Here is a 141,852-nt window from a genome sequence, read left to right as displayed (position 1 = left end):
TAATTACTTTAAAAAAACACATCAATATTCTAAGTATATATTCATCGGTTGTATCCATTATCTCACAAGGCATTACATCTAATAAGGTAAATAAAATCTGCACCCATAGAAAACATTTTATTCACCAACCCAAAATGATTTTAAAGGCAGAATAAGTAGGATTTGCCAGTTGCTGCTTGTAAACACACAATTCAAAGTTGGCCCCTCCTCCCCAGCCCAACGGCAAGAGCGAGAGAGCGAGCTAGAGAGTGAACAGAGTGAGAACAAAGTAGTGAATCAGAGAAATAAAACATTATTTTATGATTGCTTCATGGCGGTTACGATCTAAAGCACAAATAAAATTGCATACACCTCCGCACAAGCTGCGGAAAGGAGCCACATTGCCGGATTTTGTGTGAATGCTGTCCCCGGCTTCTCTGCTCTCTGCTCTGCGTGTGTGTCAGCCCCGCCCTCGATCAAAAAGACAGACCTCCAGCTCTTCCATCAGTCTTGCATAGCCAGATCTCCACACTTCATTTTAGTACTGTGCCAATGCTGGAAATACATCCATGACCAACAGAGAGCAGAGGAGAGAGACAGAGACAGCAATGTAAGTCGCTACGTTTAGAGTCCCGACCTCACAGCCTGAGCGCTGTTATTGGCTCGGGGCTACACACCACTGACCAATGGTTGATGCCCAGAAACATCCAGAACACAGCAAAATAATAAGAAACTAAGAAAATACAGGCAGAGGGCAGCGTCTCTGCAGATACAGTCACCGCCACACACTTCTAGTGGGTCATAAGTGATGATTGAGAGGGATTATTTTTGAGGGATTATATATGAGTCTATACATAGAAAATCCTACTTATTCTGCCTTTAACATTTTACATGATCAAAATATATGGATGAAATTTGCATAGGTTTTTTTCACATTCCTTGGAACACTTAAATGATGAAACACTATTTAGTGTATTTATACTGCAGCCGTATCATCTAAGCATATTCTCTCCTTAAGTGTTAAGGAGTTGTACAAATGACCTCCCACTGATCTGTATTAATCACAATATCCAGTTCTTTCTCCTAAAAATGGTGTATCCTGTTACCTGTGAGATAGTAGTATAGTCTGACAATGGAGCGCAGGCCTGAGTAGATCTCACACTGGTAGGTGCCCTGATGCTGCAAGCTGGTTGAAGGGATAGAATAGAGCCTGTCCACCCCCGCAGTCACTTCTTTAAACTGATCCACCTGCTGCGTTTTCACCTGTCCAGAAATAAATTCTTACAAATACTGTAGGCAGGAATCATTTATGCTAATCTGCACAGATGCAAAAACAGAGTTAATATGACTTGAAAGTGGTGTTAAAAGAACAATTCAACATTTTGGGGAATATGCTTATTAACTTTCTTGCAGAAAGTTAGATGAGAAAATTGATACTACTACAATGTCTGTATGTTAAATATGAAGCTACAGTCAGCAGCCAGTTAGCTTAGCTTAGCAGAAAGACTTCTGGGAGAAACAGGGAGAAACAGCTTGCCTGGCTTTAACCAAAGGTAACAAACAGGACCTCTAAAGCTTACTAATTAACATGTTATTTCCCGTTTGTTTAAACCGCTCAAAACCCAAGTGTAAAAATGACAATTTGTAGTTTTACAGGAAGTTATGTGCTGGAATATTTCTAGGCAGGGTGCAGAGAGTTCCTGGAGTCTGATGGTTGCCTGGCAACCTCACAGTGACAACAAGATTGCAGGAAGTCACTGCATACGGCCAATAAATAGTCCATGTATTATTAGAACTGGATACCGGACCCAAAGATGGCGCCTATTTACTTCAATGAAAATTGCTTGCCTGGAGCACACGACAAAAAAGTTTCTAGCTTTCGGGTTTATTTCCGGGGTATGCAGCTAACTGACTATGTACGTTTGGCCCATGGACTTTACATTGTGATGACGCCATAGATTTTTAAATTGCTTTTCTCAGCTCGAGGAAAGCTTTACAAATGTAAAACCTCCATGGATCAAAAATTCATAATGGAAATATTCATAATTGACCTTGTTTGCAGTTTGAGGTGTCCTGTCAACAGTTTTACAGATGTCTCTTTTATAATTGTGGCCTACGGGTAAAATGCTTTTTGGGCCACAGGAGAATTTTTTGTTGCAATACCGCCAGTGGACATTGGAAAAAATTGGACGCAAGGCTGAGGGGCGGCGCCGTATCCAGGTCTTATACATCAATGAAATAACACATACATAAACCTCCCAAAAAACCACAACATGTCATTTTTATACTAAAATTTTCATACGAATTAAACAAATTAGATATAATGTGTTAATATAGTGAGCTTTAAAGGTGCTGGTGTGACTTGTTCACTAAGCAACCACTGTGTTGTGTTTGATGTTGGTAGAATGATGGAAGGGAGGCCTGCCCTGCGTTTATTTCTGTGCTATTGTCTGGGTAGGAACAGAATTTATGTACTGGTCAGTCACAGTGTTGGCACTCACATAAAAGATCAATAAGCTATTTTAGCACAATGGCTAGCTAGCTTGTTTACCGAGTGTGCCATTTTACGATAGCCTATATGACCAATTTAGCACTGTAAAATGCTTTGCATCCACTCATCAGGCTTTGTAGTTGCATCTCAATAAGTCGGTGTAGTCCCTCATTCGTCCAGGAGTGTTCTATCGTAGAAAAGGTTTCAGTCGTAGTCATCTGGACACTGTTTTCAGAATCAAGACGTTTCGGCTCCCATCCAATTTTTCACAGTTGAGAATGACTTCCGGATGGGAGCCAAAACGTCTTGATTCTGAAAACAGTGTCCAGATGACTACGACTGAAACCTTTTCTACGATCTCAATAAGTCACAACACCAGCATGTTCATACAGAGGACATTTTGATATAAATTGCTAAATTTGTGAGGTGTGCTGAACTCAACAACCTTGGGTGTATCTCATAAACTGGCAGGTTAAACCACGGCACCAACTGATGAATAACAAGCCTACATTAATAAATATGGCAAGTGGAATCGCATACTGTACAAACCCTGTTAATGGTAGGCAGATTTTTTTTGTTTTACCTTAGAATACAGCCAGGCTAGCTGTTTCCTAAGCTAAGATAACTGTGTCCTGGCTCCAGCTTCATATTTAACAGACAAACATGAGAGTGGTATCAAGCTTCTCATCAACTCTTGGCTAGAAAGCCACTATATATATTTCTCAAAATGTTGAACTATTCCTTTAAATGTATTGCAGTGACCCTAAATGGTTCACCATATGCCAAGCATACCTCTTCCGCAAACCTCCAGATCACCTCAATATTGTTTGGTAAGTGAAATGGCACGTCGCACCACATTCGGCTCCTGCTGTTTTCCATTACTTGAATTTCTTTAACTGAAACAAACATATAGCCACCCACATGCATGCACAAGCAGACACACACGCACGCACACACACACACACATTACATAACATTCACAGGGGGCAGCTCTTGCAGTCTGAGCCCTCCTTAATGATAATACTTAAGCCCATTCTCTGAGGAGTGGAGTAAAAGTGATGATATGCTAAACAGTGGCTGTGCTGTACAGGGTTGATACGAATACCATCGTGTGTGGGAGTCAACTGTCACCTTGCATAAAGAAGCCAAGTACTTAAAGAGTACCTTGGGGGCTCTGTGCAAAAGATATAATGTGTGGAAATAAAACCTTGCCTTGGTCTCTTTTTCAAATCCCGACTTTCTGCTAAGAGCATTTCAAGGATCAAAAGCAGAGCATTTCAAGGATGAAGAGCGGATGCATATGAAGGTGAAAATATAGTTATGTAAGGAAGTGTCATGTCTGGATTAGGACAGTCGTCGTCCCCCCCCATTTGAAAATGGTGATGTAACAGTATCAGTAATCCATTATGTTGGACATATTATTAATACTCACCTGGACAATCGAGAGGGAATTCACAGGAGTCATACTGGCAGGTAATACAGTTGTATACTGCACCTGCACTCTGAAAACCTGATGGGTGCATTCAATTAATACTGACACATGATTAAGATTTTTAGTTTCTAATAACAGAAATGATGATAATGATGATGAAAAATACAGACACTAACCACATGGAGGGAAACATCCAGAAACTGTGAAAACAAAGTAAGATCGTTAACTTAGATTACCAAATCAAAATTTTATTGACAACATCCAGAAGTATGAGTCAGTTCAACCTGACTGCTTCCTTTATTCTCCGCAGTATTTGAAAGGCTGAAATAATGTAACTACCTTATAACAGAGAGAGTACAGAGATCAGAGGGAGCTGTAATGACCTAATGTGGGCCTTACTATAGATGAAAAGATGAAGGGAAAGGGGAAAGGACCATGTCTCACCTCTAGGCAGTTTGGAGGCAGCTGCGATGAAATTGTCTGCTGCTTTCTGCAACCTTTCCTCATACACTGTGTCTGATGGATAGAAAGGAGGAAGAGGAGGAGGAGGAGGAGGAGGAGGAGGAGGAGGGGAAAGACCGAAATATTTGGCTCAACACGTCCTGGTGAATTGTGTGCTTTAGGGCATCATTTTGAAATTTCTCATTTCTAACTCCCCTCCTTTTCTGACCTTACTTAACAATTCTGATGCTCTAAAGACTCATTTACTTGTGCAGTTATGTGTCTAAGAGAGCAGGTGTTTAGCTACCTTTATTCAGTTTTTTGTTGAACTCTTCCACCATGGGCAGAATCTCTTTATCCAGAATTTCTTTCAGCTGTTTCTCATAGCCTTCACCTGGAAGAAAGACACATATCACACAAGTATAAACCAACTTCCTCGCTGTACACACCTACACGTTATCACTAATTATTTACTATTACTATAATTGTTACTATTTAAATGCATTTTATTGCATTTGCCTTGAAGAAAAAATTATAAAACATGACACAAAAAATTGTAAAAAGATCATTTTCCGCACCCACTCTGCCAGCCTCAATCACTCCCTCATGGTTGTTGAATATGCGGTCCAGCTTCCTGAAGCAGGCATCAACATTTCTAACATTGTGCTTAGTCAAAATGTGACCCCAACACAGGCGAAGACTGTCTTGCACATCAACAAAGCACTGATAGCAGCTTAGAGAGGTGCTGAACAGCAAGCTAACACACACGAGCCACAAAGCAGATGTGCACATTTTTCAGCACAGGCATCAAACTCAAAACAATGGTTGCTGTATGAACTGTTTTTATTCAAATCCTGGTCTCACAGTGACCACAAATGTGGAAAGTCCAAGGTTTGATATTCCAGAAGAAGCTTGAAAAATCAAAGCCTTGAATAAGGATTTTATGTGCATATCCCACATGAAATTAAAAGTAAGATTTTGAAAGTATCCTGCTCATGTTTTCTCAACATGCTTGGGTTTGAGAGGAGAGCGCCACAGACTCCCGTCTATACTTCCCTCCATTCTATTGTCTCTAGTCCCCATTTCCTGCTGCCTCAATGCACCAGTTTTACTGCAGAGCACAGAGATGAAGCGAGCCAAGGAGGGAGGCGGCGGCGGTGGCGGTGGGTGGGAGAGGGGCAGATGAAGAGGGAGTTAAATGCTTATGTACGTACAGGGGTAACTGGTGATGTGGCGAGATGGAGAACAAAAGCCAAAAAAAAAAAAGGAACAAAAGGGTCAACAAAATCAATAGAATAGTGAGCAACAAGAAAGAGGAAGTGTATATTCTTGCTGGTGGAGTTTAGAAAATTCAAAAAGTAGTGGTGAAACAATGTTAGAGAAAAAACATGAAGTAAGGAGAAACAGAGAAGAAAGGTAGGTACAAAAGGAAAGAGAGGACACATTAGTGACAGAGGCAGAGAAAGAGGAAGAGGGAGCAGGACTACAAATCAAGTCGACTGCCTCATCACATCCTGTATCCCCCAGTCGTCTACCACCCTCCTCATCTCCCCCCTGGTCCCTCACTTCCAGTGCATCTCCATGGCAACCAGACAGGGCGCCTAATACATGAACTTAATATATTTTCAGTGGCAGGGTGAGCTGGGTACTAATGCATTCATCTGTCTCCACACAGACAAGCCAATCAATATTAGGCAAGAGTCTGCTCCAGGACTGCCAAAGTCAGATAGCTAGTCACGCGGTTGGACATGGAAAATCCCAAATATGTATGTATGTGTGTGTGTCTGAGTGCATTTAATTGTCTGCTTGTATAGAGCATGTGTTGCGACATGGCACTTTGGTAAAATCTTCTCATGCACGTCCAGAGCATTATAAGAGCATAAAATTTTTATAAGATTTCTAGTTGTAAAAAATAAAGACACTTTTTATTTATGTGGAAGATGAGACACTCTTATTCACTTGGGAAAGGAAAAGGGAATAATCTTCAAAAGATGTTGTCAGTTACACTTTATATTCAAGAACTGGTGCTTCATGTAAAAATCGGGCCATTTTGCTTCGTCTAGCAAAGATATTTAGCGCATAAACGGACAAAGGAAAACTACGAGATTGCAAATATAACACCTGTGGAGTTATTTTGGGGGGGTGGGGGTATCAGACAGAAAGACATATTTTTCATAAATTCACACATTACAACTACTTTTTTTTACAATATTTTATTAACATACAGAAGTAAAAAAACAGAGCAACTTTTCCAATACAAAGTATGGAAACATGCACATGATGTACCAATAATTCCACAGATTTTTGAAGGTGACCTTAATGACGGGGTCACAACCCTCGGCTGTCTTCCTATTGGCCCCCATTGCGGGCTATAACACAAAGCTAGCCAATAGGGTTGGCCCCCTGAGAGTGTGCTGCAGGAGGAGGGGTCTTCTTCTTGTCCAACCTGACAAGTCTTGATCAGTTTGAACAGGCAAGATACTGAAGAAACCTAGAGCTGGAGACTAACATACATGAGAGACAGAAGAAAAAAATAGTTTTCTTGTGTATTGGGACAAAAATGTTCATGTAATAATTTTTTCACAAAATGCTCCTTTTTTCTCTAGGACGTTGAAACTGAATGCAGCCCTGTTCCCGAGGACCTCACCTGTGACCTGCTTTGACCTCACAGGTTAAGGGTCTCAGGGACAGAGGGGCATACTGTAAAATTAACATACACTGGAAGGGTTTCAATACAGAACAATTTAATGTACAAAAAACTCAACACTGAGATGAAACGTATTAAAAGAAAGAACCGCATAGTCGCTGCACCGAGACAAAGACATGACCTCATCTGACATTTGGATTCTGCAGCACCGACCGATCTCCTGGTTTGCTGCAGAACAGAAGCAAAACTGATCAGTTAAATTAAAACAAAATCATCACATAATCATGACTTATTTGTTTACATTTCATCCACACTAATCTTTTGCCTTGCAGTGCAGCAACAAGAAGCCAAGTAACATATTTCACAGCAAGGTTCAAATAATTTCAGCAATGCAGCAGTTGGAGGAGATGCAACTAATTTAGGAGAAACAATTAATTTCAAACTGTTGTTAAATGTCATGGCCATTTTGAACATGATTTATTGAGCTAGCACTGACAGATGACAGAGTCTAATTTTCTTTTCGGAGCACAGTGAGCTGAAAGGGCTTTAAAAATCAACTTCATATGTATGTATGAAACACTGGCAGAATTATAGTCTAGAACATAACTTACTTGTCAAAAAAAGGGACATTTATCTTAACTTCTTAATAATTGCCCAACCCTAACCCTTTACTCTATGTAAGACACATTAATAGCAGAATCTTTGTGTCTAAAACATAACTTATATGTCATAGAAAGGGGTATTCAGCTTTAGTTCTTGGTAATTGCTGAGGTGTGACCATTTAGTCCTACACAACTCCCCATAAGAAAATGTAAATGGAGTTACAGTCTAGTCTACAGTCAAAATTTCTGTTTTATCAGTATCTCAACTAAGAGCAAGACAGGATCTGTCTTCTGATTTACCAATTACGATTAAACTAATTTTTGATGATTATGAAGAGGGGGAAGAAGAAGTGCAGGACAAGGCGACATAAATCCACCTGTAAATGAAGTAAAATAATGACACTTTAGACTCAGTCAAACTGTAACAATATAAATATCAATTGTATTTTTTTTATAAATCCAAACATATCTATGTAAAACGTTCTGTATATTTCGGTGATTAAAGAAAGAAAAGTAATTGCATAGAAATATCAGAAGCCAATGCCACCCACTGGTAGACAGACAGAATGACATACTGACTGGGCAAGACTGTATATGTCCATATATTGTAGAAAAGGGAAACTTGTACATTTTATCTGTCTCATCTGTCAGGGAAGCATGTTTTCATCACGTAAAACACATAATTGTGAACGGGAATAAAGGTGCAAGGCGCTGCGTCACGTCCTGCATCAAACTGAACTGCATTCATGCACATTATGTTTTACCTACAGGTTGACTTCATGAGCTACAGGCCTCAAGATTTTAGAATACAACAGTGTGATTTTGAGATTGTCTCAGTTAATGTTGCATGTAACAGACATGGCACCTGGATTAGACCAGCGTAAAATAGCAGACATTTGTCATAACTTCACCTAGAAATGAATTATGGATTTGTCTGCAGTACAGGTTGCTTTCCCCCCATTCATGTCAGTACAAATAAAACAAAACTGTAAATTAATTAAATATTAAATATATTAAATCACATAGCACAACAGAAATGGAAATTTCTGTGTTGAACATATTCATGACAATTGCAGCAGGTGTAAATACATGTTGTACAAACCTGCCAGTCATAACATTTAAATCCCTCGACAGCCACTAAATTTACTAATTTACCTGCCTAATGTAAAAAAAGATGATTATAATCAGGTAAATTTCAGACATGCTTACAAGTAAGGTGTTGAAGGAAAGTTAGAATTAAAACAAGGTGCAAATCAAGCATGAAACATAGACATGATCTGTCGACAACATGCAGCTTAGACACAAATTGAAAGTCTTTTCAGCGTGTGCAAACACAGACAGAATGTCACATTAATACTACAAATATATATAGCTACAAGAGTGCACACATGCACATGCAGCAAAACACGACTGGATTTGTTACTGTCAAAGTAAAGGATGTGAAGAATTAGTGGTGAAAAAGTTTCAGATAAAAATACATGTCAGCACTGCATAAAAAATAAACAGACATTCCTTAATCTACATTCACCTTGTAAGTGAAAATGAACAAAAAAAGACAATCACCTTACAGCCAGCCTCTTCTTTTCTTTTCTTTCCCAGTCAGAGTGAGTCTGTCTCCTTTCAGCTCTCTCTCTCTGATGGTCTATGCCGGGGCCAGACAGAGAGCCCAGCGGCAGGTAGGTTACAGACAATAGTATTGATTCCATTATTCTGCTCTCTACCAACCTACCTACCTGACGAAGATCCATACAGCTCCTCACCTTTTGTCTCCGCAGGGCTGCCGTCACAAACACACAGAGCTGCAAACAAGGGAAAAATAAAGAAGAGAGAAAAAGCTTGCTTACTTGTGCTTTCACATGCCCGCTTACACACCAAACCTCCCGGTGCACATGCTATCCAACACTTACAGACGACACACACACATACTCATTTACAATCCGTGCTGCATTCATGGTCTCGAGTCGTCTCCCTTTGCTTTCATGTACCTCAAAGTCTCTTCTCTTCTTTCTCTCTCCCTCTTTTACACTCTGTGGTCGTCATCCTTCCATCTCCCTCTTTTTCCTTTCACGTTTTTCGAGCCTCACGTCTCTACTAGCTTAGTAACCCCCTCCATACACACACACACACACACACACACACACACACACACACACACACACACACACACACACACACACACACACACTCCAGTCTGTGAGCTACGTGTATGTGTGTGAAGGTGTGAGAGATGGAAAGAGAGAGTGAATAAGAGTGCAGTGAGTGGGTGCCTGTGTGTGTTTGTATGTGTGTGTGTCTACTAAAGAGAGGAATACTGTGTGTGAGAGAGGGAGACGGTGGGGGGAGGGAGGTAGGGTGGCAGAGAGGCTAGCAGAAAGTGGGGATGGAGGGGGAGGGTCAGAATCTCTAATAGGATGAGAATGGAGAGAAAATATGAAGCCCAGGAGTCTCATGAACCTGAGAGCCTGACATTACTGCCTCCTCCTATGTGTACAGCAATCATACCATCATCAAATTGATTACAGGATTTATGGCGTTGCTCCAACACAAGTGTAAATTGCAGCTGGAGTGACATCAAACACACTAAATAAACCCATCGTGGAAAGCTTCGCCAATTACAGGAATGTGTTGATTATACAGCTTAACATCAGAGGTGGACAATATGGAGTTTGCTGTTCGGTACAACCAAACAGATCCAAACAGTGCTGAAATGGAGGCTGTTTGAACACAATGAAATACTGAGAAAAAAAGATGAAACCTGCATGCACTCCCACCCTTTGTGTTGCATGCATAAACAAAGAAATTGCAACAGTTTTGCATATTTAATGTTGTGTAACATTATTCAATTCTCTGATATTTTTACACATTAAATATTTCTGTTGGGTTGCTCAGTCCGTTCACACGTCTAAAGGCAGTTCGATTCTAATATTTGTGCTACTCTCCGAGAGGACAGAGAGTTGCAGTTGTGTTTGTTGGATAACAGAATCATACGGCCCTGAGGGAGATTCAGAAATGAAAGTAAACCTAATTTACAGCCACTGATTGGCTGTCTGTTCAGCGAGATGGAGCATAAACACTACACTTGATGTGTAAGCATCATTAATGGCCCCAAAGTGTTCTGACCATGTTGTACAACAGAGAATATCACCAATGTGTCACACATTTAGTGCAAATGAGGGTAAACTGACAAAGAAAATACATTGGTTTCAGCCTAAAGGAGCGAGCAGTGACTGAGTCCTGTGATAACACCTTTCTGATGGATAGCTAGTTAACACCCTAGCTAACAAAATGAAGGCATGAAACTGAGAAAGATACAAGGACAAGTAAACATATCAATCTCTTGTAGCATTTAGTGAGAATTTTAAAAGCCCTCTTCCTGAAAAGCAAGAACTACATATGATGGGAATCGATTGAGACAAACTCATCTTCACCTTCTTCCAAAAGGCTTTCAGATGAGGCTTCTATTTCATAAATATGCAAGACGAGGAACCAACCTTTCAGAAATGTAGGTTAGAATAAAAACACTACACTATACATTCATAATACCTCATGAATATTCATTATGTACCCACACTGCCTATAGACGAGTCTCTGTCACTTTAGCAGCAGGTATTCTAGACATGTACTCTGTGCAGCTGAATGTATTTCCTGCTTTGATCCTATTCTGTATAACTGTCTTAATCACAGCTCTGTTGCACTACAGGACTCTTCACATCCTCCTCCGTATCCGCAATCATACTGTAATGCAATGCCACCTAAATTTGCATAGAAACAACATGGTGAATGTGTTTACACTATCTGCTGTGATATGTGTACTGCATGTTCTGCACCGTCCCTTTGCACCGAATGTGAGTTCCTGTGCAATATGTGCTTGTGCAGCACATATATCCTATCTGATCCTGCATTAATGTCACCAAGACAAATTTCTGTACACATATATTCTGATTGTGAATAGATTATAGGGTGAAGGAGTCCCTGCCTGCTCTCTTATGTCTGTCCTCTTGCCAGAAGACTAAAATAAAGCACGGCTTTCCAAGACAGCAGCTATCTGGATGCCAATGTGACTTAAAAATCAAGAAAAACCAGCTCTCTCTGGCATCAGCGATGTCCGAACCTGAGTGACAAATGCAGAATGTCACAGACAGGTGTGCGTGTATGTGTGTGTGCCTGCGGCTGCACTCTGCAGTGCCACTGAGAGACAAAGCACTGGGAGTGCTTCACAGGGATGACATCATCAGTCTGGGATGGTGTCTGCCTTGTCTGTCTCAGGATCAGGATGCTCTAGTTCTCCGTTAGATCCCGAGAGATTGGAGGCAGCACACTCCTCCTCATCACACCTGTATTTATACAGTGTATGTGTGCAAAGGCAAAAAATGGTAAACCGTGCTTTACAGAGAGTGATGCAGGAAATTTTAGGGTGTTTCAAGGAACCCATGATGCTTCATATTGGGAGAGGTTGTGGTGTTTTACTCATGGTTCCAACCTTTAAAGACATTGTTAGAGCAGCATATGTGCATGTGGATGTATGAGAATATGTTCGTATAACAAATCTGCTCACACATATGCACAGTGTGTAGCATCTGCCATGCTGAAAAATGAGCCAAATATAATCGGCCACTGGTATAAACAATCTTTTACTATATTGGTGTATGATAGTGAGATGGAGAGAGAGAGAGAGAATAAAGCAGGGCAGCTAGCTCATTGTACATTATCCTTACCCCACACACCTTGCAACTGTCAGACGTTCAGCTGTATCTTCTGGCAGGAGAGCAGCCGTGGATGATAAAGAACGCTACGACTGACAGTGCCGAATCAGCACAATTCTGATATATGCCCCCTTGCCCCCCCCAGGAGGGGAGGAGACCTGGGCTATAATGCACTGCAGATGGCTGCTGTCTCAACCACCAGTCTGACATACTGAGGGGAAGGGAGGAGGAGGGGAGGAGGTTGTGGGGTAATGAAACTCGAAAAATGATTGTAATGGTTTGTGTTGCCGTGGATGCAGAGGACTGCACAAAGTGGTAACATGGAAGTAGTAGTGGAATGCGTGTAAAAGTATAATATCCTCTACCTGTTGTAGCATATAGTCATACATGGAGCTCACAAATTACTGCCAAATACAGGCAGGGAGTCCCTGATTTCCATAGTGAGGCTGTGTATAATGTATGTGACTTGTGTATTTTATATGTATGATATGTTATATGTTGCGTTGCGTTTCATCAGGGACTGTATGAAAATTATTGGGGGGGATGTGGAGGGGCAGAAAAGGGTGAGAGTTATCAAATTTTTCTTTCTGTTAAATCTTTGGGAGAGCAGGGGATGGTCTTTCAACCTTTTCTCATCCCAGATTTATTTATTATTTCATTCTTCCCTTGTGAGATTTACTGTAAAAGAAAAGTCATAAAGTTGCCTGTTTGGCCATATGGTGGGAAACAACTATGTCTCAGTATCAGGGCATTGTTTTCAGTAATTCAGTGATTATCAGTTTATTTAGCAGCCCTTATCTCAAAAATAGGGAGTGGCAGGATTTTTTTAATACTATTTTCTTATGTTTACCATAAATTGTCCTAAGATATTAGGGGGAGGTTATTTCAGTTTTTCCCAGTCAAAGGGATGGTCCAAAGAAAATATTAATAAAATAAGATATAATAATAATGATGATGATAATAATAATAATAATAATAATAATAATAATAATAATAATAATAATAATAATAATAATAATAATAATAAATTCACCCCTCCCCACACTAATAACTTTTGTACAGTCCCTTATCTGACCTTGAAGTAGGATCTTGGATAAAAATGGAGGTTCAGCGTCCTCTCTTAAAAGGTATTTCTGCTGCAGTAGAAACTACTGATTGCCAGTGTACAACCAACAACCTGTCAAGCAGCAGGTGGTCTCCCTGACAAACATGTCCAGTTGCTACAAATATTGCACACGAAATGACACACAAGCTCATGGGGAAGTTAGGACTTTACCCAAGGGCAGAGTATCTAAAAGGTGTCGCAGTTGAAAAGGACAAGTCATGTCATTAACCACTAGGAGATCCTTTGGCAGAGTAACAACATACTTACCTCTCTGCTGGTGGTACATTAGCCGTGGCAAGAAGTGACTCCGCAGGGAAAGCTAGAAGGTTGTACAGTTATCTCCGTGCTGTTTATTATGCGAAACCATACAACCAACTACCTCACACTGCAGAGCACAGACTGTAGAGCTGCTCTCCACACAAGATCTTCACCAGCAGGACGGACAGCACAGGTGTCTGTGCACATACCCTATACACACCTGTCTGACTCCTGTCTACCAGTCAGCCAGTTACCTCATGCCTCACTTCATTTTTTGGTGAGCGATATACTCAAATAGTTAATGTCCTCTTCACTAAATCATTTAGCTGGTTTTGAGATTAAGACATACAGACAGGGATACGAAGGGATTTACTTCTTTGATTTTCTTTTGTGCATGTTTTGTTCTGTTGTGCTAAAGAATGACTTCATGCTGTTTTTTTCCTTTGGTCTTGGATCTGGGCAAAGGAAATTTTATTTCTCTGACATAACTAATCACCTATCACTATGTCACCTTTTTCCATTGAGCTCAGTTGGTGGTGTGTGTCTATTTGTGTATGTGGTTACAGTAGATAAATTGGCTTTTTCATTTAGTTTAAATTATTAATTTTAACTATAGGTTTTGCCTGAAGAGATGCATGTTACTGTTCTACAACATGAAATGGGCAGCAAATCTGCACTCATGACTGGGCTGGGAGGACTGCTCTACAATTTGGGGTCCCGGAGACGCACCTATATGGAGTGCTGCAATGGCCACAGGAATGGCTGCAGTGGAGGAGCTCAGGTTTAAGGCTGCACAAAGGCCTGGAGGTAAGTTATGTAGAGCAGGCATATATATATGCAAGAGTCTCAATGGTATATATGCAGGGAGATGCCAGTGGAGGACAAAGATGAGTGTGCTGACATAATCAAATGTGCAAGAAAAGTGCAAGACTGGATGGAACAAAATATGAGACAAAAGTCATGTCTTTGACAAAATCGTTGAAATTTGACAACATTGGAACAGAACTATGGAAATCCATTTCCACACATCTAATCCTATCATGCAGGTGTGAGTACTACAAAAGGTTTCATTTCCTATGTTCATTCATAGTATTTCCATCCATTTCTTAGGAGTTATTGCCCTCTACTGGTGACTGTGCAAACTCCCTCTCACTTCTCTATTCTACTTTCTCATCGTGCCTTGTTCGTTCATGCCACGAGACTCTGCAATAGAGCGACAATGAAAACTTCAAAATGCCGTCTATGAACAATCAGGGCTTGGCTGTCCTAGCATTGTTATATACAGGATGTTACAAGTACACAATCTCTTATCCCATCATGTCCTGGAAAGCATTGACTAAAATTCATGTCTTCTTCCCTCATAAACATTTAAAAAATCTCCAGCTATTTTTGTGTCCAACTCATTATTAAACCACATTGTTTGGGTTTGCATTTTCATTAGCACACTGCAGCATTTCATCCAAATCAGCTGTCTGATTCTCCTTAATAGCTGACAGGTTTTCATGGGAGTTTAATGCCATCTGCCATAACACTGTCATCACCATTAAGTCTGCTGTCAGCTGTGATATCTAAATCTGGGTGACTTCTGGCTCCACAGTCAAAATGGAATTTCCTTCACGTCACAACGAGTGAAAAAAAAACGACTTAAACTTTTACTTTTGATCTGTGGATCCTCTCTGTAGGAGTCGTAAATGTTGCGTGCTACAGTACCATGTTTGCTGGCACAATGTTACATTCCAACAGCTACAAGCCAGGAGTGTTACGTTACTGGGAGCACAGATTCAGATGTAACTGGGGCAAGATGATATGCTATGCAAATGCCATTTAAAGAGTTTCATCAGGGCCCTAACAAAACAGAAATATAATAACAAATGCTATCAACGTAAAGATGATTTCAGAATTGCAAATATTTTAAAAATGTGAAGTTAAAACATCTTCTGAGTCTGCAATGCTAACAAAAGAGAGCAGTAATGTGGGAGCTCTGCATTCTCTGCATGAAAATGCTGCTTGGCATGTGGGATTTAAGGAATCCATCTTCCAACAAAGAAGTATTGCAATACAGAAAAATAATTAAGATCACAGCCCACACCTATCTTTCGGCTTTCTTTCAAACTGTGCAACTATGGATTAACAATGTCTGTGAGAATACACAGACATAGAGAAGAAGAAACTACATAACTGATTTTAGCCAATCGGGCAACATGCTGGTGTAACTGTAAAAATGTTGCCAGGTGAATTTGTTTCCTATTTTTTCCTCCTTTCTTTTTTGGTATGTGTTTAGAGTTCTAATCCTCTGTCTGCCGCTCCCAGTCCCTTTCACTCCCCTGTCCCAAAGTGCACCCCCTCCTCCTCCCCTCCTCTCCTCCCTCTCTTCACTCACTCAACCTTTTCTCTGCTTGAGTCCTCATGGGTCCCCATTTCCCACCTCTTACCCTTTTAACCACCCTCTGTCTTCATACCCCCTCCTGCCTTCTCTATCCACACATGCTGGCCAGGCCTTTTTTCATACCCACAACCTCCTCTACTTTATACCCTGCGTCTGCCATATTTTCACAGTCAAATCACGCAGAAATGCAGTGTAATTGTGCCAATGTCAGCAATCCTTCTCTCTCTCGCTTGCTCACTCCACCCTTAAGCAGGCCTGTCTGAGTGTCTAAGTGGTGAAAGACTACTCCACTATTAAAAATGTCTGGGGTGATTCATAAATGGGGCTTCTCACTTCAAGTTCAAAATTCCTCTCATACTTGATCATCATCCACATACAGTGACACACTTTGGGATATCACTTAATGGTTACAGTTCTTGAAGGCATGTAAAAAATTCACAGATTCACAGGTGATGCATATGATGCAACTCGGGGGAAACGGAAAGATGGAAAATACTTCTACTGCATTCAAGTACCAGCTGATTTTCAACATGTGCCAAAGCTGCCCAGTTTCTATATCAAATATGTGTGCATCACCTCTGCCACTGCCTTTGGTTGGAGTAATACAATCACCTATGCATACATCTCTGAATGAGAGTAATGTTTGTCATTTTCGAGAGTAACGCTCTGATCTGCTGAAATATGCATGTGTTTTTTCCCCAGGTGAGAGCAATGCTCTTTCCTACACTAATCTGCTTTGGTTGACGCCAGCCTCATATACCAAGATGGCAAAATGAATGTTGCCATGGGAACCTTTTGCCTGGCAACCCCAACAGCCTGGCAACTAGCCAAACTGTTGCTATGGCACAGCTGTCAATCTACGTATGCTGGGATTGGTGTGTATCTGGCCTTTCGTAGCTCCTCCCTTTCAAAGTTTCCAATCAAATGAATGATGGAAGAATTTATTTTAGGTTTTAAAGGTGTGTGTGTGTGTGTGTGTGTGTGTGTTTGTGATGGGGAAGTCTAGTAACAAAAACCAGGTTGGTTTGTTATTGCCAAATAAAGCAGCACAGAAGCACTGGCATCCTAATCTGAAATGTGGTTGTATCTTCAAAAATACCATTATTCTAATTTGTATTTTAGTATTAAATTTCACTTTAGACAAGTCATAAATTAATTTGGAATCTTAGCTTTTCTACAGCATCTGGTCAGCTGGAGTATCACAGTGGCTTGATAATTATTTTATATTTAAACGCACTACAAGGAGTTTTTAACTGATTATGAAACAGTTTCACTTTAATACTGATGCATCTATATGACCTACATAAGCAAACGAGACTATCAGCGAGAAGATTGGCTATTTCTGAATAATTATTCTAAATATTTTAAATGCTTATCACAGAGTCTGATTCCCTGCAAAATCAGACAAAATGATTTACGGCACGCAGACCGGAAGAGCCTATGTTTACATTTTCCCAGGCAAGGTTTCGCAGTGAGTAGTATGTTAGCCAGTTAAAAGGAAGCAGGAGGAGAATTTTCTCTAGAGAATTTTATTTTTGCCGTTATATTTTGTGTTTATGGCTGATACTGGGGCAGGATCAGCATAGAGAAAAAGGGACAGTGTTAGAGCATGGGCGAAAACACAAATTAACCTTGGTCGGTCAATCAACATATGGAGAGAACTGCGGGATTTGAAAGGATTCTAAACCAATCCTGAATTGGCCCTCTTCCTCCTAGACAGGTATGTAATATTTATTTATGAAATACATTGCTTTTGTCCACAGGGGCCGCCAGAATCAACATAAAATGAAAGTTCCCTGTAGTTGCTTTAACTGACTGGGTGCAAGCATTATTGGATTTAATAATCCACTTTAGATAAAAGCCCTAAAGCTCCTTATAGTTATCCAAATCTATTACACTTGAGGGATAAATTAGTCAACAAATGTGCGTATGTGTGTATTTGAATTTTTGCAGAGCACCCTGATTGCTATAGCATTCATGTTTTGAGATTCTGTCAAAAGGTTTTGGCTTTAGTTTGGTTTTAACCTGATAATAAGTGGATTAAATCAGTGGATTTTTCCCTCATGACATTCTGACACTTCTATTATTAGTTGAATTTTAAATATTAATCTGCCAATATTTAATTTGTACATGTATTTAACAGGGACAATACAGATAAACATTATTGCATAGGAAGAAGAAATGCTACAAATGTATGGTTGAATGATGATGGTTAAAACAAGTAAACAAATAGATACTGTACAATAGAACATATAAAATGGACTCTGTGCATGTGTTTATGCATGTGTGTGTGTTGTACATGACTGTGAATGCATTGACATATAGGCGTGAGAGTGTGTGTGTGTGTGAGAGAGAGCATAGGTTTACATGCTTACATGATGGATGTATAAGTGAAATGTGTAATATAGAAATATTGTTACCTTGAGATCACTCCCTCACTCTGGCGAAGGCCACCCGAAATACACACACACACACACACACACACACACACACACACACACACACACACACACACACACACACAGAGGTTAGAGGGAGACAAGCAGGCCTCGTGAATAGAAAGACTGTTTAACCAAGAGGTCACAGGTTCAATCTCTGAAACAGCTGAAGTGTCACTGGACAAGACCATGAAAAGCTACCGACTTACTCATGAAGCTGATCTGGAGAACAGCATCAGCTCCAAAATGTAACATGTGACTTTCAAAGTATTAAATACATAAACTGAAAGAATCAAACAGCTGCCATCCAAATTACACAATTAGACAATTAATTATCATTACATAAAATAATATGAGAGATGAATCAATGTTTAACTTTTGTAATAATTCTGACATACAGAAGAGAGGGAGTAAGCAAAAATCTGTGAACACTGCAGAGTAAATTACATTAAAATTAGCCTAATTTAAAAAGCTGCACTCAAAGCTCAAGCTCGCTTCTTGAGCGCTGCCATTAATAAATGTTTGGATATTTACTAAATTATCCCAACATGATCAGCATTGAGCTTACTGTGAACACTTACTGTTTGCTGCAAGAATTATAACTCTATTAGACGCTATAATTTCACTTGAAGGTATCAGGGAAGGACATTACTGGTGGCACAATGTAACATAACATTCTGTTTCATGCTTATTTTTTCTGTCTGAGACTGTTTAGATCAACATTTGAGGGTGTTTAAATCTTGATATCTGAAAGCCATCTCAGTGCACACATGCGTTCTGCAGTGTGGACAAAGCGATGCACCAGCTTGGAGTGCTAAGCCTCCTGCTCCGGTTTGATAAATATAACTTCAAAAGAAGCAGCCAAACAGCTTTAGCTGGCCGACTGCACAATGAGCATAATAACTCCCCACCCCCTGGGAGCTCCAGCCTAGTTCATTTACCCTTGCAAAGCGCTGCCATGTCTGTATGTGCACATGTGTCTTTGTTTCACTGCGAGCCTCTTGGAGGCTCCCCACCTTCTGCTCTGTACAAAGCAGATGTATAGAGGAACCTTTTGGACCTCATTTTTACAGAGGAAATGCATCCCCCTCCCTCTCCTCCCTTCTATTTGCCCCTCACATGTAATGCCTGATTCACCACAGCACCCCTTAAAGAGGTCAAAGGGCAGACAAAACAGTCTGGTGTCATGGCAACCTGTGTGCCACCAACCAGAATGGTAAGGGGGAAAGCAGGGGGGTCCAATGAGCTGTCAGTTAAACCTTTAAGAATGCTGCTTTGTGTTTAGGCTACTGTGTGAACAACATGCAAACACAAATACACACACATAATGCACCTGCACTATGAAAAGGACCCTCCTAATTTGCACCGCAGAATAATCAAGCCAAATCCCTCCATGCAATGCAGTTAAGTGTAGTACCTATCAGAGTATCACATGGCACGCACGCTGATGTGTGTGTGCCATTGCTGCATGCGAACGCGCTTGTGAGTGTGCATGGGAGACAATCCTGTGTAAAAGGTTCTTTGTGACCGCTCGATGCAGTGGCAGTGTTTACGTGATGGGGGAGGGGGGCTAACGGATAAATGGGAAGCAAATGCATTCAGATCAATACTAAGCTGAGAGAGGGTGAGTGGGGTTGAGAAGAGAGAGTGGAAGGTGGTGAGTAGAGAGGGAGGGGCAACAAAGGGTCTGATTAATCATTCCTGTATTGTTATTGACTTTCTGTTAAAGAGGGTGAGTCAGACACTGAATTATGTGTTTGTGCGTAAATGTGTATGTGTTGTGCAGTGCTCATTCAGAACACAAAGTCATCAGTTTCAGCCCCAGACTTCCCAAAGGTTTGGCACTGTAGCTGGTTTAGTCATGCTCTGACTACCTTTTTCATTCCTAGCGTGCAGTTACAACTTTTAGGCAGTTAGTTTGCATATTCAGCACAATAACCGTGAAGGATTTAATTATTCATGTTTTGTAAAAAAAAAAAAAAAAAGGGCTAATATGCTGTTCCATTTTGAACAGGAACAGCGAAGGAGGCGAACAGGAAATCCCCTGTGAGGAGTTAATGAGGAGCTGACGACTGAACAGACACAATAGAGAGGGAGGCTGCTAGAGGTGGAAGGGGGGAAACGCTGCCCTGAAATCTGACCCCCTGGCTGTGAGCTTGTCCATTGTCTGATAGGGCAGAGAGTGGACACACCTGAGCACTGGCCACGTGTGAGCACACACACACACACTCACACACACACACACACACACACACACAATTTTAATACATCCCAGCTATTTCTTTTAAACCAAACAGCAAGCAATGCTCACCTCCTATCCACACCAAAACCCCTAATTAAATAAATAAAATTGACATAATTAGTTAACAATTATAACAGCATGACACCAATGTCAGACGTTGCCAAAGGCTGTGTTTTCCTCTAATTACGACCTTTTTTAACAGCAGAGGACGGAGGGCTGAGCAAACTGAATGAAAACCCCATTCAGTGTTACCTTGAACTTGAACAATGAGTCTGGTGTTTGTGCTGGGGCCACTTCCTGACCTTTCTATCCCTCTGTGGAAGCAACCAACCGCAGCCTCTCCTTTCATCTTACAGATGTGATCCTGACGACCCACGCTGACCAAAGAACAGCCGACAACAGCAGGTTTTACTTCCACTAATGACTTCTGAATCTTTGATTTAGTTTGTTTGCTATTGTATTTTATACCACATTTTATACACTTCAACCAGTTGATCGATCAGATGCGATCAGACTGACTAATTTTTATTGCTTAGGAGCTCTTGAGGTGACTGTTGGTGCCTTGAACCATGAGGCTCATTTTCTAATGATTCACTGAGCAGACAGACAATAAACACAAATGATTCCTGCCCCTCCCCTTCCCCTTCCGTTTTCTTCCTTCCTCCCTCAGACGCTTTCTCTTGTGTTTCTTCACCCACTTGTCTCTACCTCATTGACGGCCTGTTTTTTTGCGCCTTCATCTTTCTTTTCCCCTCTGTTCTCACACCGTACCCACCTCTCCTCCTCGTAGTCGTACTCTCTCCTCCTCTCTGTCTGGCACCAGAGAGCTGGCACAGTCGAGGGTGCCGTTGTGTGATGCGGGCAGCTGACACCTCTGACGCCACTGCAGAGCACATGTATCACTGCAAAGCATAATGAAGAGCCTTGTCAATGCCATCCGTATGTTGTCAGGGGAGACGTAGTGACACTTCAAGCCACTAGATCTACAAACTATACTTTTTAGGGCTACAACTAATGATTATTATTATTTTTTTATTCATTTAATCCATTATTTGTTCAAATGACTTCGAGTCTTCTAGATTGTTGTCAAATTACTTGTTTTGTATGACAAACAGTACAAAAGTGAAAGATATTCAATTTACAATAATACAAAAGAGAAAAACTCTGAAATTTGTGAAGCTGACAAGAGCAAATGTTTGGCAATTTGCTATATAAGTGATTTAAACATTTATTTGAATATAAAAACTGTTGTTGACTTAATCCGTTAAAGAAAATACACAATGACTCATGTATTTGCTTCCTGCTGAGACTTAGATGAGAAGATTATTACCACTCTCTGTCGCAAAAAATGAAGCTATATCTAGCAGTTAACTTAGCACAAAGGCTGTGTGTAACTGTGAAAACAGTTCAACGGTAACAAAATGTACCTACCAGCATATCTAAAGCTCACTAATTAATACGTATTTGTTTAATCCATAAAAAAAGGGTTTTGTTACCTTCGGACAGAGTCTAGCTGTTTCCCCCTGTTTCCAGACTTTGTGCTAAGCTAAGTTAACCGGCTACTGGCTGTAGCGTTATGTTTAACAAACAGATATGAAAGTGGTATCGATCTTCTCATCTAACTCTCAGAAAGAAAGTGAATTAGTGTATTTCACAAAATGTTGAACTATTGCTTTAAGACTAGCTGTTTCAGCTTAAAATCAGATGTTCATTTTTCTTAGACTTCACGTTGAGAAAAATTTAAATACAAATCTTGACGATGACGAATCAAGAGGATGGGTTTTCCAACTCTTGTCCTGATTTTAACCTCGCAAGACAGATAAGTGACAATCCTAATATCTGATATGATGTTGAAGACAGTGATTGTGTGGGCAGGTGATGACTATTTCCTGGTCCACAGTTGAACTAACTCATGAGACGATATGAATGCCTAATGACATCAACAAAGCCCATTCCTCAGGAACATGCTACATAAATCATACATGACTGACGTACTGAGGAGAACACGAGGCCCGGCAGTAGAGAGCACTGTGCTAGAATTATCACACTCACACACAGTTTCACTATCTCTCACTTTTACCCAACCCCCAACTCCTGAGGCTCTTAAGATGTCTGTGATCCATCTAAAGACCGTGAGAGGAGAGAGGAGATGGTGAGGATCAAAACTCGAGACAGAACATAGAAGAAAAAGACGAGACAGATGTAGGAACATGGTGACAAAGACGGAGATCAAATGTGAGATGGAGCGGCAGAGGGAGACAGAAGAGACAGACATGGAGGAAGAGGGGAAAAAGGGAGATCGAGATAGTTTGGCAAGGTAAGAGGCAAGGCTGAGACCTACTAATGTAGAACTGAGGAATTCTCACTGCTGACTCCAAACACATTCCTACAGCCTGCAAATATTAACCCCCACCTCACCACCTCTGCCTACATCTGAATGCACAAGGCAGCCACCTGGCCCCTCAATGAGGAACTATTCATTGATATCAACTCAGTTACTGGAAGAGAGTCTAACACTGCAGTGGAAAAACAGGAAACCACATTTTTATATACAACGTGGTTCAGCTAGTGGTAATTTGTACTCTTAACAGCCAGAAATCATGTAACATGATCTAGGCAAACTTCACTCAGCACACTCACATTTCACAATCAAGCAGTCCAACCATTTCTTTATGCTGAAGGATACCAGAGGATAAAGAATAGCAAAATATCCAAGCAAACGTAAATGCAGCCTTTTCTGAACAAAATGCTGTTTTGCTGCCGTTTAGAAAAAAGTTTGAGATTTGTTCATCAGTTGACTGTGGAGAGAGGCTCATACCCACATGGATCCAAATTTTATTAAAGCAAATCTTATAGTTCAAGTTAGAGGCCAACTGAGATTGGATTTTTAAAAATTAATGCATTGCAAGTAATTTTTTTAGATTATTTCTGGAGTATTTTTTGCCTTTAATTAATAGTATTTGGTCACAAGGTAGACAAAATGTAGGGAGAGAGAGAGGCAACAAAGGTTCCTGACCAGATCTGAACTGGGGACAGTTTATGTGGTATGCATCTTAGCCCCAAGGCCACCATGATGCCCTGATACTGGATTTTTGAGGCAGATGCTGAAAGTTGAGTTTAAAAACGTTTATATTTTTGCTCAGTCATTTTTTTTACATAAATACGTAATATAAACAAATATTTCGATGAGTATCACGCAAACATATTTTTTTTAAAGAATTGTGACCAAGATATGTGCTGAGTGGCACATTTTACAGCTGAAAAATAAACTTGTCAGTAATTTCTGGTGGACAAACTATGTGACACTGTTTCTAAACTACCTTAAACATATCTTTGTTATTTCTGTATTGCTACTATACTTACTGGCTGACATATACGCTGATACCAATACATCTGTGATGCACTAATATTGGCCAATATGTCGGCCAGGTCGATTTATCGGTGTAGCTCTACTTCAAATAATCTCTTCTTTAATCTGTTGTCCAAGTACTGTGTGTAATATATACTGAGTATAATATCAAGCTCAGAAGTGTAAAAAACAGCAAAAAGATACTATTTATCAGTGGTGGAAGATGTATTTAGATTTTCTACTTAAGTAAAAGTTGCAGTACCCTGCTTTAAAAATACTCATGTTACAATTACAAGTCCTGCATTCAAAATGTTACTAGTATAAGTATCAGTAACAAAATATCCTATTATTAAAAGTAAAAATACTTGTTATGCAGAATGGCCCTTTTCTGAGTGTTATATTATTATACACTTCATGATATTGGATTATCATATGTATTAATATGTAAGGAGCATGTCAACGTAGTGGTGTCGAGGTGGAGCTAATTTTAAGTATTTTTTATACCATTGGGTAGTTTAATCTATAACAATGCATCATATTTTACAAGATAATCATATGCTTAGTAAGTAATTAGTAACTATAGCTGTCAGATAAATACAGTAGATTAAAAAGTACAACATTTCAAAATGTATAAAATTCTATACATCAACAGAGATAAAAGCACCTGCAGTAATCAACTATCTCACACTATATTAACACCATCGCCCAGCAACTGACAATAATATCAAGACATGCACCTCCTGCAAGTAGAACAAGAACTTCAGTCAGTCTGAAATTTGGAAACTGGTAAAACTTTGTGCTGTTTGTGACAGAGAGAAACATTATCAGCACTGTGCTTATAAAGTAGGAAAGCCCTATGGGTATCCAGATGGAGCTCTCTCATCTCCAGCCCCATTTCAGCCCCATGTCCTAGAGAAGGCAGAGAAACACTGATGCAACTGGAACACTGAGTCCAGAGGGGAATAGCTCTCACTCAGACCATGAGAGAGCGTTAGTACATCCACAGTGGTCACATGGCGCAGCGCTTTCTCTCCACACTGGGCCCCGCTGCCTGTTGTGTGTGGCCCCTTTCCCATCTCTTTCACACCAGAGCTACATTATTGATAGCGAAGGCCGAGTTATGTTTTATAAAGTGAAACACATTAATGGCTTCCTCTGCAATCTAAAGTTTAGATGTGCTGGGATCATTAAGTGGCAGCCTCAAGTTGAAGAGGTTTTAAATAACTGACACATTCATTGTCAGTACAATGAGCAAGGGTAATTCATTATTTCTGCCAAAGTATTCAGTTTTGTAACAGAGAAGCGGTGAGATGTACTGAATGCCTCAACTGCTCAAATGCTTTAAGTGTTATGATATGATAGACTGTCTTAATGCCACAACAGCAATCAATGGGCTTCATTTGTTAAAGATTTCTTTGACTCGGTTTTCAATTTGTTTGTGAAAATTGAGCAAAAAACCCTGATTTGATACATAAAATGTGCACAAACCACATATTTAAATTGTTGCCGAATTACATTTGATCTTATATTTTAAGTGGAATTTGTCAATAGCATAAGAAAATATCCAAATAATCAGTGGTCAGAGCTATGTGCAAACTTACAAAAATTTAACTATGGATTTAATGCTTTTAACATTAACATGTGTAGATGTTTAAAACAAAAGTGGTTTGATACCAAAAGAAAGTCTGTCAGCTGTCAGGTGTATTTGGGCCACAAGAGACAGACAGCTTCTAAACTGTTGAATTGAATGAGCATGGTGGATACATTAACTGTAGTGACTACACTTTTAGTTGTGCTGGCTAAAGTGCCACATCGAGCTCCCACTGCAGGATAATATCATACCACTCAGGCATCAAGGTCAGTATGCTGTATAGTTATGTAGTAATCATTTCTTTAGAGCCAACAATTCACTGGTCCTGACTTCTCAAATGTGGTTTACTTAGTTTTCTGTGACAGCAAATTGAATATCTTTGGGTTTAGGACTGTTAGTTAACTGATAAATAAGCAATTTGAGGATGTCAGCTTGGGCTTTGGAAACTTGTGACTGGCATTTTCCACTATGTTCTGACATTTTAAATTAATTTATCAAAAAAAAAAAACATGGCAGAATTAATTGATAATGAAAATAGTCCATGCACCATCTGCATGTTATCTGTTGCTGAGATGTCAGCTGTTCTTTTTGTTTCTTTTGGCCAAAACTGTCTTGAAAATATGGTATAAATAATGGTATATTTTGCATTTTAATTACTTTACTTGAACTTTATTTGCTATTTCATATATTTCTCCCTATTGTGACTGAGGAGGAGTAACTCTGCCTGAGTAACTGAAATGAATAAGGAGTTAATGGTGTTTACTTGAATTCAAATGGTCAAGGTGACTTCATTACCCAAGTTCATCTTTTAGCTTCAAGACTCCATGCCCTCCATGCACAAGTCAAGATGAAATTTGTGCACATGAATAAAGCCCAATGAGAAACTAAGCATTAATTGCTCAGTTCGCTCATCTCAACTAGTTTCACAGAAAAGCAAAAATATGTGTTTAACATTAACCTTCTCTGCAAGCCGGCCTTTGCTAAACCCTGTCTATGGGTGCAACCAACCAATCATCAAGGTCGGATGTCTGGGACTTGGTTCCATTAAGCTTCGAGTTAAACTTGCATTCAGAGACAACTATCAAGACTACCATCTTCCCCGAGTCACCCTCTGATCCACCGATCAGGGAAAACCTATTTCTGCCCTCTGCCAAATGGCGCACCCTGACAGAGAGACAACTGGGGTATCTTTGTGAGTTTGTAAGCATGCAGTCAGGGGTACAGAGACTGAGAGCTCATATCAGGTCTCCATGGAGATGGACAGGCTTGTTAAGAGAATGGACAGACAGAGGATATATCGCAAGTCATCGAGCACACATGCTGGGGGACCAATAGTAACTTGTCGATATTAAACAATGGTGGCAAGGTTGAGAGCAAACAGGACAGGGAGGATGAGGTGAGAGCTGCATGGGCACAAAGCATAAAAGGTTTTCAGAGCAGTAAGTTAGGTGTTAGAGGATGCTGACAGACATACAGACATGAGGACTGGTCATGTGCAGCGTAACAGGGACACATACTGTGACTACAAACAAACAGTAAGGGAAAGTAGAGGGTGGGACGTATCAATTCCAGAGTAGGGAAGATGATGGCCAAATTCTTCAAATACTTTGTCACCTTTTTAACAGTTTCATGTCAGCTGAAACTAAAAAACTTGGTCGAAAACATTCCCTCTCTAGCAGAATACTTCATACGCTTAGATTTACAAAGACAGTGATCGACACACAATAATGGCACAAAAGTGAGTGCCCCGACCCCGTTCTTCCTTCCCCTTCGTCCTCACAACTGGGCCCCAAAACCAGCCTTTAACTAACTCTGAACTTGATTTCAGGCAAGACCTCTTTCAGCAAACATACATATACTGTCAAGCACATAGAGGAGATAAAAAGCATGGCCGGATTATGGGAGAAGTATGGAGACAAAAATGTTCCAGCAGGAGTGGGAGGAAAGAAAATGACTTTAGGTACACAAACCAACAGAAACCATAGCAGAGCTGAACACATAAATAGAGAAGAGATAGATTGCAAAAACAATAAAAGACATGATTACATGTGTACATGATGACTTTACCTTCCAAATAACATAAGAGAATTAAAGCTTATGTTGCATAGGTCTTTTTTTTTTACCTTTTACCACGTTTCTTTCCTGATTCCAACTTGATTCCTGCTCTCTGTACCCTCTTCCTCACTCTCGAGTAAGTGCCTTCTCTCTTGACTTGCAGCCTTGCATCTCTATTTCACTCCCAGTCTCGTCACATTTTATCCGCTGTTGCCTCATCTCCTCTTCCTCAGACACCATTTCTCTTTTCTTTCACCCCTCCATGCTCAGGACTTTGAAGGGAAACATGCTTTATGGACAAAGGATATCAACGGCGTGAGGAGAAGTACAGGATTAGTACTTTTTTCTGACGCCGTTGTGCTGGAGCTGTGCAGAACCGGTTTCACCGTACGCTGTACAGAGAGGACAAACACACAAAAGTCTCGGTGGAGCAGAGGGAGCTGAGAAAACGGAGAATGCAAGAGAAGGAGGGAGAAGGCATCAGTCATCGTGTGTGTATCTGTGTGTGTGTGTGTTGTGTGTGCATGCATGTAGGGTAGGAATGAAGGAGAGGAGACAGGGAGGGACACAGATTGAAAGAAAGGAAGGTGGGAGGGAATAGGAGGAGTATACGTGGAGAGAGGAAAAGGGGAGGAGACATTTTTTCTCCGTTTTCCTGTTCACATTTTTTTTAGTTCCCCCCTTTTTTGTGTAATGATCCCTATACTTTCTCCGTGAACACAACTGCTTTGTCAATAGGTCATTATTCTGCCTTTCCACCACTGTTTTCCCCTTCTCATATTCCTCTTTGTTGAAGCCAGCTGTATCTTTAAGCCCGTGCACTTGAACTCAGAGAGTGTTTTTCCTTCTCTGTGTACTTCCCCTCTGCTGGCCCCCCAGCACACAGGAAGGAGGCACAGCCTGCAGGAGAGAGAGAGCGAGAGAGAGAGCAGGACAGAGGGGCAAAAAGGGGCAGCGAGAGAAATGCAAATGGGGGAGGGGAAAGGTTTGTAAATGGTGGTTCAAGGCTGTGGAAGACTTGGAAATCAGTTCAAGAAATACATAAGATGTACAAAAAATATTTTAATCAGAGCACAAGTGTTCTTATTATTGTCAAGGGCTAAATCCATATTAAAGGAATGTTTAATGTGTTTGTAGGAAAGGTAAGAGAATGGACTGCTGTTGAAATATTGATTTGTGGTATAAATTTCGCCCATGTGTTTGTAACATCATGAAAGCATACAGTTGAGAAAGTGCAAGCTTAAGGTCAGACCATTAAGCAGAGCCTCACATATGTGCACAAAATCTCCATGGCAACTACTGACATACAGGTAAAATGTTTCATAATAAGACAACTCTTTGTGTTGTGGGTCATTGAGTGGACTATTACACGAGTTTATGCTTTTATCTATTTGTCCATTTTTTATAAAAAAGAAAGAGAGTAGGCAGTCCACTCACCCTGACTGATATAATTGTTGAAACAGCAGAGGGGGAGACAGAGGGAAGTCAGGAGCTCTGGCAGGATTCGATCGTAGGCCAGCGGGGGCACGTGGTAAAGTGAACCACCCGACACCTCTCACAGCACATACTTGCAAATGTTAAATTGTTCTACATTATACAAGTAGTCCCTGAGCATTTATGTATGCAGTGGCAGAGCTTGCACAATGGACTTTAGGTTCATGAACACGTCTACACATCAAAATATAATGTAACTAGAGGGCATTTTATAACAAAATCAAAAGATTAAATTGTGCAATGTGTAAGAATTGAGACTACTCTCCACTTGTCAAATTCAGACTCCAAAAAAATAGGGGGCAGCATATAACATATCAGGACAAAACAAAACTGCTGCTGACTGCCTTTAGCTAGTTAGCTCAGTTAGCTGTGCAACTAACTTAGCGGCGCTGGAAAAGGAGCTTTGGACTGCGGGGGGGAATGCTGGCGGGTGCCAGAATGGGCACCAGAACCGGAGCGGGCAACGGTACCAGGCTCAGCAGCCTCCCAGTTTGACGACAGGGAATACAGTATTCAGGTGATTTACAGTCGCTCCGACCAGGACTGACTCCGGGGGCCGACGAAGACACGGTGGCTTCAGGCGGGCCAGGAGAGGCTTCAAGGGGGAGAGGAGCGAGAGGGAGGTCAGGCATCAGAGGCACAGACAGCGTGTAGAGCCAGAATATTTTTCACATGTAACTCTGTGAATGGGGGGGGGGGAGCTAGCTGTTAAGCATGCTAATTTCAGTAGACATCTCTTCAGTAGATATTTCTGCAACACAGTACATAGGTCAAAACTGTTTTTCTTCACATTCTGTTGATAATTTTTGTTAATTTTTTTATGTTTTAAACTCTTAAATCTCTTAAATTCTTACACATTGCACCTTTAAACAAAATCGAAAAATAAAGGAGCAGAGGGTTTTTGAAAGCACCCTAAAAGACAAAGAGAAGGAAAAGAATAAACTCAACAGTTCTTCAAGCATTCATAGCTGTGCCTTCATTAAGTTATAGGCAACACTTTAATGGGAAACATAATGGTCCATTATTATTAATTTCCAATAAATTTCCTGGAACAAACTATCAATTAATTTATTCCAATTAGTTACTACTGTAACCTGGACAGTCTTTAAATGTGAAATTTGTCTATGGGCAAGCATATAATTCAACATACACGGTTTTAAATAATAAACAAATAATGGATGAGTATTTAATTGGGTTTAGGAAATTGCTATTTTCCCTAAATATAATACCAAATCACATTGTTCTTTCCAGGTAACTTCTTAGGAAATTCTTAGTAAATTACAGACCTGGAAAAAGAATGTGTTATGAAGTTAAACAAAGAGATAATATACACAAGATAGTGCTGGTAAATCCCATTTTCCTAGCTCACTCCTCATATTTGGAAACTCAACAGCTGGCTGGGAGTTTCACATTCACATTTGAGTTTCAAAACATCAGCAGTGAGTTGGGAGGAAATTTGGGGGATTGAAGGGAGGATATATTTGAAAGTATTTTTAAAAAAACAGGAAATGCAATTTGCTTTTTGAATAGAAGACAGTAGAAGTTTGGTCCAAGCATAAAGTAACTTATTTGAAGTTTGTTGAATTAATGTTTATTCATCAATTATTGATTTATTCATTACTTAGACTATTCTTTATCCTTTTATGCATAGCATTGTTTATTCTTAATGCACTTAAAAGAGAGTTAGAGTTGTAATGTATGCTGTGTTTACACTGCAACCATGTGAACCAAGCAGAGGCACTGAAATATGGGCAATTAAAAAGTCACCAGCCAAATCTAATCTAATTAGAAATTACTTTCTTGCTGACTTAATCCTGTCTAAGGCTTAGATCAACAAGATTATAAGGGTGGATGTAAGGCTGTCTTATCTACAGAGAAAACATGAGAGGAGGAAAAAAGTCAACATGACATGCACATACAGCACTTGAACCCTAACAGAGAAGGGCCATCTGCAAAACTGAAATAAAGCTCAGAGACTGTTTTCTCCTAGATACTGGAACTATCAAATTTGTGAATTAATGCAATATTTGTGTAAGGTTTGTCCATCACACGATAGCTCACTGGTTCCTGACCTTTTTGTCTTGTGACCCTTTGCCTAACAATGTATTCTCAGGATACCACAAGTTTCATATGTCTGTGTATGAACTGTAAGGAGTTCAACTGAGGATTGATGTTCCCTTTTCTGATTGTTTAATTTGTTAGTTATAGTTTAGAGTCCTGAAAAGGTTTCACAAGACAAAAACAGAACAATTTCACCACAAGGAGCTTGCCCAGTCAACATGGAATTGTAGTATTTTAATACTACAATACTACTTATATTATTAATGGATCAAATGACTACTTGTATGTGTAAGGTGTTGTTCGTAGACACCAAAGATCATCTGAGTCTGCAGTTCCCCTCAGCTATAGAGAGCTTTATAGCATCTTTCTGCTTTCTGTTTTGATTTTACTGTTTTACTCTTACATCAGTGTGTTCAGCTGCAGCAGGAAGCTGTTTTCAGAGATAAAGCTCTAAAAACCCACTGTACAGTACCTGCTCAGCACCAAACGGCAGACAGATACAGTTAACAACTCGCTGGTGAACATACTGAAGCATTTAGCATCAAAAGAGCCAGATGTTTCCCTCAAGAGTTGAGACCAAAACAGAGCTAAAAGAGAATGAATACTGGACTTACATTCATCAGGTGGCCAGAAACACAACTCCAAATGAATGATAATGTTACTCTGTAACTGCTCGGTGTAAATATCGATATAAATTCTGCTGCCCCCATGTGGCCAAAAATATTGTTAAAGCAGGTTGAAGGACTTCTTGTCCGTGTTGGCCTAAAAGCTGAGATTGGTTTGTCAACCACTTTTTTAAGGTCAAGAGTGAACATAATTTTGTGGAGTAGAAATGTTTTTTCTCTTTATTTCTCGTTTTATTAACCATCTCATGGCCCCTCGGATTTTTCTTGTGACCCCTTGGAGGGTTCAGACCCCCAGGTTGGAAACCACTGCTCATGCAGCAGGTGAAGGGCTGTATCTATGGTTCTATAATAAACATGTAGACCATTTATAGTGACTGAGGGTCTCTCAAAATTCCTCAGCATCTTTAACTGAGCATTAGAATAAGTCTTAATATATGCCTTTTTAAGAGCTAATCAGATAGATGAATATGATTACACTGATATTAAAATGCCATAAAAAGTTAAGAAAAAGGTAAAAAATGTTCAGGAAAAGCTTCTCTCTACTTGGTTTAATTTGCCTGCAAGGCGCCAAACTGAGAAAAGATAACTTTTTCAATCTAAAAAGAGGGCACTGGTCTAATGCATTGCAAATACAAATAGGTATCGACCCACAGAGTGGTGGAGAGGAGGAGGAGGAGGGAGGGGGATGGGCAGATGATAAAGGTCAAAGGAAATGTGTGCTGCATTCTCTCATACCTTTTGTCAAAGAGGCAAATATACGTTCCATACTTAACCACATTACTGGGGACCAGAGAGGACGGTGAGGGACTGGATGCCACGGGAAACACTTCTCTCTCTTAATGCAGACAAACCATTCCCCCAGCCCAAGGACAGTCATTACCTGAGGGGAAAGAGGCAGAATGTGTGTTAGGGGAAGAGATGCTTATACTGGCGCTGATCTTGAAAGGGCCTGGCCAATCAATCGCATTAAGCTCCCTGCGAAAGAGAAAAATCGATATGTTTTTAAAGGCGAAGCAGGCTGCATGTGGTGTATGCGTGTGGGCTTCATTGATACCGCCAGACGTGCTCAGAGAGAAGCTGTTCCTGAAAAAGAACGATCACATGTCGAGGTCAAGTGGCTTCATTTCCAACACTTATCTACAAAATCACGACACTTGTGAGAAATATGTACATTGTATGTGTGTGCGTGTATTTGATGTGTCCCAGTTTGGGTTCCCATTATCACTGCAGAATACTGGCCAGTGTTTGAGGAGCAACAAATGACACACTGACAGGGAAAATCAATAGTTTTCAGATGGAGAAAGTTGGGCAGAAGCTGTGAGGTCTCAAGAGCTGTATCAGGATTAGAAAGAAAGAAAGAAAGAAAGAAAGAAAGAAAGAAAGAAAGAAAGAAAGAAAGAAAGAAAGAAAGAAAGAAAGAAGCAGAACAACCTGTGACTCTTTGAGAAAATTAATTGCTTGTTTAAAGACACTGTAATGCAATCAGTCTTATAGTTAACAGCAGTACAGAACCTATAGTGGTTCACCACAAGGAGATGGAGTGGGAAGGAGGTCAACAACAGGAAACGGGTGAGAAAGAGAGACAGAGGGGAAACAAAGACAGAGAAGGCAATTTAATTTCCATCAGTCATCAAAACAATGCTAATCAATACCAAAGACAACCACTCCCCACCTCTCTCATCCCACTCATGTCTCTCTTTCTCCCTATCCATCTATTTCTATCTCTCTCATACACACTCAGCAATAATTTACTCTTGAGTTGGCATCTGGGGCAGGGAGTGTGACCCAGTGGAGGCAGGAGTGAAGAAAAATCCACACAGATCTGACACACTGTCCTTGACATACCTGTACTAACACTAACACACACCACTGTAACTGTTGAGAGAAAGATTGAAAGAAACCAAGTGAGTAAATGAGTATAAGAAAGAAAGGAAAAGGGGAACACAGGTGTGTGCGTGTAACAAACTGAAAGAGGAATAGGAGAAATGAAAGAGGCGCCAAAAATATAATAATCTAATGACTTGTCTAATAGGCATTAACACAGGAATTTAGGGAGAAAAGTTAATATCTGACTGTGTATAGAGTAGCAATGAAGTTACTGCTTTGTTTAGGTGCACATGCTTTAAGAAACATGCAACCAACATTTTTAACTGGAAGAAATTTGAGAAACGAAACCAACCTGCCCTCTAGTGGCCACAAAGAGAAACAACCTTGTCTGGTCTGAAGTGAAATGCAAATACACCGATCAATATAATCTAAAAAGCAATGGTGGAAAGTAACTAAGTATATTTACTCAAAGATTGTACTTAAGTACAGTTTTGAGGTTCTTATATTTTACTTCAATATTTCCAGTTTTATGACCCATTATACTTATCTCTCAACATTTAAGAGGGAAATATAGTAATTTTTTACTACAAATTCAGATTTTACATACAAAACATATGATTGACTTATAAAATATGATGCATTGTTATACTGTTGTTATACTGATCAAACTACTCAGCAATTAATTATTAAATATAAAATTATAAACCCCTATCAGCTGCAACATTTAAATGCTGCTTACACATGAGCACATTCGTAATTATGATATATATATATTTAATATATATATGTATATGATGATATAAGACTCTGAAAGGGGTCATTCTGAATGCTTTTACTTATAGCTTTTATTACTTTTACTTAAGGAAAATTTTAAATTGCAGCATTTCTATAGATCGATTAACTCTTGTTAACACACACACACACACACACACACACACACACACACACACACACACACACACACACACACACAAATGCTACCAAAAGAAAGGTTTATGGAAAGATAATATGAAGAGACAAAGCACTCCTGTACAGTACTATCTTGTTAATATGATATGAGCCTGTACTGTGTGATTTACAGCTGCAGTCTTTCTTTATTGATCTGAAACATATAGACTTGCAGCTTGTTATGGCCATAGCTCTGTGGTCAAAAGAGCACTGGGTGTCTAAGACAGAACTACTGTACACAGGGGAGGCACAATTAGAGTGGATGGCATGGAGGTCCTTCCCCTGAAAAAAAGAAGGGGGGGGGTGTTTCATCATCCGAATCAAGGGTCTAAGGACAGAGGGTGTCTTATGCTGTACAGATTGTAAAGCCCCTTAAGGCAAATTTGTGATATTGGGCTTTATATATAAAATGTACTTGACTATATGGACCTTTCTTTGAAAATAATCACAAATAAATCTAAACAGGCTAAAGGGTGTCAATTCCTTGTGAAACAAAAGAACTGCATTGAAAACACATTTAAGACACTTGGAGAACTTTTGAACCAGTAATCATTTACAGTGTTACATTCAGTTACTGTGTTCACTTACTCACTTTTTTTAACTGCAAGGAATGAGATGTAACTAAGTACATTTACTCAACTACTGTACTTATGCAATTTTGAGGTACTTGTACTTTACTTTTGACTTTATATCTCTACTCCACTATGCTTATGGAGGGAAATATTTTTATATAAATGTTTACTCCACTACATTTATGTGACAGCTATAGTTACTGATTACTTGGCAGATAAAGAGGTTTTATAAACAAAACATATGATCATCTTACAAAATATGATACATGGTTACAAAATTAACAACTTAACAGTATACAAAGTAGATTAAAATTGCTCTAAACTGCCTACATTAAAATGCATCAATAATAATAATTTAACAATATGTATAATGAATGTAACACTGCATAATGAGTACTTTTAAGACTTTTACTTAAGTAGAATTTTGAAGTCAGGACTTTTACTTATAAAGGAATACTTTTACATTGTGGTATTGACACTTTTACTTATGGTGGGCTATGCGATTCTAATCCAATACACGTCTTTTTGTCAAATTCAGTAAATATCTCCTCACAGTCTGCTAGCTGTCCGTTCAGTGTGTGCGCTGAAAAGAAAACCGGATGTTTGTACACAGCCCTGGCTCTGTAAAAGGGAAATAAACAAAGTGGCTCGGACCGAGCCACACAGCACTATTCCAGCCATGATTTGTGTGTCAAGAAACGTTAAATGACTTGCCCACAGACATTCAGCTTACTTTCTAGTTTGCCAAGATCTGCTGTTGTTGTGATGTTAGCTATAGTAGCAGGAGAGTTGTGAGTATCGCTGTCTGTAGCTGGTTTGCTGCTCTGGGAAACATCTCGTCCTCTCTGGCTGTTAGCTTCGCAGCAGCAACTGTAGGGACACTTTGCCCGGGGGTCAGGTTATTCTCATATCTGATTGTCTTGGTGTGATGTGGACCAAAACCTAATTCTTTGGGGAGCTCATATTGTTTTGGTAAGGTTACCACATGTTTGAAATATTCTACAGTTTCAAGACATTTTTTATTATTTATTGTATTTTAATAGTTGTAATCCTTTTACACAGGCTACAAGTGACATTAATCTTAAAAGGGCAGCAGTCCTCAAGGCACTTTGCATCTACCTTGGTGAGGATGATGGACATCTCATTCGGGAGTATAAGGCAAGTCATTGTAATTGAATTTATCAGTCAGATGTACTGTCTTGTATTATAAAATGTTTTAAGATCCTAATGTCACTAACCCACTAGTTAGAAGAAAATTAATTTAAAGGGGCACTCAACAAAAACAAAAACAAACCCGATGCATAACAAAATCAGTGTGTTGACACCAAAACTATGGCAGCTGTAGTCCTATCACAGTTTACATGCTGTTGTGTTTTGGGGTCTAGAGCTATTATAGTGTGGAAGCCTGCTGTTTATTTAAATCAACTAATGCAAAACTTGAAAAATGCTCTAGCCACTAAAGCATGTCACTACAGAGAATCATACTGGTGTTTTTATGTTTTAGCCCAATGATGACAAATGCATTAAAGGAGAACTCTTTGGAAAATGGTCAGTGGTAATGTTAAAGGAGAACTCCGGTCAATTTTAACATTGAGCTCATTTTTTTGTAAAAGAATTCTCGACAATCGACTACTGTGGACTTCGACCGAAAACAGGAAATAAATACAGGTATGTGCGCTGGCTGAATTAACATCACTTTTATTCATATCTTTCACATCTGCTGCAGTCAGATTCACTCGTGTGATTTCTGTCGTTGTTCTCTGTACTGACAGCACTCCAAATTTACAAAAAAATTAGCTCAATGTTAAAATTGACCGGAGTTCTCCTTTAACATTACCACTGACCATTTTCCAAAGCATCAATTTTAGAAAATTAATTTTAACCATATAAGTAGCCAAAAGGTTGAGAATATTTGTATAAAAATCAACAATTTGCTGCACAGTTTTCAAAGCAGGTACCAATTTCTAAACACACCCTGGTGCTTTCAAGAACTCTGACATCCAATAATTATTAACAGACTGTGACAAACTTTATGTTGAGGAAATGAAATCCTGCAGAGTAAAACAACATGGATGTTGTCACAGGATGATGTACATTTGTCTGTGTCTGGACTGGAGATTTTCAGTAATTGGCTAAAACATTTTAAACCATCAGTTTGGTTCTTGAAACTATAAGGCAGGCTTTATTCATTATTTTTCTTATTGTTCAATTAAAAGGCCAAAACCAACAATGTGTTAGTCCATCTCTCAATCCATTCTGACTTTTGTGTCTCTGCTCCATTTGCAGAAAAGTTTGGATATTTTTCACAATGCCATAAAAACAAACATCTGTGGTTTGTTAATTGACATGAACCTTTATTTAACTGACAAAAATATTTTCAATAGTTTTACTGACCAGTGTAATTATATATTGTAAATATAAAGAAATTTAGAATTTTCAGGTCATTAAAATCTATTACATAAATTCATGTTTTTCTTATATTCTACAAATATACAGGACATCAAAGGAGATGACATCCAGAGAGACCTGCAGAATTCCACCATGGGCGTATATGTCATCAACAAGGAGGGTGGAGAAATTGGAGCACATGATGACATTGGCATTTATGTTGAAGGAGAAATCATTCTGGACAACATTGGATCTGTAGCCCAAGCATGTGCAATGATGCTGGGAGTCATCTATGTATTGAACATGGCTTACCCCAAAGAGCTGAAATACTCCTATGAATTCATTCAAAAAGTGCTCTTGAAAATGGATGGAGAAAGGCTTTCCCCCAAAGTCCTTGGACTAAAAAACAAAATCATTGCTGGACTGTAGGATTTCTTCAGCCGCTCTTGTGAACGCCGCTAAGCTGCATTTTTAAATCTGGTTTGGGAGGCGATAGAAAACATTTAGTATGACGTAAAATGCAGCCCTAGAAGATGTTTCAAACTGAAAACAAAGTGAGTGGTGGACTGTAATACATAGCCACTGGTGTGAACATTTAAAGTTGTCATTGGATTTTGTAGAATATTCACCTGAAATAAAAATTGCAATCCTGGAAATAAGGTTTCTATCCACACTCAGCACAAAATGTATCCATCCATCCATTAACGCCATATGAATATTAGAAGTTAAGCGCTTTGAGATAAACAGTTGGTGACGTCTGCGCCATTAAGGCATTGCATAAGAAGAGGACACAATGAGATGACGTCATTAAAAGAGCTCCAGTCAAAGTTCAAACGATGGAGAACCATGTGGAAAACATGGAATTATGACATTTCTTGTTAGTTTCATGTAAGAATGTTACAGCCTCCTCATTGCTCCACACAGATGTGATGTTTTCATTTGCCACTATTTTTATTCTCAGAGGAGCTTAAGCTTCAGTGGACATTTAAGTCACGTTTCATTTTATTCAGTAAGTCTGTTTCCATATTGATACACCAACTTTTTCACCTCAGCCAAGCAAAAAATCTATTTTGTTATATCACATTCTTTTTTTCCTATTACAGTATTTTTTGAATGTAACTGTTTTCAGTTTTTTGTAATTTCAGCATCAGGTCCTCAGTGTGCACTGTGTTGCAGCTGTGGACAGTTCTTGTACTATAGTATTTTTTGTTCTGTATAGTACTGGTGTATTTTGTTATTTGTATATGTTGTGCTCTTGCAAATGGGTGGTAAAAGGCTTTCCTCCAAAGTTCTCCTGTGTATATATATATATATATATATATATATATATATATATATGTGTATACAGCCACTATTGTGAACATTTAAAGCTGTACTAAGGACGTTTTGGAATATTGACTCAATGTAAGTTTGCAGTTTAATGTAATCTCACACAAGTTCCTCAGTGTTTGCTGTCTTCCAGCTAATCTGGTTAATTTGTTTTGTTTTTGTTACGAATGGTACAATGTATTTTATGTTTATGGATGATACTTGTGCATTTTGTTATAAGAAAGCAATTTGAGAAATGGTGACTATTGAGTTACATTACTGGCATTCTTGTTTGAGAGAGCAAAAATATCTGTTGGATCAGAAAAATAAAGTTAGAGTTGAAAATATTTGGTTTGCTTTATTTGTCTGAATATTAATGAAAGATACAATAGATAAAAAAATATTGGATTAAAATTAATTTTAATATGTAGAAATTAAACGATTGAATTGATCTGGTTGCACAATTAATTTGAGTAAATTCTACTCAAAATAGTTTAGCTAAAATTATGAATAAAATTAATCTGAAATTACTGAAAGAGATTAATATACTCAATGTATAAAATATAAGTAAACTCAACTTATAAAATATAAGTTCTCTCAACTTAAATATATCTGGATTTAGATACATTTATTTCGTGCAACCCCTTGATGTAATAAAATTAAGTAAATTCAACATAACATTTTTTTCAGTGCAGTAAAGACTAAATCAGGGTACCACTTTCTAATGTCACTCTCCTCTCTCTCCCTCTCTTCAGCTACATCTCCACTTTCCCAGGCCTTTACCAGACCACCAGATGCCCATAGACTTTTCTTCTGTCATTCCAGATCCTGCCACTCCCATCTACCCTGCAATCACCTCATTGCCCTCACCTGAGCTTCCCCACCCGTCTCCCCACCTGCACCTCATTCCCTCATCAGCCACTCTACTACTACATATACCGGTCCATGTCCTCTGTCAATTCGTCCTAGTTGCTATGGTTGTTTCTTTTGTGATCAAGCATCTGTTGCCTGAACGTTAACCCGGAGCTGCACCTACCTACCTACCTGCCTACCTGTTACCTGTGCCTACCTGTACCTGTCTGTAAGCTCCTTTTGTCATTAAACCACTGAAGTCATCCTGCCGTCTTGACTGTCTGCATCTGAGTCCTTCCCCTGTTGCCACTCTCCCGCACCCCCATGACATTTAATAAGGCACCCTTTAAAAAATGTTTAAGCAATGGCTTTATTAGTGGTTAGTAAATCATTTACTATTGCTAGTGATCATTTATAAGTCATTAATAACAACAGATTTTGGGTTGCCAGGTTGTGAAAAAAGCTTTGTCTTTTAGCTAGCTCTTTAGTTCATCAGGAAAACCCCTCCAATGGACAGTTTAATCACTTACAATCTGGAAAAAAAGGTTCATAATATCCTAACCAAAATCTATTTATTAACAATAATTAATGAGACTACCGAACAATATATAAAGTAGTTAAAATTAGCTAAATTTTATCCAGCAACAATATTAAAATGGTGCCACATGTTAATGCATCAGTAATATTATATACTTTACACTCTAAAAGGTTATGCATAATCAGTACTTGAGTTTGATACTGTAAGTAGCTACATTTTGACGATGACGCTTTAGCTCTTTTACTTAAGTATTGTTTTGAATGCATTTTTACTTGTAACCAAGTAGATTTACGCTGTGGTATTACTACTTTTACTTAAGTAAAGGATCTGAGTACTTCTACCCAACACTGCTGAATACACAAGTTATAATAACGTTTACTGAGTTTTTATGCTGTGTCATGCTTCAATTTTGTGCATAACTCCTCATAATATTTGATATTTATATTTTCTGTCTCTGCATGTCCAGGTCCAATGTTGGATTGAATTTGCGTCTTTAGTTTTCTTCTTTTTTGTTTTGTGAATATTTGGTTGAGTGTGTTGTTGGTAGTTTATTTAGGAATAAACCAAACCAAATCAAGATAAACACCAGACAAAGGAGTTTTTCACCAGTGATGTAATGTAACTAAGTACATTTACTCAAGTTCTGTATTTAAGTACATTTTTGAGGTACTTTCCTTGAGTGTTTCCCTTTTCTGCAACTTTGTACTTCTACTCCACAGCATTTCAAAGGGAAATGTTGTACTTTTTCACTCCTTTTATTTGACAGCTGTATTACTGTGTACTTTGCAGATTCAGATTGAATACACAAAAAATGTTTTTTATTATGATACATTATTATATATTAAAATTATGCTTATATGTTATTGCATCTATGATAATGATTACATATAGTATACAGCTTAATATCACAGACAAGAGCCATTTGATACAGATACTGATTGGTAAGCACTTTTTTCAGATAATACTAACATACTTTTGTTTATGTCAGGGTTTTAATGCAGGTCGTTTATTGTAATAGAGTAGTTTTACATTGTATTTCTACTTTTACTTAAGTAAAGGATTTGAGTATTGTTCCACCCCTGTTTTTATTAACCTGGCAACCAAAAAGGTGTTCTAATTAGCTTACCACTCTATAAGGCATTATGAAATAATTTACTAACCATGAATTGAGGAATTAGTTACAGCATATAAATCTTTGATAAAGGGTGCCTTGTTAGTACGTGGAACCAAACTGGGTATCTAGCTATCTAATCTCAGTGTTATCTGCCACGCAGAAAAAAAGAAGAGTCACAATAAGGGATAAACACGGGTATTACATCCAATGTCATCATAGAATAGTAAAATTATCATTGTGATTTGTAAGGACGAACAAACATAGCGCAACAGAGTGAAACCCCCACTCAGCTGTTTACCTTAACTGCCCATATTTGGGGCGGGCGGGTTGTCGCTCTCGCAGGGAGCCAGTCAGCTCTTGCTCATGGCGCTGAGTAAAGGAAGTGAGTCACACTGACGGTAATGTTACGTCTCTGTTGCAGCAGCACGGAGAGCAGAACAGAGAACAAGGAAGCAACATGTGCTGACCATAATAACTCCAACACATCAGCGCAGACAGGCACGCAGCCACCAGACAACAGACGAGGAGCCCGAGGACGTTTTTTAAGAAAAAAAAAAAATCGTGAGTAACTTATACTTTGTTTTTGTTAAACTTTGGAGTTTATTGTGTCCTTTTAAATTGGAAAACGTATATTGCTGTAAATGTAGCCTGTTCTCAAGCACACTTGTTGGCTAATTTGTCGCTGTTGTGTGTGTGTGTGTTACATCGTTACAGTTTGGGCTGTTTTGCCTCGTTCGGTTTATTTTTAAATGATGTTTGTTTTTTTACTGGTTTTTGACCGAACCCCACTACGAAAACTTTTTCTAACTACCCCACTCCTAACCTTACATAATAATGTAAAATGGGGTAACTCCATAATCAACCGAAATCACACCCGTCGGCCTGTTTCTACTCATTTCCACTGGGGGGTTTCCGCGCTGTCAGAAAACCCATATGTTATTTCCAGCATGTAGTTTCCTTTATCACAGCAGAAAGAAACTGACGAAAGGGTCGTTTGATCTTTTTTTTTTTTTTTTTTCTTTCTGGTTGTAATAGATATCCACGAACGAGCCCCACACTAGCACGTGTCCCCTCCTTGGATCACACACAGTTGTGTCTCCTTTGTTTCACGTAGACGCGAAAACAAGTTTCGTCGTCACCCACAGTGAATATCAACGAAAAAGACAAAAGACCTCAAATGGGTCGAACATCTTCACCTAAGCCTGTCTGTCAATCACACCTGCCAACCCCTGTTCAGACCTGATTACGCTGATTGTAATGTGACAGGCAGTTTGGCCTAGCTTGGGAAACATATATGAAGTAATGGCATGCACTCCAACAAGCTACAAATCTATCTACAAATGGGTTAAGTTGATGTCTTCACATGTCAAAACAGCATCAGCAGAGTCTGGTCACTGTTCAGTAAACAGACAGACAGTAAACATGGTGAGCAGATTGGAGCTTTTTTTTAAGGCATCACAGAACCTCTGATTAGATCACATAATTTACACTTATATGTTATGTAATCACAGACAACAAACACCATCAGTGATGTGAATGCCTCTATGTTTGTCTAGTATCTAGAACCATTTATCAATAATTTGGTATGATACAAGCTAGTTAGAAACGTGACTCATCTTGGCTGTCTGTAATAGAATACATTATATTGAATCAGTAGTAATACGTGGGGTGTAGTCAGTGAACACCTGGCCACAGGGCCAAAAACTATGTCATCAGAAGAAATGATTTTAACAATGTTACAAGTTATGCTGTGAAAACTATTCACCTCCAAAACATTGACTTTCTTAAGGGCAAAGAAAAAACAGCCCTGTTTCAGCTTTGTGACTGTTTTTAAATGGTTTATTAGTTTGAGAAGTAGTACTTTCTCAGCCCATAAAGGAGCAGTTAATCCTTCAGTTTAGAGCTGAAACGATTAGTCAAATAATTGATTACCTGATTGACATAAATCGAATTGGCTGCAATTCGGTTAATCCTTTAAGTAATTTTTAAGCATAAATACCAAAATAAAATCACTGGTTCTAGCTTCTCAAATATAAAAATGTATTGTATTTGTTAGTTCTCTATGATAGCAAACTGAATTTACTGTTTGTTGGACAAAACAAGCTTAAACTTGGGTTTAACATTTCATAGACCAAACGATTAATCGTTTAATCAAGAAAATAATGATCAGATTAATCAATGATGAAAATCATCATGCAGCCCTAGTTCAGTTTATCTGAGAAACTCGAAATCACCAAATTTGGAGATGCATGGTTTAAACAACTCAAATATTAATATTAATTGATATAACGGTTACCTACAGTATAACATTAAATAAAACTATTTAAACTAAACTAGTATTTCTTTCACATTCAAACATTTGAAGCCGAATTTGCGGTTGTATCTTGGATTTGGATCATCGAAATGTTGGAAATTCTTTATTAGGAATAACCCCTTGAGATGCACCATCTGGTTTTCAAGGGGGTCCTCAATGACAATAGCCCAATTAGACAAAACATTTAACAAAAAACAAAAATAAATGTCAAAAATAATATTAAATAATACTAAATGTGACAAAAACAAACAAATAAAGCAATAAATATCAAATAAGACATAAAAAATCAGATCATACTCCAAGCAGAGCATGAAAATGGATCATTCATAGACTATAGAAAAGTATTAATGTCAATGATAGCTTTAGGAAGCAGCAGCAACAACAACCTGAAGAACACAGGTTAACCTTGCAGACTAATAACTGACTGGAATATCAAAGCTGCTGTTTGAACATCTAAACATAAGGCTGATAAGATGCAGATGCTCTCATAGTTCAGGTAATGGCAAAACATATTTGTTAGGGATCTAAAGTTACTACTACTTTAACAGGCTCACCACTGCTCTTACATGGAGGCTGTGGCTACGTCTACCAGGGCAAATAATAATTTTCTCTCACAACACATTACACAGGCTGAAGCAACAGTGGTGTGTTTCATGCCGCAATAACAAATGACAGTCTGGACCTCAAAGTTCAAGGCAAGGCTTTCTCATCAGGGACATCAGCAGGATGTTAACACGCCAAGCCAGTTTGGCTGCAAAGCTTGAATTGCCTTGACCTTTATTGAACACACTCTTCTCTCTGGTCAGGCTCACATTGGCACCCATAAGCACAGTGAGCTCATTGGATTTGCATTTCAGAATACTTGCATGTCAACACGGCAGTGCTAGTTTGCATCTCCTTTGCCTGAGTACAAACTCTAGTCTTTTGTCAATGCAGAGCCATGACCATAGCTATAAAATGCCTGGCAGTCTTTTAAACACTCTTAACACAGAGCTCCCCTGATGGTAATAAAAACAGAAGGCTCAAGGGCAACTGCACAGGGAAGTGCTGTTATCGCTGCAACTGAAGTTCCTGCTCCCCCCCACATCTCATTGAAGGGAAGTCGTAGTCTGTTACCAAAAACTCTAATCACGCTACTTCTTTGCACTTCAGTTTGCAAAAAAAAAAGAAGGTGAGTGCAGTATGTGATTACAGAGAAACGTACTCATACTGACATACACAGAAACACCAAGATGAATTTGTTGGCAGCCTCAAGTGATTTTATTTAAAAAAAAAAAAAAACTTCTTATCTTCTGTTTCTACAGGCACCATGAAAAGAGAGGTGAAGGCTGGAGTCAACTTCCTCAAACGCCTGGCTGTGGCACATGGCAAGCTCACTGCAGCCAAAGCAGAATTGTTTGCTGAGAAGCTACATAAACTTTTATGTGACAAATATGCTGACCACTGGTACCCTGACTGCCCTAGCAAAGGCCAGGCATACAGGTAATTACCAATATGAAAAATGTACTCAGTTGTCACAAAGATCATAGAATTATATCCCTATTATCATCTGAGACCCGTGTACTACAGAGGAATAGGAGGATCCACATAATCATAATTTTTAATCTTTCACAGATGTATCCGGATAAATAACGGAGTTCCCTGGGATGAAGTGGTCCTGAAGGCATGTGAGGAGAGTGAGTTCACACCCAGTGAGCTAGGCCTTCCGCCTGAGATCACACTGTGGATCGACCCACTGGAGGTTTGTGCAAGGTGAGTCACTGGCTGGGCTGCTGAGGCAGAGGCAAAGAATGACTCCATCAGACGCACTTCCACAACAGGCATTTCCCAGTCTAGCTGAAAATTATGAGTGAATTGAAGTCATGATGCATTCTGTGAAATTATGAATAAAAACATGTGAAGTAAAAAGTAGGAATATGGGTGACAGTTGAATTAAAAATGACGTGTGTGGTTTAAAATAATCCACTCCCTTTTCACAGATCTGGAGAGAACAGCAGGCCCTTCACAATAGCCTGTTTCGAAGAGGAGGTTGTGAAGGGAGAACAGGATGACTCCTTGGTGGACTCGGTAAACCTGGACACATCAGATTACCACTCTGCTACCTCTTCGGATTGCGGTTCCACTGCGTCGAGCGACACAGAAGAGGAGGCAAAATATGGCGAGACGGAAGGAGAGCAAGAAAAAGAAGAGAAGCAGGTCGTCAAGAAGGAAGTGGCAGAAGGCAACGCCTACAAGATAGCAATGGTGCCCAGGATTCGGAAGCGGCACGGAGAAGGACCAAATAAGGTCAAATATGTCAGAAATATGGTAATTATTTTTCCCTCTCTTTTAGGACCATCAGTTGGTATGTCACTATTAAAGGATAAGGCTGGTGAGATCCTACTAACACATATTATCTATGTAGCCAAAGCCTGATATAGCTTATTCCTCTGTGCCTCTAGAGCTTCATTGTTGTCCAAAAACTATTAAAACACATCAATGAGCCACACTGATGCAATGTTCCTTCATTACCATGAACATTGGCACTGTGGTGTGAGTCAGTCTGACATACACCATTCTGCTGCATCAAATGTGTACTAATCCTCAGCTGAAAATAGTCCCCAACAAATACACTGTTTACTTCTGATTAAAATTTGCTTAAAACTACAGTTCCCTGCTGTTTTATGAAATTACTGAGCCCTTTGAAAACAATGAAACTTAATGTCTTCTTTAGGGACAAATAGGTTTGTCGCTGAGTGCCACAGACAGGGTAGGGTAGTCTGAAAGCATTGAGAGACGGACTAAGGGATTGTTGGTTTTGGTCTTTTTATGGGATTTGTTGACAATGAGATGAAGTTTTGGTATTGCATGTTCTAGAAAGGAAAGTACTGTTGATTGCTCCCATATGGACAAAGTGTGTGTAACACCCATGCTGGAAACTCTCTGCCATCTCCACTAATTTCTTGTACTCCTTCCAATCTTTCTCTCTGTTCAGATCCCTGCTACTCTCCAGTACATATACCACCCTGCACCAGTTTGGCCTCAGTACAAAAAGGGCACTCCAGTGTTTCTCAACACCGTGTGCGTGCCTCCGCCCCCGCCGCCTCCGCCCCAGCAAGTATTTGGCTACTACATCTTGCCGCAGCCGTCTCCACAGTTCATTCTGCCTCAGGCCACTCTGCAGCCATGGGGAGCTGTGAAGGGTTAGACCGTCCAGGAAGTGTGGGGTGAAGGTGGATAGAGTGTTACAAGCTCCTTCAACTGAGCCGTGTCATGTCAGGTCTCGGAGTTCAGCTAAACTTGGGCCAAAAAAGAACATTTTTAACTGTATGAACTGTAAGTTATTCCTTGCACAACCTGTAATAATTCCTCTTTCTTTTTAATTTCTGGTGACTTGTAATTGATGGCTTGTACTCAGCACAGATGTACCACTGAAGTTGAGTGAAATCTGTTTGTTTTTTGTACGTACTGTACATGTTTGGAATGACTTCAGTCACTGGGTGCTTGGACTAACTCAGGAACTCTCAGCAATATCCTTAAAGCCAAATAATTGTCTTTTCAGGTGTTATTTGTTATGTCTATCTCTTTGTCAGTTCTCTCACCAAATATGGTCCACAGTGTTTATGTCAGTTAATCAATGTAAAATGTGATTCAGGGTTTTAATCTATTGTAGCTGGAGTGACAATATCTGTATAATAAGAAGAATATTTTTACTGAACTACTTGTAAATAATACAGAACTTAGATACTATAGACTGATGCACACTTTCTAACCTCAGTCGTCTTATTGTTGTAATTTATTTGGCCACCACTGGATGGCACTCAACTTACAGCTAATACATGAAATTGTAGATTTTTTTATTAACAGTGGCTGCTGTATATTGCAAATCTAACTTCGCAGAACACAAACATGATTTTCAACAGCATAAATGTCTGCTGTCAGAAAAATGTATAATGTTCCTTACTCCTTTGTATCTTTTTTATGGCCTGCTTAAAGCTGTGGGTTTTTAAGGTTTTTATTGTAAATATTTTTCCTTTCTATGAAAATCTGCTACAGCTATATAACTCATGAATACATGTTTCACTCGCTGATTCTTATGTAGTGTGATTATATAATTAGCTTGATGCATATTTATTTAATTCCCATGCAACTTTGAAGCTCATCTGTGTGCTTAAGCGTTGCTTTGCTTTCACCTTTTTGCATTAACCATTTACCTTCTGATTGCAGCAGATTAAATCAACATACATCATACATGTAATTATAAATTGTGTTCTCTTCCTCATTTCTATAACCAATACTGTTGAGTGCGGAGTTTGGTGCTGTATAGAACTGTTTGTTTTCTCTCAAAGATATTTTGACTTGACCTAGAAAACATCTGTCAGTCTAAACATTGTACTTAAAGTCATGCTGTCACTCAGAGCTATGAGGATCGTCATTACCTTCAGCAGGATGCTGCAACGGAAGGAGTCCTGTGTGCTGGGTGCGTCATTTACCTCAAGGTCATTACGCTGTTCCTCCCCAAACAGGCCTATTGAAGAGGTGAGGGGGAAGTTTGTGTCTCACATTTTGGTTTGGTCTGTGGAGGATTTGCAGGAAATGAAAGGACGTCTTGGCAACTCAAATGATTAAAATACATTAGAATATAGCTGGATAAACTGGCAGTTAATCCAAGAGAAAATGGCAACAGTTAAGCGGCTATAGGAGGTACCCCAATAAATAAAGTAGGCTGGACATATTTACAAGAATATTCTAAAAAGGCAAGAGGGAGAAAAGACCTTGGAGAAAAATACCTGAAAAATCCTATTTAAAAATGGTTGAGTGAAGAGGTGAAGGCCAGGACAGTTATAAGTCGTTGCCAATATTCGCAAAACCTTGACTACTGTTTTGAATACATCGCAATAGATCAGAGGTTGAAGGTACACAACCACGAGATGTCACTCTGTAGCTGTTGTGGAACTAGTTCTCATCACTGTTGTAGTGAATTATAAATAAATATATAAAAACAAGTAACTTGAGGTTCGTTGTATTTTATTTTTAAAGGTTAGTTTGCCGTAAGCTTATTTTTGTTCAGAATAAGGAACGCAGGTAATCGCGTGTCATACAAAACAGACTTGTTCTTGTAACGTGTCGTCTAAACTGAATGAGGAAAACTATAAAAACATTTCGTTTCACTGCGTGACCATGCTCATCTGGGAGCGCACCGCGCATAACACGAGCGCACACACACACCCGCACACTGCACACAAAGAAGTCATTTGTGACTGACGCACCCTCTGAAAATAATAACCCATGCAAATAGGAGTAGCCTAAAGCCTACCGCGGTGTGCATATGGCATCAGTGCGCGTAAGCACGCCGCGCCGGTCGGTAGGAGTGTTAAGGTGACGGTGTATTGGAGGCCAAGTGTTTTTGTAAACCCGCTCCTTCGATGAGCGACAAACGAGAGAAGGGCCTGGTACGCAGTGCGCCCATCGGACTATGCCTTCCCCAACTTGGGAGGGAAGCAAAGGGGAGACCGGACAGGCAGAGGACGGAGCAGCGGAGAGAGGGACAGGCGGCCGTCTCGTGTGCGCTCTGGAGATGGAGATGACAAACCGCAGCCTGCAGGGCGACTCCAAAGTGGATTATAGAAATTGCGATGGCTTGATCAATCGAAACGGCGGGGACTCGGCAGAAGTATCCGTGCCGCTGTCACTTCCCGGGAAGCGGACTGCTCAAATGGAGGGAGACGACATCTACAGACTGCGAGGCAGAAATGTTTTACTAGAGGATAAAAAGCGCCTTTGCGCGTTGGCTTTGGGCACCGCTCTGCTCGGGATACTGCTCATGATAATCCACGCCGAGATATGTCCCTTCGTTTATAAACCGGTAGGTTCAAGAAACTACACTAATGTCTTGGTCAGTGAAAAGTTGATCAAGTCAGACTTCAATTTGTAAGAACTGACTGCATAACCAAATCAAATAATTAAATTGGAAATGTTTGAAATGTGACACTTCGGCTTTGTCGACACTTGACCTTAAAGCTGTAGCCTTACAGCTTGCTCCCTATCTCTGTTTCCACTGAAATTCTCATGATGATGCCTACTGCTAATAAATGTTAATCTCACAAATCAAATCAAATCTTGATGTGACGTGTACTTTTGCACACATTGCAAAGGGTTTAACTTACAACGTACATCGTTATCTGCACAAGTTAAAAAATTTAGGTCTTCACTGCAGCGCATGCTGTGTAAAACAGCCAAATCTTTGACATCAACCTTTTAAAAAAAAAAAAAAATCACTTTGTGATATCAGCTGGTCGAGTCATTTTAATTATGACCCTTGAATGATAAAATTGACCAACAAAATCATCATAGTTTTGCTTTCAGCATCATGCAGTGTAACTAAAGCCTGTTAATTGCTCTGCTGCCGGGTGGCATCATCTCAACTCTTCTTCAACTCCTAGCAGTTACAAGTTCTCAAAACAGTTTTTCACTTAGACTATAACGGAACTGGTACAAACAAATTAGGAGATTTTTATTAAACTGTGTTGTCTTTAATTCATGACATATTTCGGTAACTAAATGTATCATAACTGGTGCAGAAAAAAACACCCTTACACAACTGGCTCTATTTTTGTTTTCATAACTTCCTTTGATTAGCAGACAGCGCAAGCCCCATGCAGCACAACAGCAGAAGCTGCACCTGGGCTTTGAACCTCTCTGACCTACTGATTAGTTAGTCCATTTCCAGACACACTATTTGGTAGCACAGCCTCATGACATTAACATGCAGATCTCAGTGGATAACAATGCCAGGCCACACAATCAACAAATTATTAACTCCCCCTGACTTCCTGCAGCACAAGCCAGTTCCACATGTGGAAAAAAGTTTGCATGCATGCATGGCGCAAAACATCAGACCATCTCCATGCTGTGAAGTCAGTGATTGATTACAGTGTCAAAGAGACCCGCATTTCTAACTCATCAGCTATAATCTTTTAAGAAACCTATGGAAATATGGTCTGACCTACAACAATATGCCTGATGCGTTCAGAGAGTTGGACCTGGAGAAACATGGTTGTGAAAATAAGGGTGTTGGCACAAATATGATATTACTATTCCAGTGTACAAACACGAACCAAGAACAGGTGTTGTCTGTCCATTCCTAACAACATGCATCAGCTTCAGTACCATGGAAATGCTGATGCACTGGAAAAGTGTTCTCTGCTGTAGTTAAAGCACATTATTTTGAAGAGGCTGCATTGCCGATTTATATAACCATTTTCAGCATTTATCTTCATATGATGTTAAAGTCATGAGTGTGAGCTGTGTCGTCTTCCTGCCCTGTGGACTGACATGACTTTTTGTCACATAGGCGCAGTTTTAACAAAAACACAGCAAAATATAGCCATTTTTAAGTATACTGCAGTAGCTGCCTAACTTGTTGGCCTATCAAAGTTAACGCCAGTCTACAAAGTTATATTTTAAGCTTACCTTTTCATGGTTATGCATGAAAAAACAGGGCTATTTATGGAACGTTTTTCCACATTTCACCTCTTCCCCTACAGCAAGATTGCTCACAGTACTTCAGGCTATCTTTCCACATCATTTAGTGTATAATTAGAGTGTTTGCATGGCCAGTCTAAAAGGCTCTATGTCTTGAGTTTGGCTGTGCTAGAGTCAGGAGTGTGCACTTTGACCTGGATGCAGCCTCACGTCCTCATTTCTGCAACTCTTCAGCGACTTTCCTGGGATGACTTTACAATCCAAAACAATATCCACATATTGAGATATGCATGTCCAGTATTTAAAAGAACATTCCTTGATGTTTGAATAGCGGGGAAAGTGGATAATTTTAATGAGCTATATTGACTCTGGTTCTCAACCATGTGTGATTATAAAACTGCAGTTTTGCAGTCTAAAAGTTAAGCAGGCAAATTGAGCATTTTGTGTGCAAAAACCAAATTTGACCTAGCTAATTATTCAGAAGTATCTGACATATGAAGATTTATTTTCATGTTATGTTTCTCTCACATATAACATTACCCACTGATACAATACTACAACCTACACAATCACAATAAACATACAGGCTACCATCGTTGTGATATACTTACTAGATATAGTCACCTTTGCTGGGAAATTCTTATTAAATGTCACAATATTTGTTTCCAAAATGTTTAATGGAAAACATAGCACATTCATAATACAGAGAAATGTTGGGGATAGGTTAGTCAGATCAAGCATAAGAGGGGACATTGTTGTCCCATCTTTTGGTCAGACAGCCTTAACAGTTTTGGAACATCCTTCCATTAAATATATGAAACAGCAACTTTTACCATTCCTTTGCATGTAATCTTAAAACTTGGTTAAAAAGCATCTGAGCAACCAGACCTGCCTCAAGTGTACGGGCCCACATTTTCTGTAAAATGACAGGGTTGTAAGTTGGCTTTTTTTTTTAAAGACAGCATGCTGCAATATGGTTGTGACTCACCCACACACTGAAACCTGGTTTACATATATGGCCTACACTCAAAACTCACCCACACACCAGTATGCTGTGTTGCACGTGGAAGAAGTTTGCCTTCAGGGCTTTATTTTTTCCTAAACCTAACCAAGTAGTAAGGCTTTCTGGCAGGAAGCCCTGAGGGCAAACTTCTTCCAGGTGTTGCTGTGTCAGTCGTACCTGCCCTGTTTGCAACACGTCGCTACTCATCCAAAAGCCAGCATTCTGTGTATTAGTGCAGATTTGGGCCCAGATCTGGGCCACATCTGGGTTGTTTAGCTGATCAACACATCTACAACCACAGAGTAGGAATTATCGAAATGAGCTGCTGTGGTGATTGTGGTAATAAAAACCTGTTGACTATTGGGGTCCTGAACCACATTCCTCCTACAAAAGACCACATAATATTACTGTAGGGCAGTGATTCTCAATACCAGTTTGTATTCTGGGGGGCTGATGAGACTCTGCAGCTAACCAATAACTAGCTAGAAAGAAAACCATCAGTGCTGAGAGTCCGAAGGTCCCAGGATAATAAACCTGTCCCAGAGGGTGCAGGGAAGTGGTATCCTACTCACCTGTGGTTTGTGTTAACACATTCAACCAAGAAATCACAAACATAGTCTGATGCAGTGTTTGACTTGTTTAGTATTAACTAGTTTCCTTTATGACTGTCCCACTACATCAGTATAATATTCTTTTAGGATATTATTTGTAAGCATATCCTTAAGTTTATCACAGGATACCTCTAGTTGCATGAGTGACCTATAGCACAAGAGTCTACATGAAAGCTAATGAAACCACACTGACTAAAAAAACAAATTAGAAAACTGAAGTCAGATGCATATATTGTTTCTTTTGAAGTATTTATTTATTCCAGTAAATGCAAACCAGACCACCTTCTTTTGCATTGGATTCAGTGTTTTATTTATTTATTTATTTGCTATGCCTTGGTTGGCCTGTCCTGGTGACGGTGGCTCATTGTCCGTCCAAGACTATGAGAAACAATCCGTGTTAAGGTCAACCCAAATTAGGTTCACTGGGCTTGAAATTACTGTTTCCAACAGGAAAATGTACAAAACAATTTTAGCAACTCAGCAAGAAACATGTTGAACTCTCTGTTATGGAATGTGGTGAAATGTTGAGCTTTTGTCGGGTCTTCTAATTAGCCCTGGATGAAATACAGACATGATGTGAATGCTACGGGAGAAACTGTGGAAAATGGCGTACCTTGCCAATGGACGTCACACCATACCACCTACACGCTCAAGTTTGAAAATTTGTAATTATCTTTTTAACTGTAAACCACATTAAACTGCAGTTCCTGTTAAATACTTCCATTGATGTTGCATCAGTTGTACTGAGATGCATGAATGAAGGGTAAAGGGGCTCTTTAACCTGCTGAGAGGTGCTGAGGTGGTATGGCAGAGGCCTATGCTTAGTTCTTAATTCAATTGTGAAAACATATCAGACAATGAGGGGCAAACCATTACAGTGTGTATATCTGTGTCTCCAGCTGTCATTTCCCTGGAATGGAAAGTATTTAATTATAAACTCTCTTAATGTAATTGAGTGGCTTTTTATGTACTTTATTGGAGTACATCACAGAATCAGTAATTCCACTTTCATTAGGCCTAAGAACTGTAAATTTCTAATGATGCTCCTTCAATGCAAGAATTGCAGAGTAGTCTACAGTTATGCTATTATAACAAAATCAGTGGGATATTCCATTTAAATTAGTCCTAAACAATTGTTTAAGGAAAGGAAAAGGTGGTTAACACTTTTTAGAGCATCACAGATTGGAGGCTTAAGGACAGGAGAAGTACATTTTCTTTACTGACTCATAGATGTATCTTAACATGCATGTAATGAATACTAGATGTATACCATTTGATCCTCCATAAGGGTACAATGTAGTGAAAGCTGAAGCTATTATCTTCATTATTGATTAATCTGTCAATTATTTTATCAATTATTTGATGACTGTTTAGTCTACAAAATGTCACAGAATGTATGGTGAAAATACCCATGTCAGACCAACAGACCAAAACCAAGAGTATTTAATTTATTGTGATATAAAACAGTGAAAAGCAGCAAAGCATACATCTGAGGAGCTGAAAATAGTAAACATTTGCATTTATGCTTAATAAGCTATAACATTTTTACTGATTATCAAAATTGTTGGGATTCATTTTCTATTGATCGATTAATCAACTAATTGTCTCAGCACTACAATGTAGTTTTGATATTTGACTGAAATGTGTACCAGTTCAGTCTGAAATAAAGGTTGAGGTTGCACACTTACTGGGGCGTCTGCATAGTGCAGATGATAAAACACTTGTCCACCACTGAAGTGACCCATGTTTGTGCAGTTGGCAACACAGTTGTTCTTGGGTGGGAAGCTGGTGAGGGATCAAGTCTTCTTTCAGTCTTTTTCAGTCTAAACTGCTATTTGTTGGTCTGTCCACACTGTCTTGGGGAAAATGGCCATTCCAAATTGTGAGAAAAAAAATAACATTGATATTCTCGATATGGCCTCATGTGTTTACCATTGTTTATAGGTGCATTTTGGTCACTTGGTGTACAAAGCTTGAGGATACATATTGAAAAAATAATAATCTCAGGGAAAAGGTGTTTTATTTTGTCCTTTTTGCTGGAAACCACCCATAAAAACACAAGTTGGTTTTCAACATTGACAATGCACAAAGAGTAAGTTTGCTATTCACATATGAAAGATTTAAGTTAGCTAATTCTTTGAAGAGAGCCTGGAAGATGAGGCTAGCACGATAGAGCTTATTGTATGTTTGTAGCATTTCTTTTCTTTCTTCTGCTATTCAGTGCACAATGTTTTTGATATATCTTTCTTTGGAATTTGTACATGTGTTATTGGAAGATGTCTCACATCCTTGTTTATTTATATATATTTTTTTTTACTATAATGAACCAAATGTTTGGCATGGCATGGAAATAAAACTAACTATCTATGAAATATGTACAAGTACACAATAGGATACTGCCCCAGGGACAGGCTTTTGTACTGCAAAAGGTACAATTCCACTGTACCTTTTCCTAAAACTGTGCCAACAGTCAGGAGGCCACATTGGCCCGCAGTGTCCAAATGTTATATGTTGGATATTCTGGCACTCTTTCCACCCCTGTCATTACCACAGTGGGTATAACAAACCGTTCAGTTCAGAATCTATTTCATGAAACCTTGATAACAGTGAACATTAATGGAAAGAAATCAGATATCAACTGTTGCAGAAAGCCTTCCTTTTATGCCTTATCTCCCTTGTCTCCCTTTCCTTCCCAGGGCTCAAACATTGGCTTAATCATCAACTGTTCCATCAGCCTGTCCACTGGGTGTCTCCTGGTCCTCATTATAGCTTTCCATTATAAGGACATCAGGGTGAGTTTGCCTTTTCCCCTTTGTTTCCAACAGTTTGGACACCCTTATTGTGATGTGGCGTGTGCCTGAGTGAGAGCCTGTGTGTGTGCATGCATAGGTGCATTGTTGATCTTCAGTGCATCACTTTTCATACCAGTAATGTTTGTTTCAAATTAGCTTGGTTAGAATGATACTTTGTTGGAGATACTTGAGGGCAATTGTTTTAGAAGGAGCTCTCGGTCCACTGATGGTAGCCTCAACACTGATTATCTGTATTTGCTGTATGTGTACAAAACACTGGATGAAAACCTCACAGGCCCACACAGGCATGCACAAGGTTGCAGCTGCGATATTTTTCCAAACCACATGGCTCGCTGCCGTTGTGTGTGAATTCAATATACATGAAGGGATTTGGTTGAAATTAAGCAGAGTAAACACTCTTTCAGTCGCCCTCATACACACTCACAGCATGCGTATTCAATAAAGTGCAGTATGTACAACAAGTGCAGAAAGCACTGTGTATATGCACAGTAGTAATAAATACACTGAACTACTTTTCAGGACTCAAGGTATCTTTGACTGTTTTTGGTCTAGCTGCTGCTTATTCTCTCACCTACAGTGTTTTCAGTTTGGTTGCAAGTCATGTTTATCTGATATAAGTGTGGGGTCCATGCAAGTGTGAAGGGGAGATAAGGTTTAGGGTGGAGAATAACACACAGGCAGTGTTCTGCGATGTCTGATGTATCTTTAATTCTTTGGTGTCAGAGATGAAAAACTAAATCAAACCAAGAACATCAAGATGCTTCAAGTCTCAATCAGTGGAGCAAGGAGAGGAGAAAGTTCTGACTGGACACTGACCTGCTTAATTTCCTTTACTTTCTTGAACAAACTGAGGCACAATAAAACTATATACTGAGGGGATGAACACGGTCTCAATTCTTATGTGAACTACTCATACAAACTAGTTCTGTTGGAATCTGTGGTTTCATATCTTTCATGTCTTTGGAGTCTTAAAATTATTTTTTCTTATCACAGCGCACATAGTGTACTGTGTATTTGCATTTTTGCATTTTTAAATCTTTTCTTGCTTTTTGCTCAAAACACACACGTACAAATATGCATATACCAGCATGCCACATAATGGGATTCGTTTTTGTGTGACCCAGGTGTTCTTGTTTTTTGTCCTACTGTGATTTTACTGCACTGTTGTTCAGCCAGAATTATTAAATATGTTTACTCCAAGGTTTAATGAAACATCAACAGGTGCAACAAAACAGGTAGCACCTTGCTTTAATAATGTCATCAACTAGTATCTTAGGAAAATAAGAAGTGGAATTGGAGCCAGTGAGAGAATAGCAAGTGTTTTGTATTTAAGTTTCAAGTTTAAAGAGAACCAAATCAAAGAGGATGTATCCCTTAAAATGTCCATATCCTTATAGGGATGATTTCCAAACATTATATACGAACATATTAACATGACTGTATTTTCACTTCATCGCCGTCAGCACTTTCATCATGTTTTTCTTCTCTCACTCTCTGTCTTTACTGTCCTCCTCCATTTTTCAGCTGTTCGTCATTGACCACAACCAGGTGGACTGGCGTATTGCCATGACCAGCCACAGGGTTCTTGTGATCACTCTGGAACTGTTAGTCTGTGTCATCCATCCTGTTGGCACTTACTGGGAGGTGGGCCTCCATGTCAACTCCTCTTCCTCAGCTCCGCTCTGTTTTTCCAGCCACGAAAACAGGGCCCTGATGGACATGGAGCTGCTGTTGTCAGTGCTGATGTTCCTCCGCTTGTACTTGGTGCACAGAGCCATCCTGCTGCACAGCAAAGTGCTGCTGAGCGCCTCCTACAGGAGCATCGGCTCGCTCAACAACATCAACTTCACCTTCCGCTTTGTTCTCAAGGTACTGATGAACAAATATCCGGCGCGCACGCTGCTGGTCTTCATCCTCTTCTTCTGGGTCACTGCATCCTGGATGCTTACTCTGTGTGAGAGGTAGGGAAGAGAACTGCATGTGTGTAGTCAATACAAATGGGCCGATCATAAAATTTTGGTGTTACAAGTTACATGTCAAACTACGAGCAAAAAACTGGTATGATGTATGTTCTCTGCGCATACTAAACATTCTAATTAATACATAATATCTTCACAAATAGAGACACATAAGCACTTGTACCAGCCTTGGAGATTGAAAGCCTTCATTAAAAAATCTATCCTGAAATAATAATAATAATAATTCATAAATTCATAAGATTGACACCAGTCACTTTTCTGTACTCTAAATATGAAGCTACAGCCAGCAGATGATTAGCTTAACGTAGCATAAAGACTGGAAGCAGGTATGAACAGCTAGCATGGCTCTGTCCAAAATTATGGGGAAAATGACACATTGTGGTTTTACGGGTGGTTATGTGCCAGACTATTTCCTTGCCAGGAGCAGTAACTTCCTGGAGTCTTTAGGTGCTAAGCTAAGCTAACCATCTGCTGGCTGTAGCTTCATAGTACAGTGTACATTCATGGGAGCGGTATCAATTCTCACCTAACTCTCTTGAAATCGTGATATCTGAAAAAACAGACAAAATGTTTCTGAATGGTATTTCGTAGTAGCTGTACATATTATGCAATAAACAATGATTTACAAAGTAAGCCGTACCTGCACTAATGAACAATGATTTGTGATTGCTTTCACTGTTACTCTTGATTATCATAGTAAAAATCTGTTTTTTATTCTCTTTCATAGATGCCTACACACACACACACACACACACACACACACACACACACACACACACACACACACATACTACAGCTCTGTCTGTTACTATCATCCCCCAAACTTCCACTCCCTGTCACACACATGCACATTAAAAATACAAAATGCTCAGTATTATAACATTCCTCCTCAAACCTTGATGGTCAATTTGACTTTCCTATTTAGAATGGATTTCCAATAACCAATTTAATAATCATCATATTCTATTTTGTTACTCTAACAAATTGCTCTTTATCGTGAGCCAACTAAACGTCAACCTTATCCTGTGCAGTGTGTTTGGCTGTTTGAACAATGTGAGGTCATTTTTTCATTTGAACCTTAATGGGAGGTTTTGCCTTCAGTTTCACATGTCTCAGTCTTGTATGTTTTGATTTGTCAGAAGTAATAAAATAGCTTATGATTGATACCTCATAAGACCACCAAACCTTTTAACACTGAACTGTAGATTACCACATCCAGGAGACAGATGAACACTCATGCACTGTATGACCTGTTTGTGTGGTTTTGGCGAGGTGTACATTGGACTCTGCTGTAAAATGCTTTACAAGTTTACACTGGTACCCACTTCCTTTCTTCTTAAGGACTGTAGAGCATCATCAATGATAACACAGTTTGATTAACAGACCACACCTTTATCAAACTCAGAGGAGTCATTGTGCACAGGAAATGGGTGTTTAATTTATTGCTCTATCTAAGATAAAGTTATGGAGTCCTCTGAGTTATGGCAGATTCACAGACCAATGGGTTGGGTTTAGGCATCAGGTTAATGCTTTATATTACAGGTCCCATATTTTCCTCCATTTTCAAGAAAGGAACTGATATATAACTGTAATCATAAGAAGGTTCCTGGAAAGGACAATGTCATTTGGTACTAATTGTGTAGATAGGTTGGTGGGCGATATCACGATGTAGACAATGAAATTATATAAATGCGTCTACCATCAGAGCTTTTGTCATACCGTTTGTGGTATTTATCACTTTAAAAGAGCTGTATGTGACATTCACTGCCACTAAATGTCGCACTACAGCACCATCATTTCAGATCAAAACTAAAATTGAATTGGAAATTGCAGACCACTAAAATAAAACGTTACTGGCAATCCAATTCAAAATGGTAATGTTTAAGTAAAACATGGTTATATAAACAGAAGTTGAAAATGGTTATGAATGTTTAGATTTAAGATGGTTGAGGTTATGTAAAAGTTCATTAAGGTTTTGTTTATGTAAAGAATGTGGCTGGGACTTTCGTCTTTGCCCATAACTACAGTGCATTTAAGATGTTTCGTTACAACACAGTATCAGTCCTGCTTTCTCCCCCCTGCAGGAAGACCCACGAATCGACAAGCCATATGGACACGGCTCTGTGGCTCATAGCCATCACCTTCCTCACAGTGGGCTATGGGGATGTGGCACCCAACACCAGCTGTGGCAGGGCGGTGTGTCTCTTCAGTGGAGTCATGGTAACTAGGTTGGGTTGTTTGTTGAGAACATGTAATATTTAAGAAACTGAAGATTTCATGCTCACAAACAGTTTTATGCAAATTGCATGCAACTGTGTGCATACTGAAGTATATAAGACACACAATACTTGTTGAGGCATTCATGTTATTTCATTTCAAGTGGTTGTTTGGGCTTCTTTGGCCTCTTATCAGAAAATTACTTAGCCAGCCAGCACAGCAGTAGTGGTTTGAACACAAAAGACATTTAATGCTCAGTTCGATAAACACAAAGAATGGAGATGTCTTATCTTTGTTTCAGTTCTGTATTTGTTCCTAACCAAACCACTGGACTGTGTGGACTACCAGCTTGTTAAGGCACAAAAACAAAATGTTCTGTTGCTGTTCATTTTCATTTCATTTTGTTTTGCTGTGTTGTTTCTGTTATTTTTCTTCCCTTCACTTTTATTCAAGTTCTGCTCTGTTCTGTTCTATTCCTCTGCCTTGTCTTTTGTTCTATTCGACCCCATTAGTCTCTCTATTCAGGTCTATTCAGTTCTGATTTGCTCCATTTAATTCCATTTTGTTCCATTCCATTATCTACCATTCCATTCCTCCCGAGTATATTCTGTTCTGATTTGTTCTATTTTATTGCCTTCTGTTCTGTTCCATATTGTTCTGCTCTATTCTGTTCCGTACTGTTCCATATCATCCTCTTTGGTTTGTTTCATTCCCTTCCATTTCTGCTCTGTTCCATTGCAGCAGCTCTTCCCCAATTTTCCTATTTAGTTTTTCCCATTTTATATCGGGTCAGTTCAGTTTGGTTTACTTCTCTCCTGCACCGTTTGCGTTCTATCCCAGCCTATTCTGCACTATTGCACTAGTTATCTTAGATGTATTAGACCCTTTTTTCCCGGCCGCACACCCTAGCGGTGTTGACAGACCTGAATGCCTTCATTCCCTTGTGTGCGTGATTTAAATCACAGCTGTAAATTAATAGATGGTGCCTCTGCAGGACCTTGGCAGTACCAGGCACTCACACGAAAAGACTCTGTCAGCATGCAGTAGGCACTGTGCAGCCCACACAAAACATCTGTATGGAGTGTGATGTTTCTGCTGAGTGATGACATTGTTTTGCTGCGCTCACAGACTTCTCTCCTCGTCATTCCTTGTGGACATATTGTGAAAAACGTCACATTAGAGGTTACATTTTGCTTAATTGTTTATCTCATCATAGAATAAAAGAAAAAAAATAAAGTATCCCAGAGAGAAAGTAGATAAAGTATTGCAGCCAGTTCAAACTGTTTTTTTGCCTATTATAGCAAGATAATATGGTAATGCAAAGGAGTGGGAAGGTTAAGATAAAAAGGTGTAAGGATAGAGATGGAGGATTAAAGGAATGGGGAAATGATAGTTGAGATGAAACACAGAGTTACACACAGTAAAGTAAGATAAACAATAAGTCACTGAGACAAGGAGTGGTTGTGTGTTTGAATAGGCAATAGACTTGGCTGGCTGCCTCACCTCTGCTGCATTAGATTCTGGTACAAGCAGATAAGAGTCACCACTGTGGTTCTGGATGTGGGCACAAGTCCGGTTTAGACACCTCTGTGACAGAGTGGAAAACAATCTTTTCCCTCTCTCTTTCTCCATCTGCCTTGTTTTTATAAGCTTCCCCCCTTATAAGGGGAAACTTTCCACCATATCCATTTTTAGGTGGTTTATTGCCTTTGGCACCACTACAACACAAGGGTGTGCCAACCTGTGCGAGTGATTTGGAAAAAAATAAATTTCCTACTCCCATCAGGGCAGTTCTGGGAGCCAGTCACTGGGGCTGTCACACCTGTAATATGGCTGAAAGCCTCTATGGTCAGCACTTCTGCCATAACTCAGTTTGCAGCTGTGTTCAGGGGTTGACAACACTGTTCGCATCCCATCACTGTGTGTGGATGGATCCAAGGAAAGAGTTTGTACCTCCCAGGTTTCACAGACGGTGCAATGATAGATATTTTGTGGCTGATGGAGTGAAGTATAAATATATCTTTTAAAACTCTGGTTTGTGCTTTCTTATGCGCATGCTTGATCTTGCTCTCTCCTTCTTTCTCTCCCTTTCTAATGCAAGCCCAAAAAGAGGAAAACAGGTAAAGACTGGTTATCTTCTATCATTACCCGTGGTGGACATGAAATCAGTGTAGTGTTTTGTCTGTGTTTCTAATAACGTGTCTATCTGTGTGACTATGTGGATGTGATTCGCTTTAAAGCCTGAATCTTCACCATCATTTTGTAGTTCCCTGTCCAGCAATAGCACAAAGCTATTCTCAGAGGACACCAGCACTATGGCAGTGCCACAGAGGCCTGTGTTTAACCATTGAACTCTCTGTGTAAATATAACTTTGATTTATTGGATGAAACCATATGAGGTATGAAGATCAACATTCAGTATTCTGAATAAGTGCTTTCCCTTGAGGGGAATGGTGGAGCAAAACACACAAGACCCACTGTTGAGGATTCAGACAAATTCAGGCTTAAAATTAGACTAACATCAGTTTCTCTTGAGTTCTGCCTTGTTTATGTCACTACAATACTCAGGATCAATCTCCAATGCTTACATGATTAGTTGAGAAGACAGCCAGATGGTAAATATATCAGTAACCATGCCAACATCTGTGTATGTGTGTGTGTGTGTGTGTTGGGTTTTAGGGTGTAGCCTGCACTGCCATGCTGGTGGCAGTCGTTGCCAAGATGCTGGCGTTGAACAAAGGAGAGAAACATGTGCACTTCTTCATGCTGGACATCCAGATCTCTAAAAGGGTAAGAGCAAAACATTATGAAAACGCTGTAATATGTCTATAAGAAAAACATACCAACTCACTGATTAGTGATTTATTCTTTGAACAATTTTCTTCATCAGAAACATGACTTTTGGATGTATATGCATGGCCATTTTCGCATGCGATTTTGCTGTTTCTTATCTTTTGCACCCTCTGACAGACTTCATCTGGTTGTTTTCTTCAAAGACGATATATTTTTGCATGTTTTGGCCAATTTACTACAAATCATGTGAACTTTACGTTACTGCTATGTTTCAAAACGTGCTGTAGCCTAATGTTTTTGATTTTTGAATGTACCTTCCCTTTAATTTCTGTATGAAAATCAGCTCACGGCTTAAGTTAGGTAATTCATCACAATGAACACCATGTCTGTGTTTATTTTTGTCAAAGTCACTGGAACATGGCGTGGTAACGCAGCTGTAAGTGCAGAATGATTTGAAAAGTCTGCACTGCATTGCCAGATAACAATAACATAACTCAATAAAAAAAACTAAAACACTTTGGTATGCTTTGGAAAATGCTTGGCAGTTATGTAAAATATGCTACAATTATAAGTCTGTTTAATACAAAACCACCATAAAGCAGAACTCAACAATTTTCTGTGGAGGATTTAATGAAAATAGAGTCTTTACATACAATTATTAACACACTAACACCTCAATATAGGTCAGATAATTGACTCTTAACTTAGAAAATCATCTTAGCTGTAGTGTCATGTGACAAAATAAACCCTAATGACATCACAGGCTCTCTTGTACCAATGTTGGCAAAGACACACAGATCTAAATTAAAATGTCCAATATAACAGGTTTAACAAATGGGTGTTGTAAGTGTGATTTTTACATTTGAAGGATCTTTAATGGGAGACCTGAAAATAGTGACTCTTATTTTTGCAGCATTTTTGTGATAATATTTATCTAATAATCAAATACACTTTCCTATATAAACATTTAGTAAACAGTCAACTTCCCTCCCTTCTATCAGAGGTTACTGCAGTGTAGCAAGACAAATAAGACAAATGAAAAAGCGGATGGAGCTCTCAGGATGGAAGCGTCACTACTTTCCGTGTCGCATGCATGTTTTGGTTTTTGAGTTTTATTCTAATAATTCTTTTTCTTAAATAAGAGACACCAGAGGACAGGATAGTGTGGGAAAAGAGGAGGGAGATGAGGCCTGCCAACCTCTTTATAGCATTTTCAAGGCGTCAAACAGAGGAAATCATCTGATCTCTGTCAGGAAAGAAACTTGTGTCAGTTCAGGACGGTGCAGCGATGTGCAGGAAACTGGTTGAGCTTACGTGTCTGTGTGTATGTGTGGAAGTGGCTTGCAGAGGACTTACTCTGGACAGGATTCAAGTGTTTGCTTGTTGATGGGAAGAAGGCAGTGTCTGATAAATAAAGCTTACAAGGAAACATTGTCATAAAGTATCTTAGGAATATACATAAATGTGTAATGACTGTTAGAGTTCCTATAATCTTAGTTTCAGTTTGTGCGATGTATGCAGCGCTACAGCTTCTCACCAAACTGTTAAGAAGCATCTGACTGCGTTAAGTGCACCGCCTTGGAGGATACAACCATTTCCTTTCTCCCGGTGGCTGCATCCTGTCACTAGGTGCATCTTTATGTCTTGCTTGTGGTTGCTCTGGTCTGCGTGTGTGTGTTTCTGCGTATGCGTGCATTCTTCTGAACTATCTGGTGCAGTCCAGATTTACACTGATGGGAACAAGGGAAGACATCTGGATGCAGACAGTGACAGCCTCTATTTATAACCCTCACAACAGGGCCAGAGTGACATCATCACATGGTTACAGTGATTTGCGCAGGAAGACAAACAGACATGAATAGAAACAAAGAGTAAAGAGAAAAGTGCAAAAAGGTGATACTGGAGAAATCCTGCAGTGCCTGTCCGTCAAATTCTTGCATATAAGCATCTTTGTGAAAATAAGACCATCATAGTTCTGATTTATGTGATATCAGCATCATTGAGGAAAAGGGTTGAACAGGAAAGGCTATCTGGATTTAATCAGCTGGCTTGGATGACTCATGCTTTTACTTCCTGTACTAAAATGATTGATATGAACCACATTCTGTCTAAAAACAATACGATAAGCGCTGTTTATTTTTGACTTTATATATATATTGACTTTATCTTGATGGTCTCATCACCATGTTTCTGCTCCTGGAAACTCCATGTTTGATCAATTGATTTCTGTGTTTTTTCTGTCGCTTTACCAGATCCGCCACGCTGCTGCTAATGTGCTAAGGGAATGCTGGCTTCTGCACCGCACAAACCTGACAAAGGGCAACCGCGGTGAGCAGCGAAGACACCAGAGATGCCTTCTGGAAGCCATCGGAGTGTGAGTTGTATCGCAAAATGATACCTTCTGGCAGGATGTCTGTGTGTTTGTGTCTGGGCAAGGGATGTAATTGGGTGGTGGTTTGTGTGCCTTACATGTGTATTTTACTGGTCATTAACTTAGTGTCAACATGCTTAACCACAGAGTCTCAGTTTTTAATGGCTGATTTAGATTAGGCTACTAATTAGACTTACTCGCCTGTGGGCAGGACATGTGTGAGCAAGGGTCCAGGCAAAGTTCTGCAACAATTACCTTTATTTACTATTTACAGTATACAGTAATTTGACAGTAATATACAACATATTGTACATCTTCTTGTAAGACACTAAGACACTCATCTTTATTCTTTTTGCACATTTTTTTGAGATTTTGAGTTGCATCTTCTTGTTATTGAGCCCAAGCTCCTCTTCTAAGAACAAGGGAATTGCACAAGACAGGAAGTCCAGAAGTGTGATTGTATGGTTCATTATCCTGACAACAGGATTATGTGTGTGAGTGTGTTAGTCTGGGTGGAAGGGTTGTACTTCCTGTTTTACACCAGGCAGAACCACTATAAATAAATACACTGTGGAAAGTACGAGCGGGAGGCACCTCCATACCTTGGGAATAAGAACAGTATAACCTAATGATACCATCACTCTAATGTCTTTAGAGACTGGTTGCGTGATTGCAATATTGGTTTCCGTATTTCTTTTTTCGGGGTACTTCTGGTTTCATCCATCTAAGATACTAAATTTAGCCCTTTTCCACCTTTTATATGTCAAAAACATTCTAGCAATGTTTTATAGCTATTTAACAAACACAGCATGACTCCTGCATGTTGAATAGTGGAATACTCAGTTGTCAGCATATTCCTCCACAAATCAGGGGTTCTGTGTTGTGCCAGGACTGTTCTGTTTGTCCAAAAATAGGACGCTCCAGCCGTAGATATGCACTTTAGAACTCTTGTTGGAGCATTTAAACCCTGAATTCTACACTTATATTGACTTTTTAACAGTTTTAATCAAAGAAATGGTCTTGCATTTAAAACTGTTTCCCTTTCTGTGTCTTTGTGTAACATTTGGAATAATGTAATTAAAATGCAATTATGTTTGAAATACTTCCACATCACTGAGATCTATTTTTTTCCTGCACAGATTTCGGCATTTACGCCTCAAACAAAGAAAACTGAGAGATTACGTCAGTGAGATGGTGGACCTCCCTAAGGTAAATAAAGCTGTCACTGGAATATTTTGTACATGTTTAATTTGAAAGGCTAACGCCAGTTAAGATGGCAAAGATCCCCCTAAAAACACCCACTACTTACATAGACTATTACGCAGTATTTTACAGGCTGCTGTTTATCGCTAGGTGTTCAGACACATTAAATGCTTGTTAAAAAATCTCCATAAAATGTCTCAGGATTCATTTGTGTCAGGAATTCACAGGCCCAGGAAAGTTTCCCATGTGGAATAAACCCAAGATATAAAGGCATTACCCAGTGAGAGGCACTAATGTGCAATTTGTGCATTTTAAAAAGCATTTCTAATTTGATTGATTTATATTATATAGAAAGCAAGCCTAGTTTATCCAGACTGCAAGTGTAGCCCCTTGGTAAGATGTCAAAAGTAAACCATGCCATGGTCACTTTGCAATCAGTTAGTTACAGTCTGACTGCCATGCAGTAAACTGAACATGCTGCTCTCTCTTACTGACTGAACGCAGCTGAGCCACAGTGAGCATAGAGGACTAAATAAGTGAACAGATTTGTTGCTTTTGGCTTTTTTTTCAAGTTGCTAAAGGGGCTGCAAAATGTAGTGACACAGAATTCAGTAATATTAGACAGGTTTATGCCCATAATTTGACCCCCAAGTTTTTCCCTTGTAAGTACAACAATCTTTGCATTTGTGTGGCTGATTTCAACAGATGCAGATGATCATGTGTGACCTCAGTGCCAATTGGAATAACTCCTATCGTGAGCTGGAGCAGCGTATCGTCTCCATGGAGCAGAAGCTGGACGAGCTGAGTCGCTGCTTCCAACAAACCTCTGAGCTGCTGTCTCAGGTCCTACGTCACCGAAACCCAGAGATCAGGTTAACAACGATAACTGCTACACGTTGCACAGATCTACTAACAACACACAGTGCAGGATGTGGTATCTGCTGAATTGGAACGCGCCTGCTTAGAAAATACATAATTTGTTTGTTGATTGTTTTTGTAGGTGACATGGCTACATTCACTTGGTCTTCAGTGCTTTCATCTACAGTATCCGTGAAAGTGAGATGGTAAATCCTCTCCACCCAGAGCTGCTCCAGACTCTTAACATGCTGAACCACTTGGAGGACTGGCATACCTACTAAAGATCTCATCTTCTGGCCCTGTGCTGAGCACACTGCACAATGACTCATAGCTGTAAAATGATACAGATAAAATAAGACTTCCATTCACTGTGGGAGAATCACAGTGCATTTTGAGAAATCTGTTTTCAACAGTTATATTTGTGACGGTGCACAAAAGCCTGAATTAATCTCAAACAAGGACTGAGGAGATCCTTGTAATCCAGTCAAAAGCTCCAGGGCTTGCTCTCTTAACTACTATTTGTAAGGTTTCATTGATGGACTCTGTCACTGCCTTATTCCTGTGGAATAAGATGCATATTTTTTTCATGTTAATTTTATTTTCAATTTCTTGCAATATTTTAATGTAAGCCTAATCCGTTTTATAAAAACCTCTCACAATTCCTCTTTTTCATTAGCAGACAGTTTAATGGTTACCAAGTTGATATTTGTTTGCAAACAGGCTTATTGAATATAATACAGTTTGTAATAACTCCTCATTGTTCTTCCTCTAACCCACCGAGTGAATTGTGAATGAAATTATGCGTTTTCATGCTCAACCAAGAGAAGAAACTAAACTTCAATTCATATTCGTGGGAAGAAACCTTTATTTCAAAGTGTAAGTCCTTGGGATTTTAAGGGATGTCAACTGAAACTCATAGATTAATGTCTACATTTAAGGTTGTAATCATCTGATGAAGGAAAATCATCTAACAGTTTACACCTGTTCTGAGAACAATGAAACTTGAGTCTAAATTGCCTTGTAAACTCAACGTTTAGCAACCCAACAGCTCCATCTAGTGGACATGAATTGTGTAAACGACATAATATTGAGGACCTTAACATCATAAAGATTATATAACAACCATAAAAAAGTCATATGCTATTTTCAACCTGAATACCAAGACCTCTACAATGTCTCACAGGCACACAACATTTGAATCAGCTGTAGTGAAAACAAATCAGAAAACAAAAGGACTCAGAAAACTCCCATACAAACCTCACTGTTAAGAATGCACTTTGTGAGAAAAAAATAGCAAAACTGGACTAACTCTTTCTCTGGAGGATAAACTGGAGTTTTCATGTGTTTTGACTTAATCCAATACTGAAAAATGTTCCTTGTGGGTTAATTTGTACTCGTATATCGGTGTGTCGTCAAAAGAACTTATGAGGAACTTGTTCCAACGCTGTTTACTATGTATCATTTGCACATGGTGAAAACATGTTGACAACCATCCAGTACATGCTTATCATTAAAAGCCATTAAGAATGAATCTGTACCACCAGTATGTGATTTTGCTTTGATTTTGTCACTTGGTAATACAAAAATTTAACAAAACAGCGACAATCACATGACGTGTGAAAGATCCCTTTTGATTTAAAGTGTGGTGAATAAAGTTGGAGAAGAGTATCTAAAAGCGATGGATAAAGCAGAGATGTGTTGGTGCTTTGTCATTTCAAGGGCTTCTTCAATAGTTTAGTTTTTGTCCTGTTTTTAAGTTGGTGCCATATGTAAGCTGAAGGCCTAAAAAAGTGTTGTCCACAGTCACACGTAAAGGGCATTCTGCACTTTCTTTTAACTTTCCATTTGCATGTACGTCCAGAACGGGATTTTTTCTGTGACTTGCCCCTCATGTGCTCGGCTAAGAGCTTTGCTCCCGTGAAAGTCTCCCCACAGCTGACACAGATGTAGCTTATGGTCTCCGCATGCTGAACACAATGTCGCAGGAGGTGTAGCCGGTGCTTAAAAGCTCGGCCGCACTGGCACTGGTGTGAGCGGCGGCCTCGGTGGAGGTAGCGGTGGCTGATGATGAGGGAGGGCTGCCGCAAGATGGCACCGCACTGCCTGCAGGGGTAAGGGGCTTTGGAGCGCCAGCCGGTGTTCATACGTTTCATCAAAGCCATGTCCTGGCTGTCATTCTCAAACATGGCCATAATAGTGGGCATTGGCGCGGAGACAGGGTCAGAGGCCGCAGTGGCTGGAGTTGTGTCAGTGGCACCAGGAGGGACAAATAAATGTGCAGAAAGACTGCTTAAAGGCTGGTTGGCTGGCTGACCTAGGGCACCGTCTTTCCCCGATCTGACAGGTGCAGCAGCAGACGTCAAGCATATCGGAGCAGGTAGTTTACCTGGGTGGGAGGAGAAGGAGGTCGAGAGAGAGGAAGGGCTAGATTTCACAACTGTGGACAGTGACTCTGCGTAGGTTTGGCCAACATGGAGCTTTCCATTAATGACCTGGTTGGCTGACTGGGCTATTGTGCCACGGACACCCGGTGAAACCTTTTTGTCTGTCAACACTGATGGATTGGTAATGATGCATACCTTGGTGCTGACCACTGACATGTGAACTGTGGTGACATGGTTTAACAAAGTTTTATCAGAGGTGAAAAAGGATTTGCATATGTTACATGCCCGTGGCATTGACTCGGAACAGAAGAGGACCAAAGGTGATTTGCTGCCCTTGGGACACTGGTGGTGATGGTACAAGTTCTCGTGAGAGAAAACTTGGCCACAGACATCACAGGAATACAAAGGCATGTAGTGTTCATTAAGAGACGTCTCAGTTACAAAGAGCTCCTTGCACAGCGGACACTGATATTTCACCCTTATTCCACTACAGTGCAGCAAATGGAGCTTCATTGACCTAAACGGCCCTCTACCACACGCAGCACATATTGAACTATTAGCGCTAGGAATGGCTGCAGGTGTGTTTTTGGAGTGCGGACTATTGGAAGAGTCACTGGAATAATCAGTTGAACTTGAGTTCGAGCCTCCATCTGATTCTGGATCAACGGGACACAAGTCTGCAAGTTTAGAGCGCGTCTTATCTTCATCATCAGATTCAGAGCTTGTTGAATCATCTGCCTTCTCACAATCACTTTCCATGTCAATATCATTATCATCTTCCCCCACTATATACTCTACACTGTTTTCAGATGTCTCAGGTCTCTCAGGCTTCATCTCAATTCTTTGTTGGGGTCTCAACTCTGACACTGACTCATGCAGTACTGACTTTGTGCTTTGCTGTGCAGTCACCTCATTAGAAAAGTTGTCACTGTTCTGACTCTGATGTATGACTGCAGAAATCAAAGCGGGAGCTTCCTGAAATGGCGCTGAGTCCATGCAATGTGTCTCTGCATGCTTGTTCAACTCCCACACATTACTGAAAGACTGACGGCACTTGCAGAGGGGTGGCGAGTGTGCATTATCCAGGTGTGTGGAGAGAGATGTCAGGCGTCGGAAAGTAACCTTGCAGATGTGGCAGGTGGCTTTGATGTTGTGGCTTTTGTAGTGCGACATCAAGCTTGTTATCTTGCTGAATTTTTTGCCACATTCCCAACATTTCGCCTCTGCGTGTGCGTCATCCACTTGCCTTTTTGCGGATACACACCATTCATCATCGCTGCTCGAGTCTTCAGACATAAGGAGCTGGTCAAAGCAACCTCTGAGTGGTCTGCAATTTAAAGCAGAGTGGACAGAATCACATAAAAAATGTTTAATGAATAAATCCATTTACAGGTTTCATACAAGCATCACAGCAGACAGCTATTTATTAGATAGATAAACATTTATCCAAACTTCAGTTATGCAATACTATGTGTGGTTTAGAGCTGAAACAATTATACTATAAATGTCCATCAGTTGACTGACAAAAAATGTATTACTTCATAATTGCTATTGCGCTTGAGTCAATTATCAAGAAAAAATGTGTGACATTCTCTGAAATACCTCAACAACTAGTGGATGGATTGCTATGAAATCTTGTACAGACATTCTGAGTCCCCAGAGGATGAAGCCGACTGACTTTGGTGATCCCCTGACTTTTCCTTCAGCGCCACCATGAGGTTCACGTTTGTGGCTTTGAGTGAAATATCTTAACAACTACTTGATGGATTGCCATTAAATTTGGTACAGACATTCATGCCCCCCTCAAGATGAATTAAAATAACCTATACTTTTCATGTAGCGCCATCATCAGGTAAAAACATTTCAGTTTGTCCAATACTTGATTAAATACCTGCAAAATGACATTCCCATCAGCCTCAGGTGTACTTTCTATTATGTGCTAATTAGCAAATGTTAGCATGCTAACACACTAAACTAGGATGATGACTATGGTATAACTGTTTAACAATAGCATGTTAGCATTGTAATTGTGAGCATATTAACATTTAGTTCCTGCACCTCAGTACAGCCCCACAGAGCTGCTAGCATGACACCAGGCACTGTAGGCACTTTCGATCTTTTATGTCATTGTTGTTTTAGTCTTATACCATTGTTATATAATTTCAATTAAATATCTTTGAGTTTTAGACAAAATAAAGAAGTCACCTTAGGGTCTGGGAAATTCTGACAGGTTCACATTTTTTTGTGTGTCTTCACTATAACGTTAAGTGCTGCCTCGTCGTTTACCAGCACAAGCCAGTAAACACTATTTCCCCCCACTTTTAGCTAACGTTAACGTCTGTGTGAGAAGACGGCTGTGTTTGAGCCAAATAACATGAGACCTCATTTTCACCTGCACAACCAAACTGTACTTACCTCTGTCCGAAAGTACTGGACCAAAAAACTGCTGTCTATAGACCAAAGGTGAAGTAATTTGATGCCTCCAAACTAGGAGGTGACGGTTCATCCAAGTCAGTTAACGTTACTGTTAGTTAACGTTAACCTACTTAAAAAATACAAATAGCTAACGTTAGCGTTAACGTTAACTTGTATGTAATGATTTGGGGTTTCGGAGAAATAAAAGCCTCTATTCAAGATTTGTGTCTGAAGCGCATCCATCTGTACAAGTGGCGACAGTACAGATACGATTCATTACATTACAAAAAGAAAAACCCTTCAAATTTTACATTTGAAGACACCGTCATATTGTTGATGGCGTCCACACACCGAGCTCTTCCATATCCGTTTAAAAGCGGAAGACATAGGCCTCCATCTCCCAGAATGCATCAGAGTGTTTCACTCAACTACAGTCGATGTCTCGTCATGTTTGGGGGCGTTGTCAGCCTGGGAATGCTGTGAAAGCGCGGCATTCCTGAAACAATCTAACGCTGTTTGGGTAAAGCAAACTTAACGTTAAAGTTATACTTAGAAATTACTGTAGTTTTAGTGAGTGGAATTTAATTCAATGAGAATTGTATGACGGGTTTAACTCAAAATTATTCCAGGCTGATAAATTAACTTGGGCGGTCTTGAATTACCTATTGTTTTTTCTATTTAATGGTAACGAGAAGACTCCTTATTCTCTCCATTTGAACAACGCTTATACTGTAACTCATGTCTATGCGGTATTACTATTACTTATACAGTAATATTTTAAACATTTCCACCTGTTCCTTTACTTATTTATTTATTTGTGTATGGGATAGTATTGTTATGCTTGATACCATGTTATATTATTTTATCTGTTATTTTATTGTACAATACTTTGGTCAACTCTGGTTGTTTTTAAATGTACTTTATAATAAACTTAATTTGATGATGATTTGAATATGTTAAATATGTCTTTAAGAAATCTACCATCTCAATAATATGTAATAAAGGCAAACAAAAAGCAGCAGAACAAGGTTGAACAAGGATATCATATAGCTTCTTATGCTCTTTTTATATAGTAAAATATACAGCGAGGTTACACGTCAAAATGATCCCTAAAGTGGCGGAACTACTTACATCATTACGATGTTTCATAACGACTTCATTTACGAAACGGACGAGATGCGTTTGATTGGTAACATACAGAATTTCAGGCGGGTGGAGTTTCTTCTTGCGCGTTTATATTCCAGAACCGCTCAAACGCCGTGCTTTAACGGTTAACGTCGAATTGCGAAGTAAGCGCACCAGCGGAAAGCGTTAGCTAACGTTATTTACATTCATAGACAAGTGCTTTAGGTTTAACTTTAACGATAACACCACTAAATATCCTTAAACGTCAACGAGAGCAATGGTCACAGGATTACTAGCGGAGAGTTGAGTTCTAGTTTCGAAGATATTTCAGTGAAAGTAACATTATCTTCAGCTTGCCTCTGCTTGGACTGGAGTCCCATCATAGTTAGCTAGCTTTCTATTGACATCAGTTGTGCTGTTGTAAGTCAGTGAATCAGGTGAGGAGCGACATGTCGGAGTCCGGCCACAGTCAGCCCGGGATGTACGGGCAGGGACGCAGAAGGAGGCGACGCCGGGGAGACCGAGATACTGGACCTCCGGGCCAAAATCTGTCCGGTCCCAGTCGGGATCGAGAATACCAACCGAGAGAACGAAGGGTAATACAATCACATGCTCACATTAAAGTGAATTTTGGATTGTTTTGATTTTCTTCAGAATAGTGACTCACTTTCATTTATTTGTTCAGGATGGGAGCGAGGATCCACCGGGCCCACTCATTCAGAAGACCCCCATCATTCTTGCAAAACCTCCTGGAGAAAGGGTACGTTAGCTTGTCTCAGATAATGTAATTCTCTTTATTGAATACAAACAATAATGCATACAATAACTATGACATTAGACCAGTTTGATTTGTCCAAGTAGTAATTTGCTTGCAGGATAATCAAACTGACCACAAAGTAAGAATATGCTGTAGTGTGACTGCAATATGTGAAATCAAACATCATATCAAATTTGAGAAGAAAGGTTGGCAGCAATTACATTTACATTAATTCATTTGGCAGACACTTTTATCCAAGGCCATGTAAGGTACTTATACATTTACATAATTCTTTCCAGAATTTAGGACTATATTCACAAATGAGTCACAGTTAATAAGTGATCATTACAGAAAGTACAGTTTGTAAGCGCTTCTTCCTCTCTGCTCTTCTGATCTATTGACTTGCGCTGTTGTCGGATCCTTTTCAAGGCCAAGTCTTCACAGAATGCACCTGTCAGTGGAGCTCTAGTCCTGGAGAAGCCCATCATGCTAATGAAAGCCAGGGATGATGGAGGGAAGCCAGGAACCCCCCCAGAAGCGGCAGCTCAGCCCTCTGGTCCTGGGCCCTCCAAGATGGAGAAGGAAGGGCAGCGACCCACCCAGCCTGTATACCAGATCCAAAACAGAGGAATGGGTGCTTCTGCATCGAGCAGTGCTGTGGACCGTAAGTTACTGTAGATTTCACAAAAATAACTGGGGGTTTTTTTCTACTGAAAATGTCAGTTACAGGAATACACCACTTGGATGCACTCATTAAGGCCAAATTGCATGTGCAGAGAAAATAAAAGTAAATCCTTTCATATGACTTCCAGCCATGGTTGGCCAGTCTAAACTCCTCCCTCCAGAGAAGATGAAGCACAGCATTAAGCTAGTGGATGATCAGATGAATTGGTGTGACAGTGCCATGGAGGTGAGTTAATGTTCAATGAATTTAGTTGATTGTGGAGCCATTGTATTTATACTGTACTGTAAGGAAGTTGTGTCTTGTTGTGATGTGTTGCAGTATCTGAGGGACCAAACCGATATGTTGGTGGTGGGAGTCATTGGCCTGCAGGGAACTGGGAAATCTACGATCATGTCACTGTTATCCGCCAACACTCCTGAGGAAGATCAAAGGCAAGGATGCTCATAACACCAACAACCAGCTCAAGCTTGTAAACTGCTCAGTTATGTGTAAATGATATATGAATTTAATTTATTAATAAAACATATACTTTTGCACTTGTCAAAAATACCAGTCAGAGAAAATCTAAGTGAAGAGGATGAATAAGTCCACAGTTAAAAGATGCTGACGAGGCTTTCCCATAATGACAGAAAATGTCATCTAGTATGCAAGAGGAATTTGAAACAATCAAATAATGTTCCTGATGCCAGTTTAGTGTATGAGGAGGTCAGTTAAGACTAAACCGAGAAGGACTGAACTTTTGATGTTTTGTAGTAAAAGTTACAGTTAGACTACTACTAACCAACCAACCTGTACTACAGATTGGTCTACAACTATAGCATTGTTACACCAGTGGCAGCTCCTGTTATATAAGTAATCTAAAAAAAAAAAGTAGTTAAATGCTTTTAGCAGGGCTAGAATAATCCACTAAAAAGCAGAGTAGAAGAATATAATGAGTTTTTGTCAGTGCTGGATGGTACCCAAACACCTCACCTGTTATTATAGGTTATTAGAGAAAGGAAAATATGTTTTGGGATAAATATAAATATAATCTAAGTGTACACTGTCAGCCCCAATTGGTCTTTCAGTCTGCAGTGTTGCCAAAGCAGCTAATGCTACCCATTCAAAATTAAAATAACACTGATAACACGAATCAGTGGTACATTTATATGTGTTTATTCTTCCCATCAAAATTTTGTATTTTAAATCTGCACTTAAAAAGTGATGGTACTGTTACTGAACACACAGGGGCGATATTGTAAACCCATCTGTAGAGTGTAGTGTAGAGTGTTAGCTTATCATACATTATTTTGTTTTCTAACAGTTCACACAACGTTTAAAAAAAAATTGTTCATTTTGCGCAATGTCCACCAGAAAACCATATATTCAATAACTATTTGTTTAGAGAAAATTAGAACTACAAACTAAAATAGTTAATTAGACCCGCTAAACCTATCTGTTTAAGTATTAATACATTCTTTTCTTTTAGCTTATTTCTGAAAATCAAGAAAATTCCCAGGTGTTAGGTTCTCAAAACATTTATGACTTGTACTTTCAGTGACAGACAGGCTAATTGGAAGAATAAGTGATGGAGGTCATACTGTGTCCTTTGTTTGGAATAAGCATGCATATTTGTTTGCACAGGGGTTATGTATTCAGAGCCCAGACTCAAGAAATCAAGGAAAGAGGAGGAAACCAGAGCACAGGCATTGATTTCTTCATCACACAGGAGAGAGTCATCTTCTTGGACACACAAGTAAGAATGAAGTATTGCAGATACAGTGACAGTAGTATTTTCAATTTTCTGTCAAAATGTCTCGTTGGAAGTTACGATTAGACTGTAAAATGTCTTATTTGTTTCTTCAGCCAATGCTCAGCCCATCTATTCTTGACCACCTCATCAACAACGATCGGAAGCTGCCTCCAGAGTACAACCTCCCTCACACATATGTTGAGATGCAGGTCAGTGGCTGGCCTGCAGATGGCAGTGGGTGAAAACACTAGTTGTATATGTGAGCACAGGTGCATAACCTCTAGGGACCAATATGTACATTTAGTCCTCTGATTCATTGTTTAATCGCAGTTTGTAGGTCATTTTAATTATTTTATACACAAACATTCACATGTAACCGCATTAGCACTCTGTATGATCTGTCTACAGTCTCTTCAGATTGCTGCCTTCCTGTTTACAGTGTGCCATGTGGTCATTGTGGTTCAAGACTGGTTCACTGACTTAAACCTCTACAGGTAGGTACTTGCTTATTTGCGATGGGTCCGTGTTATACTTACTGCCTACATTCACAGCACAAAAGAAGAGGTTGGCTCTCAGGAAGGCTCTGTCGATAACTTGAAAAGATCCCCTCCTGCCACAGGAATGTTGAGCATTTCATCTTGAATCTTAAGAGGATATTTGTCTTCTGCTTTTTCATAAGCTCAATAATGTTATTCCATCAGTTGGTCTTGTGGTCAACAAATGTGGGCAAAGCCAGACCTGTTGAAACTGACTGGCTATGTACCTGTCTAACTTGTGCTGACACTCATTCATCTACACCATTATCTGTTCAGTTTTCTTGTGTATACTTATCTTAGCTAAAGCAGACAACATTGTCATCAAAAGTGAGTTTTTACTTACTAAACTAACTTACTAAAGTTAGTACTAATTTACTGACTTTTACACAGCTGAAAATTATGACTGTAGTTGAAAGCAATACCTGTAATCAGCTTGGTGGTAGCTAGTTAGTTAGGTTATACTGGCCTGGAAAGTACAGAAATGCATGGACGCCAAATGTAGCAACTTACATGTCTTGGAAAGTTTAGGAATTAGTATGTCTTAAAACAATATTCACATGCCAATATGTATATTGAAAGCGCTGTTGCTCACTTTAATTGTTCCTTCTGTCCATACTGGCTGCAAAGAGATCCCTTCTTGAAGCAATTTTAATGTAAATGATGCAGGACAAAATTCAGTTCTGTTTCTGGGCAATAAATAATTCCAACGTTCAGCTGAGGCTAATATGAGGCTTACACCACTAAATACTAACTGCTTTGTTTCCCCTGTCCAGGGAAACAAAGCAGTCAAACTGACCTATAATACTGCTATACCAGCTGCTATAACAAAACAAAAAACGGTCGGTTCTCATAGATGATCGGTAATCGGTATCAGCGGCAAAAAAATGTGATTGGGAAGGAAGGAAGGAAGATCCCTTGCTTGATTTGACTGATTCTGACTGCTGAAGCCTCATATTAGCTTAGCTGAACTTAAGAATGCATTTTTTACACAGGACTGTACATTTTGTCCCCCATCACTTACATTACATTTAAATCGCTTTAGATAGGAATCTCTTTGTGGCCAGTACAGCCAGGAGGAACAATTGCAGCTGACACCGAAAACAGCCAATGGGAAGAGAAAAAAATATTTTCCCCGGTTTAGGGAGCATTTCATGCCAAAACGCCTATGGCTAATTCTGACTGTAAATTCATTGTACAATAAGTACTTTATTAAGAAAACATTTTCCACAAGACTTTAGGTTTAGCGGTGAGCTGGATTCCTCTTGAAGCGGTGGCTAAGGATCATGGGTAATGTAGCCTTGCCTTCTGCTATCCAAAACTGACAACAAAAAACTTTATTTCTCAGAATCGAAGAAGAAATAATCTAAACTGACAGCCGTAACATTGACCTATTGTATTGTTGAATTATCAAGGACGTTCGTGTTTTAGTTTTGAGAAATTTTGAGGATATCATTGAAAGAAAACCTTAACATGGGAATTAACAGTGAGGAAAACACTTTTGGGCAGCGGGTCCACGGTTCTCCAATGGGACTGATGCTCACAGCATCGTATAGCGCCGCGGTCAGGTTAATATTGGAGTGAATGGATGGCCGGAGCAGTTCCTCTGAGCGTCTAATATTGCCACAGATGTTTTTACATTGGAGTTAATTGAAAGCCCGGTGCATCTCATACAGATGCCAAGGGGTGTGACAAAACGTTGTTTTTTGACGACCTGGGAATAAGAACAGGTTTGGGCATTTTGTCAGTAAGAACAAAGAAATAACACAAATGTCAGTAATGCTCCATCGTAAGACTGACGCTTGCGCTCCTTTATACAGGGCAGGCACAACGGACTGACTAAAATGCACACATGCGATTTGACCATATGCTTAAATCCTTTATTCTCTATGACCAAGTACGGTTGCATATCTGCAGTGATAAACACTCCTATAGCATTAGTTATTAATTTGGCACAGTCCAAATCTGCAGTGAGAGGCTGCCTGAACGCTGTGGGGAGACAGACTTGCTTTCCAGTCTGTTTTTGTCTCGTTCCGCCAATCGACACATTCGGGTGAAAATTATAATTGTAATTTTTGTTGTGTGGAATAATATAACAGGCTGCCAGAAAACCCACTCAGTTCTTCCTACTGACAAAAGCATCACTCTGTGCACTGTGAAAATTAATGGATTGGATATGCCTACATTTGGATCAGAAAATATCAAACATCTACTGTCGATAAACACCTGCTAATTGTGTCGTTATCATTGGACCAAGCCTATACACGGCTGCCATGTACACTAGTTACACCTCCTGATTCTTACACTTTGAGACGTTGATTTCGAATGTATCTTGTATATATGTGTGTATGTACCCGCACTGATCATATCTCTTCCACAGTGACGATCACACTGAAAACATGGATAATTACCCAACCTTTGCAGCTGTTGTTTAGTTTAATGTTCAGGAATTTTAATGTAATGTTTGTGGATAGGTTTCTTCAGACTGCTGAGATGTTGAAACCTTCCACTCCGTCTGCAAGCCATGACAGCACTGGCTCTTCAGGCAATGACGATGGAGCCGAGTACTATCCTCATATAGGTGACTTTTTAATGCTGAAACGCACAATCTCCTACACCAACCAGGTTTAATGATATCAAAATGAAAGTGTCTCTTCTTTAAATTCTTCTCTCATCCAGTGTTCCTCCAGAATAAGGCCAGACAGGATGATTTCTGCCCAAAGAATCTGAAGAACATGCATATGGTGGTGGACAAATTAATGGCCCACTCTCATCTCAAATACAAAGGTTCAAAACTACAAGAATGTTCTCTTCATACATAGATATATTCTGTTCACGCTATGGCTGTTTTTAAGGGTAAATCGTGTTTAATTTGTAAAACTGAGTTTAGATAAGAACAAATCAATGCAAATGGTTAGCAACAATACCATGAATTAGTATTTGGTTTAGAGATTTGATTAACAAAATAGTTGCCCCACATTGCTTCATCATGCCACACCAGCACTCATCCCATAATAAGTTGTTTTGTTTTTAGGTACATTGTCCATGCTTGACTGCAGTATCTACCCTGGTTTGGGGCAAGACTACCTGGCAACTGAAGTCAACATGTTCCTCCTTCCTGTGCAGGAGAATGATGGGGAGGATAATCTGACTAAAGCAGGTCATAGAGAATTTATCTTCGCATAAGGCAAAACTCAACTGTCCTCCTGTGTAAGATGTGAATTAATCTTTGTGCAATGTTTAGGGTTGGGAACATACCCGCTCTTCTCCCTGCTGCCGGGGTACAGAGGACATCCTGCCTTCTCCACAATGGTTTCAAAACTCCGCAGCCAAATACTGGCCATGCCCCGCTGTCAGCTGTCACACACCATCCTCACTGAGAAGAATTGGTAAACATCACATTCTTCTCCCTCCCACTTTCCATTTATATTGATATAAAGTTAATTCATAAACTACTAATCAAAAACAGAGTGCTTTACAGGACAAAAACAATGTAAAACAACCAAACATGACAATAGAATTTTATTTTTTAACCTTTATTTATTCAGAGGAAGCTTCTCTTTTGCAGGAACGCCCTGATCACATTCACACCTTGTCACTGCACCACTCACTGCTGCTCGTTAAGCTCATTGTTTGGAGCAATGATGGTGGAAATGGAAAGGAAATGGCATAATTTCACCAGGGGATGGGGGGACATTTAAGGTGTTAATTTTTTATTTTTTTTTCTCGCCTTCATTTGACAGTTTACAGCGTCGAGATAGACATGAAACATGGGGACAGAGAGATAGGGGTGTGAAATTCACACGTAAACCTACCTACTGCTAAATCCAATTCCTGTTTCCCTCACTTCTGTAGTCACTTACTGTTCAGCCACCACAGTACAGATGAGAGAAGATCTGAGTTTATAAAAATATATACATACATCTGAGTCGCCTTCAGTTATTACTGTGATCTCAAAGCAATGATCTTAACGAGCAGCAGTCAGTGCAATGCAAACTTTTTTGCTCTGGGTTTCGCCTCTCAGGTTACATACAGGTTACATGTCCTTATATGGTGGTGGTTGTTTGGGTTGTTTGCAGCCTAAACAAATACATGCACACACTACTCAGGGCTGAAAATGGCCCCGCACCTCCTCTGCATGTTTTCCAGATAAAAATAATTGAATCTGTAGTTTTAGTAATTATTAATTTTCTCCTAAAAGACACTTGAATAGATAATCAGTCAAAGAAGATAGTAAAGCACAATACTCCTTGTTGTAAAGATGCAAATACAACTTTATGTATCGTCTTGATCAAAGAATCTAAACATGATTTTAAGTAGGATTGGTGCAATAACAATATAGCAGAGAATATACTAATATACTACCATTTCACCATGTTTTCTTATGTGCTAGATTGATTTAAATGTAACTCTAGCTAAAAATACAGATTAAATTATATAAATATATTACCCAATTATATTCTTTAAACTTCATTTGTTACATGGTGAATAGAATTTCTGGTCTCTTTGTTTTTACAGGTTTCACTACGCAGCTCGTATCTGGGATGGGGTGAAAAAGTCCTCGGCCCTCTCTGAATACAGCCGCCTGCTCTGCTAACACTTTGGTTGAACTGCTGTTTTATACAAAAGCTGTGCAAGCTCTTATGCCCGATAATCAGGTCACATAAAGAGAAATGTGGTTCTGAAAGTGGAGAGTGGTTTGCAGTATACAGAAGGGATAAGTGAAACTTGAAGCCCAGTCACCAACTTCTGTCTGTAGACTTTGGTGGGAATGAAAACCTGCTGAGTCTTGGTGCTCTGTGTCAGAAAGTTGTACCTGGCCCTCAGGAAAATGTAAATGTAACTGCAGTTTTCGTGTATTGACGGTGCACACGCGTTCTCTGCGGGGGAAAAAAATAGCCTCCTGTAAGTTATTTTTTTATTTTCATCAACATCAGTCTGAGAGTAATTGTCAGTTACTCAGAAATAAAAGGAAACACTAGCCAAAAGATTTTATGTGTGGTTCTTAAACTGCATGGTGCTTTTCGTTGCACAGGTTTGTTGCCCTCATCTCTTACTCAGATTACTCCTTACTCACTCATCAGGGCAAGGATGGTGTCAATCTCCACTGGAATACTGTATTCAATCCTTTCACAAGACAGAGCATAGCTTTACACTATGATACCTACATCAACACTATAATAGTTAACAGGAAGAAGTAGGCATCCCCCTTGTTAACCTGCTCGAAAGATGCTCTGTGGTTTGTCTCGTAGTTTCACTTCACATTGCTGCTTTTAAGAACCGCCATGATCTCGGAACATACCAACCAACTGGTTTTAAACTGCCTGTGGAGGAACATGTAAGAGTCTGTCCATTCTTGCCTTCCCCCTGTTAAAAATTAACACATTGCCTCTTCACTGGAAGTGAAATGAGATGTCTCACCCACATTCAAGTGGAATGTAGCTTTCGTTTCCTCTAAAAGAACACTCAAACCTCCCCCTTTATGTCACCATCTTTTTCATAACAGTGCAGACTAAGAAATGAAATGAAGGTGGTGATGGAGCAATACCTGTTATCATAACAGCCAACAGATGGTTTAAAATTGTCTTCCATTGTCTACCATATATGAATTGTTCTCCTCAGTGTGTGAATATACTGCATGTGAACTGAGTGAGTCTTTCATTTTGTATTTTATTGGTCCTGCAGTAAGTCTGTCTTGTATTTATGTATGTATGTATATTTTGATCCGTCTGTTTGTGTCATAGCTCTTATAGTTACAAGATACTAACAGTAAGTAGTGCACTACTATTTATAGCCAATTCAGTTTTCAGTAAATGTACAAGGCTTTTCTAAGTTTCACATTTTGTCACTACTGAAGGATGAATGAAGGAGTGGTTTGAAGACCACTCCTTCACAGGAGAGCTTCTTAAAGCCAGAACAGATCAAACTAAAACTCAGTTGTGTCCTGCCATCACAAAATGCATCTCCTTACGCTGATCTTTGGGATTGTGCTTCTCCCTAAAGGCAAGTTTTTGTTCTCTTATCTGTTTTTTTAACTGTTTAATCTTTAAGAAAAGAAGGATTGTTATTTTCAACTACCAACTTTGCTTTTACAAATGCTACAGACCTGGGTTATTTAAGGTTACAAGAATCAGTATGTCCATATCCTACTTGTCTTATACTTTTACTTGACACTGCTATTCCTGTTTTTTCTCACCTGCAGTTTGTGCACAGTTGATTTGGCCTCTTTGCTATTTTGTTGTAGTTGAAAACACCCCCCGCCCCCGCATCTCACACACACACACACACACACACACACACACGTCAGTTAAAATAATTTTGTCCACCCCTTGTATTAGATAGAGAGGTTGATGAATTAACTTATCTGAGTTTTGTGTTTCATCAGCCTACACCCTGAAATGTTATGAGTGTGAACCAGGAATATCAGGAACCTGCACAGATTCAACAAAAGAATGCCCACAGGGTCAACACTGTGGTGCCCTAAGAATCCTTTCATATGCAGGTATGGTATTTTGTGGTGGATTGTTTTGATTGTGAAACTGCTTTGCATGGCCCAGTTTACAAAGGTTATTCTTTTGTTGCAGGTGGTTCAAAACTTGCTGATGTCAACATGAAAACTTGTGCTTTGGATAAACAGTGTGCTGAGGGCTCAGTCAACTTTGGAATATCCAGAACCGTAATTACCAGCAAGTGCTGCACCTCCGAGCTCTGCAACACCCAACCTGCCCCTGGTAACTTACTGCAAATACACACAACACAACGAAATATAGAAACACCCTGCAAATCCATAAAACAACAATGAGAGAAGGGAAAGAGGGAATCTCCAGGTTCAAGTTAATTTTGTTTTATTGTGAAATTTTCGTGTATTTCAAAATCCACTAATTATAATTAGTCAATGAACAAACAAATGGCATAAATCTAACCCTAACCCTACATGTTGTATATCTGTTATTAAGCTGCTATTTCAACTTCTCATCAGCAGGGAAACACCAACAAATGTCCATAGCCTGCTGGACAAATAAGCTTTGAAATATTAACAATGTATGTTTTATGTTACAGAACCTATTAAATCCAATCCCAGTGGTAACAAGTGCTACAGCTGCGATGGACAAAAGTGCACCTCAATTCTAAAGTGCGAGGGGGGTGAGGACCACTGCATCTCAACAACGGGTAACCAGCCTATGGCATTAAACATCTAACTCTGTTCCATGTATTTCCTCAGCTCAGAGGGATGCTCAGTGATTCTAGTAGATGTATTAAAACTTAAAGCTCACACACTAACATTATTTTCATTCTCTCAGTGAACATAGGAGGTGAAAAGACGACCGTGAAGGGCTGTGCCTCCAAGCTGATATGCTCAGCTACGGCACAGATTAAAGGAGTCATTGCAGGAGAAATGACCTGCTGTCAGGGTGACCTCTGCAACAGCGCCAGCAGCACAAGTACTGGCCTTCTGCTCCTGGTGGCACCGCTGGGCTCTTTGGTCATGTTCTCTTAACTGGTGGAGACAGCAGCATCACCGCTCAGTTTTTCTTTTCATGTCTGCATGGCCTCATAGTGCTCCCACCCCTTTTTTATCCTTTCAACCAATGAGTGAGAAAGTAGAAATTTAGCAAGCATAAATAGTATAAAAATATCATTTAGTAAAGTTATGGTTTCCCTCTGTCTCCTGCTTCATACAGTTTTTAACCTGCATATTTTCTTTTTGCATGTTGCCTAAACAGATAGTAGCGACTGTCTTGCATAGAATAGTTGTCAACAACAGCTAAAACAACAAGTATAACAAGAACAATGTAAAAACTATTAACTATTCACTAAATTTTTGTTCAGAGTGCTATTATTAACCTGAAACCTATTTTTAATTGGAATTATCAGAAATATTTTGATGTTACTGATGAAAAGCAAAATAAACAGATTTCTTAAAATTCTGCTAGAGTGTATTTCTGTGTTCTTAATCCTTTCTCAGTCTCATTTAAATGTTGAAAAAGCAAAATGTACTTCTGACTTTTGTGTCATATAAGCACTGAGGATACTCAGTTTCAAGATGGTACATGGAATAGTTTACATTAAGTATAGGAGTGTGTCAGAATTACACAAGTAAGGGCTGTGGCACGTGGTAGACACCTGCCAGACAACAAGAGCCACCAGACATTTGGTTTAGTGTTTGTAGTGTTTACTTACAATTTTGATATTTAGCCTTCAAAATTGGGTTTATTTTGTTTGTTATTATGTTTATTTTGACCCAGGTAAAATTGAAGGCTTTTAACCAGAGATAGTTATTGTATTTTACTATATCAAACAAGGACAAGACATGATGATGGATTCTAAATATCATCTGGTGTGAATGACACAGATACTGAGCAATGCCCTACTGTGAACTATGAACGAGTGACTAAACAGATTAAATCAAAGATTTAGATTTTTATTTTTTTTTTCTGTGTATTATATGACACAGTGATAAGACAAATACATGTGTATTTAATTGTGGATTTGCTAATCCACCTATGGCTCATGTTAATTAATTTGATCATCTCAAAGGATGATGTAGAAGAAATGTATTTCTGAATGTTCTTAGATTTAGTGCAGGCAGGAATTTGGCTTATTAAAGTAGGGAGTGTTTACTGCAACATAGTTTTTGTAAAAGATGACGGTCTCTCATTCAGTAGAGGAAGAAGTACTCAGAGCTAAATTATCAATAGCACAGTGTAAAAATTCTGTGTTACAAGTAAACGTCCTGCATAAAAGTACTGATTATGCAGAATGGCTGATTACAGAGTGATACACAGTATATTATATCCCTGTATTATAATTAGCAATGCATTAATGTGTAAGCATCACTAATGTTGCAGCTGGTAAAGGTGGGGCTAATTTCAACCACTTTATATACTGCCCGGTAGCTTAATCCATAAAAATACATCATAATTTATTAGTTGATTTATATTTTGTATTGATAATCTGAATCTACAAAGCATCTAGTAACTAATGTTGTCAATTAAATGTAGTTGAGCAAAAAGTACAATATTTACCTCCAAAATGTAGTGGACTCAAATATAAATTAGCATAAAATGGAAATACTCGAGTAAAATACATGTAGGGACCCCTAAAATGTGTATTGTGTTGAATATAGTTAGTGGTAAAAATAACACAACAAATTAAAATGTATTTTGTTTTTATTTCAAAATATGATGCAACTATGTATTTTTTTGTTTTTGCTCATGACCAGTGAAAAAGTGTGTTTAATACAAGTGTTTTGTTGCTGGCCAATGAATGTTGGAATTGTTGTTGTTGCATCATGACGTGAGTTACGTGCGGAAGAAGAAGAGGAGCATCGCACATGAAGAGAAGCAGCTGCATGTGTCTCGGTCGCGTGAGATTTGTTGTCATTTTGGAGACCAGTTATGTTATCTGTAATGTAAGGCCCAAAGTGCAAAGGAAAACGTTTATAGGAAACATTTTATTCACTTTATTTTGCTTTATTGCTTAAAGTGATTTATTTTTCCTGTTAGTCTCTTCGCGATTGTTTGAGAACTCCGTGTGTGCTGATTTCTCATCAGATAGAGACATTTACATTTGCACACAGTGACTGATGTGAAGAAGTTCGTTGTGAACTCGTCCTAAATTCGTTTGGGACCGGACACCTCTAGCATTTCATCACTGGATGCAGCTCGACTGGACTTTGTTTCGTGTGGATTAAACGGGACTGGAGAAAGTGAGTTTGTGTCGTGAGTGATTCAAACATTACCTCGTCATTATCATCGGATGGACGTGGGTGAGTTCATCTATTGAGACTCGTTGACTGTGAGAGAGATCGCACAGAACCCTTCAGCTTTATATGTGCACCAACGGACTGGGCCCCAACGTTAAAGTACGCGTACAATTTTTGACTGTGTTACTGACTCATACCAAAATTTTCATACGGGACAGAAACATAATCTCTGTTTTTTCTTTTCTTTTGGAGGTGTTTGAAAGATCTTGAAAGAACGTGATTTTGGTATTGTATTATTTTTGGAGTGTGTAACTTAATCAAGGGTTTGATATTTTATCTCATATTTTAATTTGAGGTTAAAATTTAAGAATACAGGTTTAAGAAGCTAAGTATCTGAAAAAAGAATTCTGAGAGGTTGTATAAATCTTTTATTTGCTGGAAAACAAATAATTCACGGATTGTTGGTAAAATATTTTCTGTGTTATTTGCTATTCTCTATACAACTTATTTGTTTCGTCATTTAGTGCTTTCTTGGAAACAAAACAAAGTCATTTTATTAGTGTAAAACAAAATAAATCATTGCTATTCTTTTTTTCCCCTAAATTTGTTATCTGGTATTTCATTGTTCTTTTAGATAGTTAATTCATTTAACACAGTTACAAATTTCTAAGAAAACTATAAATAAGGGTTTTTCTTACTTTAATTTTATTGTGTGATTATTGGTACAGGAGAAAAGCTAAATTACAACTGTTTTTAATTTAAAGAAAAGAAGCACCGGCCAAATTCCCCATTCAACTGCCGGGAACCCAGGTTCTTCTTATTTAACATAGCATTGAAATTAACCCCTAGGGTTAATAAAAGGGTTACATACAGATACCTTAAATGTACTGCTTGGTGACCAACTGCCTTCACGGAGGCACCTGGGAGCGGCCTCCGGTAGACACCCTGGAGATTCACCCTGCACATCACGATGAAAGCCGGTCGGAAATGTCCCATCTTTGCCAGCGTTTCAAAACTGTAGACTAAACCATGGTTTTGCTGTGATAAAGACTTGATGTGAATAAAATATATGAATTCCTATTTAGAGAAATCAATTTCCCTAGCCTTACGTTAGCATCTTGTAGTCGTTTTCATAATCAGATCACATACCTCACTTCACTATTGCCAATAAGATCAGATTTATTTCATCACTCAATATATGCTATTTCATCTGTTGTGTTTGTTATTTTCTTTGTCATATACCTTATTAATCCTTCATTTATTCAGTTATTAGACATTTAGCTATAAATAAATGCCCTCATTTAATCAGTAAGAAGTTGTCTGTGTCAAGGTCAATCTTTCAAAAGAATTTAAATCCTTCTTAGAGACTGATCTATTTAATGATCCAAGTTTAATTCATTTAATTAATTAATTTCTCCTTGTAAAAGAGTGGTGCCCCTTCAAGTGAATTGAGTGTATTAGTGAATTAGTGTTATTTGATTAAAGTAGTTGATTTTCCTACAGTCATTATATATTCTTTAAATTAAGTAAATACAGTTTAAAAGCATGACCAACATCACTTCCCTCCATTCAAACATACATGTAGCCGGTTGCTGGAAGCACGTGATGTTTCCAAGATGTCTTGAAGAACTCAAATGTTGCCATGTACTTGGCAATCCTGCAACACATTTGGGGAAAATTGGAAAATCAATTACAATCTCAAGTTGTTTTCTGCAGCTTTGTAGTTTCTGTTTCACAAAACTAAATAAAGACACGGTTTCCTGGAAGGCAGTGCATAAACGCATTGAGGCAGTTCTCATTAATCCATAAGGTCAAGAAACATCATGTGACCACAGTGTATTCAGCAGGCATTTGGTTCAGAAAAAGCCACTCCATGTTGTAAATAATGGAAGCCAGGCATAATTAGTTTATTATAGCAGCCTTGGTGTGATAGTCACACTCTGCTAAGTGCAGTCCTTCTCACATACCCAGCCTGATTGCTATGTACTATTAACCTGGTACCTTGTTTGGTAGTCCATCATGTGTTTAGGCTTCACTAGAACTGTAAAGACACAGTATAGTTTACCTCTAGTACCTACATATATCCCACTTTGTTGGCAGTTTTCGGAGACCTTGGTGGTAATAAAAGTGGTAATAAACATGAACATTTCTTAATTTTTTCTGGTGAGGCAAGTACTTAGGATGTTGCTATGGTGAATCCTGGGAGCTTTCCATTAAATGATGTTTTCTCGCATCCTCTCTCCTCCACCCTCTGGCCCATGACCCAAAAACTGGTCCGCAATAAGGACGGTGTTCTAATCCTTTTCTTACCCGACTAACTAGTGTTTGCCAGAATGGGTGACATTTACCATGTTGACCCACCTCAAATAAAACTATTCTCATCTTTAGATTAGAATTGCCTTTTAACAGTCAAATGTCACATGTTGTCATGGGGGTGCAGGAGAGTGGCAACAGGGGATGGACCCAAATGCAGACAGTCAAGACGACAGCACAATATTAGTGGTTTAATTACCAAAATAGCATACAAGCAGGTAACGGTAGATAGTTGCAGGTCCAGGTTACAGAAGCTCAAAAGCACAAACACAAGGCAAGATAACTGACAGGACTCCCCCCTCAATGACAGATTCCACATGTCCCACCAGGATGGCCAGGAACACCGAGCAGGGTGGGTGGAGGGAGTCTGGAGGAAGGATTTAGGAGCAAGTGGCCTGCGACAGGCGAAGCCACTCTGGAGGGCATCAACGAATGTGGAACTGTTCTGGGGGGGCGGCCCTGGCAACTGATGATCCGGCCATAGGTCAAGGCAGGATGCAGGACAGACTGACGACCTGACTGGTGGCAGGAGAGCTGAGCACGAGGTCAGTGGCAGGAGTGCAGAGCCTTCAGTGGTGGTCAATGACTGTGGGTCAGGGCTGGCAAATGACTGAACAGTGAAGAAGGCCGACTGGAGGTCAGGCGGAGCGTCGGCAGGGTTGGCCAACTGGGGTTCTGTGGCACTGGGCAGTTGAGTATCTGTGGAGTTGAGCAGCTGAGATAGCCACTGGTGTCAGGATACGTGGAGACCACACCTTTTTCTGGGGACTCCGCTGTACCCTGGGAAAATAACCAGGTGAGTCCCATCATAAGGTGACAGCTGGTTGTCAGGGTGGCTCCTCGACCAGTCCGTTGAAGGCTCGAAGGGTTCGGGGGAAGCAGGTGGTGGGCTAGCTGGCTCAATGTAGGCAGGCTTCAGGCTCACGAACTTAAGGCTAATTGACCAGAGTGCAGGCTGGTTTTTAGCAGGACGGGGTGCAGACTGGTTACTAGCAGACCATAGGCCGGGCTGGAGTTAGCAGGCTAGCAGGCCAAAATAGCGTACAGGCAGGTAACAGTAGGTAGACAGAGGTCCAGGTTACAGATGCTCAAATGCAAAAACAGGAGACAAGATAACAACTAGGACAAACTGACAAGGAGTGAGTGGAAAAGGGCTGGTTAAGTATTGCACAGCTGACAAATGACAGTGGAAACAGGTGAGGAGGTGGCCTGGGAAGGCCAGGCAATTGTGGCAGAAGAGCAGATGGGGGAAGTGGGAACAGGTGTGAAGATCCGAGGGCACCTGGTGGATGGAAGGAAAATGGCAATGGAGGGGACTGGGGAGTTACAAATATGGGTGAAGAGGAGGGACAGACAGACTTTGACATGTGTTTTAGGTGTTACATGTATTTTGTGTGAAGAGTTAATTAAATGTTTTTACTCAACTGGTCTTGTTCACCTGATTCAGCTGACAACCTGAAGTATTTTGAATGTATGCCACAGTACACAAAATCCTTGTTTCATCAATGCAGAGAAGTAAAAGTACAGTAAGAATGTGAATATTGGACATTGGGCAAAATGCAGCCACCACTTTATAACAAAAATAATGCTGGTGAAAATGATCAGTAGTTCATTTATCATAGCCATTTCACCATGCGTGGAAGTTGCCTCATTCACTCCTCCGTGAGTGGCAAAGACAGTCAGTATCTGCCACCGTGCAATCACTTGATAAAAAAAATGTAAAATATGCCTAAAATGGTAATAAGCTGCAATCGAATGATAAGATGATTCAGAAAACATTTAGGCCTCTAATTTTTTTCAATTTAGACTGCCAAATGTTAAAGAGAAGAGTATCAATCTATCGATCTATCTATACCATCTATCTTTACATTCTTTCTTCCCTAATTTTATAATTGCAGGGTGACAGTTACTTGCTGTACACAACCACGGAAACATTTATCATGCACTGACGTGTGATGGCTACTCTTATCTTTGTGTGCAGGCATCCAGAAGGCTGGAATAAAGTGTATAACATTAATCACACTGGGTGGATCCTGGCTGTTCAGTATAAGATATGTTTTCCTCAGTGTGTGAATATACTGCATGTAAAAACAGTGTGAAAGTTATTATAGGGATCAGAAATCTCACAGTAGGTAGTGCAATACTGTTTGGAACTGCTAAACATGTGCCTATGTAAAAAAAAAAAAAAAAAAAAAACCCTCAATGAAAAAAAAAACCCAATGAAAACAAAGTCAATTCAGTTTCCAGTAAATGTACAAGTAAGTTTCACATTTTGTCACTACTGAAGGATGAATGAAGGAGGGGTCTGAGTATGAAGACCACTCCTTCACAGGAGAGCTTCTTAATGCCATATCAGATTAAACTAAAACTCAGTTGTGTCCTGCCATCACAAAATGCATCTCCTTACGCTGATCTTTGGGATTGTGCTTCTCCCTAAAGGCAAGTTTTTGTTCTCTTATTTGTTTTTTTAACTGTTTAATCTTTAAGAAAAGAAGGATTGTTATTTTCAACTACCAACTTTGCTTTTACAAATGCTACAGACATGGGTTATTTAAGGTTACATACCAAATAACAGTATGTCCTAATCCTACATGTTATTTTGCTGTTGGCTACTTTTACTTACCACTGATATTCCTCTTTGTTTAGCCTCTTTTCTATTCTGTTGTAGTTGAAAACAACAACACAACGCCACACTTGTCAGAACTGCACTTGACATGCACTGTAATACTGTATAACCCACTTTTGTAGCTGTGCTTATAATTTTGATTAATTTACTTCAGAGTTAAGTTGTTTAAATAATTTTGTCCACCTCTTGTAGAAAAGAAAAGTTGATGAATTAACTTATCTGAGTTTTGTTTTTCATCAGCCTACACCCTGAAATGTCATGAGTGTGTCCCGAGAACATCAGGAACCTGCACAGATACAACAAAAGAATGCCCTTCACGGATTCATCAGTGCCGTGCAGTAAGAATCACTTCATATGCAGGTATGGTATTTTGTGGTGCATTGTTTTGATTGTGAAACTGCTTTGCATGGCCCAGTTTACAAAGGTTATTCTTTTGTTGCAGGTGGTTCAAAACTTGCTGATGTCAACATGAAAACTTGTGCTTTGGATAAACAGTGTGCTGAGGGCTCAGTCAACTTTGGAATATCCAGAACCGTAATTACCAGCAAGTGCTGCACCTCCGAGCTCTGCAACACTGAACATGCCCCTGGTAACTCAATTAGATTGTCTATTGGTATTTAGATGCGTCTCTGCACTGTTTTTGTCGAAAATTGGCATTAAGTCGCACTCTCTCTCTCTCTCTTTCTCTCTCTCGTATAGAGAGAGCGAGCGAAAGAGAGAGATCTACAGGTTCAAGTTAATCTTGTTTTATTGCTTATTTGACCAATCATGTTGTCATTAATTTTCGTGTATTTCAAAATCCACAAATTATAATTAGTCAATGAACAAAGAAATGGCATAAATCTAACCCTAACCCTACATGTTGTATATCTGTTATTATAAAAGCTGCTATTTCAACTTCTCATCAGCAGGGAAACACCAACAAATGTCCATAGCCTGCTGGACAAATAAGCTTTGAAAAAAGCCTTTAAAAAAAGATCATTGCAGTGACCCCTCCAGCTTCCTCTACCTCCCCAAACAATATTAACAATGTATGTTTTATGTTACAGAACCTATTAAATCCAATCCCAGTGGTAACAAGTGCTACAGCTGCGATGGACAAAAGTGCACCTCAATTCTAAAGTGCGAGGGGGGTGAGGACCACTGCATCTCAGCAACGGGTAACCAGCCTATGGCATTAAACATCTAACTCTGTTCCATGTATTTCCTCAGCTCAGAGGGATGCTCAGTGATTCTAGTAGATGTATTAAAACTTAAAGCTCACACACTAACATTTTCATTCTCTCAGTGAACATAGGAGGTGAAAAGACGACCGTGAAGGGCTGTGCCTCCGAGTCAATATGTTCAAACAAGGTCAATGCACAGATTAAAGGAGTCATTGCAGGAGAAATGACCTGCTGTCAGGGTGACCTCTGCAACAGCGCCAGCAGCACAAGTACTGGCCTTCTGCTCCTGGTGGCACCGCTGGGCTCTTTGGTCATGTTCTCTTAACTGGTGGAGACAGCAGCATCACTGCTCAGTTTTTCTTTTCATGTCTGCATGGCCTCATAGTGCTCCCACCCCTTTTTTATCCTTTCAACCAATGAGTGAGAAAGTAGAAATTTAGCAAGCATAAATAGTATAAAAATATCATTTAGTAAAGTTATGGTTTCCCTCTGTCTCCTGCTTCATACAGTTTTTAACCTGCATATTTTCTTTTTTTGCATGTTGCCTAAACAGATAGTAGCGACTGTCTTGCATAGAATAGTTGTCAACAACAGCTAAAACAACAAGTATAACAAGAACAATGTAAAAAACTATTAACTATTCACTAAATTTTTGTTCAGAGTGCTATTATTAACCTGAAACCTATTTTTAATTGGAATTATCAGAAATATTTTGATGTTACTGATGAAAAGCAAAATAAACAGATTTCTTAAAATTCTGCTAGAGTGTATTTCTGTGTTCTTAATCCTTTCTCAGTCTCATTTAAATGTTGAAAAAGCAAAATGTACTTCTGACTTTTGTGTCATATAAGCACTGAGGATACTCAGTTTCAAGATGGTACATGGAATAGTTTACATTAAGTATAGGAGTGTGTCAGAATTACACAAGTAAGGGCTGTGGCACGTGGTAGACACCTGCCAGACAACAAGAGCCACCAGACATTTGGTTTAGTGTTTGTAGTGTTTACTTACAATTTTGATATTTAGCCTTCAAAATTGGGTTTATTTTGTTTGTTATTATGTTTATTTTGACCCAGGTAAAATTGAAGGCTTTTAACCAGAGATAGTTATTGTATTTTACTATATCAAACAAGGACAAGACATGATGATGGATTCTAAATATCATCTGGTGTGAATGACACAGATACTGAGCAATGCCCTACTGTGAACTATGAACGAGTGACTAAACAGATTAAATCAAAGATTTAGATTTTTATTTTTTTTTCTGTGTATTATATGACACAGTGATAAGACAAATACATGTGTATTTAATTGTGGATTTGCTAATCCACCTATGGCTCATGTTAATTAATTTGATCATCTCAAAGGATGATGTAGAAGAAATGTATTTCTGAATGTTCTTAGATTTAGTGCAGGCAGGAATTTGGCTTATTAAAGTAGGGAGTGTTTACTGCAACATAGTTTTTGTAAAAGATGACGGTCTCTCATTCAGTAGAGGAAGAAGTACTCAGAGCTTTTACTTAAGTAAATTATCAATAGCACAGTGTAAAAATTCTGTGTTACAAGTAAACGTCCTGCATAAAAGTACTGATTATGCAGAATGGCTGATTACAGAGTGATACACAGTATATTATATCCCTGTATTATAATTAGCAATGCATTAATGTGTAAGCATCACTAATGTTGCAGCTGGTAAAGGTGGGGCTAATTTCAACCACTTTATATACTGCCCGGTAGCTTAATCCATAAAAATACATCATAATTTATTAGTTGATTTATATTTTGTATTGATAATCTGAATCTACAAAGCATCTAGTAACTAATGTTGTCAATTAAATGTAGTTGAGCAAAAAGTACAATATTTACCTCCAAAATGTAGTGGACTCAAATATAAATTAGCATAAAATGGAAATACTCGAGTAAAATACAGATACCTTAAATGTACTGAGTTACATTCCACCACTGCCCTCATCAATCGTTATTAGCTATTGATGTTTGTTCCCAGAGTCTAGATCACCCTCAACTGTTCAGCCTGCCCCCATGTTTACCTGTGTATTTGCTTGTCGTGTAAAACTGGCAGGACGTGTGAAGAGAGTAGAGGGACATTCTGTGGGAAACAACTATGCACAGTGAACCCCCATCTAGTGGACAAAGTTTTTACAACAGGCAGTTTATACATTCTTCAACAACTTTTTAGAGAATTCTGTTTCTGGTCAGACAGCAGGAAAACACATGTAATAATAAAGCAATAAATATAATGGGAAATTAGGACTTGTGTCTGGGGAGTCTTTGAATGCAGCTGAATACAAGAGAGTTGTTCATTTAAAGACAATTTAAAGACTGCATGTGATAATATTATACATTTTTGTAAGGATGGTCAGATTCAATTTTAAAAAGTCGAAGGGAAGTTCTCCGTTGCTAGATACCTTTGGTAACACTAAAAAAAGGATTATTTCATGCTTTATTTGAATGTATATATGTTTTGTTTTCAGTAGTGGGCCTATGTGCTATAGTTAGTTCATGATACATTCACTATTAACAATTAATAACAAATGTGTTCTTTAAGAAGACACTCTTCTAGTATAAGACCTAAAATCAACCCTCATAATGTGATCGTGTGTGTAAAAATACATTTCCTGAAGTCTTGAAGCCTGATGTTTGTGTCATTCCTGGTTTGTAAGACTAGAGTTGCAGACGTTTAGTCTTGTTAACAATTACCTCCTTCTCAAAAGAAAATAATCAAATCACTTTGGAGTTTGTATGTATGCACCAAACCAAACCCAAACAACTGAGGCGAAATGAGAGAAAAGCATATTATTTTTTTTATTTATCAGGTGCACAAATTCAGTTAAGTGACAGATGATTATGTCATTATGCATTCTTTAAATGAACTAAATAAAGTTTAAATGCATGACCAACATCACTTCCGACCACACACGAACATATATCAGTTTTTCACATAGGATTCTTTAAGACTGTGGTCTCGGACCCCCTAGGGGGGTTTGGGGGCATGCTACCCCGTAATAAAGTTAAATGCATCACTCTGGTGCACTTTGAGATCAAAATTAAGAGGCTCGATCTATGCAGGACAATTTTGTGCTCTAGTAAACAGTTTAATCTCAAACACATTCATGGTTTTCCCTGGGTTTCTGGAGGGCTTAGGTGCTGTGGTTGCGGTGGGGGGGTCATGTGGTTGTGAGTTTGGGGGTCCTCCCCCAAGAAAATTTTATGTTATTTGACTAAAAAATATGCATTTTACATAATTTTAGACATATATCAATACCATATTTATAAAAAACACAAAGGTTGTAGTTTTTCACATTGCACTCAGACACAAATATGCTCACTGATGAAGCGAGCGCGATGTCCTGAAGTAATCACATTTTTGTGAGTGATAGCACTGTCTCCCCTAGCAAATAATAATAATAAAATAACATTGATTAAACAAGGCTTATAGTAAAAGGATTTTACTTAAGTCAGGGTGAAGCGCCACTAACCAGCTGGATCTTTATCTATCCATAATCTTATCGCCCTGGTTCTTTATCAAAACAGGTTATTTTTCATTACTGAAGAATTGGGTTTTTTAAATCATTATTTTAAAAAAAGAATAAATTCATAACTGGATTAGAATTGATTTATATATCTAATATAACTAAATATTGTTTCTAGAGCAGCAATAGTAAAGTTTACAACAGCAAAGTCACTACATAAACTCAATAATATCTCACTGGAAACAAATCTAAAATCTCAGTAAAATAAATCATATTCCTGACATTAAAATACAGTGAAGTTTAGAAAGAATGAAGAACAGACAGTCAATATCAGTCCTTCCTCCTGTCGTCTGTCTTCCTGCTTCTGCTGCTGCTGTGATCACGCTTGTAGAGAGAGGAGTAGAGGGAGGAGGGGCTGGTTTGTCTCAGCCAGCAGTACGTTTACAAGAATTTGCCAAAATTTAAGATTAGTGGAAAACTAAGATAAACAGTTAGACTACATTCAGACAGCTTTCATTTTAGCTTGTTCGTAACAATTCGCTATTAACTTAACAAGCGCGCTGTGGTTGTAACAACAACTGCGGACAAATACATGTAGTCCTATTGTGCAATAGGCCTATGTGTATGAAGTAAAATAATTACAGCAACATGGTTCTGGAAGCACGTGATGTTTCCAAGATGTCTTGAAGAACTCAAAGGTTGCCATACACTTGGCAATCCTGCAACACATTTGAGAATTGGATTCAATTACAATCTCAAGTTGTTCTCAGCAGCTTTGTAGTTTCTGTTTCACAAAACAAAATAAAGACATGGTTTAGGCAGTGCATAAATGCATTGAGGCAGTTTTTGTCAAGCCATAACGTAAAGAAACATCATGTGACCACAGTGTATTCAGCAGGCGTTTGGTTCAGAAAAAGCCACTCCATGTCGTAAATAATGGAAGCCAGGCATAATAAGTTTATTATAGCAGCCTTATAGCAGACGTTGTTCAACTATCCAACAAGCACTTCAGCAGAATCATACACGTCCATTCAGAGCTGAAAAAGCATTTTGGATGAGAGGTGAAATCTAGTTTGATTTAGCAGTTCTAGATATACCATAACCTGAATGACTGAGAATCTACACAGAGGTGCCCATGGGGACAGGAATAACAACACCAGCTGTGGCTGTAACATTTTTTCATAAAGTATAAGTTGTTTTTTCACAGAAAGGTAAAGATTGTTCTAAAATCTGTGATGGAATTATTGGTTAGATGCCTTTTTCTTAATGGTTAGTTGTGAAGCATGAGATAACCTACTCTTTTCCAGAAAGATGAAGCAAAAGTCATTAATTCACATCTGATTTGGGCATTATCATTCAGCACAGCACTACTCACCTCAGGCCTGACAGAGCAAGGAGGTCTCCGGTTACTAGATCAAACAGACACATAAAAACGAAGCGGATAATTAATGTACAACTAAATGAAACACAATGGTATGCCAATTAAGGAACAGCTGTGTTAGTAAAACTCACTCCTTTGGAGATGGAAAGCGTTGTTTGGAGATCTGAGTGTCACAGTGTACAGTGGTTGTGTTGTTTCTATAGGAGCAGGGGGGAATCACACAATATCAGTTTTTATCTGTGCTTACTATTACGGCCGTGTGATGTAGTAGAGGAACACTGATAAAAACTTACAAATAGCCAACACTGAGGTTCGCAGTGTTGCCTTGGTGTCTGCAAGGGTAATACATATTTTATTTATATTAGCTGATATTTTCAAATGATGTCTGGTATTTCTTCCTGTGCTAACAGAAGGTTGAAAATGGTACCTCGAAAATCTGCTCCAGAATGACTTCCTATAAGAATAGCGTCAGTAAATATTAATATTAATATTAATATTACTTTCTGTTAGAAAGAAACCCTAACAATGATAGTGGTCAAGTCTAAAGCCAACAGCACTTAAGAACACCTACTTGGGTTTCCTCTCATTTTCCCACCCGACACGCCCATCCTCTGCTCTACTGAAAAGGGTAGAAATGTAAACATGAGGCACTTCATCTCGAGATTAAAAGTGAGTATTGACTCTTGGGTGTTTTTACCGAGAAAATCGGTTCCAAATGGATGTCCTGTAATGGAAAGCACATTGTTACTATTTGTCGTATAGGTCTACTGTATTTGTCCAGTTTGTAAAAGAAGCAGTCTGCTGACATACCGTTTTTCCGGCCTTGGAGGTCTCTGCCTGTCTTCAGGGTATCTCCTGGACATTTCCATGAAGAGAAATTTCAAGTAAGACAAGGTAAAAAGGCTGTACACAGATTACAGCTCTTCCGTGATTTTATCTCGCACAATATGAGACCAACAAAAAAAAAATGGTCTAGAGGCAATTTTTAATAGGGCTTACCTGGAAAATCTATCCCATAGTGATCTCCTGAAAGTTTGAATTGCAGAGACAGATATTTACATTGCTTTTTGGTGGAAATACAAGATGTACGTGTTCAGTGACATCAGCTGTTTAATCCACGCCTCACAATCATTGGCTCATGCTGTGTGGCTATCAGCTGATTAGTAACGTCCAATCATATTCATGCAGTGTACAATGCAAACGTTATAGCCTAACTTTTCTCACTATTATTCTGCTGATACGCCAAAGCCCCCTCCACCACCCCGACCTCCTCCTTATGTGCCATTTTTGGTATTGTTGATTTAACTAAGATTTAATATTAATGTACATTTGTCAATGGGGGATTATTTGTGCCAGCGCAATCCTCAATACTCCTTGTATTCTTTTAGAACTCCTTCAAAGAGCAGAGCCTTTTCTGCCAAATCTGAAAACCATAACCATTTCTTATAAATGGTCATTTCCTCAACGTAAGTGCACCTGACTGAAATCTAGTCATCAATTATGTCACCATTACGCATTTAGGTTTACCTACATACCTTTTCTCTGGTCGAGGTGGTGGTCTCAGCGAGTCATCAGAGCGCTTCCTGTTGGTTAGAAAAAAATGCCATAAGAACATTCACTAATAAATGTTGACTTTTACATTCTACAACTGACAACTTATAGCATCAGTAACATTGATATTACCCATCTGCAGTATTGGCACATTTGGAATTGACATGTATCTACTCTACCTTTTTCTGCAGATGACCACTCCAAACACTGCAGCTAGGATGATTGCAATGAGGACTAGAGCTGAGACTGGAATGACTACTGGGAGAGAGCTTCTTAACTCGTACATCAGTGATCCTGGTGATATAGGAACATTTGAGACTCATGCAAATGTATTAAGCAAGACATATACAGAAGAGAGAATTTTGTGTTCTAACCCTTTACAGTCAGCTTGACTGTGCTGGCTTGTTGCTTTTCACGCCAGGAGATGGCAGTACAGGTTAGGATCTTGACCCCGTCTCCCCCAGCGGGCATGAAAGTGATCGTGGAGGTGGTTTCCCAGATGCCCTGCGGCATCCAGGTGTGCCTGACCTCACTGGTGAGGTTAGGGACACTCCATGAGAACACTGGAGGATGTGATGGACATGTGTGCGTCACAGAACATGAGACAGTAATCGGTGAGCTAGCATCGACTTCTGTTGGAACTGGGGTTATCACTGGTTTTTCTGGGGAAGCTGAGCATGTAAAACACAAAGCAGCATACTTTTGTCGATTAGAAAGCAAAAAGGTAAATGGCTTGGCACATTTAAATAAGATAGAGAATTAGTATTGATTCCAGACCTTTCATAACAATAAATACGCAGCTATTGTTGAATCTGTATTTGTCATTTCCTTTCTCTGCATGGAAACAAAATGGCCCATTGTCAAAGGGCTTGATGTCATCAATCTCTAATGAGCAGTTTCCCTCATTCAGATCCCCTAACATTCTGGTGCGGTCCTTGAAATGGTCCAGTACATGGCTCTGGCCATTATGATAGACAACGCCCCCAGTTTTTTTGGACCAGATGCCACGTGTGAGAGGCACATCCTCCTGGTACTGGAAGCTGCAGGGAATCACCACACAGGAGCGGGTCAGGGCTCTGATTCTGAAAGGGACGTCAGCAGCCAGAACATGGGACACTGTAACAAGAGAAACAAGCCATGATAGGATGCCTGTAGAAATCAGTCCACTTGTGATATAACATGGCAGCAAGATGAGTATTGAGAGAACTGAGAAGTACACCCACTGTCGTTTTCCTGTGGATCTATTTCTGTTTTCTCATATTCTGGAAAAATGACAGCAAGCAACATCAATTAAATCTTCTTCAAATGTTATCTCATCATAGCAAAAGTTTGATATTTTGGCACATATTCTTATTTTCTTTCTGGCAGAGTTATATGAGAAGATACCGCTCTTATATTTGTCTGTTAAATTTAAGGCTATAGCCAGCAACCTGTCAGCTTAGATTAGTTTAGCACAAAGACTGGAAGCAGAGGGAAACAGCTTGCCTGGTTCTGTCAAAAGGTTCTTCTTCAGCAGAGACTCAGCACTTCAGTTTTTACCTATTAAACAAACTAGACGTAACATGTTAATATTAGTGAGCTGTAGAAGTACCCAAAGGTGACCCTTGGACAGAGCCAGGTTGGCTGTTTCCCCATTTCCAGTCTTTGTGTTAAGCTAAGCTAACTGGCTGCTTGCTGTAGCTTAATATTTAACCAATAGATATGCAGGTGGTATCGAGCTTCTCATCTAAATCTCTGCCAGAAAGCTAATAAGCACATCTCCCAATATGTTGAGCTGTTCCTGAGTGACCACTGTGCATGACATGTAGGAACTCACTTTTTATACGAAGGGTTGCAGAGTATGAGGTCTCCCCAGTAATAAACTGAGCGGAGCAGGTCAAAGATTTACCGTCATCTTCAAGAGAGCCAATAAAGGTTAGATTTGACACTGTGTTATAGGTATCGCTTGAGATCTTTTTGGTGTGTGGCACACTCTGCATGTCGTTGTAGTTCCATTCAATGGTTGGTGTATTTTTCTTGCACTTGTAGGAAACAGAACAAATGACACTCTTTGCCACACCCTCTGTTGCCTCGCCTGGCTGCTCAATCATTTTGATTTCTTCATGCGGACCTGAGCAGAAATGTGATAGTCAGGCTTAAATCCAAACAGGGGCATTTTCATTTTAATTCACATAACACATGGTCTCACATTATACTCACATTCAACATTCAGCCTGAGCTCACTTGTGGCTTTCTGACCACCATGGTAGCTAACAGTACACTTCACGCTCTGGTCCTCCTCTTTTACAGTCCAAGTTCTCTCTACTGTCCTTTCCCAAATCCCATCAGATACCAGAGTATCCATAATGCGGTCTGTTCCAGGTATATCACTTAGAGTCAGAATGGGGGGATCAGAGATACATGTATGGCGCACATAGCAGGACACTCTGCTCTGCTCTCCCACCCTGGGAATACCAATGATGCTAAGCTTTGGTTCCTGTGCATGTTCTATAAAATCAAAGCAAGAATCGTCATTTGGAGAATTGCATTTTTTGGAATTTGGGTTAAATTGACTAAAAAGTGGGAACGAATGTATCGAGATGCTTACCTGAAACAATAAGTTGAGAGGTTTTTTCAGAAAACATGTAACCCAGGGTGTGGAAGGAGGTAATAGGATTCACGTCTACCCATGGATAAAGTCTGTCCTGGTTGTGCGAAATTTCCAGCTTCTCGATCTTAAGACTACAATTCTTCTCCGCCACAGATCCAATCAAGCTGGTTTTCCCTCTAAACTTATCAATAACAGTCTGTCTTTGGTCAAATACAGGTGGGTATCCATTGTTCTGGAACAAGTACCATATAACTCGGAGGTCAGCAGGCTGGGAGGTACTGTAGGTGAATCTGCAAGGAATGATGATACATGAGCCTCTCATGCCTGTGATGCTGCTAGGGGTGGTGAAGGACCAACCGCGAGAGAGCATATTTCCTGTAAAAACAAGAAACATTTGAAGCAAAGTTGCTGATCTTTTCAACCAGTAGTTTACAACATTTTTGGCTTGTGACCCTTCAAAATGAAGCAACACTGCTAACTGTGTCTGTCTGCTGTTTGGTGCTGGGCAGGTAGTGTAGAGTGGCTTTTTAAGGTTGTGGGTTGGATTTGTGGGCTGGAAAATCAAAATAATGAGCTTAAAGAAGCTAAAAAGCTCCGTGGAGGTGAGGGGAACTGTCGAGCAACACCATTCACACTACACATAGTCAATTGATCCATCGTTAATATAAAAATATCAATCATATAGCTACTTTAATGTCGACATGAGTTACAAGCAGTTCAACAAAAGAGTAGTGTTTCCACTTAGTTGTTTCAACTGAATGATTTTTAGAGTCATGAAGAAGTTAAAGAAGCCAGTATTTCACAAGAAAAGAATTTGAGAAAAGTAATAAAAAATAAACAGAATTTTGTGTAACAGAACTATATATGTTTTTCTATCTTCCCTTCAATTGTCTTTGAAAACCTCATGCTGGGAACTATAGTTTTAAACAAGTCAGCATTGTGAAAGGATTTTATGGATTTCATGTGACATTTCATTTTATAAATATATGTTAATTTTAAGGAAGTACAAAAAGAGGAACAAAAACAGACACTGCAGCACTGACAGAGGGTTGGCAAAATCTGACAAGTAAATCACATTTTATGGAAATACATTTCATTTCTATTGCAGAATTTGTTAGTGATGCAGGTGAGATGCAGCACAGTTAATGCATATGACTACTTTAAAGGCTATAGACCAGGAAGGTTTAGTTGTTAAATGAAGATTATTATTATTTCTACTCACTCTTTACGTGTATGGTGATGCTCCTTTCCTGCCTCTGACCCCCAGTGAATCGTGCATAGCATGTCAGAGATCTTCCATGGTCATTAGCTGATGCTGTGAATGTCAGTGTGGAGACAGTTCTCCACTGAGCATTTCCACTGTTGCTGGTATCAGTGGAGGCTGGCATGCTACCATAGTTCCATGTGAGAGTTGGTAAATGTTTTGAGCATGTGTATGAGGCAGTGCAGGTTACTTTGCTTGCCTGTCCCTCAAGAAATTCGTCTGATGTAGACTGGATAGTCAAGGGTGAAACAGAGCCTGAAATGCAAATTGTAAATGTTAAAATTTCTAGGTCAGCATAAAAGAAAAATTGTTTTTATTCTTGCATATCCATCACATACATTCTGCATTTAAGGTTTTAGAGGCTGCTGCAGTGATACCGCCAGTGTGTCGGACGGAGCACTCCACAGTTTGGTGGTCTTTCTCTATGTTCAGTGTGGTCATCAAGGTAGTTTTGTATGTGCCATCAGACAGCGACGTATGAGTTAGACTGTGGCTTTGCAGTGGGATGTTGATACTTATAGTGGGTGCTTTAGTGGGACAGGTGTGATAAACAGTGCATTGCACTCTCACGGACTGTCCAACCTTCATGTTTCCATAGATCATAATATCCGGTTTCTCTGCCCTGCCTTTACAAAGGAAATGTAAAGAATTATGGATGAAAAATGAATAAATATCCATCCAAAAATGTATCTTTTCCCAAGCTCACCATGATAACTTACCCACTACTTCAATTGTTACAGTTGTATCAAAGAATCGGTAGGTGCTTCTCCCAACATTTTCTGGATCTACCCAGGGGTAAATCCTCTGTCTGTGGTCAGACCACTTCACTGGGTAGATTTGAAGACTGCATGTCTTCCTGATTGTAGAAGTAAATACACGTGTTCTTCCTTTAAATATGTCAATGACCTCATTTGAGTTCCAGTCGTCATATACTAAAGGATATCCATGGCTCACATACTGGTACCAAACCACACGATCTGGTCTGTGTGGTGGATACTGATAGTAGTCAAACGTGCAAGGGATGACAAGGCAGGAACCCAGCAATCCTTTGATATTGCTGGGCATCTTCACATGCCAAGCCCTGGAACTGCAGAAAATGTATCCTACAAGAGGACCAATATGCAAAAGGAAAATTAACAATGTAAAAAAAATGAAAAGATTAGGTTGAATAGTATAAAATTGCAGTACCTAGAATGCAGAAGGTCAGGAGGAATTGGCTAAATCCAGACATCTCATGAATGGTACCACAAACCTGAAATATATGTGAAATGAACTTAGTATTATGCATTGCAACTTACACCCAGAAATTTAAAAGGCACGGGAAAAAAAACAGAATACATGTTGTCTTTCATATTTATCAGAAGTACCTCCTGTAGAAAATTCCAATTTTACCATAAAACAAAGTTAAATATCAGATCTATCCTATAGTTCCAATGTTAAAGAGGCACTCAAGCAATTTAGTATTGAATTTCCATAAAGTTGGGGGACCCACATAGGACAGATTCACAGACTCAAAATCGAAGCAGCAGAGGCCAAGATTTCTTGTCTGCTTCAAGCTTGAGAAAGTCCTTTCTCTCTACGAAGGGTGAATGTCTATAGATCTCATTGGGTGGGGTATTGCTTTAAAGGTCTCACCCATATTTTCTGAAAACTTACAGACTATTCAAGCAGAACAGATTTTCAGGAAAGAAAATCAAAGCAAAAAAATGGGCGGTACCATGCCAAAAAGAGAGGAGAGAGCACATGCATGTTACAACCTGTTTGTACATAAATAGCCCAAATATCATGTGATTTCATATAATAATAATAACAATAAAACTTTATTTATAGAGCACTTATCAAAACAAAGTACAAAGTGCTTCACAACAAGAGAAATAAAATACCACAGTGAATTATGAAATATAAATAAATAAAATACATAAAATATACAAAAGCAATAAAATAAACAGCCAGTTCAGGTAAAATCAGGATATGCTTTCAGATAAAAAAGTGTTTCCAGAGGAGACTTAAACGAAGACACTGACTCAGATAATCTAATTTCTTCGGGCAAGTTGTTCCAGAGCCTCTGTGCCCTGATAGCAAAAGCTCTGTCCCCCTTTGTTTTTATCCTGGACTCAGGAACAGACAGGAGACCCCTGCCCGAAGATCTCAAACTACGTGAAGGTTCATAAGGGATTACAAGGTCTAAAATATAATCTGGAGCCAGGCCATGAAGAGCCTTAAAAGTAATCAATAAGATCTTAAAATCAATCCTAAAACAAACAGGGAGCCAATGTAAAGAGGCTAAAACAGGTGTGATGTGATCGTACCTCTTGGTCCTGGTTAAAGCCTAGCAGCTGAGTTTTGTACAGACTGCAGACGTGTCAAAGTTTTTTGATTAACACAAGTTCAAATACACTGATTGAACTCAGTAACACAATGTCAGTCTGCTAGATCATGTAGGCTACATGTACTGAAAAAATGTCACATTCAATCTTTTATGTATTTTATTATTTTTATTTATTATTATTTTTAATTAAACAGGGAAACCTAATTTTAAAAACTCTGGCAAAAATAGGCATCAGTGACAAAGAGTTGCAGACAAGGAATACATTACATACAGATTACATATGAGATACATGTTTTCAATCATAGAAATGCCATAGATACAAATAAAAACACAACCTGAAAGCTGTTCAAACAACCTGCATTATATTTTCTAGAACAAGAAAGAAAGTCAAACCTTCAATTTTGAATGTTCTAAATTTTGGCCAGTCAGTGTTCATTTGTGGCAATATGGTATAAAAAAACAGAACCAGGTAGACTTTGCAGTCAGGAAAACATTCTTGATTCCAGAAAGCTCCTTAGACAGGCTACTGGTAACAAGCAAAATTAGCCCAGCCTAAATAAATATTATTTTGTGTGTTGTTGTCATATTTGGGATTTCATTCCCACAGGAATTCATATTTGATTCTAAATTGTAAAATAGAGACAGATATTTTTGCAACATGCAAGAGCTGTTTCCTGTACTTTAATAATGTCTAAACTGGCTCAGATATCTAATAAAAACCAAGATCAGTGCTACTTTTTGTCAGCAACTACATTTCGAAGATGCCATGATATCACAATAGAGAAATATATTCCGAGAGATCAAGTTTAGTATTTCTGCACATAAACTAATATTATTTTAAGTTGTGAAATGCAGGAAAATGGAAAGGTTGTTTATATACATTTCTTAAAGATCAGAACAACTTACCTCTGGAGTTGAATGTTTATGAAGAGATTTACCACCTTTAACAAAAGTCCCTAACAGTGACAGTAACATTTTAAGAAACCTCCCCCCAAAATGTGGGCGGAGGGCACAATTCACTAACCACAAGGAAGGCAAAAATCTTTGCAGTGATGGATCATCGGGTTTCTGTGTAAAGAACAAATTAATCTTAAAAGACTCAAAATCTAAAATAAAATCAGCTGACCTTATCAAACTGGGTCCAAACAATTTGTTAATAGACCAAAACATTTTATCTGTATCTAGAAACAGGAAAATAATTTCTTCCATAGGTAAATAAGATTATAAGAAGTAAATTACATCTTTGGTTTTCCATCTGTACTGCTTTTCCCATTATGAAGCCATATTGTTTCTCGTCCTGTGAGCAATACTGTGTCCCAGATCCGTGTTTACTTCATATTGCTAATGAAGTAATGCTAATGTGAAATATCAGATACACCAGCATGTATATGTAAGTTCTATAAACATTTTGGGAAATACGCTTATTTGCCTTTTTGACAAGTGTGAGATTAAAAGACTGATACCACTCTCATGTCTGAGCTAGTAGATGGTTAGCTTAGCTTATCATAAAGACTGAAAACTGGGGGGAAACAGCTAGCCTGGCCCCGCCCATAGGTAACAAATCTGCTAAAACCTCCAAAGCTTGCCAATTATCATTTGTTGTTAATTAGTGAGGTTCTGGTTGGAGAATTTTGTTACCTTTGGACAGAGCCAGGCTAGCTGTTTCCAGTCTTTATGCTAAGCTAAGCTGAGCTAAGCTAAGGTACTGGCTGTAGCCTTATATTTAATGGTGAGAGTGATGTCAATCTTCTTCTCATCTCCGCTCTCAGCAAGAGAGTGAATAAGCACATTTCCCCAAATGTCAAACTATTACATTCAGTTCTTATTCCTCCTTGTTTTATTTGTTTATTGCCTTTGATATCAACTTATTTAATTTAATCTCACTATGGCATTTTGGTTATGTTTCAGGCCCGACAATAGTGACACCATACCTAAACAAACAAATACACTGGCTGAACAAAGTTTTATACTATTATAGTAGTATACAATATATACTATACACTTACTGCTATGCAGAAGTCATAATGATGGTAGACATTAACAAATACATTTTATGAATAATATCATACATTCAAAATTCAAATAATATGATTAAATGATCAATGACATAATTAAATATATTTTTCTTGATAGAGAGAAGAGATTACAACATTAGTCATGCATAAAAAACTGCTATCATCAGATGCGCTTAATACAAATGATCTTTATGAGAGTGATTAGATTTGTTGCCTGCTTTGATTACAAACTCTCTCTTTGTAAGGTAATATTTTTGTTCAGAGGTTTCCATAGACGTTCAGGTCTGCAGTGTTTATGTAATCGTCACCATCATCAAGGTCCTGTGGGTGATTAAGGTCATTATTGTCACAGATGTTGATAGTGCCAGTGTGCTGTATGTAATTCTTGACAACAAATCATCAGCGATTTAACAGTACCTCTTTGTAATTGCAGGATTTTGGTTGGCTGAGGCCCATTAACAACAACAGCAAGAACAAGAAGACAGAGAAAAAGAATGACATAAGACATTGTTGTACCAAAATATATGATTTCAAAATTTTATTAACTGGTCAGGTTCAAGAGGAGTAAGCCAAGTACCTTTTGGGGGATGGGAAACGAGGCTTGGAGAAGTTCTGGTCAGCACAGGATTTTGAATTGACATTATTGGGCCTGTGAATTAAGATTCATGTCACTACACAGTTGGGAAAACTACAATTAGCTACTTAACTTTCTTACAATTAACACACTTACATATGACCGGAATCCATCGTGTTTCCTTTAGGCCTTCTGATATAGAAAAAAAAGTATATAATGTAATATAAATTATTAACATTTTAAGGCAGAAAATTAAACGCTGTGATGTGCTAGTTTCATTATAACAAAAATACACTCTCAAAGGTTGTGTTTGATTTAACTGTGAAAACCAAAGTGTGTTTACCAAGTGATAAAAAAAACTTGTGAAACTTATTAGTAGAGGCTGACATGCTATCATCAATGTTTGTCATGTCTTACCTTGAAAATCTGCTCCAAATAGACCTTCTGCGCAAAAAAAGAAGAACAGAAACTATGCAAATGTTGTGAGGCATAAAAATAAAAGCATAGATCTTATCAAAAACAACACCAAAAAAAGCACTACACTTCTGCAGATACATGCAAAGCTGCAGTAGGGAGAGTACAGAACTAGTCACTAAAATGACATTTAGCATTTGGAGAGATAAAGACCCTAAAATGCCTCTTGCCTTTGATCAGAACGAGATGGTCCTGGGCCATCAGAACGAATCCTAAAAATTTCACAGATTAAATTACACATCAATACAATTAAAAGTTATTAAGACAAAAGTATTTTTGCAGATTCTCCACGATGAGAAAGGGAAAATATCACAAACTACTTATTTTTTCTCACCTGCGAGACAGCCTGGACAGCCGGTTCCACATGCTAAACGTTACAGAAAATTACATTACGAGAACGAAGCGAAAGAACTGAAATCCTCTGATGTAGCACTATATGAACTAAATCTGCTTTACAACATTTTTACCTTCCATCCTGACTTTGGAGCTCTGCAATGCGTTTCCTTGAGCAGAAAGAAAACAATGTAATTTTATTGAGGAGCACATACTGTACACAAATGTGTTAAAAATGGGGAAGTGTGCAGGAAAATAAATAATATTTTGCTCCAAAATGTTATTACTCATCTGATGTACTCTGTCAATCAGTTAATGTCAGTGTATTGCATTACTCACTTGTATTTTTTCACCATGAAAATGCAGAAGACTGCAAAGATCACAGCAGTACCAATCCCCACCACTGATGGAATGATGATGTGCTTATAGTTTTCTGTACCTGCAAAGAGACAGAATTTACACATGAGCCATTCTTCCTTTATATTGCACAAATGGGAAAGAGACAACATCCAGTACATAAACTTCAAAATAAAGGACATCCTCAAAGTTCAACAACAGTGAAAAGATCTCACGTTTTACATAGAGTTTCAGTGTTGAAGAGGACGTCTTGTGTCCATTAAATTGTGATGTGCAGGTGACCTCACTGTGGTCATCCTTCTCCTCAGGAATGAACGTCAGGATGGACTGTGTCTCCCACAAGCCTAAACTAATTTCTCTGTGGACCTCAGTGTCTGCGGTGCCCCTACTCCATGTGAGTTTAGGCACATGCGAGGGGCAGGTATGGGTGACTGAACAGACGACAGTGTAGGGATGATCTTGAATGGCTGTCTTGGGGTGAATCAGTGTAGGTTTCGGAGGATCAGCTATGAAAAAAGGCAGAGATACAGTAAGAGGCAAATCGTTGTAACACAGAAAATCATTGTAAAGATTTATGTAATCTTGAAAAGTTGGTGACATACAGAGCATTCTGAACTCAACACAATCTTCAAGAAAGGAGAACTTGTCAACGGTGGATGTATCAGTCTCTGTTCGTGCTAGTTCAATCCGGAAACAGAAAGGGCCATTATCATGATCTTTAATTTCAGTAATTTCTAAGGTGCAGTTGTTGTCACCCAGACGTCCCAACAACCGTGTGCGGCCCCTAAAGTTTTCCAAGACTTGCGTTTGATCATCGCTATAGATGCGTTGATCTCGATTTCTTGACTTATGCCAGATCCCTCTGAGTTTGGAGGTGGGCAGGCGTTCTTTAGGATGGGTGAATGAACAGGGTACCACAATGCAGGATGTAACCAGGGCGTCAAGGGTTTTTACAACATTGGCCTTCCATTCTCCACTAAGCACGGGGCTGCTAATAGCTGAAAGAGAAAAATGGAAGTGGCAAAGAAAGAAATGACTTCTAGGAGGTCTCTTTGATTTCTTTCATTAACTACTGTAGGGTGTATTTAGGAATGAGATTGAAGGTGACTTAATTACCTGCCAAGAGCAGACAGAAAGTCATCATCTTTCTCTCTTTGTCCATACTTCTCTGAGGTTTTGTTGGTGTAATATACTGTGGTGTTTAAATTAAATAATAAAAATAAAATCATAAGCACTACCTACTACTACTACATGGAAATTACGACACAGGTATGAAAGGGAAACTTCTTCAAACAGCACTAATCTTCACATGCAAGAGCTATTTATTTATATGGCAAATACTGGCATTGTTAATGTTCTCATACAGGATATACACAGCTGAAACAACACATAAAACATTAGCCATCATTTAAATTTTCTCACCAAAAAAACAATTAATTCATATATAAATTGCCTGCGCTATATTTTCTATTCATTCTCATGACTATTTTAACAAACTGACACACATATTAAAAATGTTTATCTTATCTTTCAATACAAACAATGACGATAAATAACAGTGAAAAAATTCCTGTGGTCAGGGCTATATCAAATTAAAACATCTAAAATTGCTAAGCTCCATTATTCCTGAACCTAGCAGTATATTTACTATAAACTTTCAAAATGAAATATTCAAAGAAAATGTAGTGAACCAACATTTATTAGATTTATACCATAATCAAGCATAATGTAGAGTCACCAGAATCTTACCTGATGAAGCTGCTGGCTGATCAGAGCTGTCTGTTTTTACTAAAAAATACCTCCCTGAGAATGACGTGCGGTGTGCTATTCTGCAGTTAAGTTGACAAAGATATGAACTCTACAGGCAACAGAAAAAACTGCAGGTTTAGAAAGCAGGAAGTGGATTCAATCTATGTGCATGATATGAGAGTTATAGACCTCTTCCATGTTTGCATCCTGTTGTGTGATATACTGAAACTACGTTTTCAAAGATATGAACAGAAAAAAAACTGCAGCCAAAGTTTTATCAGTATTAGTGATCTTACAGTACAGTCTGAAAGTATTAGAACAGTGACACATATTGTTGTGTTGGCTCTGCACTCCAGCAGATTGGATTTTAAAGGAAACAGTGAATATGACTAAAGTGCTCACTTTCAGCTTAAATTTGAGGGAGTTTACATCCCCATAAAATGGGCAGTGAGCAGAATAAGGAACAGAAAGTAGATGGACATGCTGTCATAGACTAAATTCATCTCTGATATGTAGACACAGGGTATCTTCCCTGGTTATGCTCTGCCAGGCCTGCGCTGCAGCCTTCTTTATTTCTTGCTCCTTTGTGGGCTTTTTGACAGCATGGCGCTCCAGTTAAGGCAATCGTGTGGAGTGTACCGAAGGAAAGCCAGGTGTCTCTCACACCCCATTCAGACCGCTACCACAAAACTCACAGTAATGGTATTATTATAGGAAGATTAGATTGAGATAAAAAAAAAAATACAACAATCCAGAACCAGGTGTGCGTAGCTTGGAATAATGGGACATTGCCCCTCTCAAGTGATAAGGGACAGTACTAAAATTATTGGGGAGGGGTGGGGGGCTGAATCCCCTATTTCATTTTTTTAAAGAAAGGCCCTCCCCAGCATTGTTAATATTTTATTTAGACCCTCTTCTTGACTGAAAAGCAAAATGCAATACCCTCCCCCAATATCTCAAAATAATATATTTATGACAAACAACAAAATATTGATAACAAAGACATTCTAATTGTAGATAAAGCTACCCTCCTTAAGGACACATGGCCAGTTGTTACCCCTGTATCTGAATTAACAAAATAGGCAGAGGCACCAGCTCTGAGGCTGCTGAGGGGATCAGATACCTGAATGTCTGACATAAACCAATAACATGATGCCTGAATCGCATAAATAGGGTTGCTAGAGACTCAAAATTAATTAGTGTGCAGTTTTATATTAAGAGGCAATATTAATGTGTAATATGGAAAAAAAATCCCTTTGTCGCTATGCTCCACTCTTAGCACAGTTGACAGTCAGGGGCAAATTCAAATTAGTGTTAAGTTGGTGACAGATCCAACAGTCTGATCTCAGCACAGAGATAATCAAGATAAAAAGAAAATGCCAGAGTGGTGCACCAAAATGCCACAGTACCAGAGGAATTCATAGCAAAGCTTCCTATTGTAAAATGTTTTAAATGATCAACCTTCATTACAGCCGAACATTGATTTTGTGAAATATTCAGTTCAGTGTAGCTATGTGATCCAGGAGTCTCCGGGCAAATAAAGTCACATTAACCTGAGCCCATGCTGTAAAACAAAAAAGCATTGGAGATAGGTGGGCCCCATAATCAAAAAAAAATTCCAACAGTTTTAATTGTATGTGGGAAGTAACAATTCGTAGCTTTGTATTGTATTGTGAAAGTGCCAGGCATGCAATGGTTTGAATGATAACTAGGCCTATTATGTCACAATGTCCGCCTCAGTTGTGTACACTCACTTCCACTTTCCCAGGCCCCTTCAGCGTTATTCTGTACCTGTCCACCAGATGTCCTTTGATTTTTCTCCTTTCACTCCAGATCCTGCCACTCCCATCTGCCCTGCAATCACCTCAATCCCCTCACGTGACTTTCCCCGCCCATCTCCCCACCTGCACCTCATTCCCTCATCAGCCACTCATATATATACCGACCCAGAACCATTGTTCCTCTGCCAATTCATTGAAGTTGTTATGTGCCTCATATCTGTAAGGTCCAGTCAGGGTAACAGGGATTTTGGTCCTATCCCTGTTACCCTGCACACACCAGTTGTGAAACTGTAGGTTTATTTACCTAACTATGACAGTTAAAGTCCATCTGATCCTTTAGTGCTGCTGTTGATAGAAAAGATGTTGGATAGAGAAGACACATTATTTCTTGACTGCAAGTTTTAGGATAAATTCATCTCTAAATTAAAAATAACGCCACATTCTGGGGCTTCCTGTTCCTATGTTATCAACAACTTGAGCCCCGTTTTTTAGCCTATGTGTTTACATTTTGGCAAATTGGCACCAGTGGTCATTCACAATCAAAAGTATGCCAAATTAGCTATTAACAGTTTGTTTGCAATGTATGTATGCATGGATGTACAGACAACTATCACTGGATTACTTTGTTACTGGAGAATAAAACTAAAAACATGATGATTCTCAGGCACGTTCTGGAGTTTATGGACATTTATTTGCAATGAACATCCTCGGGAAGTCACACTGAATTCAAAAATATGTGTATCATGTTTGCATTTGAGATATGACTCCAATTAGAAGTATGAATTTTGACTTAAATTGCAATTGAGCAATCGGACGATAAGGGTTTTAAAGTGCCTTAAAAATTCCCTGTGGAGTTTTTGATTTCTTGTAGCGCTATTGAGCATTTTTTGTATGTGTGGTTGCCCTTTTTTGTTAGTGCAATGCAGGAGGACAAACACCTGCTGATAGTGTTGCAAACTGCACATAGGCAAAGTTTGCGCCCGGGACTTTCTGCCAGAAAGCCTTACTACTTGGTTAGGTTTAGGAAAAACAAAGGCAGAAAGCCCTGAAGGCAAACTTCTCCCATGTGCAGATCTCACAAGTGCTGAATGCACTTCCTTCCTCATATAACACTTCCAAAGCCAATTTTTGTTTCCATCCATGTTTTCTAGCAAGCAGTCATCATTCCTGCCTTTGTTGGTGCATTGCTGCATATCTTACCACGTTACTGCCACCTGTAGATTAGTGCTGGTAAACATGGATGGAAACAATGGCTTTGGAAGTGTTATATGAGGAAGGAAGTGCATTCAACATGTTTGTTAGATCTCAAGGATACACACTATGCGTTTTGGTAAATAACACTGAATGGAAACATAACTTTGTTTGTTTACAAGAAAACTCCACAGGGCACCTTTTATTGCCACCATGGACTGCGTGTCATGACTGCAGCTCCAGCTGTTGACCGTGTCGATAAGCTGGCCAAATCAGCAAGCCAAACTACAATAACTATGTATGCACCTATCCCTTTCACCTCACACATGCACCCCCATGCCCTTAAAGCTAAAAATTCAGCACTTTAACTCAGTCACTGGTCCATTTCAAATCCAGTGTGCTGGAGTCAAGCCAAAAAGTACCTTAAAAAAACAGGAAGAGATTTTAATTTAAACCTAAAGCCTCTTGAAAGTCAAAAAAAAACAAAACAAACAAAGACACTCAAACAACCAAAGGAGGTGTAGTGTCAGGTATAACTGTATTTTTATGCACACGGGGAAGAGACCTCCCCCGGTTTTCTACACCATGAACTCTACTGCCTCTGCCTCTACTATAGCTGCTCTCACCCTCGCACCACACAAAAAACAAAGGGGACTCTTTTGTAGTTTTGCCTGCAGTGCTTTCTGTTGCCTCTACAGTTAATGTCTTAATGAACTGAACTCCAGGATAGCAGACACAAACAGCTGTGATCAACTGCAAAATCAGGTAAGATTCTGATAACGCTAAATTATACTTTAAACTAAGAGTAAAGCAGAATATCAAATATATGTGGGCTCAGCACATTTGTTTTGAATATTTTATTTTGGGAGTTTCTGATGTATTATTCGGCAAATCTGGATATTTTGGTTTGATAGAGGCCCTACTACAGGGTATATATTTTTATTTACTGTATCGTAATTGTTTGTCAACCTAATTATATTTATTTCATTTTGTTTCATTGTATAATTTCATTGAATAGACAGAAAGGGAAGGACAAGGAGAGTGTAGGCAGTTCACACAATCATCTAATGAATATTTCCACCTTTGGTTTGTGAAAATACATATATCATATATGAGGACATTAATAATGTCAATATTTATCATGTAAATATAATTACAAATATTTCTTTAAAAATACATGTTCAAGTATTTTTTTTTCTTTTCATTTAAACACCACAGTGTATTACACCAATAAACCTCAGAGAAGTATGGACAAACAGAGAAAGATGATGACTTTCTGTCTGCTCTTGGCAGGTAACATAATCAAGTCACTTCTTTGTTTCCAATCTCATTCCTAAATACACCCTACAGTAGTTAATGAAAGAAATCAAAGAGACCTCCTAGAAGTCATTTCTTTCTTTGCCACTTCCATTTTTCTCTTTCAGCTATTAGCAGCCCCGTGCTTAGTGGAGAATGGAAGGCCAATGTTGTAAAAACCCTTGACGCCCTGGTTACATCCTGCATTGTGGTACCCTGTTCATTCACCCATCCTAAAGAACGCCTGCCCACCTCCAAACTCAGAGGGATCTGGCATAAGTCAAGAAATCGAGATCAACGCATCTATAGCGATGATCAAACGCAAGTCTTGGAAAACTTTAGGGGCCGCACACGGTTGTTGGGACGTCTGGGTGACAACAACTGCACCTTAGAAATTACTGAAATTAAAGATCATGATAATGGCCCTTTCTGTTTCCGGATTGAACTAGCACGAACAGAGACTGATACATCCACCGTTGACAAGTTCTCCTTTCTTGAAGATTGTGTTGAGTTCAGAATGCTCTGTATGTCACCAACTTTTCAAGATTACATAAATCTTTACAATGATTTTCTGTGTTACAACGATTTGCCTCTTACTGTATCTCTGCCTTTTTCATAGCTGATCCTCCAAACCTACACTGATTCACCCCAAGACAGCCATTCAAGATCATCCCTACACTGTCGTCTGTTCAGTCACCCATACCTGCCCCTCGCATGTGCCTAAACTCACATGGAGTAGGGGCACCGCAGACACTGAGGTCCACAGAGAAATTAGTTTAGGCTTGTGGGAGACACAGTCCATCCTGACGTTCATTCCTGAGGAGAAGGATGACCACAGTGAGGTCACCTGCACATCACAATTTAATGGACACAAGACGTCCTCTTCAACACTGAAACTCTATGTAAAACGTGAGATCTTTTCACTCTGTTGGTCATTTATTCCCTTAGTTATTGCAGTAGAAAATATTTTGTGAAAGTCTTAATTTAATACTGGGAGTATTATTGGAGCAGTCACCTAGGTTTAATTAGCATGACATCAGATCCAATGTAGTTTATCAATATGAACATATAGTCTTACATTAACATTACCTATATGGAATTTTGTCTTTTATTTTGAAGTTTATATACTGGACGTTGTCCTCTTCTCATATGTGCAATATAAAGGAAGAATGGCTCTTGTGTAAATTCTGTCTGTTTGCAGGTACAGAAAACTATAACTACATCATCATTCCCACAGTAGTGGGGATTGGTATCGCTGTGATCTTTGCAGTCTTCTGCATTTTCATGGTGAAAAAATACAAGTGAGTTCAATACAGACTTACATTACAGAGAGCAACATGATCAGTTCTTAACACTGTGTTTTTCAGTGCTCCTCAATAAAATGACTTGTTTCCCTGTCTGCTTAAGGAATCAGATCGCAGAGCTCCAAAGACAAGAAGGCAGGCAAGTCGAAAAAAATTGGATCAGTTTGTAGGGCTACACTGATATGCATTTTCAATTATTTCAGTCTCATAAGAATGTGATTCATGTTTTTCTAAATCATTTATTTATTGGTCACATTTAGTGTGTGGAACCGGATTTCCAGACTGTCTCGCAGGTAAGAAAAACTGGGTTGTTTTTTTTTGAGTTAATATACTACAGATATACATTTTGTCCCCAAAATGTCTGGAATCTCTGAGAGTAGGGGGGTACAGGATGTCAAGGATTACAATTTCATAGAGCAATAAACAGCTCAAATTACTGTGGGCCATTATAAATTAGGGCGAGTAGATATTATAATTTAGTGACTACGCCTGTACTGTTCCAACCGTAACCTTTCACACACCAATGCATCAGTGGTCTCACAGTCATTTCAGATCACTTCTGTGCAGAAGTGGCATGTTTATTTGTGTTGCTGTTTTTGACAAGATATATGCTTATATTTATATATAAAATGATCACATCTTATTTTCTGTTCTTCTCTTTCTATGGTCTAATCAGGAACAGAGTCTGAAGGTGAGAGGTGAAGAAAAGAACTTCACAGAAATATGTGAGACCACAGCTTTCTTCATTAGTTGTGTTGTTCTTGCAGTCAAACCAAGATTGCTTTAAAGGCTTTAAAAGTCAAACGTAGAAAATCAAATTGAATCAAATGTGTATTTTCCTGTTCTTTCAGATAATCAAAGGAAACCAGAAGAAGTCTGCTGTCTATTGCTGTCTGCAAAAGTGCTGCCTTTAAAATTTCCCTATAATAATACCGTTTAAAAAAAAATGAAATGAAGTCAAGTCTAAAATCATTTACTGGAGGGTTGAATCTATTTGTTTGACAAGCTTGCTTTCATGTTATTCACATATTAACTTCAGAGAAATGCCATTACAAAACAGCAACTTAGAACACAAAATATATATAAAATTATGTTAACAAAGCTTAAATGTTTTAGCATGTTTTTCCTGAAAAGCAACATTATGTACTGTCAACTGATTTAGTCAGTGTAGAAATGGCTAATTATCATTCCTTCCTATTCACTTTGGTTTGTTCTGTCACAAGTTTAGTTTATGAGGAGAAAATAAACTTTTTAGTTGTAAAACTCCTATTCTTTATTCACCATCCACTGGCATGTGATATTAGAGGCACTGTGTTAGGTTTTCTCAGCTGTAAATTATAGCCAGTGGTGACAGTGTGCTCGCTTGTGTGAATATGTGATTTCTGCTAATAACATTAACTGAACTTTTATAAACCTCAGTACCAAATCTAAAAGTGTTTTAATCTCAATTTGAAGAGAAATATGTCAAAACTGTTTCAGTACCAAAAAGATCTCATTTAAATGTACTAATGACTTCCTGTTGTCTGAACAGATGCATCATATAAACATTTTTCTTTGAACATTCAATTTTGATTTGTGCTCAGCCTGTTTTGTGATTGCTTCATCATTGCTCGCTTGTTAATGCCTTTGTCCTCCACAGGAGGAAGTATGTTCAAACCTTCTGCATTCTGTTTACTGTGAGTGACGGCTATACTCAAGTTTCATGAAATTGTAACAGTCTGAGATTTTATTCCACTACCTTTAGCTGGAGCAAAATCTGGAGCTCCTACACCAGACAGGTCAGAGAAACCTGCCATGGATGTTTTTTAGAAACCGGCCACCTTGACCTTAGGTCCTTGGTTTTTTCCACAGTCCCTGACTGAAATTGCACAACACAGGCAATCAAGTCAAATACTTAAAATCTAGTCTTCTGTTATTCATGCAAACTGCACCTGGAATAGTACACCACACTTCTTTTGTGAAAAACTAGTATATACTGATTTTTTCATGGGTTTGTGACACGTCAGTATGATGACTGTTCTTTATAGAGCTTCTGCCTGGAATATGCTCCCACCATCAGACAAAACAAAAACAGATTTGCTTTCGAAAAGTCACTAAAACAAAAATTGATAAATCTCAAATAGATGTTAAAAGATACATCAAATTCTGAAAACCACAGACCAATAGCACTAACCTCACAATTATGTAAATGGATGGAAAAATGATTAACAGGATACCACAAGGTAGCGTCATTAGACCAATTCTATTTAATATCATGATTAATGATATCTTTGAAAATACAGGGACAGGTATACAGTCATCATTGTACGCAGACGATGGAGCAATCTGAAAAAGGGGAAAAAATTGCTCACGTGTTGAAAAGTATACAGAAAGCAATAGTCAGTGTAGTGTAGATGGTCTTTTGATGGGGGATTTAAAATTTGAGTAGCAAAATCATGCTATATGCTCATCACTAAAAAGAAAATAGGTAATGAGCAGGGGTTAACACTATATAACAAGCCCATGGAAAGAGTTAGTATTTAAATATCTTGGTCTTTGGATAGATGAAAAATACACATGGAAGAATCATATTGAATATGGTGAGACCAAAATGTAAAAAAGTGTTAAATTTAATGACGTGTTTGGTCGGGACCGAATGGGGAGCTGACAAAGAAGCATTGTTTGTCACAGATATGCCAGGCCTCACCAGCCTGTAATCACCCACACCTGCTCCCAATTACACTCCTGCTCCCCATTGGCTCCAATCACAGCTACTACAAAAGCACACCACTCACGTCAGTCACTGTCCAACCTCGTTTGAATTTAGGATTATCTAGCACTCAGTATCTTACCAATTTCCTGTGTCTCCAGCGTTTCCTGTGTCTGCCTCCAGTGATCTCTCTCCATACCCGCTATATCCGGCTGTCATCTCATTAAAACCCCTTCTGTCTCCATCTCGGTGTCGCTTGCCTGTCTGTTCCATAACAGAAGGTCGGACCGATACCGCAAGGATGACAGCCCAATGGCTCCTTCCTAGACCTGGAGAGTCTGGTCCAGAGGTACATCCTCAACCATCCTTCACCACTTCTGGTGGCTTGCGAAATGGTGCAGCCCTTCTCAGGCTCAGTGGAGGAGTGCGAGGAGTTTCTTGTGAGGTGTTACTTAGTCTTCTACCTGTATCCATCCCAGTTCCTGACTGAACGGTCCAAGGTGGCTTTCGTAGTTCTCCGGCTAGTCGGCCCGGCACTGAGCTGGGCGGGATCCCTATGGGCGCCGAGACAAGGCAGTCCTCAACTCTTTAGGCCGGTTCATAACCCTCCTCCGGAGGGAGTTTGGCCCGCCAGCCACCAATTTGGCAACCAGCCCTCAGTCCACACCTCTACCAACCCTTCCTCAGCCTATCAACCCATTACTTGCCTGCACCGAAGCTACGCTCCCCCGCTTCCAGTCGCTGCTGGATCGCAGCAGCTCCCCACTTCCAGCCCCTACGTCCAGCCGCCGGCTCCCTGTCCTGACAGCAAGCCTCCAGAGGGTCCCAGCCTTGGTCTTCGCCTCCGGTGACCTCCCGCCTGTGCCACAGGCATTCCAACAGACCCCCAGAGGGGGTTGACCTTAATCGCAAGGTGCAAGATGGCAGCTCAGACTCTATCAAGCCCCCAGGCCATCCACCCGGAGTACCCTGCACCTAGCCCGTCCAGTCCCCGGGCCGTCCGCCCGAGGTCCCCAGCTCCACCCTGGTCCAAGCTCCTGGTCGTCCGCCCGAGGCCTCCCAGCTCCACACCTGCCCAGGCTCCGGCCGGTCACCCGGATCAGCTCATTCCCCGTGGTGGAGGACGGCCACCACGTCGGGGGCGGGGGGCTCCCAATTACACTCCTGCTCCCCATTGGCTCCAATCACAGCTAGTACAAAAGCACACCACTCACCTCAGTCAGTGTCCGACCTCGTTTGAATCTAGGACTCTCTATCACTCAGTATCTTACCTATTTCCTTTGTCTCCAGCGTTTCCTCTGTCTCCAGTGCTCTCCCCTGTCTGCCTCCAGTGATCTCTCTCCATACCTGCTATATCCGGCTGTCATCTCAATAAAACCCCTTCTGTCTCCATTTCGTTGTCCCTTGCCTGTCTGTTCCATAACATTGTTACATATATACACGGCTTTGACGAGAGCTACTTTGGATTATGGTTGCATGGTGTATGAAGCAGCAGCAAAAACTCATCTAAAAAAACAAGATACAATACAGAGCATTGAGAGCATAGTTTGGGAGCAGTCAAAACCCCGCCCATTAATGCATTGCTGAATCCAGTGAACTGTCAATGCATCTGAGGAGAACTAAGTTATCACTAACATACTGAATAAGAATACAGAGAGGAGGAAACTTAGCATCAACCATTCTGCAGAACTGTTGGGAATACACAACATTTTCTGGTAAAGGTTTTTGATGGGACATTAGCAAGAAAGTGAAACAGTACAAATTAGATACTATACAACCCAGTCCAGCAGTTATTCATAGCAGTATATCCCCATGGATATTTCCACAACCCAAAGTAAATCTTCAAATAATAGAAAAGAGGAGAGAGTGGACAGAGAGGAATGATAACATTGGGCATGTGGTTCAAGAATATTTGAATTAAAGTATTATAGTGCTAATATATTTTTTTCAAGGTAGACTTACTAGCTATGCAATTGTGAAATGATGGTATGTGATCCCGTGGAAGCCAAAAGTCTGTATGAAATCAACTTTGTTGTAAGAAAAACATGTTTTTTTTTGCACTCTCTTGCAGTACTACACTACCTACAATCCTAAAGCATGCAACGTCTCTGATTGGTGGAGCTAGCTGTTACCATGGAAATGTTTAACGCAAACGGCTAGTTATACTTAATTTACACACTTACAACTTACAACAGGTTTAGCTATGAGTTACTGCTACCACTGAACTCTACGTTCATTTACGTTTCGTTTACCACAGAGCAACCGTGATTTCCCTTTCTGACATGCTGTGTTTTTTAGAGAATCAATACAACACTATAATAATGACAACGGTTAAAGTTTAAGGAGAAACACGCTACTATAGTTAGGTTAGAAGTTGTTGGAAACGTATCATTTGCAATGGTTTATGGGATGCATAGTTCCTTTTGTGTTGATGATCACTGACGCTGATGCTCACAGTGTCTTATAGCGTCGCGTTCAGGTTAATATTGGAGTGAATGGACGGCCAGAGCAGTTCCTCTGAGCGTCTAATATTGCTGCGGATGGTCACTTTTTCACACAGGGCCATGTAGGTTTGTATTTTGTTTTCCCTTAATAATAACAACCTTCATTTAAAAACTGCATTTTGTGTTTACTTGTGCTATCTTTGACTAACAGCGTCTTATAGCGCCGGTCAGGTTAATATTGGAGTGAATAGTCGGCCGTAGCAGTTGCTCTGAGCGTCTAGTATTGCTGTGGATGGTTTTACAATGGAGTTGGAAAGTGGAAAGACCGGTATCTTGTGCGAGATGCCAAGGGGCGTGACAAAACGTTGGTATTTGACGACCTTGGAATGAGAACGGGCTGAAGTGGCCATAAAGCAAATTAATGGTGCAGCTTTAAATAGTCCAACTAAATATTTGGCTCTATAGGAAAAAGGACACAGCGTCCAGTAGTGAGAGTGAAGCTGTATGTTTTCTGTACATCCCCAGGCGCATTTGTTCAGAATTTACAGTAGTTTTTATGCTGCCTGGCAGCTTTTATCCTGTAAATTCAGTGTTTTCTTATTTAGTTGAAACTGCTCTTGTGCACACAGAGGAGCAACTGACCCACTATCTGACTGAGTCAGCAGCAGCTCAGCTTGTTGCAGGTTCATGGATCATCTTGATTATCCTGCTGTGATATTATTTCCACGCAAGTTTTCAGGCTACTAAATGTGATACATCTGTCAGCTGTTCATGCTAAACATTAAAATATGTCTGGAGACAGTTTCAAACTGGGCTCGTCTATATTAGTAACTTGTTAAAGCTACTTACCAAACTGGAGAAATTCCAAGTAGCTCGGACAGGCTCTGTCCCTGTGTCTATGTCGACAGCAGCACACAGTAACTGCAACAACAACTGCAGTGTTCTCGCTGGCAAGACAGTAGGCCTACTTCACTAACTACAATAACATCAACAACTACACAGCAAGTACTTATACTAACAGTCATGGGGCTATCAGTAAAGCCATCGGGAAAATGAGACAGTTTTACTCAGTTTCACTTTCTTTCGCTGTCTCTCTGGAAATTTTTCTACCCCACCCTCTATCTGATTCCAGGCAAAGGCACTTTCCAGAACAAACATCTAGCAACCTCATTATGGACAGTACAGAAAATATTGGGGTGGGGAGGGGGGCTAAATTCTCCTTTTTTTTTTTTTTAAAGCAACGCCCTCTCTGGCAGACCCTCTTCTTAGTAAAAAGCTGCAATAACCTTCCCCTAATATTTCAAAATATGGGACTGTGCGAATGTTAACTGACATATTGATCCTATTGGCTTGTAGCTGATTATGATGAGGAGATTAACCCCCAAATTTCAGACTACCCTTCCTTAAGCAAAAAGAAAAACTACATATCCCTTCTCCTCTAGTACATGCTTCAACTTGAGCTATTGATTTGTTGAGGAGAGCCACAGAATTTCTTGAACTTTCCATCACACTCGTCACCTAATTAAGTTTGTTTCCACTCCTTGTTTCACTCCCACCCTTCAATGGCTTCAGCTACCCTTTAATGACATGACTGAATGAGTACTGAGAGTGGCCAGTTTCTAAAAAACATCCATGGCAGGTTTCTCTGACATGTCTGGTGTAGGAGCTCCAGATTTTGCTCCAGCTAAAGGTAGTGGAATAAAATCTCAGACTGTTACAATTTCATGAAACTTGAGTATAGCCGTCACTCACAGTAAACAGAATGCAGAAGGTTTGAACATACTTCCTCCTGTGGAGGACAAAGGCATTAACAAGCGAGCAATGATGAAGCAATCACAAAACAGGCTGAGCACAAATCAAAATTTAATGTTCAAAGAAAAATGTTTACATGATACATCTGTTCAGACAACAGGAAGTCATTAGTACATTTAAATGAGATCTTTTTGGTACTGAAACAGTTTTGACATATTTCTCTTCAAATTGAGATTAAAACACTTTTAGATTTGGTACTGAGGTTTATAAAAGTTCAGTTAATGTTATTAGCAGAAATCACATATTCACACAAGCGAGCACACTGTCACTGCTGGCTATAATTTACAGCTGAGAAAACCTAACACAGTGCCTCTAATATCACATGCCAGTGGATGGTGAATAAAGAATAGGAGTTTAACAACTAAAAAGTTTATTTTCTCCTCATAAACTAAACTTGTGACAGAACAAACCAAAGTGAATAGGAAGGAATGATAATTAGCCATTTCTACACTGACTAAATCAGTTGACAGTACATAATGTTGCTTTTCAGGAAAAACATGCTAAAACATTTAAGCTTTGTTAACATAATTTTATATATATTTTGTGTTCTAAGTTGCTGTTTTGTAATGGCATTTTTCTGAAGTTAATATGTGAATAACATGAAAGCAAGCTTGTCAAACAAATAGATTCAACTCTCCAATGAATGATTTTCCTCTTGACTTAATTTCATTTTTTTTTTAAACAGTATTATTATAGCGAAATTTTAAAGGCAGCACTTTTGCAGACAGCAATAGACTTCTTCTGGTTTCCTTTGATTATCTGAAAGAACAGGAAAATACACATTTGATCCAATTTGATTTTCTACGTTTGACTTTTAAAGCTGCAAAGACTCCCATGGGACAATAGTGTTGCTCTGTGTCTGCTACAACTGTGTGTGAACAAGCTGGTTTTGGGTTTCTTCTGCCCCCTTGTGGTCCAAAATGTATTAATGCAGCGATCAATATTTTTTTAATGCATTTTTGAGTCAATCTTGGTTTGACTGCGAGAACAACACAACTAATGAAGAAAGCTGTGGTCTCACATATTTCTGTGAAGTTCTTTTCTTCACTTCTCACCTTCAGACTCTGTTCCTGATTAGACCATAGAAAGAGAAGAACAGAAAATAAGATGTGATCATTTTATATATAAATATAAGCATATATCTTGTCAAAAACAGCAACACAAATAAACATGCCACTTCTGCAGAGATATGTGTTTCATGTAAGTCTGTATTGAACTCACTTGTATTTTTTCACCATGAAAATGCAGAAGACTGCAACGATCACAGCGATACCAATCCCCACTACTGTGGGAATGATGATGTGGTTACAGTTTTCTGTACCTGCATACAGACAAAAGTTATATAAGAGCCATTCTTCCTTTATATTGCACATATGAGAAGAAGACAACATCAAGTATATATCGCTGATGGCTGACAGTCATCGACCACTGAGCCACACCAACACCGGGGCACACCCTGCCACACACACACACACACACACACACACACACACACACACACACACACACACACACACACACATTACCACACACAGACAGGGTCCACAATCAACACCCGTTAAGCAACAATAGATTTTGCCGTGTAAAATCTCGTCGCTCAAAGTGCAATAAAAGCTTTGCAAGTACAAAGCCAATAAGAATAATTTATGAAAACATTTAGTGCCCTAGAACTGATGAATTTGTAGTTTAAGGAGTGTCAGCCAGAGAGCGCAAAAATGATGGATGGGTTTATTCTAATTATTATAATAGCTCTTTGCGCCTGATTTATTAAAGGAAAAACTGTGTTTTTAATCGCACTATTTACCGCCCAGTGAAAGCATGTCTTAATTTAGGTGCAAATATAAAATGTACTTTTTATTTGTATCGCAAAACTGAGGATTAAAACTTCAGAGTGAACTCTCCTGTTCTCTCCTCTGAACCTAAATTTCAAAGAGGTAGGAATCGGACTACTACACCTACCAAACATGAAGCAAAGTGCTACACCATGGTGGTTTTCCACCGTCACTGATCAATATCTGCTCACATCCACTGGCCTTTTTTTAAATTCACTGGCATATTCTGCAGTTACATTTAAAATATTTGTTATTATCAGATGATCTGCTCAATGAAGCAGCTTAAACATTAGCTATAGGGAGAAAAAGTAAGGAAAGACAGGGTGAGTAAATGAGGGTGGGCTGTGAATGGGCTCAAAGGTGCAAAAAATAGAAATAGTACCTTTACAGGAGTAACCCATAAGACGACCCCTTATAACAAATGCACAGCAGCTACTCTTCTTCATCATGGAAAGATCTGCTGGTTTTAATGAACTTCATTTTGACCACTCCCAGTATTAAGTTACGACTTTCACAAAATATTTTCTACTGCAATAACTAAGGGAATAAATGACCAACAGAGTGAAAAGATCTCACGTTTTACATCGAGTTTCAGTGATGAAGAGGACGTCTTCTGTCCATTAAATTGTGATGTGCAGGTGACCTCACTGTGGTCATCCTTCTCCTCAGGAATGAACGTCAGGATGGACTGTGTCTCCCACAAGCCTAAACTAATTTCTCTGTGGACCTCAGTGTCTGCGGTGCCCCTACTCCATGTGAGTTTAGGCCCATGCGAGGGGCAGGTATGGGTGACTGAACAGACGACAGTGTAGGGATGATCTTGAATGGCTGTCTTGGGGTGAATCAGTGTAGGTTTCGGAGGATCAGCTATGAAAAAAGGCAGAGATACAGTAAGAGGCAAATCGTTGTAACACAGAAAATCATTGTAAAGATTTATGTAATCTTGAAAAGTTGGTGACATACAGAGCATTCTGAACTCAACACAATCTTCAAGAAAGGAGAACTTGTCAACGGTGGATGTATCAGTCTCTGTTCGTGCTAGTTCAATCCGGAAACAGAAAGGGCCATTATCATGATCTTTAATTTCAGTAATTTCTAAGGTGCAGTTGTTGTCACCCAGACGTCCCAACAACCGTGTGCGCGCCCCTAAGTTTTCCAAGACTTGCGTTTGATCATCGCTATAGATGCGTTGATCTCGATTTCTTGACTTATGCCAGATCCTCTGAGTTTGGAGGTGGGCAGGCGTTCTTTAGGATGGGTGAATGAACAGGGTACCACAATGCAGGATGTAACCAGGGCGTCAAGGGTTTTTACAACATTGGCCTTCCATTCTCCACTAAGCACGGGGCTGCTAATAGCTGAAAGAGAAAAATGGAAGTGGCAAAGAAAGAAATTACTTCTAGGAGGTCTCTTTGATTTCTTTCATTAACTACTGTAGGGTGTATTTAGGAATGAGATTGAAGGTGACTTAATTACCTGCCAAGAGCAGACAGAAAGTCATCATCTTTCTCTGTTTGTCCATACTTCTCTGAGGTTTTGTTGGTGTAATACACTGTGGTAATAAAAAGTGGGAAAAAGACCACATGCATATAATTGTAAAAGTAAAATGACTTGAAAATATATTTGTATGAATTTTTATTTCTATGACAAATACTGACATTATTAATGTCCTCACATACGATATTTTAACAAAAAAAAGCGAAAATATTCATTATATGAACTGTCTATTCGATGACAGAATGTAAGACAAAATGAAAGTGCTGAAGCTTTAATGGCAGTTAATGGCTTTTATGTATATTCTTTACAACGGGGAAGTGGTGTGGTTCAGTAAAACAAACAATGAAACACCTTTCACACAGAGTGAAACACAGTGGAAATATAATTTTACCATTTAAAATAATCAATGATAAAAAATAATTGTAATTCTTTCTGTTTAGTGGATGCATTATTCTGTGCTCAAGAATGAAAAATGTTGTAAATTTAAAGCATAAACATATATGCAGTTTTCTAATGAAGTATCCTGGTGTGACTCTGTTCACCTCAGCTAAACATTTAGAGGAGCTGCTGAACATAACTGGCCATAAAGCAAATTAATGGTGCAGCTTTAAATAGTCCAACTAAATATTTGGCTCTATAGGAAAAAGGGACACAGCGTCCAGTAGTGAGAGTGAAGCTGCATGTTTTCTGTACATCCCCAGGCACATTTGTTCAGAATTTACAGTAGGTTTTATGCTGCCTGGCAGCTTTTATCCTGTAAATTCAGTGTTTTCTTTTTTAGTTGAAACTGCTCTTGTGCACACAGAGGAGCAACTGACCCACTATCTGACTGAGTCAGCAGCAGCTCAGCTTGTTGCATCATCTTGATTATCCTGCTGTGATATTATTTCCACGCAAGTTTTCAGGCTACTAAATGTGATACATCTGTCAGCTGTTCATGCTAAACATTAAAATATGTCTGGAGACAGTTTCAAACTGGGCTCGTCTATATTAGTAACTTGTTAAAGCTACTTACCAAACTGGAGAAATTCCAAGTAGCTCGGACAGGCTCTGTCCCTGTGTCTATGTCGACAGCAGCACACAGTAACTGCAACAACAACTGCAGTGTTCTCGCTGGCAAGACAGTAGGCCTACTTCACTAACTACAATAACATCAACAACTACACAGCAAGTACTTATACTAACAGTCATGGGGCTATCAGTAAAGCCATCGGGAAAATGAGACAGTTTCACTCAGTTTCACTTTCGCTGTCTCTCTGGAAATTTTTCTACCCCACCTTCTAACTGATTCCAGGCAAAGGCACTTGCCAGAACAAACATCTAGCAACCTCCTTAGGGACAGTACAGAAAATATTGGGGTGGGGAGGGGGGCTGATTGGAAAAGGGGGAAGTCATTGACTTTTTAATTTTTGATTTAATTTTGTCACTTTATATAACACATTTAACACTTCTTGACCCATTTAACTACTGTACTGTAGTTCTGCTTTTTGTTAAGATGCAGAACAAGCTGAAGGTAGGAGCTGTAGGCGAGTGAACAATAACGCACTCTGGAGATATAATGATCAATCACCAATATCAGATATCCACAGGTATTCTATTGATAAAAACTGACATATTGATCCTATTGGCTTGTAGCTGATTATGATGAGGAGATTAACCCCCAAATTTCAGACTACCCTCCCTTAAACAAAAAGAAAAACTACATATCCCTTCTCCTCTAGTACATGCTTCAACTTGAGCTATTGATTTGTTGAGGAGAGCCACAGAATTTCTTGAACTTTCCATCACACCCGTCACCTAATTAAGTTTGTTTCCACTCCTTGTTTCACTCCCACCCTTTAATGGCTTCAGCTACCCTTTAACAGTCTTAAAGCAACACCATCTCTTTGATTTCTTTTATTAACTACTGTACACTTTCATTAACTACATACAAATACACTTTCAAGTCATTTCACTTTTGCAATTATATGTATGTGGTCTTTTTCCCACTTTTTAATACCACAGTGTATTACACCAGCAAAACCTCAGAGAAGTATGGACAAAGAGAGAAAGATGATGATATTCTGTCTGCTCTTGGCAGGTAACATAATCAAGTCACCTCTTTGTTTCCAATCTCATTCCTAAATACAGCAGGGTGTATTTAGGAATGAGACATCTTTCTCTCTTTGTCCATACTTCTCTGAGGTTTTGTTGGTGTAATACACTGTGGTGTTTAAATGAAAAGAAAAAAATTACTTGAACATATATATATATATATATATATATATATATATATATATATATATATATATATATATATATATATATATATATATATATACTGACATTATTAATGTCCTCATATACAGTATATGTATTTTCACAAACCAAAAGATTGTATGAACTGCCTACACTCCTTTTCCTTCCCTTTCTGTCTATTCAATGAAATTATACAATGATTCAAAATGAAATAAATATAATTAGGTTGACAAACAATTAAGATACAGTAAATAAAAATATATACCCTGTGGTAGGGCCTCTATCAAACCAAAATATCGAGCCTTCATCTCCTACTTGTTGTCTATTGCTTCTTCCATCCCATCACTCTTGAGTTCCATTTCCCTGGACAGTGCAAGCCATGCTGAACTCTGTCTTTGGCTCTACCTTCTCGCCAACTGGAATGGTATCGCTTTCTTCGACCAACTGTCTCACCCACATGACATCAATCCATACACTGACGCAGCTCCTTCTGTTGGTTTTGGGGGTTTCATGCAGCAGCATGGCCTCCGGAGCTTACAAGTGAAAGCCAGGTAACTTCCTCTGCTCTCTTCAAAATCTACCCCATGGCAGCTGCAGCCATTCTGTGGGGCCAACGAATGGTCCCGCAAGTCCATCCTCATGTACTCTGACAACTTTGCAGCCGTCAACATAATAAACAAAGGTCGCTCCAACACCCCATCCATCATGCTGTCCTCAGATAACCTTACTTTTCAGAGGACTTCAACATCAAGAGCCAGCTCAAAATCCTCGCCACCATCCTCTTACAGCCGACTTGCTGTCAGTCTGCATCCACACCATCTGCTCCAGCATCCCTCATGTTAACATTAGAAGCCATGTTTCTGCTGGCTTTCTTTGGTTTCCTCAGATGCTCTGAATTCACCGCCTCTACCCTTCACTTCGACCCATGCCGTCATGCCTGCATTTCAGACTTGTCACATTTCTCAGACGACACCTTAGTATTCTAACTAAAATGAACCAAAACCAATCAATCCAGCCATCCTACGCCCATCTTCTACTTCGAGGTCCAATCACCGCTGAACCCTTTTTAAGCACTTGCAAACTACATGCAATTCCAGAAATCCCAGAGCATAATCACATCAGAACATGTCTGCGTCTCCGAGTCTGGACAAGTGGCTCGATTCTGGTTCCACCAGCACTTCAACCACGTACTCTCCTTGTCTGAGATTTCTCCCATTCATTACTCTAGTCACTCCTTCAGGATAGGAGCTGCTACCTCGGCCTCCCACAATGGCATTCCTGAGCACTTGATACAAATCATGGGCCATTGGTCCTCCCAAGTGTATCACCGCTACATTTCTTCTGATCTCAAAGATCTCAGATCTGCTCAGTCTTGTCTAAAATAAGTGGAGGCTTTTGGGTGTCCCCACCGAAGCTTCGCCACACATAGTAGCCAACCAAGCAAACAGCAAGTCAGTCCTCCAACACAATCTTGTTTCATCTATAAATCATTTAAACGTATCCCGTTGATGGTGTGGTCCTTGCTAGTGAAGTACAGGTGCAGGAAAAAGGTTGATAGATAAAATGGATTTGATTGCACAGGATACAGCAGGCACAGTGTAAATCAATTTAATTGCACAGAAAATTATTTTACGGCGTAAGTATAATTTAAATGATATGTATATATATGATGTATATGAAGGACAGTTGCACAATATCAATATAGATTAATTGCACAGGAAAATAAATGAATATGGTTAACATTTATTTTCACACATTTAACAATTAGATATTTAAAATCTGATTACACAACTGATTGTCCCCTTAAACTCCCCAGTGTACTCTAAATTCTGTATTTACAACTTCCAATCCTTTGAAAAACTAATATTTCCTAAAAAAAAACTACAATTCCCTAGAGGCCTGCCATGCAGCTTGATACAAATCTGCACCACAGTTGTAGTTGTGAAAGAAAACCTTAACATGGGAAGTAACAGTGAGGAAAATACTTCCGGGTGGCGGATCCTTGGTTCTCCAATGGGACTGATGCTCACAGCATCGTATAGCGCCGCGGTCAGGTTAATATTGGAGTGAATGGATGACCGGAGCAGTTGCTCTTAGCGTCTAATATTGCCACAGATGGTTTTACATTGGAGTTTAAAAATCTGACATTTCTTCCGACACTGGCTGCCCGATCAGTTCTGCACATGTGCATACTTATTACTGCCCAATGTATATCACACATATGTGAACATTTTACATTACGACAGCCCATGGATGTATAAAGAGACAGCCATCTTGTTTGTTTTTACTTTATTAACACAATATTATAGTACTCTAAGTTAAAAATAGAAAACTGTGTGACAGAGTATTACACTGTGATTTCAAAATAATGTATTATTCTGGAACACGTATTTTTTCATATATTGAATGAATTGTATTGAATGAATACTGAATTAAAACAAAACAGAATTATGTTTTTTTTCGTTTTTAATTACAAATGAAGTACAGATTATCCGATGATAGACGGACCAAACTAATGATTAAAAATGTTTTTTTTTATCTTGAGTGTGAGTAGGATTGTTTTATGATCAGTCATTCACATCACAAGTAATTTGGAACATGCACATTTGCAGTAACCTCCGTTGACTTACAGGACATTTGCGCATGTGCATGACGGATCAGTACTGACAAGGCGGACTAGTGCGTAGATGAGTTTTCGTGTTTGGCGTGATGACGTTTAATATCCCCGACAACCTCTGTAGTCTCATTAAGCCACTTGTTGAAGTTTGTATCTCTGCAGACCGGAGACTTTGAGAGGGCGCTGTAACTGTCAATCATTTTTTTAATTTGGCCAATCAGTGGCTTACAATCCACTGTCAGTCAAAAACTAATTTCCCCAATACACGGCCTGAACCAATTGTCAATCAGTTTTTAATTGGATAATCATCTTTCTCATAGGGAGAAGGGCCCAGTTGTGACCTGACATTTTTTCACAACAGCTAACGTAATTTAGCTGGTCCGTCTGCCTGCGGAGAGAGAGCTTCTGCGCACAAGCTCCTTGGATCGAAGTGTGGGTCGCCAGGTTGCGGTGACCGATGGGTTGAAATTGTATGTAGTGTGTGGATTGTGTGTGTAGATGTGTTTCATAGACAACCTGGCAACAAACATCCAAAACTTGGATCCTTGTATTCATAATAAAGTTTGAGGACCATGCAAATTACTTTGAGATGAGGGAACTGGAAGTGCTAAAATGCTAACTCATTTCCGGGTTTTAGGACTCATTCCTGCAACACTCTACTGAAGGAGAAATAATCTAAACTGATATCCGTAACATTAACCTATCGTATTGTTGAAATAAATACTTTCGTGTTTTAGTTCTGAGAAATGTTGAGGAAAATACTTGCGGCGGGTCCTTGGTTCTCCAATGGGACTGATGATCACAGATGGTTGCTCTGAGGGTCTAATATTGCCACATATAGTTTTACATTAGAGTTAATTGAAAGATTCAGCGCTTTAATTTAGTCTTACATTCTGTCATTGAATAGACAGTTCACATAATGAATATTTTCGCTTTTGGTTGGTTAAAATACCATATGTGAGGACGTTAATAATGTCAGTGTTTGTCATACGAATAAAAATACATACAAATACACAGTAGTGGGGATTGGTATCACTGTGATCTTTGCAGTCTTCTGTATTTTCATTGTGAAAAAATACAAGTGAGTTCATTACAGACTTACATGAAACACATATCTCTGCAGAAGTGGCATGTTTATTTGTGTTGCTGTTTTTGATAAGATATATGCTTATATTTATATATAAAATGATCACATCTTATTTTCTGTTCTTTTCTTTCTATGGTCTAATCAGGAACAGAGTCTGAAGGTGAGAAGTGAAGAAAAGAACTTCACAGAAATATGTGAGACCACAGCTTTCTTCATTAGTTGTGTTGTTCTCGCAGTCAAACCAAGATTGACTCAAAAATGCATTAAAAAAATATTGATCGCTGCATTAATACATTTTGGACCACAAGGGGGCAGAAGAAACCCAAAACCAGCTTGTTCACACACAGTTGTAGCAGACACAGAGCAACACTATTGTCCCATGGGAGTCTTTGCAGCTTTAAAAGTCAAACGTAGAAAATCAAATTGGATCAAATGTGTAACCAGAAGAAGTCTGCTGTCTATTGCTGTCTGCAAAAGTGCTGCCTTTAAAAATTGTTTTTATGAAATTAAGTCAAGAGGAAAATCATTTACTGGAGGGTTGAATCTATTTGTTTGACAAGCTTGCTTTCATGTTATTCACATATTAACTTCAGAGAAACTTAAAACAATAGACCACAAAAACAACAAGATATAAAATTATGTTAACAAAGCTTAAATGTTTTAGGAGCCTGGTTCCCTGAAAAGCAACATTATGTACTGTCAACTGATTTAGTCAGTGTAGAAGTGGCTAATTATCATTCCTTCGTATTTACTTTGGTTTGTTTTGTCAACAAACAAGTTTAGTTCATGAAAAAAAACTTTTTAGTTGTTAAACTCCTATTCTTTATTCACCATCCACTGGCATGTGATATTAGAGGCACTGTGTTAGGTTTTCTCAGTTGATCATTACAGTCAGCGGTGACACTGTGTGCTCGCTTGTGTGAATATGTGATTTCCGGCCTGCACTTTCTACTTATACTTTATATATACTTAGTACTTCAACAGCACAGAGATGAAACCTGAAACAAAAGCAATCAAACTGAAACACTGATGATAAAGACATACATTTGCAATAAAAACATACAATTACAACGTGTGTGTTTGTGATTCAAGGAAGTTCCCAGATTAACTGACTGATTAATACAAACTGATTGTAAGATCCATTAATCAGCGGTGATTAACTTGTACTGTTACTGCTGTGTATAATCTCATCCAGAGAGATACAGTTAAGTGTTCCTTTGATGACAGGCCTTCACTCTGCCCTGTGGGACTGTCTTTAAAATGGAGGAGCCTGACCACCTCTCAATCAACGTTGGAACTTCAGCAGACAAACTAGCAGCGAGGAGGGACATCATTGTGACCTGTTTTAGTAACCAGGTAAAAAACTATTTGTGTGCATTCTACAGCGTATGTGCACAGTAGTGTGTAATTGCTAACAGACATTCATTTGGTGCAGTTTCTGTTTTTTTGATTCACAGATTTGCTCATCGCATATCCCGAATTTCCAATTCAAGCACATTTCCTGTCATGGGTAACTCAGCATCGACCGGCTTCATTACTCCTACTCCCAGGAAACTGTCCTGGGGGCGCCAGAAAGAGGACACGGTCAAGCTGGAGGACTTCTTGACACAACACGAAGAGGATCTCTGGAGAGTTAAAGGAAAACAGAGTTTTTCTATGAAAAAGGTCCACTTCTCTCGTAACGTCCGTTACGTTGACCTAGCTGTCAAAGAGAGTGACCGTTTTTATCCAAACAGGGGCGAAATGTTGAACCCTGCTTTTGTCGGAGATCAGGGTCCATGAATGACTCTGGACGCTGGACAATTAAATCTACACAACAACTCAACAAGAAGATCCTCTCAGTTGTGGTGTTTGAAGGGGTAACTGCAAACAGCCCCTGAGATGCTACAGCAACATGAGAGAGGTCTTTCGTAGAAGGTCTCTGCTAAGACAATTTTATCTCTCACCACAAGACTGTAGGTGTGAACATGCAACATTTGAACAGGAAGGGAGTTCTAGTTGAAATGGAAGCAAAAGTGAAACTGTTTTCCCCTGTTTCTCCCTTTTTTGCATTTGCATGATCTAGTTAAACCAACAAAAAGCCTTTTATACTTTAAATTGGAGAAATAATGTTCAGATATTAACAGAACGAGCAGAAATCACATGAAACAACTCATCACGTGACTTCAGTAGTTATAGGGATCAACTGAGCAAAGGAAATCCTGTCTTCACAACTCTGCATCTGTGATACACACAGTGTAAGGTACAGTTTATGTTATTTTCCTGGTAGAAAATGAGATTAATATCTAAAAAAAATTTACTATCTGCTCAGTAACTAAACTTCTCAAATAAGAATTGGTTGTGCTAACTGTATTTACATTAACAACTGACAAAAGTAAATACTAAAGAGGGATGATTTGCAACTTCTATGGACTTTTCAATGAGTTTACATGTCATCGCATTCAGTCAGCACTTGCTGTTCAGGAAAATGTTTCATGCTTGTATTTCATCTTGCACATTGTTGTCAAGGTATTTTGAAGTCTGAAGCAAATATAGTTTACATGTAAGCCAGCTTGTTGGACAAATACATTCAACCTTCCAGCTGATTCTGTTTTGGCCTCTTGATTTATTTTAAGTGCAAAAACTTGGTCATTGTACATGTTTGTGGTCTTCTCTGAGGTTTGGTCACTGTTTTTTCCTGTTATCTTTGTTTAGCTGAAAGAACAAACAAATTCACACAGCCTGTGCAAATAATCAACTATAATACTGTATATTAGTATATGACACCAAAATATTCTATCATTAAGAAATCATTTTAACAATGTATATTCACACTGTTATGCAAATTGCTGTAGTGCATAGTCAAGCCATTTTACAGCCTCAGTGTTTCAATCATTAGTGTTTCTTTGGTAAAGTAACTTCTCTCATTGACTACTAAATGACCCATTAGCAGTGTTTAAAGTACTTACAAGTCAATGGGGCTATAATGATTTATGTGAAAGGAATGTAAAATTAATAATCAAAGGTGCTATGAGTGAGGTTTTTAGTTCTCCATTTAAATAAATGTGTTTGGTGGGTTGTTGGTCGAAGAGCTCAAGGAGTCTAGGTTTCATGAAATTCAAGAAACATGCCTTACAAAAATAAAATTGGAGAAGTCATGATTACTAAAATAAATTAAAGCCCTGAATATCCGAAAAAGGAAGTGAGTACCGCAGGCAGGTACACAGCTAATAAAGCTAAGGGTTGTGATCTCAGATGCAAAAGTTAAAAGCAAAATAAAAAAATTATGAGAGCTAATTAGATACTTTTTTGTATTGGTTTATGACAGTAAAATGTGAAAAATATACATCTCAGGTGAGAGTAGTTAGTAGCACAAGACATGGTTATAAAAAAGGAATAAAATGATTAATGATGATTAATATAATATACTTCCCCAATATAGTCAGATGGGACAAAAGTCAGATTTTGTGTGTAACACAATGGATGTGTGGGAAAAAAAAGTGGAATGGAAACTAGACAAGTCATCTCTCACCAAAGGGAAATGTCAGTGGCACCACTCAAGCCTGGAAATATTTGTCACTTTATTTGCAGCTCTGACCCTGAGAGGACGAGATGGATTATTTAAAATGGCCTCTGGTTTTTGTGTGCCTTTCCTTCAAAGGTATGTTACATTCTCCACACTGTATCTAGCTCTAATCTTTTATTGCTCACAAGAAGTACAATTAAACAGTCAGCTTTTTGTCTTTTTGTTGTGTTATAATCTTTTTTGTTCAGGCCAAGAATTTAATTTCCAGGTCAATTTGCATTTTATTTTGTGCAAGTTTTTGCTGTGTGTTTTTCGATCTGCCTCTGCTTTCTCTGTTTCATTTCATCACAGTTTCCTCTGCATTTTATCACAGTTGTTCAAACTGAAGCCTCATCTTGGACAGTTAAGGCGCCATCCTCAGTTAAAGGTCTCCCAGGATCCTGTGTGGTGATCCCCTGCTCATATAACTACCCAGATCCAGGAAAGATGGTCACTGAATTCACTGGGATGTGGCTTGAGGAGACAAATCAGTTTATCTATCACCCAGATGAGTCTAAAATGATGCAGAAGTATCGGAATCGGGCAAAGCTGCTGGGAGATGTCCGACAGAAGAACTGTTCACTGAAGATTGATCCCCTTCAATCAAGTGACCATGGGCCTTTTTTTTTCAGGATTGAAATCGCAGGCTATGAAAAGTTTTCTTACAAAGAGAACAAAGTCTCCATCATAATGATTAGTAAGTAATATTAAGAACTTTCACCAAACATCTTCAACAGTACAGTTAATGCAGGCAGTAATTCCAGTGTTTATCTATCTATCTGTTTGTCTATGATGTTTTCCTTTTAACATTCTGAACATTTTTCAAAAATGCAGAACATTAATCAGTGAACATGGAGTCAGGAAATTTGGTTCCTTTCCTCACGTTATTAACTTAATTGTTAAAAACATTTACAAACAAAAAACATTTTTAACTATGCAGCAGTGTTTAACTCTATGTCTTGTCTCATCTTTGAAAGTTGAATTTGTAACTTTAACCTTTAAACAAGTCCTCAGTGGTACCAGAGGCCTTTTAGGTTTCAACTGTTGTCAATAACTACCAGATTCTCATTTACTTATTTTTGCTATTATAATTGGTGGTCCTCCCCTTGCTTCAAATAGCTTTGATCATAACGGTTTAATTTCTCTAGACAGATGTATGATATTGAAAGGAAATGCCACCCATTTTAAGAACTCTGATATGTTAAATCATTTGCCCACAGCAGTTCAGTCCAAATTTTTTATCTGTCCTAAAACTTGAAATCAGACTGAAAACCTTGAATTTGTGATGTGACTACAAGTTAAGCTGTCATACCAAAATTAAGTTCCCATTCTAGCATTGTTATATTTTTAACCAGAGCTGAATGAGGGCAATAGATGAGATAGATGAAGTAAAAAAAAAATAACATATCAACTTCACAACAGCACATGACCACCTGAATGAAACAGGAAATATATTTCTTCCCATATCTTTACCCCACATTCCTCTGTAACGTATTTTACTAGTCAGTCCCTGTGTTGCTGTTGTTGTTTTTTATTTGTGTCAACTAAACTGCTTCTAAAATTCTTTAATATCAAAACAATTGAGGCTAGAATACAAAGTTTCAAGAGACATAACATTGCTACAGCCCAGTAGACTAAATGTTCTCTCTTACTTGCAATACAGTAGCCTTATGATCTTTGTTGTTGCCTATCATGACCTTTCTTGTTGTTACAGGTGAACTAAATCCTATTAGTTTCTCTGTGAAAGAGGAGGTAGTGGAGGGTCAAAATGTGTCTACGTCCTGCTCTGTGTCTCATTCCTGCCCCACCTCTCCTCCTGTCTTCAACTGGAGTCACTCTGGAGAGAAACATGTCCATCCACAGCAGCTTGAAGATGGCCAGTGGAACACAACATCTACTCTGACCTTTCGGGCTACCAGAGCTGATCACAACAAGGCTTTACAATGCACCATGATACTTCAGGAAAACCAGAAACAGATCACATCCAAGGTCCTCAAAGTAAAATGTAAGTGCACATGGCAGTGGTAATAATAAAAGCTGATGCTTCAAACACTGTACTAGTAAGTAAGTCATACTTACTAATATATAATAGCACTAAATCCAGATTACAAAGTGCTTCAAAATTACAAAAAGATGATGAAAAGCATTTGAATAAATATGGAAATTGTTAAAAAAAAATATTTCAAATCAGGACAAAGAAGCAGCAATAAAGAGAATAAAGATGAAATTTAAAACCAAACCACACTGTGGCCAAAAAGCAGAAAGACAGGCAGAAATTCTAGGGTGATGATATGTTACATAATGGATTTAGGGTTTTCTTTCCCAATGTGGAAGCTGTTTTACCAACACACATACATTCAAATACAGTAGCTTTCTAAGCTTCCTAAATCAGGTTCAGTCACTGTCAGAGGATTCATCTGCACTGGAAAAAGAGCATTATGCTGTCTCTAACTGTCATTTATATTGGATGAGCTGGCTGCATGAAGGACAGCAAATTCCGTCTGCTTTTTTCTATGTGCACTTAAATCCTTAACACACTTAATGTCTTTATTGTTAAGTTATTTTGGCCCTTTCCTATTGTTTTTTTAGCCATGCTAGCGGCCTGGCTCTATGTCAGTCCATCACTCTGTTGGTTCACCACTTTGGTCCAGACATAAATATCTCAAGAACTATTGGGTGGATTGCTATGAAATTTTTTATAGACATTCATGCTCCCCAGATGATGAATCCTACTGACCTTTCCTCCACGAGGTTAACATTTGTGGTTTTGAGTTAAATGTCTCATATTGCAGATATGTCCCCCTCATTATGAATTGTAATAACTTTGGTGAAGCCTTTTGCTTTAGCGCCATCATCTGGTCTAAATGTTTGATGAAATACCTACAAAACTAATGGCATCCCCAACAACCTTGGTTGTTCTTTCTGTTTAGTACTTAGATGGTGAACATGGTAAACATTATACCTGCTAAACATCAGCATTGTCATTGAGAGCATGTTGCAATAGTAGCGGTAGCATGTAATAGCTCAAAGCACCACTTGTGCATGCCCCACAGAACTGCTAGCATAGCTGTAGAGTCTGATTATCTTATTTGTTTATGTGCAGTGATATCAGCTCAGCTTTGACATTACTTTGTAAAAGAGTACAAAAAGTGAAAATATGTCTGTAGAGACCACCATGGCATGGTATCATTAACAGTTAATTGTATCTTTCCATGCAGACGCCCCAGACAATGTGAAGGTCGAGTACAAGTCAGATGCAAAGGAAGGAGAAGCTGTGAGGCTGGAATGCTCCAGTGATGCTCACCCACCCGCCAGCATCTATGCGTGGTATAATAAAACTGGTGCTCAGCTGCATCAGGGAAAGGTCTACATGCTGCAAAATGTCTCCAGACACACAGGAGCCCTGTTCTGTACTGCCAACAATACATTAGGACGAGGCAAATCAAGTTCTGTGCAGATCAATGTGTTATGTAAGTAAACAATCAAAGAAATGTAATGATGAAGGAGTGAATTTATATATATATATATATATATATATCCATCCACTACATTTCTTGTCCTTACAGATGCCCCTGAGATTAAGACCGAGTCATCCTGCTCTTCAGAGGCAGATATATTAAAGTGTGTGTGCATTGCAGAGTCCATACCTCCCAGCATTGTCCATTTTATGTTTTCTGACGGAGTCCTACCAAGCACCAAGGTAGAGAACAATGGCTCTGTTACTATCGGGACTCTGCAGGCCGAGTTGGGATCTTCTGAGTTTGTCCTCTGTCTGGCAAACAACATGCAGGGCAATGCCACACTCAAACTCTCTTTACCTGTTAACAGTAAGGACGTTCTTTGTATTTGTACAGTACATGACATGTCTGTATAATAAGCCTAAAGACTCTTAGCATGAATTGTATATTGAGAAAGAGAAAAATGACACTACATGTTTTCTGTTTGAACAGGTGAGATGCAGAATCTTATTATTGCCATTGCCACTGGAGCAGGCGCAATTTTGGTGATACTTTTAATAGCAGTGGGAGTTACATACATAAAATGGTAAGTTGATATAGAACAAGTTTCCTGTCATTGAAAGTAAGTCGAAAAATTATTCTGTTTCTCTTTTTAGTTACGTTTTTTTAAACTATATCATTCAAATCTGAGTGCTAGAAGACATTTTAAAAGTGTTTAATTTTTTTTAAATACAGCACAACAAAATATATACATTTAAGTCATGCAAGTATTTGTATGGAGTTGTTAATATAGAGTGGGCATGATAGCCTGTGTTCAGTTTTGCAGGTTGCATTGTTGGGTTTCAGTGGTTGTGAAAAGTGTCAATAGTTTTTCCATTGCCATAAATTAAAAAACATTATTCTGCCAGTAGGGGGAGATCCGGAGATGCACCAACATCTCACATGAGCACCATTAAGGCAGAAAAAGATGTGGAGCTCCCTAAGTACACTGCAACAAAAAGGTTTTAGTTATTCACTTCAGTTTGAACAAAAGTTTCCTCGTGATGTAAAATGACACAAGGAAGCTCATCTTGCATAGCCTTGTGTGTGTTTATGTAGTACATTTGGTAAAAAATCATGTTTGTTTTCTGCATTCTGTCCTCAGAAAAGAGAGAAACTATGATAATGCATATTGCTCTGAGGTTTATGATACTGATCATGTATATGACAACATGGAGGTATGTCAAGTTTTCCTTATTCACTCATTATTTACATGCATGAAAGAACACAATGAGTTAATCTTGTTTCCTATACAGCTTGACTTGGATGATGCAATATATGCCAATGTGTAACATGAAGAAGAACAGCATGGATTTCAGAAGAACAGCTGCAGTCCTTCGTGTTGTTTAACTGATGTGGGTCCAGAAAGTTGTTAAAAAAATACTGATTTGCTATTTTCTGTATATATTACATAAGTATTATTTTTCTGTCTCCTGTAATTCACATATATTTTTTGAAAAAAGTCTAAAAATAACTTTACAATTAATTTGTGTTTGCAGTTATTGTTTCTCCAGAACTTTTCCTTACTGCGTGTCTGATCAACAGTATTATGTGTTGTTAAAATTCACCATTACAGTATTGCAGTATTTTACTTGAAAATCTGGTTGATAACTCTTCATTTTTATACAGTATAATTCATCCAGTAACAACACATGCAAGTTACACCAAAGTGTACCTTTTGAATTTCCTGTTTTTCAGGCATGATTGCATCATCAGAGTGATAGATAAGAACATAGCTTTGAAACCTATTTCCTGCAGAATAACAAATAAAGTACAGCTGACCTTTTTGTGCATTGCTTTAAAACCAACATGGTCGATGTGGTCTGTCCCATCACAGCAGCACAACACAGATGCACTGAACATATACTACTTGCCTCACAAAACAGCTGTAGCATCACAATGTAAAAGCATTCGAGGAAGAATGATTTTAATGCCATATTAACTGACTTAATGAATTTAAGAAGGCCTGCACTGTAAATGTATCTGTATGTGTGAACACATGACAGCAGCACTTACAGTTCATGCACCTTCACAGACCATATTCACTCATTAATCAACTAAAACAATAAAATTGAAAATATTGTGTGTGCTCAGGTCAGTGTGGAAAAACCTGTGTGTGTCTTGAAAGCGTGTCAATGGTAAATTGACAGGAAGGCAAAGGGTAAGCTGATTACTTATCTTAGCTGATAGCTAAGAGTGCTGAAGTGATCGCGTCACACATTTCAAACACAAACACACCAAACACCAACCTATTCTAATGTTAGCACAAACCGCAGACCTCAAATGAACATAAACTGTAAACCCAATTTCAGTTTGGGAGATACAGTGTTCCTCGATGAACAGCCCAAACACAACTTCTGTGTTAGCCAACGTGTGTTTTGTACAGGAATCTTGAGGCTT

At 39.1% G+C, this 141,852-nt stretch overlaps 12 protein-coding genes and 1 long non-coding RNA gene across 22 annotated transcripts in view; 8 read left to right on the top strand and 5 right to left on the bottom strand.

The window, feature by feature from the left end:
• Window positions 1-6,185, bottom strand: part of LOC122881454 (sperm acrosome membrane-associated protein 6) — a 7,158-nt gene extending 973 nt beyond the window's left edge. The window contains exons 1-7 of one of the 2 annotated variants that reach the window (XM_044207707.1): window positions 4,922-6,185; window positions 4,651-4,737; window positions 4,347-4,418; window positions 4,079-4,102; window positions 3,903-3,980; window positions 3,263-3,366; window positions 1,086-1,242 (exon numbers count right to left, since the gene is read on the bottom strand). In XM_044207707.1, the coding sequence (XP_044063642.1) occupies window positions 1,086-1,242; window positions 3,263-3,366; window positions 3,903-3,980; window positions 4,079-4,102; window positions 4,347-4,418; window positions 4,651-4,737; window positions 4,922-5,135 (736 nt within the window). In that variant the 5' untranslated portion in view covers window positions 5,136-6,185. The remainder of the gene's footprint in view (window positions 1-1,085; window positions 1,243-3,262; window positions 3,367-3,902; window positions 3,981-4,078; window positions 4,103-4,346; window positions 4,419-4,650; window positions 4,738-4,921) is intronic. The other variant, XM_044207706.1, reaches the window with a different exon arrangement.
• A 35,604-nt stretch (window positions 6,186-41,789) lies between these two features.
• Window positions 41,790-48,005, top strand: si:dkey-79d12.5 (maternal B9.15 protein). Its single transcript, XM_044207705.1, has 5 exons — window positions 41,790-42,008; window positions 45,066-45,243; window positions 45,376-45,513; window positions 45,741-46,068; window positions 46,736-48,005. The coding sequence occupies exons 1-5, from the start codon at window positions 41,849-41,851 to the stop codon at window positions 46,946-46,948; spliced, it is 1,017 nt and encodes a 338-aa protein (XP_044063640.1). The 5' UTR covers window positions 41,790-41,848; the 3' UTR covers window positions 46,949-48,005.
• A 787-nt stretch (window positions 48,006-48,792) lies between these two features.
• kcnn4 (potassium intermediate/small conductance calcium-activated channel, subfamily N, member 4) lies at window positions 48,793-68,604 on the top strand. 2 transcript variants are annotated; one of them, XM_044207680.1, is made up of 9 exons: window positions 48,793-49,606; window positions 55,536-55,631; window positions 57,177-57,613; window positions 59,716-59,851; window positions 62,528-62,638; window positions 64,894-65,015; window positions 66,152-66,221; window positions 66,921-67,087; window positions 67,216-68,604. In XM_044207680.1, exons 1-9 carry the CDS (start codon window positions 49,217-49,219, stop codon window positions 67,217-67,219), a joined length of 1,533 nt encoding a protein of 510 aa, XP_044063615.1. In that variant the 5' UTR covers window positions 48,793-49,216; the 3' UTR covers window positions 67,220-68,604. The 2 variants fall into 2 exon arrangements, with proteins under 2 accessions (XP_044063615.1, XP_044063616.1); XM_044207681.1 differs by having other exon boundaries at window positions 48,796-49,606; window positions 57,522-57,613.
• Window positions 67,921-72,277, bottom strand: si:dkey-79d12.4 (zinc finger protein 271). Its single transcript, XM_044207711.1, has 2 exons — window positions 71,873-72,277; window positions 67,921-70,784 (listed from the first exon to the last, which is right to left on the bottom strand). The coding sequence occupies exon 2, from the start codon at window positions 70,751-70,753 to the stop codon at window positions 68,783-68,785; it is 1,971 nt and encodes a 656-aa protein (XP_044063646.1). The 5' UTR covers window positions 70,754-70,784; window positions 71,873-72,277; the 3' UTR covers window positions 67,921-68,782.
• A 746-nt stretch (window positions 72,278-73,023) lies between these two features.
• On the top strand, window positions 73,024-81,694 carry smg9 (SMG9 nonsense mediated mRNA decay factor). Its single transcript, XM_044207682.1, has 13 exons — window positions 73,024-73,593; window positions 73,683-73,757; window positions 74,184-74,418; window positions 74,567-74,664; window positions 74,758-74,870; window positions 76,063-76,174; window positions 76,285-76,380; window positions 76,580-76,665; window positions 79,179-79,285; window positions 79,384-79,491; window positions 79,739-79,864; window positions 79,949-80,093; window positions 81,223-81,694. The coding sequence occupies exons 1-13, from the start codon at window positions 73,447-73,449 to the stop codon at window positions 81,299-81,301; spliced, it is 1,527 nt and encodes a 508-aa protein (XP_044063617.1). The 5' UTR covers window positions 73,024-73,446; the 3' UTR covers window positions 81,302-81,694.
• Window positions 81,695-82,554: 860 nt separating this feature from the next.
• On the top strand, window positions 82,555-84,632 carry LOC122881467 (urokinase plasminogen activator surface receptor-like). The gene is made up of 5 exons (XM_044207720.1): window positions 82,555-82,707; window positions 83,090-83,206; window positions 83,289-83,435; window positions 83,764-83,874; window positions 84,006-84,632. Exons 1-5 carry the CDS (start codon window positions 82,662-82,664, stop codon window positions 84,200-84,202), a joined length of 618 nt encoding a protein of 205 aa, XP_044063655.1. The 5' UTR covers window positions 82,555-82,661; the 3' UTR covers window positions 84,203-84,632.
• Window positions 84,633-85,810: 1,178 nt separating this feature from the next.
• On the top strand, window positions 85,811-88,185 carry LOC122881474. The gene is made up of 2 exons (XR_006379164.1): window positions 85,811-86,569; window positions 86,663-88,185. It is a non-coding gene; the product is annotated as an uncharacterized LOC122881474 (long non-coding RNA).
• Window positions 88,186-91,010: 2,825 nt separating this feature from the next.
• LOC122881465 (urokinase plasminogen activator surface receptor-like) lies at window positions 91,011-93,273 on the top strand. The gene is made up of 5 exons (XM_044207718.1): window positions 91,011-91,162; window positions 91,590-91,709; window positions 91,792-91,938; window positions 92,399-92,509; window positions 92,638-93,273. The coding sequence occupies exons 1-5, from the start codon at window positions 91,117-91,119 to the stop codon at window positions 92,838-92,840; spliced, it is 627 nt and encodes a 208-aa protein (XP_044063653.1). The 5' UTR covers window positions 91,011-91,116; the 3' UTR covers window positions 92,841-93,273.
• Window positions 93,274-96,461: 3,188 nt separating this feature from the next.
• On the bottom strand, window positions 96,462-122,473 carry LOC122881428 (myelin-associated glycoprotein). Of its 4 annotated transcripts, none has more exons than XM_044207656.1 (22): window positions 122,178-122,473; window positions 103,981-104,044; window positions 103,512-103,895; window positions 103,131-103,418; window positions 102,751-103,047; window positions 101,526-101,903; window positions 101,138-101,425; window positions 100,755-101,048; window positions 100,162-100,200; window positions 99,716-100,054; window positions 99,313-99,609; window positions 99,118-99,232; window positions 98,923-98,970; window positions 98,387-98,413; window positions 98,198-98,242; window positions 98,085-98,111; window positions 97,959-98,006; window positions 97,815-97,841; window positions 97,681-97,719; window positions 97,519-97,584; window positions 97,382-97,415; window positions 96,462-96,725 (listed from the first exon to the last, which is right to left on the bottom strand). In XM_044207656.1, exons 2-22 carry the CDS (start codon window positions 104,021-104,023, stop codon window positions 96,699-96,701), a joined length of 3,150 nt encoding a protein of 1,049 aa, XP_044063591.1. In that variant the 5' UTR covers window positions 104,024-104,044; window positions 122,178-122,473; the 3' UTR covers window positions 96,462-96,698. The 4 variants fall into 4 exon arrangements, with proteins under 4 accessions (XP_044063591.1, XP_044063590.1, XP_044063588.1 ...); XM_044207655.1 differs by lacking the exon at window positions 122,178-122,473 and adding an exon at window positions 106,028-106,330 and having other exon boundaries at window positions 96,462-96,790; XM_044207653.1 differs by lacking the exon at window positions 122,178-122,473 and adding an exon at window positions 106,028-106,330.
• Window positions 105,261-110,757, bottom strand: LOC122881445 (myeloid cell surface antigen CD33). Its single transcript, XM_044207691.1, has 13 exons — window positions 110,624-110,757; window positions 109,991-110,066; window positions 109,477-109,872; window positions 109,090-109,380; window positions 108,857-108,956; window positions 108,652-108,687; window positions 108,519-108,551; window positions 108,355-108,396; window positions 108,128-108,154; window positions 107,867-107,902; window positions 107,714-107,785; window positions 107,554-107,581; window positions 105,261-107,457 (listed from the first exon to the last, which is right to left on the bottom strand). Exons 2-13 carry the CDS (start codon window positions 110,034-110,036, stop codon window positions 107,395-107,397), a joined length of 1,170 nt encoding a protein of 389 aa, XP_044063626.1. The 5' UTR covers window positions 110,037-110,066; window positions 110,624-110,757; the 3' UTR covers window positions 105,261-107,394.
• Window positions 114,211-117,761, top strand: LOC122881456 (myelin-associated glycoprotein-like). The gene is given in 10 exon segments (XM_044207709.1): window positions 114,211-114,360; window positions 114,814-114,888; window positions 115,020-115,415; window positions 115,511-115,519; window positions 115,522-115,800; window positions 116,093-116,192; window positions 116,299-116,334; window positions 116,456-116,488; window positions 116,872-116,886; window positions 117,047-117,761. Coding segments are annotated over 8 exon segments (912 nt in total). The 5' UTR covers window positions 114,211-114,360; window positions 114,814-114,842; the 3' UTR covers window positions 116,885-116,886; window positions 117,047-117,761.
• Window positions 122,474-123,174: 701 nt separating the features above from the next.
• LOC122881460 (sialic acid-binding Ig-like lectin 13) lies at window positions 123,175-127,771 on the bottom strand. The gene is given in 8 exon segments (XM_044207712.1): window positions 123,175-123,899; window positions 124,196-124,210; window positions 124,362-124,461; window positions 125,549-125,839; window positions 125,936-126,190; window positions 126,193-126,330; window positions 126,449-126,524; window positions 127,485-127,771. Coding segments are annotated over 6 exon segments (843 nt in total). The 5' UTR covers window positions 126,495-126,524; window positions 127,485-127,771; the 3' UTR covers window positions 123,175-123,899; window positions 124,196-124,197.
• Window positions 127,772-131,477: 3,706 nt separating this feature from the next.
• On the top strand, window positions 131,478-141,260 carry LOC122881443 (sialic acid-binding Ig-like lectin 14). 5 transcript variants are annotated; one of them, XM_044207687.1, is made up of 13 exons: window positions 131,478-131,794; window positions 132,557-132,605; window positions 133,639-133,767; window positions 133,847-134,653; window positions 135,982-136,051; window positions 136,290-136,652; window positions 137,670-137,960; window positions 139,174-139,425; window positions 139,522-139,782; window positions 139,906-139,999; window positions 140,322-140,414; window positions 140,558-140,630; window positions 140,709-141,260. In XM_044207687.1, exons 5-13 carry the CDS (start codon window positions 136,003-136,005, stop codon window positions 140,742-140,744), a joined length of 1,512 nt encoding a protein of 503 aa, XP_044063622.1. In that variant the 5' UTR covers window positions 131,478-131,794; window positions 132,557-132,605; window positions 133,639-133,767; window positions 133,847-134,653; window positions 135,982-136,002; the 3' UTR covers window positions 140,745-141,260. The 5 variants fall into 5 exon arrangements, with proteins under 5 accessions (XP_044063622.1, XP_044063624.1, XP_044063619.1 ...); XM_044207689.1 differs by having other exon boundaries at window positions 131,479-131,794; window positions 132,557-132,571; window positions 133,847-134,648; XM_044207684.1 differs by having other exon boundaries at window positions 131,479-131,794; window positions 132,557-132,571.
• Window positions 141,261-141,852: the final 592 nt, after the last annotated feature.

Source organism: Siniperca chuatsi, linkage group LG9, assembly GCF_020085105.1.
Source record: "Siniperca chuatsi isolate FFG_IHB_CAS linkage group LG9, ASM2008510v1, whole genome shotgun sequence".
Taxonomy (NCBI): domain Eukaryota; kingdom Metazoa; phylum Chordata; class Actinopteri; order Centrarchiformes; family Sinipercidae; genus Siniperca; species Siniperca chuatsi.
Note: the sequence above shows the minus strand (reverse complement) of the source record. Positions and strands in the feature narration are given on the sequence as shown.

Bases quoted from the DNA above. Each gene is read 5' to 3' on its own strand.
- si:dkey-79d12.5 (XM_044207705.1), top strand. From the start codon at position 41,849: ATGTTACGTCTCTGTTGCAGCAGCACGGAGAGCAGAACAGAGAACAAG. The intron at 42,009-45,065 runs GTGAGTAACTTA...CTGTTTCTACAG, and splicing joins TTTAAGAAAAAAAAAAAATC to GCACCATGAAAAGAGAGGTG. The intron at 46,069-46,735 runs GTAATTATTTTT...CTCTCTGTTCAG, and splicing joins TCAAATATGTCAGAAATATG to ATCCCTGCTACTCTCCAGTA.
- kcnn4 (XM_044207680.1), top strand. From the start codon at position 49,217: ATGCCTTCCCCAACTTGGGAGGGAAGCAAAGGGGAGACCGGACAGGCA. The intron at 55,632-57,176 runs GTGAGTTTGCCT...TCCATTTTTCAG, and splicing joins TCCATTATAAGGACATCAGG to CTGTTCGTCATTGACCACAA. The intron at 57,614-59,715 runs GTAGGGAAGAGA...TCCCCCCTGCAG, and splicing joins ATGCTTACTCTGTGTGAGAG to GAAGACCCACGAATCGACAA.
- si:dkey-79d12.4 (XM_044207711.1), bottom strand. From the start codon at position 70,753: ATGTCTGAAGACTCGAGCAGCGATGATGAATGGTGTGTATCCGCAAAA.
- smg9 (XM_044207682.1), top strand. From the start codon at position 73,447: ATGTCGGAGTCCGGCCACAGTCAGCCCGGGATGTACGGGCAGGGACGC. The intron at 76,175-76,284 runs GTAAGAATGAAG...TTGTTTCTTCAG, and splicing joins TCATCTTCTTGGACACACAA to CCAATGCTCAGCCCATCTAT. The intron at 80,094-81,222 runs GTAAACATCACA...TTGTTTTTACAG, and splicing joins ATCCTCACTGAGAAGAATTG to GTTTCACTACGCAGCTCGTA.
- LOC122881467 (XM_044207720.1), top strand. From the start codon at position 82,662: ATGCATCTCCTTACGCTGATCTTTGGGATTGTGCTTCTCCCTAAAG. The intron at 82,708-83,089 runs GCAAGTTTTTGT...GTGTTTCATCAG, and splicing joins GATTGTGCTTCTCCCTAAAG to CCTACACCCTGAAATGTTAT. The intron at 83,436-83,763 runs GTAACTTACTGC...TTTATGTTACAG, and splicing joins CAACACCCAACCTGCCCCTG to AACCTATTAAATCCAATCCC.
- LOC122881465 (XM_044207718.1), top strand. From the start codon at position 91,117: ATGCATCTCCTTACGCTGATCTTTGGGATTGTGCTTCTCCCTAAAG. The intron at 91,939-92,398 runs GTAACTCAATTA...TTTATGTTACAG, and splicing joins CAACACTGAACATGCCCCTG to AACCTATTAAATCCAATCCC. The intron at 92,510-92,637 runs GTAACCAGCCTA...TCATTCTCTCAG, and splicing joins CCACTGCATCTCAGCAACGG to TGAACATAGGAGGTGAAAAG.
- LOC122881428 (XM_044207653.1), bottom strand. From the start codon at position 106,330: ATGGAAGAAATTATTTTCCTGTTTCTAGATACAGATAAAATGTTTTGG. The intron at 103,419-103,511 runs GTAAGTTATCAT...TCCTTTGTAAAG, and splicing joins TGTAACAATTGAAGTAGTGG to GCAGGGCAGAGAAACCGGAT. The intron at 101,426-101,525 runs GTAAGCATCTCG...TTGATTTTATAG, and splicing joins CTCTCAACTTATTGTTTCAG to AACATGCACAGGAACCAAAG.
- LOC122881445 (XM_044207691.1), bottom strand. From the start codon at position 110,036: ATGGACAAAGAGAGAAAGATGATGACTTTCTGTCTGCTCTTGGCAG. The intron at 109,873-109,990 runs GTAATTAAGTCA...TTTCTCTTTCAG, and splicing joins TTTCTGTCTGCTCTTGGCAG to CTATTAGCAGCCCCGTGCTT. The intron at 107,786-107,866 runs GTAAGTGTGTTA...CTTAATTCACAG, and splicing joins ACGATGGATTCCGGTCATAT to GCCCAATAATGTCAATTCAA.
- LOC122881443 (XM_044207687.1), top strand. From the start codon at position 136,003: ATGGATTATTTAAAATGGCCTCTGGTTTTTGTGTGCCTTTCCTTCAAA. The intron at 137,961-139,173 runs GTAAGTGCACAT...CTTTCCATGCAG, and splicing joins CAAGGTCCTCAAAGTAAAAT to ACGCCCCAGACAATGTGAAG. The intron at 140,415-140,557 runs GTTTTAGTTATT...TTCTGTCCTCAG, and splicing joins AAGTACACTGCAACAAAAAG to AAAAGAGAGAAACTATGATA.